The sequence below is a fragment of the Microtus pennsylvanicus genome, chromosome 10 (assembly GCF_037038515.1).
Source record: "Microtus pennsylvanicus isolate mMicPen1 chromosome 10, mMicPen1.hap1, whole genome shotgun sequence".
Lineage (NCBI taxonomy): Eukaryota > Metazoa > Chordata > Mammalia > Rodentia > Cricetidae > Microtus > Microtus pennsylvanicus.
Window position 1 is genome coordinate 30109448 of NC_134588.1, and position 123135 is coordinate 30232582.

The 123135-nt window shown below is 49.3% G+C and overlaps 1 protein-coding gene across 1 annotated transcript; it reads right to left on the minus strand.

The window, feature by feature from the left end:
* Window positions 1–5635: 5635 nt before the first annotated feature.
* Lgr6 (leucine rich repeat containing G protein-coupled receptor 6) lies at window positions 5636–120588 on the minus strand. Its single transcript, XM_075988038.1, has 18 exons — window positions 120203–120588; window positions 91311–91382; window positions 89058–89129; window positions 81053–81124; window positions 47024–47239; window positions 41621–41692; window positions 27000–27068; window positions 25470–25541; window positions 25205–25276; window positions 23656–23724; window positions 22351–22422; window positions 21177–21242; window positions 20022–20093; window positions 19486–19557; window positions 17774–17899; window positions 15881–16041; window positions 12328–12408; window positions 5636–10005 (listed from the first exon to the last, which is right to left on the minus strand). Exons 1-18 carry the CDS (start codon window positions 120412–120414, stop codon window positions 8750–8752), a joined length of 2904 nt encoding a protein of 967 aa, XP_075844153.1. The 5' UTR covers window positions 120415–120588; the 3' UTR covers window positions 5636–8749.
* Window positions 120589–123135: the final 2547 nt, after the last annotated feature.

A 123135-nucleotide genomic window follows, 5' to 3' on the forward strand; every position in this document is an offset into this window, starting at 1 on the left:
GCAGGCACCAATTCTTTACACACACAAAAAATCTGATCTGTGCAATGACCTGCAGCATTTCGACACCATCACTCTCATTTTGCTGATAATGGAACGAGAGAGGTTAGGTAAAACCTAGGGATGGTGGATGCTCCCTGTGCTCTCCTTCAGCGGCTGTGCAGTTCTGACAGTATCTGCAAAATCCACAGGGCAGTGCCCAGTAGTTCTCACTTACCTTCTCCCCTGCCCCCGTGCTTCAGCATCCTCTTGCCTTAATTAGTGATTGACGTGGGAGGGCTCAGCCCATCGTGGGTGGTGCCACCCCCTAAGTTGGTGGTCCTGGGTTCTATAAGAAAGCAGGCTGAGCCAGTCTATAAGCAACACCCCTCCTTGACATCTTTACATTAGCTCCTGCCTCCAGGTTCTTACCCTGAGTTCCCATCCTGACTTCCTTCAACAATGGACTACAATGTGGAAGTATAAGCCAAATAAAGCCTTTCCTCCCCATCTTGCTTTTTGGTCGTGGTGTTTCATCACAGCAATAGCAATTGTAAGACAGTAGCCTATCCTATTGGTCCTGACAGTCCTCATGGACACCAAATTCCATCCAATGATGCCTCTTTTACCCTAAGGTTGCTAGGAGGACAAATGAGTTCACTTCTGCTGGACTTAGGTAGGGGGTGATACCGGTGGGATTTGTCAAAGGAGACTGTTTGCCTCTTTCCATGCAAGCACCAAAAAATCCACTGGCACACAAACACAAATAATTGGCTCACTGCCTGCGAAGTCCAAAACGCTTTTTAGGCATGGCTAGTACAGATCCTCAAATGATGTCAGAATTCCTTGTTCTCCAAGAGCCAAGACGGACACCAGGGTCTGCACAGCCTGCCAGCCCGGCCGCCCCAGGGTCAGCACTTACCACGTCTACGTTCTTGGATCAGATCTTACTGGAAGACTTGGTTGTAAGTCCCTTTGGCTAATCAGAGAAGCCAAATGAATGCTGGGAAAGCCCAGATCACATTCCCACCTGGAGTGAATTGAACCACGTGCAGTAAGAGCAGTAAGACACTTCCTGAAGGAAATTGTTGCCAGAAGAAAGGAAGTGGTTACTGGGAAGGAAACATCTACTCTAAAGACACTGGTAACTCGAATGACTTTATTTCAATCGTGCTAGCAAGGAGAGGAGGGTCAGAGACTCAAATCCTTAATTTCGCCTTCTAAATAGTCTGTGCACAGTGTTTTCTTCTTTTTTAAGATTTATTTTGTTTCACGCATGTGACTGTGTGTCTGCTGACGGCATAGGGCAGAAGAAGGCACTGTATCCCAGGAAGTGGAACTGGGGGTGTTTGTGAGCTGCCTGGAAAATGGAGAGTCAGAGTGACTGTTCTAATTCAGATAATAATATAGGAACCGGTGGTGTGGCTCAGTGCTCAAAGGCATGTACCACCAAGCCTGACAACTGAGTTGGATACCCAAGACCCATATAATGGAAGGAGAGAACTGGCTCCCTCAACTTGTCCTCTGACCTTCACATAAGCTCTGTCGTAATGCATGTCTTCACATACACACATGAAAACAAATAAATAGAAATGGGGATATAAGAATATAAATGAATTAGTTCAGAAGTTCAGACTTAAGGTTCTCTGCTGTTCTGTATTCTTTGCATCGCCTGGCCAAAGTGAGGAACAGTTATCAAAGATGTACTTAGCTAACTTGACTTTTTGTTTTGTTTTGTTTTTTTTTTTGTTTTGTTTTTCAAGACAGGGTTTCTCTGTGGTTTTGGAGCTAACTTGACTTTTAAAAAATGCTTTTAAAATATTGGATTCCTGGTCCTCCTGCCTTGTATCCCAAGTTCTGGGATTACATCCATACATCACACACGTCTAACTCACTTTTAGTCTTTCTTTCACAACAGAAAGTAACCAATATTTTCTCTCTGTTAGATCCTATGAGAAGGACTGAAGAGACAGTAAGTGATACCAACTGGCTCTCTTCAGGGACTCTGACCCTGTCTCAAGGTGCAGGCCTCAGCTTTTCCTCATGACCCCTTCAAACCTGGGGTTTCTACTTCCCGAGATGACACCTTTACTAACAGCCTCTCACAGTGCCAAACCTCAGCTGCTCTCCATGACCCCTTCCTGCTTTCAAAACCAGTACCACCTGGGAGAATCGTGGCTGCCCAGATGCAATGCAGGCGTGGGCCCCTCTGGACCACAGCTTCTGTGTGCTGACTTTGAAGAGATGTTCCCAGTAAATTCCACCTCAGTGATGCTGCTCTATTCTAAATCACAGCAGACTTCTTGGCCTCAGCGAGCCTGTGCCAGTAAAGCACAGGTTTTGTTTGCATGCACGAACAGCCCTGCTAGAGTGTGTACTTTCCTCTGACATTTCTCAGTCCTGGTGTCCATCATCTGCATCGTTCCCATCATTCTTATCTCCGAAGCTCCCACAACAGCTCACTGAGCTCTGAGCACTCAGTGGCTTTTCCTGCCCAAAGTTGGAACCATTTCTACAATCGTCCCCAAAACAACACGATCAGGGCTGTCACAGCAATAGTTCATGATCCTGGTACCAATTTCTGTCTTAGTTTGCTTCCTTTTGCAGTGATAAAACACTGACTAAAAGCAGTAAGAGGGAAAAGGGTTTATTGGCTTACATGTCCTGATCACAGTCTATCACTGAAGGAGGACAAGGCAGGAACCCCAGCAGAGCAGGAACCTAGAGGCAGTAACTGAAGCAACCATGGAGAACTGTTTCTTATTGGTTTACTCTCCATGGCTTGCTCAGATTTCTTTTTTAAATTATTTTATGTATATGGATATTTTGATTGCTTGTAAGTCTATGTACCATGTGTATATCCGGTGCCCTCAGCGGCCAGAAGAAGGCATCAGATCTCCTGGGACTGGAGGTATAGGTGATTGTAAGCTACCATGTGGGTGCTGAGAATTGAACCTGTGTCCTCTGGAAGAGGAGTCAGTGTTCTTAACCAGTGAGCCATCTCTCGAGCTCAGCTTTTTCATACCTCCTAGCACCACCTGCCCAGGAGTGACAGCCCCATAGACTGGGCCCTCCATCAGTCATTAATTAAGAAAATGCCCCTACAGTGGCATTTTATTAGCCCCTAGAGACCAATATTATGGAAACTTCTTTTTCAATTGTGAATCTGAGGTTCCCTCTTCATAGATGACCCTAACTTATGTCAGGCTGACAGAAACAAAAACATTTAAAAACTAACCAGAACATAGTAGATATAAATTGCTGTGAAAAATGAAAAGGCTTTATTTATATGTGAAATATATTTTTTTTAATGCAAAAACATTCTTGTGGAATTCTACAAAAAAAGAAGTAAGTACATAAATACTCTTTTTTTTTTTTTGGTTTTTCGAGACAGGGTTTCTTTGTAGCTTTGGAACTGTCCTACAACTAGCTCTTGTAGCCTCCTGAGTGCTGGGATTAAAGGCATGCACCACCACTGCCCAGCCATACATGCTTTTTAAAAATATGGATTGAAAAAACTCTGAGTTAGGAATCTGAATAGTAGAGCATTTGCCTAGCACGAAGAAGGCCATGAGTCAATCACCAGTATTGCAAAAGGAGGGGGTAGCTGGTAGAATATTAGCCTAGCGGGCACAATGCTCAGGGCTTGACCTCCAGCACTGTATAAATTGAATATGGAGACATATGCCTGTAATCCTGGCACTGGGGAGGTAATGACAAGAGGATCAGAAGCTCAAGGTCATCCTCTGCAAGTTTGGGGTCATTCTGAGCTGCAATGAGACACTCTCTCTCTTTCTCAAAGTGTTCATGCATTCATGTGTTGTGCATGCCCATGCCGGAAGGATGAGACAGTAACAACAGTGGTAACCAGTGAAGGGTTGGGAAGTGGAACAAATAAGAACAGAAGGGGGAGACAGACGAATCATGTAAATGTAATACTTGCTCAAAAATTAGATTAAACCTTTTAAACAAAAGAGAGAGAGAGAGAAGGGAGCAGCTGGTTGCGGTTGCAAAGCAGATAGACATAAAAACAGGCCTCCAGAAAGTGGAGTATGTTCTTGGTGGGCATGAATGACAAATACCAGAATCCCACGGCTAAAACCCAGAGCTGTCTCAACCAGAACAGCCTCTGGTTTTAGATACAGAGACCCACCAAGCCAGGACTCTTTCTGGTTTTGGGTTTGCTTCAATGCTCAGGTTCTGCATTTCAAGGAACACATTTTTACTGGAGTTAACCCCAAGTTTTCCCTCTTATCCATGTCTAACAAGGCTAAGAAAATGGCCCTCCCTGTAGTTGAGCCAGAAGGCTGAGGGGTTTGGGATATTCTGTTCAAAAAGAGCAGAGGACAGGATGTTTATAAAGACACCATCTATCATCTCAGAATGAAATTGAGATTCTGCATCAACTAAAAAAGAGTTGGACCATGTGGTGGTGGCACATGCCTTTAGTCCCAGCACTTGGGACCCAAACGCAGGTGGATCTCTGTAAGGTCGAGGCCAGTCTAGTCTACAGAGCTGCTTCCAGGACAGCTAGGGCTGTTACACAGAGAAACCAAGTCTCGAAAATCAAAAACGAAAACAAAAAAGTTGGGGAAAAGTTGAAAAAATATTTACATGTAGGATGGAAGAAGAGGTGAATGGAGGAGGAGAAGGGCCTCCAGCACTAGGTCAGCATCTTAATTTGCTTTCTATTGCTGTGATAACACACTGACCAAAACTAACTTGGGGAGGGAAAGGTTTAATTCAGCTTAGGGTTTACAGTCCATCATGAAAAGAAGTCAGGGGAGGGCAGGAACCTGGAGGCAGAAACTGAAGCAGAGACCATGGAGGATCACTGTTTAGAGTCTGCTCTCCATGGCTCACTCAGCCTGCTTTCTTAAAAAAACAGTCTAGAGCAGCAAAGGCTACACTGAGAGAAACCTTGTCTCAAAAAAACAAGAAAAAAAAAGATCCAAAAAACAAACAAAAATTCAGAACTACCTGCCCAGGGGTGGCAACCATCCCCAGGTTACCTGGGTCCTCCCAAACCAATCATTAACAAGAAAATGCTCCACAGAGTTGCCTGCATTTTCTCTATTGAGGTTCCTCCTCTGGAATAACTCTGGTTTGTGTCAAGTCAGCAAAACACTAACCAAGACAGTCAGTAAGACCCTGCCTGATACCATGCTAGAACTAGCATCTTGTTCTCATGATGGTGTGGTTTTGCCAACTTTTATCTCTTTCCCTTTCCCAGGAAGGGCTCCTGCTTTTCTTGGTAATGTCATCATACTCTGAAGCAAGGCTCTGGGGAAGGAAGACAGTAGGGAAGGAAGTTCATCCGATTAAAAGAAAACTGATTCTTGGGTGGAGACCTCTGCAGTAGGCTTGTGGCTGATAAGACTTCAGAGTCTGAGACACAGGACACCCAAGCTGCTCCTGGCTGTCTTTAGACTCTGTTCTGTCTGACCCTGTGCACACCAAGGACACTTCAGCATGGATAGTTGAAACTGCTTTTGATTCCTGGACTGTGGTCTGAATGTCCCAGAACTCAGAAAGAGGGAGTGTGAGGAGCCTGACCCTCTCAAAGCCATGAGGTTTTATTTCTCTGTCACACCCATGATTCCCCCAGGGGTAGCAAAAAAGAGTGGAAGGACAGATGTGGTACTTCATCGGTGCTTTATTACACAGAAGAACCTGGATATTTACATCTCGACAATTTTTATATTTCACATGGCTGGGGAGGGCATGGGACTGGAACTCAGAAGGGATGGAGAGGTGGTGGTCATAGGTAGGAGAACTTGGTAACCCAAGAGCAGAGGTAGTCGAGGGATTGGTGCTAGGAAGGTCAGGGTTCTTATTACCTCTTTCCATCCTGTCCCCGCAGGCCTTCTGCCTTGTCCCCAGCTCTTCCCTCTTCTCCTCCATTACTCTTTAAGCCTTTACTCTTCCCGGATAAGGGAGCCCAAAAGAGCAGGAGAGGCGGTAAAGAGGAAGAGAGGCCTGGCAAGAAACTCTAATTCATGCTCTTGCATTTAGCTCTACACTTGTAATTTTTGGTTTTTTATTTTGGCGAGATGCTTAGCAAACCATGGTGCACCTTAAGTTCTCCTCGGTCTGAGAGAAGATTGTGGTTGGCACTAGCTAATGGCACAGCACACAGAGCCCGAGGAAATGCACACCAAGTCCTGACATCTCTACTAACAACGTCTTAGCCCCTGGAGTGGATTCTTTCCCATGGAACTACTGGGAAGATTGTGTTCACAACCACAACAGAGGATTCACGTGCTCTGAACAGTTTAATTTTCCATTCTGTGAGGAATTGAGGACACATGGTCTTTCCTGTCAAATCTAAACATTGTAAAATGGAGATCTGGGAATTTGCTTAGGAGAAGATACATGGGGAGAACCGAAGGAGTAACATATTGACAGGCTAGAAATTTAGCCCAAATAAAAGCCCAAAGAAACTTTACTACTCGATCATATTTGTGGTAATATGCATAAACTAGGATTTTGGGTTTGTTTGTTTGTTTTGAGACAGTTTCATGTAGCCTAGGATAGCCTCAAACTCACCATGTAGCTGAGGATGACCTCAACTCCACACCCCACATGCTGGGATTACAGGTAAGCACCACCACTCCACACTAGACATTTCGAATGTTTTCCGAGGACACCTTCAATTTCCATCTCCCTTGCCTCTTCTTTATTGGAAAGTCCAGCTTTGGCTGATGCTCACATCTTTAGAAGCAGACAGTACGGTGACAGCAGTGACACATGCAGCTTGCAGCCCGAAAAGACCGGCTCACTTTCATAGAAGACATCTTCAAGAAACAATTCCTATATTTCCGATCACCAACATATGGACACTCCACTCTACCTCAAGGCTAGTTCCTTAACTCCAAAGGGACCAGTGATCCCATAGTGGTGGTGACAGAGAGAACAAAATCCAGGGTGACTTTCTAGAAGTCAAGGTTTCCCAAAATAATACCAGTTTTGCCATCCTTGAGGAATTTCAGAGAACCACCAAGTCTCAGGAAAACAAAAGAAGACCTTTCCCACCAAGGGTTCTTGGTCACCCTGGGGAAATAAAGAGATCAGGCACCCTGAAACAATTGATAAATAAATGTGCCATCGTTAGTGAAACTGACCCCGTGAGAGCACTCCAAGAAATTATAAAGTAGCCTTTTCTGCTTCGGAGTCTTCAAGAACCAGGGGCTACTCAGTGAGTCACGTGGGATTTAGAAACGCTTCAGTCTCCATGCAAGGCCTCTGGCTGACTCTTCCCCTCACCCCACTTGTTGACCTATGCCAGAATCTGGGCACTGGAGGGGGGCAGAGGGAGAGAGCAAAGAAGCTAAGCTATGGAAAGGTAAGTAGTAAACTTAGAGAAGGGCCTTCTCAGCTTGTTTTACAGGTGGAGATCTTGGAAGACTCCGCTAAGGATCACAGCAGGATTCAGGCAGGTATGGGGCTCCATTGGGCCTCAGGATCCACACTCAGTCTTCTCAATATAAATGATATTGGGGGTTCCCAGGAGCAATAATTAATAATTAATCCTGAGGCTTGAATTCTCCCACTTCTTACCTTCTCCCCTGAGACTGAATGCTTGTGTTTGGATTGGAGCAGGAGGCACTCCGTAGTCACTCAACCGCACCCAGGAGTCCCAGCACCCAGGAGTCCCAGATAGCTACAATACTCCCTTGAAATACCCACAACACGAATATCTTGGGTTGCCCACCACTCCCAGGAACAGGACTGGGATGAGAAGAGAGGTCCAGGCTGTGGCAGTAGGCAAACAATGTAAAACCATCCAAAGGTAACATCGAGTTAGGGAGAGCCCATAGAACTGCAGACTTCCCAGTGTGTACTTTGCCAGAACCTGAGAACTCTGTCGTGCTGAGAGCAGAAATTTCATTGGTACTTGGGTCATGTGGTATGGGAGCACACACAAGGGTCTCTTTCTTCCTGCCCCACCTTGTGGGGCTAAGGCAAGTTCCTCCAGGTCTCTGGCCTGGTAGGAGGAGGAGGGTGGGCAGCAGAGTGTGAAGAGTCTCTCCTAAACAATGGAATCGTTAGTAACTTCTGGCGCTTTACCCCAGGTTGGCTTCTTAGAGGCATTCAAGGATGGCAGCATCTTATGATGTCACTGGGTAGCGCTCCCTGGTGTAAAGATGAGCCCCCTGGGATAAAACCGAGCTGAGTTCTGTGAGATATTTGTAAGTATTTCAGGAAACGCAAACAGAAACCTGTCAAAAAAGTTTAACTGCTGCAGTAATTAAGTTAAAAGGTTCTAAATCTCAGGACCTTGTAGACACTAACATGACCCCATGACGCTAAGACAGGGACATGATATGCAATGTCTTCCATAGCATATTTGAACAGGAAGCGCTTTTGCATGGCATAGGCCAAAAGCAATGGGACACAACACATTTTATATCCCATCCACAAGTCATAGAGAAGACACTCCCATGTCTTTGGTGGTTCTCTTCCATGCCTGTCTCTCTGCCTGATCATGGTCCTATCCCCACTGTACTATATTTTACTTTCCTCCTTTCTCCTAAGCAAATTTCCAGGTCTCTAGTCTACAGATGTGGATTTGACAGGGAAGACCCAGACAGAGAGTGAAGCTGAAGAGACCAAGTCAAAACAAGACCTGGAAGCATTCACTGGTTAAGGCCACGGATAGAGAACAATGGCGCCAGGGGCGGTTGGCCATCCTGCTGGGCCATTTTAGTTGTTTTTATATATATATAAGCAGCCATCATTGAGAGGGGAGAGGACAAACGGGGAGGGATATTTACAAGTGAGAGGCAAAGAGAGAGCCAGAGGGCCAGAAGACTCCACCCGCTGCAGAGCCACGGCCTGCCAACATGGTTCCCTCAGCCCTCAGCAGCAGTTCTCCATTCACGGGAGATTGTGGGTTCCCAAACTGGGTTCCGTCAGGCTCTACAAAATGGTTTCCCTCCAGCCTGGTGTCTCCTGGCTGCTGACGGGAGATGAGGGTCACTGAGGGGAAGCCATAGGTCTCTAGCCCAGGAGGCTGCCCAGCCTCAGAAGCTTCCAGAATAAGATCCACATCCGAGAAGGCCACCAGCGCTTGGGTGGAGTCGCAGGAGCTCTTCTCCAGCTCACGGGCTGCAGCATAGGCCAGGGGCCCCGCAGACCGAGGGCTTGGCCGGAGCCTCCGAAGGTCATCCCGGAAGTGAGGGTTGAAGAGCAGGTAGAGCAGTGGGTTAAGGCAGGCAGGCAAAGGCAGCACCACCAGGAGGACAGACTTGACAGCCTCGGGGGTGACCGGGAAGAGACCCAGCATGGAGGCAAAGCTGAGGAAGGCCACGGGGCAGTAGAGGAGGCCATCTGTAAAGATGAGCCAGGCCACGTGCCGCACCATGGCACAGTCCCACACGGCCTCAAAGTCGCCCCGCGGCAGGTCACAGTAGAGTTTGATGTAGGCGCCAGCCACGACGAGGAAGCAGAGCGAGTTCATCATCACTAGGGCCACCGCGAAGCCCAGGGCGGCCGGCCGGCCCTCGGGCGGGGCGTAGGGCAGGCAGAGCGGCGAGGCTCCATACTCCCCCACCGAGGCCAGCGGCAGTGTGGCCGCCAGTCCGGCCAGCGCCAAGCACCCCAGTGCGCCTGCGCGGACGCTGCCGGGCGACGGCGCCTTTCCGTAGGCCCGGACGCAGGTCACAGAGATGCTGCACTGAACCGCGGCCAGGGTGAGCAGCAGTACCGACGCCTCCGACCCCAGGACGGCCAGGAAGCCCGTAGCCTGGCAGCCTAGCCCGGTCTCCCAGCGGGCTCCGTACTCGGCGAACTGGCCGAAGGTCAAGGCGTCCACCGAGGCCAGGAGACCGCAGGAAATGCCCGTCAAGGCGTTGGCGCCTGCGATTGCACCTACCACAAGCTTGACTGGGGACAGCGGGCTGGGCCCGCCGGCAAAGACTGTCAGCAGCACTAGCCCGTTACAGAGTACTGAGAGCAGCACGATGGCCCACACCGCGAGGCGGATGCCCCAGCTCTCAAAGAGATGCTCGCAGGGCTTGAAGGGACCTGTGAGAGAGAACAGACATAAGGTCAGAGCAGGGGCTGCCAGAACCCAGCTCACTGGCAACACCAGGCACTATGCTCAGATGACTCCTAATGAATGCAAAGGAGACTAACAGCAGAGAATTGGTCTCAGAACGGCAGACTTGGTCTCCTCAGAAAATGCCTGGAACTGGGGTGGAGGAGATGCACATGAAGAAGCTGCAAAGAAAATACACAGAAGTGTATGCATGGTACAGTGTAAACCCAGACCTGAGGGAATGCTAAGAAACACAGTCTTCCCAAAGACACAAGACTTGGAGAGACAAGAGTAACAAACTGGTGTACAGGAGCGAAGAGAAGTCCTGGGGTGAGGAGCTGTCCAGAGTCAACCACTTACGGGGTGACCCTGTCCAAGCAATCGCTGAAGTTTCTACAGTTGAGAAGTCCTGAGTAGACAGAAGCTGGGTCTCCCTTGCTTTACCCACAGTGCATGTTCATCAGGCAATCAGTATTTGGGAGACAAAGTGCATAATGGAAATATAGAAAAATTTGCCAAGTATAGTAATTCACACCTGTAATCAGGGAGCCGAGGCAGGAGAACGATAAGTTTGAAGCCAGCCTGAGATTATAGCGAAGCCCTAACTAAAAACAAAGAGAAAAAAAAAAACCTTTGAACTTCTGGAGTTTCCCAACTTGACGCCATATTAGATGGGTAAGACCCTGGCGTTTCTCCATCTCTCTCCCCAGTGCCCATTCTTAAGTCACCGTGTATAACTTTGGGCATAGTATTTCTTCATCTCCTTTGGCTTCAGACTTGTTTTTCAAACTATTGCTAGGTAGCTTGGGAATTTCAGAGATTTCTGTGGGAGCTATTTTTGAAACATTTTTTCTGATTATGAAATAATAGATGGTAATTGTAGGAAATCTGAAAATATAACATGGAAAAATCTAAGCTGCTTTATGACCTCACCTCTCAAAAGAACTCATTATTTTAGCCTATTTACTTCCATGTTTTAACGTATTATTTAAAATAAGTTGAGATTTTATTTTCTTTAAATTAAGCTTAGCATACTTCCTCATAACCTCAAAAACACATTTCCAATAGCTGCATAATAAACACCGCACCATATGATGTGCAGTAATTTATTTGCCTGCTTGTGTGAACAATTTTTAAAGCAAGTTGAAGTTGGGCCTTGCTTTCCAGAACTTACTCTTTTACCTCATCCTTGTCGATTGCTGATTTTCAGACATGCAGCTCCTGACTGAGGCAGAGCTAGTGAAGCATGTGTTTTCTGGCAAACTGTGCCAGCTGTTCCCTTCCCCAGTCCGACACGAGGGGGCGTACTTTTGCCACTAAGCGCTAAGAGCTGGTGTCGAGCAAGGTCAGGACAGAAAGCTTTCCGGGCAAGGGGCTTACGCCAGCAAAGTATGGAAACCTGGAAAACGGAGGTGGGATGAATAGAAACAGCTAACTGTTCATCACTTTGTGTTTATTCTCAACAGTTCTTGGCCCAAGCAGTACTCTGCTGTCTTTTGGCATGGCCTGTTGGCATTTTCTTTTATTGTTTGGTTTTGATTTTTTGAAACAGGTTCTCACTATGTAGCTCTGGCTGTCCTGGAGCTTGCCATGTAGACCAGGGTGGCCTTAACTCACAGAGTTTATCCGCCTCTGCCTTCTGAGTGCTAGAATTAAAGGCATGCATCATCATGCCTTTAATTAATTGTTTTGCTAATTAAATGCTAACTAATTTAATTGTTAGCATTTTATACACAGGAAAGGAACTCTTCACACTTAAAAAAAAATCTTAGGTTGTGTGCCACCAAGGAAAAAGAGTCCCCCCCCCCTTCTTTCTGTTCTAATGGCTCAAGGTTAGAGGAGACTTCCTTGGTTCTAAAGGTAGGACAGTACTTTAGGAATTATCCAGAGACACTGGAGTTTTCCCAGTCTATTTTAATGAAGAGAGGTCCCACACTTCATGGGTCAGAGAAGGTGCTCTTTTGGAGCCCCACCTGGCTCTCTGAGTCTGTGGTGTGTGAGGGAATGCTCAAAGAGCAGCCCCGGCAGCCCCAGCCGTGACTCTTCCTCACGTCACTCTTCCGAGAGCAACTTCTTCTAGGTGCATAACCGTTGATTGGCTGAAGTGTGAAGGTTGTTTGACCCTTCCCAACCCCCCTGCTTCCCCCGGGTACACACCTAAGTCTCTGCCAGGCTTAGAAGAGGCTCCTACCCAGCAGATTTAGCACTGGGCAGAGAAAGTATCTACAGCACAACCGTAGACGGGCTGACTGACTTCTCAATCAGGTGATTGGCTGTCCCCTCCCCTGCTCCCCATCCACCCATCTTACCTGGAACAGGGCTGCACTGGACACTGGGGTGTGGCTTTGAGTCTTCCATGTCCAGCTGGAGCTCATCCAGGTCTAGGTCATCTGAGAAGGGAAAGCAGAAAGTGGCTAGTGTCCTGGGTCTGGTGTATGTTATTAGCGCACACTCATCTAAGCTGCTGTGCCCCTCCTCACTGTTCAATCCTGGTCACCCAACAGTCCTGCCTATCTGTTTCTGCTCATGGGTGTCAGTATTTGGGTAGCTCCACGTTCTCCGCTTGTGGATTTTGTGGATTTCTAGTTCTCTGAAATGAACATTTCACTCTCAATATTCTGCATTTTCTTGAGCCGAGCCATCTTTAGTCCACGAGTGCTGCTTAGAGTGTGGTTGGTGGCTGCTCTAATGGGAAAAGCTAGTGACCACATAGTTCTTCCTCCAGCCAGCCTGTCATTGCAATTCCATGTCCTACTTACAAACACTACATGCTAAGAAGATGTTGGTGCTGGGCATGGCGGAGCATGCCTATGTTCCCAGAATTTGGTAGGTGGAGGTGGAAGGATCAGGAGTTCAAGGTCATCCTCGTCTACAAAGCAAATTTGAGGTAAGTCTGGGCTACGTAAAACCTCTTTCTCAATAGCAAGCATGAAGGCTTGAGTTCAGATCCTCAGCAGCCACATAAAAGCCAGGCATCGTGGCATGTATCTGAAGCCCTAGGCATTGTGGCATGTATCCGCAGCCCGAGGCATCGTGGCATATATCCACAGCCCTGATGCTGGAAGGGGCCAGGAGGATCCCTGTATCTCCCTGGCCAATTATTCTGGCCAAGTGGTGAACTCTGGGCTCAGTAGGGGACCTTGACTTAGAAAATAAGGTGAAGTAATAGAGGAAGACTTGCAGCATCAACTTCTGGCTCTCAGAGCCAAATGCACCTGCATGCACGCACACACATGCATGTGCACGCGTGTGCACACACACACACCAGAATGGGGCTGGTGTCTGAGGTTTCAAGTGCCTCAGTGCCCCATCAACTTCCTCCATCACAGAGGAATAAGTAGATAACCCTGCTGTATTTGTCTCCATCTTTGGCTCACACTGTCTGGCTTCTGTGTAGATCCTTTCTCCCCACTTAACAGGTAAACATCTGCTAGGGCTTTCCCAGGAGGCCGAAAGATTGAGAAGCTGCTCTTAATCTGGACAGCTTCAGGGCAGGTGGAAGGCCAGGGTGTGCCCCCACAGTCCTGGTCATTTCCTTCCTTCTCTACTGTTCATTCCCCACCTGCCCATGCACTCCAGAAAGGCCTGCAGTGATTCTTTGCAATCAGAATGCATGAATGAAATACAAGGAGTGAAACCTACAGACTGTCTGAGGCTGGGAAAGTCACGGCCAAGGTGTTAAGTAACCACACTTCAAATGGAGAGGAAATCGAATCTGGCTGAAACAGCAGTTCCTGGCTTTCTTTCTGCTCCTTTGCTTTCACAGGAAGTGGGGGGCCCTGCCCTAGCTCCTGTTACAGGCAGCAGGCAGCCCACTAACTCAACAGGCCTGTAGTTCTCCAAGACCTAAGCCCAGTGGAAAGTTTCACCTTGTGGAAGGAAAATTTCCATTCCTCTTTCCAGCCCCCTTCCACTCCCCCAAGGAGTATGCAACAGACATCCGGGACTGTCCCTGGGGGACAGATGTCTTCTGGCCCCACTAGATGCTGTGCTCCTCCTCCTGGGAGCTTGGACCTTCTCTGGGAGATGCTTCTCCTGTTTCCATCCACTGGGAGGGAAGTTCTCAGAGATCCCCAGACAGTACAGTATTTGACTTCCGTAAGCTGTGGTCTAGATTATACAAGGACACTATCCCCAAGTATGTGTCCCTGACTCTCAAAGCAGTGTTGACAAACACACTTTGCCTTGTATGGAATCATGCAGTCCTCCCTCACAGCCATGGAGTCCTCCCTCACAGCCATTGAGACATGTACTATCTTTTTTTTTCCCCCCTGAAAGATAAGGAAATTAAACTCTGTTGTGGAATATTAGTATAAGATGGGCTTCATTCATTTTTATGCTGTAGAATATTTGCTTAATGATACAAAGATATGTTGCATTTGCTTAACTCTGTAAAGTTGTTATTTTACCTACCCAAAACACCTGGATAGTCTAATAAAGAGCTGAATGGCCAATAGCTAGGCAGGAGAGAGAAATAGGTGGGGTTAGCAGACAGAGAGAATAAATAAAAGGAGAAATCTAGGCTCGAGAAGAAGAGGGAGGAACGAGAAAAGGAGGAAAGGAGGATGACAGGGGCCAGCCACGCAGTCACCCAGGCAGCCATGGAGTAAGAAGGAAAGAAAGGTAAATGGAATGAAGAAAGGTTAAAAAGCTCAAAGGCAAACCGCATTTAAAGAGAAACAGGATAATTTAAGTTAGAAAAGTTGTCTAAAAACAAATCAAGGCTGGACATTCATAATTAAGAATAAGTCTCCATGTATTTATTTGGGAGCTGGGTGGTGGGGCCCTGAAGAGTAAAACAAACAACAACAACAACAACAAAACAACTACAAACTCAGGTTAAAACATGTTGAAGGCAACCCAAATGGTACATGGTGTAGTTGGGTTTGAACTGAGTTCTGTCTATACCACAACACCAGCATGAGGTGCTGTAAATGAGTCTCATACAACTCAGACTAGCCTTGAACTGACTATGTAGATGACAATGACCTTGAACATCTGATCCTCCTGCCTTCACCTCTGGCATCCCAGGTACCAGGTGAGTGGCAGTGCTACACTCAGCTTTAGATTTGATGCTTTTTCTGTTCTGCTTCTTTGAGACGTTGGGATGTTCAAGATGGAAAATAAAGTCCAACAGGCAATACCCCTTTGTCTATCCTAACTCTGTCTGAGGTTGGGAACACAGGGCCCGGGGAGAGGAAAGCATTGTTCTCTCCCATTCACCTAAGATATCTTTTAGAGACAATCCCTCAGAACCCCCTGGCTGCCTACCTCCAACTCTCTCTTCACCCCAACTCTTCCAGAAATAGACATACCTGGCCCAAGACAACCTACGCACTCTGCAGGGCTGTGTACTCAGTGCTCACTTAAATTTCACATTTGAACTCGTAGACAGGAGAGAGGCACAGGACATCCAGTCGTGGGAGCAATAATCCCTGAAATGTCCCATTTAGTTCTAGGACATAGTGGAAGGTGGTTTTCCCCCACTGAAAACAGGTTTAGTTGGATTAATTTAATCCTAATTGACTCGGTTGATGTACTAATCAATCAGCTTCTCCGAGAACACCCAAAGGTGAAGGACCCTGCACTGTAAGGAGGCTGCCACCAAGATGAAGTGAGTGGTGCATGGGAAAGGGGAGTGAGAGAGCTGGCGCATGCGAGGACCTGCCAAGGTCAGGAAGAAGTTGATACCCCAGCTCCCATCCTATGGTCTCTCCTTCTCAGCAAGCGCTCATGAGTGTGCAAACAGTGAGACAGTTCCCTCCAAGTCACACACATCTTCACTAATTCTTCTCTGAACCTCCTTTCATGATTCCTCTCCAGTGCCTGGACACCCTCAGCCTGAGGTCCCCAACTACTCACAGTGGTTCTCAGCTTGTCCAGCAAGGAGACCCAGGGGCCTCTTCGGTGTCTCTTCTTCCTCCAGGTGAAAGTTCTCAGCCTGCCACTGCCCAGAGGTCTTGAAGAAGCTGGCACAGATGCCATAGGCGCAGCACTGGTAGGCATAGGGCACCTCCAGGATCCTAGGGTGGGGAACAGGCTGCCTTAGTGTGTCTGGTATCAAAGACAGCGCAGATGCCCTCTGCACCTGTTCTTCAGCCCCAACGTGTCCTGCTCTGTCTAAGCCAGTGGTTCTAACCTTCCTAATGCTGCAGCCCTTTGATACACTTCCTCATACTGTGGTGACCCCAACCATAAAATTATTTTCATTGCTACTTCATAACTGTAATTTTGCTACCGTTATGAATCATGATATAGATATCTGTTTTTCTAATGGTTTTTGGTGACTCCAGTGAAAGGGTTGTTTGACCCCTTTGGGGTAAAGCCCCACAGGTTGAGAACCACTGCTCTGGATGAGTCTTAAAGCCTGATTGCTGACCCCAAAGGGCTCTGTAGTCTATAGTCTTCTCATAATTTGTCTTAACTGAAAGGGAGAGAGACTTTTCCCATTTATTTAGAAGTCCCTACAGCAGGCTCAGAGTGGGAGGCAATTTCCCCTGGTCACACAGCATTCAGGGTGCTCTGCTTCTCCTTGGTAGTAACTCTTGTCTATATTTAAGAAGACAATAGGAGGCAGGGACTGGGATTGACTCAGCGATGGAGCACTTGCCTGACATGCACAGGCTCTTGGGTTTGATCCCAAGTGCTGGATAAAGGGAGGGGCATGAATTCTTTTTTTTCTTTTTCTTCCCCCCTTCCCTATTTTCTGCCTTTCCTTCCTTTCCCCCTCTCTTTTTATTCTTCCCTACCTCCATTCTTTGCTTTCTTTTCTTTTTAAGACAGGGTCTCATGTGGCCCAGGCTGGTCTCAAACTCCACTGTAGCCAAGGATGACCTTGAACTGCCCATCTTCCTTCTTTTACTACCCAAGTGTGTAGGACCACTCACAACATCCACCTTCCTTTCTTTATGTCTGAGTGTATGTGTACATGCTCCTATGAACACACGCAGAGACTAGAAGAGGGCACCCAGTGTTCTCCCCTATCATTCTCTGCCTATTTCATTAAGATGGGGTTTCTCCCTGCCTCTGCCTTCCTCGGAGCTGGGATTACAAGCATGCATGGGATCCCAATTTATTATATAGGTCTGAGATCTGAACTCCTATCCTTATAACTGCACAGCAAGAGCTTGTAACCACTGAGCCATCTCTCCAGCCTCTCCCCCCCCAAAAAAAACAAAAACAAAAAACCCCAAATCCAAGATTTCCCCTGTGACTCTTTACTCTTGTCTTCTGTGAAACCAACACCCTGTCTCCTCCCCAGCTCCTGGCATAACAGAACTGGGTTTTGTGCCCTCCGAGGGTGAGGACAGACGCCTTGGGCATCTCGTTAGCTTGCAGCAGACAAAGCTTGGGCCACACAGGCTGCACGGCTGCCGCCACTACATGAAGGAAGCCTGGATGTCATTAGCACCAGGGACTGGCTGTGCAGCTTGTTTTCCATTCATCAGTGCCCTGGGCTCTGCCCTGATTCTGTACCTCAGATGATGCCTAAGTGAGGATGGGACAGCCTCGCTGTGTAGGGCCAGGAACAAGGAGGTCCCGGGGGCCTCTACACCAGCGCTCTTCTTTCCTACAGTCTCTGTGCCTTTAAATTGGTGGCTGGAGTAGGGAGAGGAGATGAGGAGGAGGGCAGTGAAGCCAAACCCTAGGCTACCAGGCTATTCTCAGGGTGAGACCCTGTGGCTTTTTTAATCTCCCTGTGAGACTGGTGTCTGGGACACACCTCCTCAGGCATAGGGCAAGCCAAGCTCTCACCTCAGTTTTGGGAAACTGTCCTTGGAGAAGGCCTGAGACAGGGCCAAGTTCCCTTTGAGCTTCAGGTGCATTAGGCCTCCCAGCCCGGCCAGGGGCAGCGTGGTCAGCTGGTTGTCGGTCAGGTCCCTAGGACAGTGGATGATCAGAGTTATTGGCAGTCAGTGGGACTACTGAGGGGACAGGACCTTGTGGAGGGTGTGACCAGGGTGCTGGGATGAAAGCAAAAGGAAATCAGCAAAGAATGGAAAATAAGTACCGGGGAGGCAGTGTGCGCCCTGTGGCAAGGCTGATTCAGAAGGCTTTAAAGACAACCCTCCATTAACTCGGCCATCCACTCATTCAACAAACCCTGGGGGATAGCTATATGTCAGTGGCTCTTCTAGCTTAATATCAAATTGTCCCAATCTATAGGTAACAGAGCCCCACACCTATAGCTGTTGTGTCTAGTTCCCATCCGGGAACCCTTGCTCACCCTCCTGGGAGACCTCTCTGCTCTTCGCCTGTATCCCATGCATTCCCTTTGCTTCTCTGATGATGGACTAGGCCAGAGTCAGACAGAGCAGAGCAGAGCTCGTCATCCAGACCTAAGCAGACTTTGGTTCATCCATCCTGCCTTTCAGAACCTGTCTGGTAGCCAGAGGTGAGGACACACACAACTTCCCCAGGAGACATTATTAGACCAAGCCAGGAATCCAATACAAACACTAGGACCACAGACTGTGCGTCGTGGAAACAGCCCTGGACTGGCAGGCAGGAAACCTGGCACCATCACCAGCTCACTGTGTAACCAAAGGGAGTCACGAAGCTGCCCAGGTTCCAATGGCCTCATCTTTCAAAGAATAAAAATATCTGTCCTACCTCTCTGGCAGGAGTATAGCAAACATCAGAGGGAAGACGGAGGTGAGAGTTTTACAAGACCAAGGCCTAGAGCCCAGAGAGCCACAGACTAGGGAGGGGGGATTGCATGCCACGTGGGAGTCGTGGAGAATCCTTAAGCAGGTGACTCCTCCTAGACGTTAGAGATGTCAACAGTGAAGTGGCAGTGGCAGGATAAGATCCAAGGCTAGAGCAGGAGCTAGCCTAGAGGAGTCTATGTGGCTCAGAAAGGGGCCCTGTGCGGGTGGGAATGCCTTTGGCAAGCAAGCAGGTAGGATGCCAGCTCCTCCTCGGACAGAACTCTTGTATAGTTAATAACCTGCTCCACAGTGTGTGGCAACCAGGCCCTTTCAGCCTAACACTGTGACCGTGCCCCAGACCAGCATACTCTCTGCTTGACTCCTATGTGACATAAAGACTCCACGGCTCCCTACTGCCTTGTAGCTCTCTGAGTCCCTGAGTTCTGTCAGCCACCGTCCTCTCGGAGTGAGAAGTTCTGGCACATATGTTCTCTCCATTGGTGCATGTGGAGGACATAGAGGCCAGGGTAGAGGTGAGGGAGTGGAACGCGATGAGGACCGAGGCTGCCAAAACATTGCAGAACGTCAGCAGATGATATTCCAGAGTTTGCAGGAAGCAGGCTCTCTGTTTAGCAGGCCTCGCCATGTGTCAAACACACTGTTAGAATGATTGATTAGGCTGCGCAGACCTCCCTGGGATGGGTGGTGAAACATTTATACAAGTCCCTGCTCAGTGGTGGCCCTCCTGTACCACCTGCCAGCCCATGGTCCCAACTGGTCCCCAGCATCCTGGAAGAGAGGTCAAGGCACACTTACAGCTTAACCAAGGAGTGCAGGGTTGAGAAGGCCTCAGGGTGGATGGCACGGATGGCGTTCCAGCTCAGGTCTCTGCGAACAGAAAGCTTGAGAGAGGCGAGAGCAGAAACCCACGGAGAATGCATTGTTCCTATCCTGGGCCTGTCTCGGGCTTGCTCTCACATACTTTCCACCTGGTCTTCTGAAGCGGCAGTGGCCTTATCCTTTTGAGGAAGGTTTCTACAGCTGCCTAGTTCCCAACCTGGCTGTAGCAACTGGAATGCAGCCATCATGTCTTGGCTCTAGAGCCTCAGGACTTCCTGGGTAATAGCTGGAGAAGTGGTCTGCGTGACTGGATGGGAAAGTGCCTCATATGTGTGCATGTGTGTGTGCGCGTGTGCATGTGTACGTGTGTATGTGTGTACGTGAAAGGGCTGTGGAGAAGAAATGCACGTACATGTCATGAGTGCTTAAACTGGACACATGTTCCATAGGAATGAGCTTGGAAGGGACATGGGGTCCTCCAGAAGGCACCCCTGAGTCCTGCAGGTACTCACAGAGCTTGTAAGGAACTCAGCTGGCTGAAGGTATCGGCACCAATTCTCCAGATCCGGTTGTGTTGGAGGCCACTAGGGCAGCAAGAGAGACTAGATGAGCCTGCAGGCCCAGACCCTGGCTCTGCTCCATGCCCCTCAAGCACTGGAAGGAAGAAAGGAGAGCCCCCCACTTCTTCTGGCACAGGAAAAAAGGCCCAGCCCGCGGAAGTCACCAGAATTAGAGGGAGCACAAGGAGATCCGGTTGCCTTGGGTAAGTGGGTCAGGAGACAAAGCCACAAAACCATCCCTGTGGCCCAAGAGGGAGTCAGCTTCCAGGGTTCCCACCGGGCCTGGCTCCCAGCCCAGCTGAAGTGACCCCCACTTTCCCGCACAGCCATGGGTCCTCCGGACCCTAGCCTGGCCTCAGAGCACGCCCAGCCCTTGGTGACTGCACACCCAAGTGACTGCACTGAGTTTGGCAGACTGATTGTCAGAACAGGTGATAGCTCCTGGACTCCAGCAATATCAAAGACATTGTCACCCAGACAAACAGGACAGACCCAGATATATCTTCCCTGCCATGGCCCCATTAAGCATTTGCCCTGCCTAGAATCAGGGGCAGCTATGAGGAACTCAAGAGACTATAGTAGTTTAAAGGAAACTATTTAAGAAAGTAGTTTAAGGAGGTGGCCAAATGGAGCTTAGGAAAATTTTAAAGTGAGCTTTTCTGTGTGAAGCTGGAGGACCATGTATGACCATGAATTATCTTTGTGTTCATGAGCACACATATATGTGTGAATGTTGATGGGTTGTGGAACATAAGAGCGCATGCTCCAAAACCGAGGGTGCTTTTAGTTCCTCTGCAGACTTCTTGTGTCTCATACAGAGTGCCTTGGTGGTCCTGGCCCTCTATTGGCTCTAATTGCAACTGCTTTTTGGTGTTGCTGTTGACTCAGGAGCTATCCTGAGACTCCTTTGGGCACCTATTCCTAGCAGTATCATCGACTCTGAGTCCTTCAGGATGTGCCCAGGTCTTACTGAGCTCCCAGCCCTACATCTGGATCTAACAAACTGAGAAGAAAGAGGGGTTGGAGCTTCAGCTCCTGGGCCCCTCCCCACAGACCCGCCAAGAGCCCCCCTTGCATTCTTTTGCCCCTAACCGTCCCCAGACTTACATTTCCTCTAACTTCTGACACCTGTGCAGGCTGGGCAGCTCTTCAATCTGATTGTGAGACAGCTCCCTGGAGAAGAGACAGAACCCAGCTCAGGGTGAAGCAGTGGTTATGTGAAGGTGGGGGTGGGGTCAGGAAAAAGCTTCTGTGGTCAGGGCTATGCTTTTCTGTCAAGTAGTTGATGGTCACAAGGACCCTTCAGGAACACTACGACCTTCTCATGGTCGAGTATCAATCTCTGCCTTTAGATTTCACATCCCTCCTCCCTGTTAAGCCCCACCCCCTTACTGAGCCTAGATAGAACCAACTCGGCCTCTTGTTTTAAAGCAGGGCTGTCTTATCAACAGGTAAATCTGCAGAACCCTGGGAGCATCCTGAGGAAATGGAGCACCAAGTGAGGGGCATGGAGGTGAGGAGAGGGGCCAAAACTGGGGCGTGGAATGCTGGAACAGTCAGTAGAAAATACAGGCATCACTGAACAAGCTGACCACTGTCACCCATGGAAGTAGAGCCCCCATTTATGGAGCTGACAGAGAAGAATGCTGAGAACCCTCAGGGAACATCTATCTGGCCCAGCCTTTCCCGTAGGCAGGGAATATGAGGCCTAGAACCTTAGCATTGAACCTGCCTAAAAACACACCGCCAATTAATAGACACATCCCCAGATATCAATGTACCCATCTTGAGCTGTTTGGAAGAGCCAGAGGGGTCAGTCTAAGACTGAAGCTAGAATATGGGGGAAAGAAAAACTGGGGCAACTTAAGAATCTTCAGAATACCAGAAGCGATAGCTAAATTCTCTTGCCTGAACGATGCCGTTTGGAAGCCCTATTATGAGACATGTACATTAAACAGAGCTGTTTTCAAGTCTCACAAATTGGCTCTCATTTTAAAGGAGACATTGGAATTTAGAGACGTTAAAGAATGAATCCAAATGAACATAGCTAGTGAGACACACACTTGGTCTCAAACCACTCAGCTCTGACTCCAGACACCCAAGTCCTTTATCTTGAGCAAGAGAGGACAGTCCCTTCCAAACAGATTCTCAGCAGGAGCCTATGTTGACCGCTCTCCAGAAAGAGATGTGACCAAGTACAACAGAAGCAGGAGAGGCTTTCCCTGGGACACGGGGCCAGCAGTACAATGCCAGGACTGGAGAATGATCAGGAGCCACTCACAGGATTCGGAGCCTGGGTAGCTGCTGGCACATTCCCGGGGGGAGCAGCCGGATGCCTGCACGGGTCAGGGTCCTGTAGGGAGAACAGAGACAGAGCTGGCACCAAGCCCAGAACCCTGCCATTCCCAGCCATCCGTCTCTAGCACTGGACCTGATACTGTCCGTGGGAGGACAGAGCTGACAAAAGAGAAGCCGCGGGATAAACAGGGCAGGGGGTGGGGCTATGGTAACAGAAAGTAGCCCCCTCCCTCGTTCCCCTGGCCTATGGAAGCTGGGGTGGGAAGCAGAGAGAAATAGGGTCCCGATCCATTGACTCTGCTTGTCCAATGATCCATACAGATCTAAATCTACTCATATATCTTCACCCCATCCATAGCCCACCCTCATAATGGTCCCAGAAACACTGGGCCTTAGAGATTAAGTCTTCCCTGCTCTTGGGGCCATGGAGGGGAGGGACAGCCATGGCAATGAGTAGCTAGGAAACAGCGCCACTGGAACCATGGGAACACAGTACGCACTCTTCTCCCTGTGTCTGGGGGAGGGGAACAAGATGGGAAAAAAAGAGAGAAGGTCCCGAGGCTGGGGTGCAGAGGGTTGTGAGGGCAGATTAGAGAATGGGCTTGGATTAGGCTCAGGGTAGCCCTAGAAAAACTCCAAGCCAAGGTCATCCTTGGGAAACTATTATTACTTTCATGGAAAAATTTCTACATGCCACTGAGCGAGGAAGAAGACAATGGAGGCACAGAGGAGAGTGGCGGCCCCAGCAGAAGCATGAATGAGTTGTGTGGTGTGGGCAAGGAGCTGACTTCCTAACATTCACGTGGGGTGCCTGCTTGGTTTGTTTTCATTCATTTAATATGTTTTGAGGGCCTGCTAAGTACTATGTATCCCAGGATGCTGAGTACTTTGAGGGTCTATGATATACTTATCCCAGGATCCAGAGTATAGCATAGAGACACTAAGAAAGGCTTCATTGGAACCAAGCCTCTCAAAATCAAAGGAAGTGGTGTTTCACAACCCTGCTCCCATCCTCTGTCCTCATGAACCATGGCTCAGGATTAAGAGCTCTCAAGCCAGACCTGACAAATCTAAGCACAATAGAGGAATGCCAGCCTCCTCCCCCACATCCTGCTGCCCCTGCCTTGCCTGGAGGCAGCGCCACATCTGGAGATGGCCAAGGCCCTGGGGCTGAGCCAGTAGCAGAGGCACACTCTAGGGGAGGGATAGCGAGAGGAGCAGCCTGGACAGCCTTCCAGATGAAGGGAGGCAGAAGAGTCCCCGGGGGAGGGAGAGGGAATCCACTCACAAGATCTCCAGGCTAGTGGTGCCTTTGAGGTCCGGGAACTCCTGGATGTCAGTGGCCCCATTCAAGGATCTGCGAACAGAGAAAACAGGCTCTGGAGGGTGGGTCAGGCACGCCAGCATCTGTGCTCTCAGCCTCAGCTTTCCTCATAGGCATTGCCTTTGGGGAAATGCCATCTTCCCCAGGTCTCCTTCAAATTAGCTACTCTGGCCCTGTTGGAAGTTGAGCCATGCTTAGCAGGGTCCAATAACTTCTTTGGTTTTTTTTTTTTGAGGCAAAGTCTCTCTTTTATATAGTTCTGGCTGGCTGTCCTGGAACACACTATGTAGACCAGGCTGGCCTCTTAACTCACAGAGATCCGCCTGTGTCTGCCTCCTGAGTGCTGGGATTAAAGGCGTGCGCCACCATGCCAGCTCCCAGTCACTTTTTAAAATTGATACAGCCCTGCCAGGTCCAGCAGTGCAAAGATTAAGCCCAGTGACTCCAGCATTGAGGCCTTTGGCTTGCAAAAAGACAAAACCAAACCCAGACAAAGGACATGGGAAATGTCCTATGTTGTTATTATTTGTTTTCGATAATGGAGTCTCCTGGAGCTCAGATTATATAGCAGAAATTAGCCTTGAACCTCTCTTGCCTTCACCTCTGGAGCACTAAGATTATAAGCCTCTACCACTACTCCTGGCACAAATGTTTACTTTAAAAGGCAAGTATTGAGAGGGATGTCACATGCCTTTAGTCTTAGCCCTGGGAGAGTGGAAGCTAGAGGATCAGGTGAAGGTTAGCCTTTCCCACAGGAAACCCTGTCACAAATGAACAGTGTGTGAGAGACCCTGAGGAAGCAGAGTGGCATCCAACAATGTGCCCGATAGCAGAAGTTGAGGACCTGGGCTCACGCCTGTTCAGTACCTGAGCATCTCAGGTTTCAACTGTGAAATGGACCAAAGTACCTACCTCCCAGGTTGGGATGAAGAGGAAATGCATTAAAAACGAGAATGAAACATGTGTCTGGAGGAGGTTAGCCGTACAGAGTGAGGTTACAACATGCTGTGAACCGTCCATGGAAGTTTTTTTTTTTAAGAAGTGGGTGGGACCCTGGGCTTGGAATAGAAGAGGGGGGAAGGAAACAAAGGACTGCCTTCAGGCTCAGCGTGAGAAAGATGGCATAGGAAGCTGTGCCACAGGGCACTGGAGAAGCAGCCTTAGGACACAGAGAATCCAGAACCTCCGCCCTGTCCACTGTTCTCCCTGGGGGTATATAGGGAGCAACTCCCACAGGCCGAACAAAACCAAAGAGGTCAACAAAGGGCCTCTAGGTATGAAGAAGGGCTCTCTTCATCCACGTGAGAGCCGAGGGAAACCAATAAGTTCCAGCGGATATGGGGACAGGTTTGAGAAAGTATTGTGTCTAGAGCCCTGAAGGCCTCTTCTTCCAGCTGAGTGGTGCCTGGCCACAGAGAGGTCCATAGGCAGAGGGCAGAAGAGAGCAAGCAGGAGAGTATAGGGGAGAAGCCCTGAGGGCAGCACCAAGGAGCAGCCTCTGGTACCCACTTACAGTGTGTGCAGTTTAGACAGGTACTGGAACGCCGACCTTCCCACAAACTGGATTGGGTTGTCATAAAAATGTCTGGAAGAGAAACACCCAAGTCCCAATTCAGATGCTCATTTCTTTCCAGATTCCCGCTCTTCTGGGTGGAGACTCAGAGAGAACAACAGCTCTCCCCTATTCCTGCCTTGCTGGCTCTTTTTGGAGGCATCCTGTCTATCCATCCCCACGACCTCCATCCTTTAAAACACAGGGCAGCAGGAGCAGTACTCACATTGTCTGCAGGAGGGGGTTGCCCATGAAGGCCTTCTCTGGGATAGCCTTGATGTTGTTGTTGTGGAAACCCCTGGAAGACAGCACCCAGGAGCAGTGAGGATTGGGAGAGAGGTGTGGAGAGGAAGAGCATGGAGCTCCACAGGGCTTTCTAACAGCTGACCAGACAGGTCCTGAGATCAAAAGCTACTCCCTTTGTTCCTTCTAGACATCCTTTTTGTTTGAATAGATCCTTTGTGTCTTGGGCTAAGGTCGAGTTCTGAGAGGTTGAGATGTTTAGATAATAGAGGCCGTGTTTGCAATAGCTTTCTCTCAATAGATGATGGATGGATGGATGGATGGATGGATGGATGAATTGGTGGATGGATGGAAAGATGGATGATGGATGGATGGATGGATGTATTGAAATCTATGTGTACATTTTTTCTCTAGAAAAAAAATCATGGATCTTCATGTTCCTTTCATTGGATTCTAGTCTAGCTATATGTTAGACTTCTAAGGCCACTGAGGATACCCCATCAAGTATCCCTTTTGTGGTCATCCTCTACCTTAGCCACTTCCTTCCAAGTCTTTGCTTGTACTGCTCCACTGACTAAAATACCTGTCCCCTCCCAATCTCATTCATCCTTTGAGATCAGTCTCAGGAGACCTCAGTCCATAACGAGCTGTCTGCTACTCTGAATTTCCACAGCTATTTTAGCCAATATACTATACCACAATTTAAGGCTGGAATTATACATTGCTTTATCCTGTTCCTGTTTCATGAATGCTCCTTTGTGTCATGGATGAGGCTGAAGGATCCTTTTAGAGGATCCCATGCCCATCTTACCCTTGGTTTGTATTAACACCAAACATAGAACCCAGTCTGGTGAGTGTGAAAAAGAATAATAAATGGCTGGGAAAACAAGATGGCTTGGCAGGTAAAAGTGCTGCTTGCCATGCAAGCCAGGAAACTGAGTTTAATACCTGGAACCTATATAATAGAGAAGGAGAGACTGACTCTAGAAAGTTGTCCTCTGCCCTCCACACATGGGCTATGGCGTGTGTACTCCCCCCCACACACATGTACACATCATGCATGCATGTTCACATGCAACTAAAATGATAACAATAATACTAAATAGCCATGGGGCTCCAGAGTCAATTTCTCAATCTTTCTAGGGATGGTAATAAAGAGTAACCCTATAAGCCAGTCCCCAGTTCTTCCTCTAATTCTTCTTCAGACATAGACAGGGCAGTGCCAGGTCGAAGCTGCAAGAAGTGGCTTCTTCCGTGTATGCTCCTAGGCTTGAAGGGCCCAGAGATGTTTATGACAATGATGCACACCCCACCCAAGAAATGTTCAAAGTCAAACTTCCAAAAGCTGAGGCTACTGAGAGCTGCTCTGGGGGCTGTGGAGGGTTTCCAGCCACAGCTTTCATAAGGACCAGTCACTAGGACTATGGGTTGGTGAGTTGGTGAGAGTTGGTGAGTTAGCTGGCCTCTGCCCCTGGGAGAAGCACCCCTGGAACACACCAACAGAAGGTCTTACAGTTCTTGCAGCCTGCCGAGGGTCCGGATGGCCACGGGGAATTCCTGCAGCTCATTATAGTTCAGGTCTCTGGAATGGAAAGCAGAGCAGTCATTAGCTCAGAGGCTTAACAGAGCATGTCAGGGTCCCTGAGACATGGAAACTTGGCTATAGGATTGGCCCGGGAGATGGGTTTTCCAATCTGTTGGGTCCAGCTGCCAAGGCCTGAAAACACATTTTCTGAATGTTTGTGCTCCGTTCCTACTCCACAAATCCTCAGGCTTGGAGCCTTCCTGGCAGCGGAACTGTTTTGAATGGGGACACGTTTCAGGGGTGTGCGTATCTGGAGCTGCCTACCTCAGAGTAATCTCTACAAAGCTCAGGAAAGTCTATTTGAGGTTTGTGGATTCATGGGGCAGGAGAAAAGAGAGAAGGAAGTGATCTTTAATATGTTATTAGCTCTTGTGAGTCCAGAAAGGTCCTCAGATTACAGCTACCTTAGCTACAGCCTCTGCCGTTTCGAGGTGGACTCGCCCTGTGTGTCTCAGATGGCCTTGAACTTTTGACCCTTCAGCTTTAAATCCCAAAGTGTTGGAGCTATTGGAGTGTCATCACAGCTGGCTGGGTTTTACCTTGGACTGGTGGCACGGGAGTTAATCTTTATTTTCTCTTCGTTTTGCTGCAGTTTCCATTTTTCCTTTACCCTTAAGGAACACTTATCACATGCATAATCATAAAACAATGAAAGAAAGTTGTTTTTTTTTTTTTTATAAAAGGGGCCTCAAGCCAAGTTGGCAAGGACGAGGGAAAGCATGCTCTCTAATAAACTAAATGTGTAGAACTTTTAACAATTTGATATCTTTCCGAATTGAAATTCACATACTCAGATTCTCTTACATCCATATGCTACAGAAAATTCCATGCCTGTGTGTGACGATATTTGTATAAAGATACTCATAATGGCATCCTTTTAGGCAATAGAAGTCAAGTAGTGACTAACCCATATGCAATCACAGTTTCCTCTCCTCCTTCAAGAGCTTTTTTTTTCCTTTAGTTTGTGCCCTTGGGCAGCAACGACAGGGTAAAGGGAGGAGAAATGGGGCAGGCTGAGAGTTTATTTGCATCAGAAATGCTCGTGGCAGGTAGATAACCCAAAGGCAGGCGACACCTGCAGAAAGAGAGGGTGCTTGAGCTTTGAGAGGAACAGTGAAGAAGAAGAATAGTTTCTATCTCCTAACCAACTTGTGAGTCTTTTTTACAATTCCTTTTATTGCTTTCTGCCTAAGGCCTCAGAGGACCTCCTGAAAGTGTTGCTTCATTGTGTGATAGGATTCCCTGTCTATCAGGGCTGCCCAGACTTCAGAAGAGACAGCAACTCTGGAGAAATCAACTTCAGTCTTGGGACTCAGCAGCCAATGAATTAGCCTTCTATGTCCCTGATTTGGGGTGGGGTGTCTTGATGTCTCTAAAATTCTGTTTCTGAAGTGCATAGTCTCAGGCTTCGGAAGTATGTGAGGGTGTCAGTTCCTGGGATGTCTCTTGACTCTTTCAGGGTGGACACTAGTCTATCTTCTCAGCTTTTTAAAGCCATCCCTGCCCTGACAACTTGAATGGTTGTCCAAGGCCACAGCAGGGGACTGTGTGCAGGTCTCCTAATTGCAAAGCAACTTGGCAGAGTTTTGGGGATAAATACCACGCTAACACAGAGATAATGACAGGTATTCTGCATGGGAGAGTCATTACACTTAATAGGCCACAGGTAGAGCCAGGAACCCAGCCTAGGAGGCCAGAGGAACGGTGACAAGCATCTGGCTGTCAGTGAGCTAGATAACTGGTCCCCTCTACACACAGACTAATTACGCATTACCCTCAGACTGCCCTATCAATCGTGGGTAATTATACCAGAAAACCCCTCTGCTCTGCTCCATCCTTTAGTAAACCGGACACGCTGGTCTCCCATGCCCCGCAGTTTGATTTGCTCTCAGAGATGCTTTCACAGGCTGCATGAGGGCAGGGCTGAGGACGAGCGCTGTGCAGAATGACTGAAAGCAGCGGTACTGAGACTCTGGGCTTCTTAGAGCTCTACCAAGGGCTGCACAAGTCACCGAGTGCATCAGGCAAGGAATGTGGAGGGTGGAGGCAGCGGGGGAAAGAGGTAGATGTTCTTTTGGTCCTCAAATCAATAAATGGTTTGTTGTTGTATCTCGGTGTTTCAAAATCAATGGCTCCCTCTTATTTTGGTTCAGTTCCTTTGGGAATCTTTCACTGCTGCCCACAAGGAATTATATTTTCCATAAATAAAAAAGTGTCTTCATTTAAAATACATAATATGAAATATTAATATTAATACTAGAGATAATAAAATTATCTCTAAGACAAAGGATTTCAGTGGTCTAACCTGAGAACCTTTGGTTGCTGTCTATTCCCACTACCTAGGGTTATCCTTCCCCCAGTAAGTATGGCCTACTTACTTTCTACACTCAGGTCCTTCCCCAGATTGCCCCCCTTCAGAGGCGCCTTCCCTGACCCGTGTATCTCAAGCACACCCTACCTCTCCACGCCTTTGCGTACCTCAAACACTTCTTGGTTTCTCCTCTCAAGCCTTGCCTCACGTAGCAGCTCATCTTCATGTCTCACTGTTTCAAAATGCCCCCTTTCAACTTCGCTCAATCCTTTAGAAATTCTCGATTCTTGCCCACAAAGAATTATATTGTTCATAAGAAGCAAAGATGTGTCACTCCGAAGACATGCCTGGCCCTCTCAATGTAGTGACCAATACAAGATAGAAGTAATACGGCATGACCCAGTCCTAAGCCATAGAGCCTTCCAGCCTCCTCCTTCACAACCCAGGAGTCTACACTCCGCATTGTAAGGAAACTCAAACTGGACTCATGAGTGGTGAGCTCTGTGGAGAAGATGAACTGACAGCCAGCAGTGAGTGAGGCTTAGCCTTTCTCCTAGCAGATCCCTCAGCCCTTGCTGAGCCTCCAGTGACTACAAACTCCTGAATGAGCCCAAGGAGCTCAGCCAAGCCATGGACTCACGAGAAATAATAAGGTGTTATTTTGGGACACCAAGTGATTGGAGTGATTTTTTATGTCACAGGAGACATCCTGCTTTTTTTGTTTTGTTTTGCCTTCATGGAACTTATTGGCACATGACATATTTATTTTCTTCCTACCCAACCAGAACAAAAGCTCCTCAAATGCAAGAATTTTGTCTGTTTCACATTCTAAATACCACAATAATATCTGACACAGAGCAGGACCTCAACAAGTATGTATTGAATGAATAATTGAAAAGCTCTAAACAAGCTTATTAATAAAAAAAAACTTTTAAAAATCAGTGAACTCATAGGGTTTCCAGGGTATTTTGATACATATTCTCGATTTCTGTTTTAGGTTGTTGTCAAAATGACACAAGATAGTTTGGAGTGACAGTCAGAGTTGCCCTGAGCCACAGAGACCATGGGAGGTGCCCTGTGTGGCTTTGTTCTCATGGGGCACTTATACAGTTCATTGGACCCATGTCCAGGCTGCCAAAGTGAGTGGTTCCAGTTCTTCTTGGCAGTGTCTGGTCAGGAACTTTGCCAGGGGTAGACAGACAGTGAGAAACAGCGTGTGGTTGAAGGCATGCGAACTAGACAGCTATTTTTACAGGGAAATGTGGGAGAAGAAAAATTGTACAAATGTCCCAGAGAACTCTGCAAACTTCTTACCAGTGAGGTGGCCACAGTGGGACATCCACATAGATTTAGTGACCCGAAAGGTTACCAAACTCTAGCTTTGTTTGGTGCCATGCGGATGGTGTCTGGCTCTAGCTCACCAGGCCTGTCTTTGCAACCCTCTCTGCACCCGATGAACTCAACTCAATGCAGTAGGTATGTGTGGCCAAACGTCCCCAAAATGCACAAAGAATTCTGCTGAGCAGAGATGGAAAAAAAAAGCACACCTGTCTAGACAAATGCACAAGACAAGACGAGCCCCCTCGGTACAACGCCACGGTCCTGGAGAGTACACAAAGCATCAGGGCTGTTCCACACCTGGAGAGACCACACCTAGGGGACTGTCTGGAAGTGGGGTATCTGAACCAGGTTCGAAGAACACACTTCAGAGGAGAGGAACATTTTGGAGGGAAGTGGTAAAGCTTAGCGGAAGCAGATAGAAATATGTAGAGGGAAGGGATTCACCCTCTTTGCTACGTTCTATCCCTGCCTTCAGGCCATAGTGACGGGGGCTGAGCACTCACCATGGTGCTTTGACGGAATGAGCTCCATCCTCCCACAGTCTGGAGAGTTGCATTCTCTCCCTACACCTTCCTTATCCATTGATGGAAGTGAGAATACAAGCCAGCTGCTCAATCATCAATAACCTATCATGAGTCCTTGGAGATTACTGCCCATTTGCCCACGTTCCTCCTCCCTTCTGCACTGTCCAACACCGGAGCCACTAGCCACATGTGATTGCTGAATTACAAGTCAATGTCATTTAATCTCAGTTTTAGTAGCCTCATTTCAAGTGTTCTATTAGCAATATATGGCTAGCAGCTATTGTATTAAACACACAGATATAAAACATTTCTACCAATGCGGAATTCTACTGGATGGCCTAACAGAAGAAATATCTAAAAATATAGCTAAGAGTGTATTTTCCAGCCTTCCTTGCAGTAGGTGTGGCATGATTCTGCCCCAGGAAGGTAGGCAAAATTTTAATCTGCTATTTCTCACTCTGATTTTTACATTATAGCTGAGTCGCAATATGGAAGAAATGTCACATGCTCTGCCCCTAAATTCTCCTGGGACTACCACATAATCCAGGAAACAAACAAATAAAAAACCCAGCTTTCTACTGTGTGTGAGCCTTTACATACATCTTGGTCTATTTGTTACAGTAATTTAGCCTATTGTAACGAATTCAGTATCACAGCTAGGATTTGAACCCTGATGGCTGCAGTCTGGAGTCTACACTCCTAATTACTTCCCGTCTGCCAGAAAGAGCTCCTTAAAACACAGAACTGACTCGGTCCCTCTCTTACACTGCAAAATCTAAAAGGACTTTCAGAAAAAAAGACAAAACAAAGCCCAAATTCCTCAATGTTGCTTCCTCTGCATTTCAACCCTGCATGTATTTTCATATGTTCGTGTTTTTGCTTGGACCATTTTTGCGTCAGCCTGGAATGCTCTTTCCCTACAACTTCAGCTGTTGAAGTATTAGTCATTCTTTGAAATTGGGTTCAAATATACCTTTCTCCATGAAAGCAACCTCATCCCTACAGTTAGAATGAATCACTCACTCTCTCGCGGTTTCCTGGTGCTTTCTTTGTCAGCATGCAGGACATTCATTGGTGATGATGGTGTCATGGTAATAATAGTCATTACTGTGTACAGGTCATGTTTCTTGGGGGTTTGTATTGATTAATCCATTCAATTCTGACCATTCCCTTGGAAGTGGATACTCTTACTGCCTCCATTTTGAAGATAGAAAACTGAGTATGAGACAGACGGGCAGCTCGTAGCATAATAGCTGGGATTAGAGTCCAGACAGGCCAAGAGCACAGTGAGTTCATGAGCATATATACCACCCCTCCATGAAGCTCGGTGAGGTCAGGGAGCATCTGAGTGCTGTTTTGGATTCCCTGCAATCCAGGTACAGGGCTACATATGTGAATATCTATTGCCAAAGATTATCATATGAGCCCAATACACAAGACCACATGATGGAGACCCTGGTTCAGGGCAGCATAACAGCCCCTTGCGAATCTACTCTACTCAGAAAACACAGTTTAGTCTGATCCTTATGATGCCCCAAGCTTCTGATAGAAAACTCATCCACAGGTCTAGGACTTTCTAGTCTATCTTTAATAGTTCCTAGAATCAGTCAGAAGCCCAAGAAGAGTTCATTATTCTGTTTGCTTCTTGCAGGAACTAAAAGCGAAGGAATAAGGTCTAAAGTAAAAGAGAAACCATCCCCATCTCCAACCGGAGCTTAGTCTGGAAGCTGTAGCTGCCCATGTCTAGTCCTCCCTAGGAGCGTGGGAGCTTTCAGACAAATCCAGGCACACTGATGGCAGCCTGTGTAGTTGATCAGAGCATCTCAGAAGGCCACCCAAGCCCTGAGGCTTCGGGACTTGCAACCCTAGTCCTCTCCTTTCTGGTTGGGTATGCAGAATGCCCAGCTCCTGAGATCTCTGGGGAGCCTTGCTGTGGGTCAGTGGGTACAGCTAGTAGGGTTTCACATAACTTCCTTTTACTGATGAGGAAATGGGGCTTGGAGAGAAAAGTCACATTGCTGGGATTCCTAGAGGCAGACCTCGAACTTTCGGCTACTGGCTCACAACACTCTCAACCAACCAGAGTTGGATCCTGGTACGACTATGAACAGCAGGTCTCGGAAAGAAGGGGAAGGGTGAAATGTTGACAGGAAGGGTTCTATGGATTTTTTAGGTGTTCATAGATGTGCGACCGCCAAATGATTAGTAAGTAGAGGCCACATGTTTGTTCACGGGTTATCTGCGTGACAATAGGAAGTTGCTGGGCTTCCTTTACCAACAAAATCACCTCGACTTCTTCAGCATGCTTCTTTACCGGAAGTTGAGGATACCCCTTGCAGATACCCTGTTCACCTGGCCCAGAGACTGGCACAGAGTAGCCGATCAAAGAACACCAACACCAAAGCCTTTTGCCTCCTCCTTTGCTAGGCACTGCACGCTGGGCAAACACCACCTTCATCACACACTACAATTGTAGGTGTTCAGGTTGCTCCGTCTACCTTTCACAGCAATTAAGAAAGATGAATTACATTAATTGGGATTCCACTTACATTTTATTATCAAGACTAATACTTGTGTTTATTACCAGATCTCAGATAAGGGCCCATGGGGAAATGTAGGTGAGCCTGGCTCCACAGTATGAGATTCAAGGCCCAGTTTGGATAAACTGTAAACTCGGATCCTCTTTATCTCCCAAGGCCTGGAATAAAGGGGAGCAAACACAGCGAATGCATGTCTTAACTGCTCTTCCTACGCTGCAGATGGAGCACCTGTCTTGAATCTTGCTGCACGTGCGCGGTGCAGATGACTGCAGAGCCAGGAACCAACAATTTATGACTAATAGCATTGTTTCACCTTCTGAACAGCCTACATAAAAGGCCACCCATTAATAACTGCAGCAATTAGTAAAATTGTCATCAGTTTCTATTGAGAGACACAGACACACCCTCCTTCCACCTACGCGCTCTTCCTTGCCAGCGTACGTTCAAAATATACCTGGAGCAATAGCAGGCTGATTTTAACAGAAGCTGGTCTTTCATACTGAGATTGTTTTTCTGATCTAATGAAACACCTGGGATGGTAGAAGCTGAGGCTTGGAAAGGAGATAAAAGGTAACAGTCTAATCAGCCCCCACACCAGGAATCAACTCCAAGATTCTGGTCAGATGGGAAGCCAGTTTTTGTTTGGATTGTCCCAAAGGGAGAGCACTGGCTGGGTTTGCTGACTGTCCTGGGCAGCCACTGTGGGGCCTTCGACCATACTGAGTAAAACGTCATCACCCTAGAGAAAACATTCCCTTCCCCACCTCCCTTGACTCTTACTGCTGCCTGGAAGTCCATGCAGCCCATGCCTGTCTAACAACGGGGAACATCGCCCACCCCCAAGGCTTCCCCCCAAGTCTTTGAATCACGTTTTGTAGGCACTCATCTCCCTCACCTAGAAAGCCCTTGACCCTCTGGAGATGTGATGTCCACAACAGGATCTAATCTTCTGGTTTAATCAGATTCCTGAGATAAGTTTGGGTGTCAGGGTCTTGTTAACGCAGAGCACCTGAAGACTCTACCGCCTGACCTCAATGGTGTGAAGGCTAAGGGACCAAGGCAGTGAGCAAGGCCCACATGCAGGGCATATCAACAGATTAGAGCATGGGACATCTATGCTGACTACTAGGCAGTGAGGACCCACTAGTCCGAGGTTCAGGGGAGAGGTCTGGGCTGGAGTTATCAGTTAACTCATGGCACTAAAAGCTATGAGAGCAGCTGAGAACGTAGACTCTGTGTAGTCGAGACGGAAAGAGCCCCTGGGTGTGATATTGTTAAGGACTCAGGATCTTGAGGAACGGGATGTGAGCAGTACATTAGTGATAAATTTCAAGGGGCTTGAGACTTCTGGGCTAGAATCTTTAGTGCCAGGAGTGCCTACCAGTTTTGACAGAGCCTGCAGTGGGTTCTGGCGTGTGAGAGACGTTCAGGATTTGTGGGATGATTGAGCAATAGGAGCAAAAGGAGCGCTGATAACTGATTCTTCCCAGCTCTTCCTTCTTACAGATATGCAAAGGCCAGTCTTAACTTCTCCGTTTCCTCTCTGTGGCATCTGGTAAGGATCCCTGGTTGGAGATCTCCACCCCCTAACCTCCCATCCTTCTCCATTCCAGACCAGCTGGCTGGGGCTCCTGGGGGAGTGCGGGGTGGAGTCTAAGTCCAGAGCTGAAGACTTTGCTCCATTGCTGGCGAGGAGGAAGGGGCGGCAGTGACAGGAGGCGACCTTGGCTACCCCCAATGCCAGGGCGGTGGGAAAAGGCACGCTGTGCTGGGAAGGACTATTAATAACTCTTCATGGTCACAGAACGCAAGGCAAACTCATTGGGCAGCTCAATTTTCTGCCTGTTAAAAGTCATTAGTGGTTCTGTGGGGGAAGCCAGGGGAAAAAAGTTTTATATGGAACAATAAATTCCTCTATAAGCCACAGAAGCCCACAAATTTGCAGCTAATAAACCCACAAATGTGAGATGATTAAGAATGGGAGAGGAAGGAGTTCCTTGATACCCTGCCTCAAGAGGCCTTGTGGTCTCAGGAGATGACATGGGGCCAAGGGCAAAGAAACCAAGTTCTGGTCCTGCCTCTTAATTAGCTGAGTGGCCTTAGGTAAGTCACCTGCTCTCTGCCTCCGCGTGTCCATTGTAACAAGAGGACGCACGGTTTTGCCTATCTTCCTCAACGAGTCGGGTGAGGTGAACTAGTTATTGAAGAAAGGAAACAAACTTTCCTAAACACAAGAAATTAGTGTTAGAACCGGGATAAGCTGGGCAGGGTGGCTGCAATCCCAGCTCTCCAAGAGACTGAGGCACCACGACTGTCTGAGACAAAGCAAAAATAACAGAAACTAGTGAAGCAACCTGATTTGCCTTGAGATACAAAACCAGAAAAGAGCAAGCCATGTGGCTTAGAGGGTAATTGCCACCAAGTCTAACGAATGGAGTTTGCTTCCCAGGAACCACATGGGAGAAGGAGAGGATCTACTCCTGAAAGTTGTCCTCTGACCTGAACATGAACGTTTGTGTACACACAAACACAAACACACATGCACACAAACACAAACACACATACACACACACGCACCTACCCACCCATGCTAAAAAAATACAATAAAATTGAGAAAGAAAGGAAACAGAACAGATGGATATGGTGGCACACACCTATAATCCTAGTGCTTGGGAGGCTGGGATAGGGTGACTGCAAGTTCAAGGCCAGCCTGGGCTACATAGCAAGATGCTGTCTAAAGAAAAGAAAGAAGAGAAAGAAGTAAGAAAGAGAAACAGCCAAGTTCGTTTAGACCTCTGCCCACACTCTGTCATGGAGCTTGCCAGAAGGGAGCCATACTATCTGAACTGTGTTCCCCAAAAGACGTTCCCAGTTCAATCCAAACTGTTGGTACCTAGAAGGTGACCTTGGGTACCGCACCTCTGCAGAAAAAATGTAGTGAAAGATTTCCAGATACCAGTCTAGTTGGCAGGGCAGACCCTAAGCCCAATGATGAGCATTTTTATAAGAGAAGGCAGGAATGAAGCTTTGTGAGGACGGAGGCAGTCTGGAGGATGGGTTTCCAAGCCAAGGAATGCCAAGGGTTGCCAGCCTCCATCGGAAACAAGGAGAGAGGAAAATATAGACTGCCTCAAACCCTACAGAAGTAACCAGTCGTGCCAACCCCTTGATTTTGAACTTCTGACCTCGAGAACTGTGGAAGAATAAAATGCTGTTTTGTTAAGCCACCAAGTTTGTGGTAGTTTGTCATGGCAGCCACAGGAAACTAATGCAGTCGTCCTGAGTGCCTGAGAATTCTGATTCATCACAGTGCTGAGCCACAGCACGGAGCACTGTGAACTGATACCCCCGGGTCGCACCCTCCCCTCCACCTTCAGACACGGTCCAGCCAATGCTAAGCCGTGAGCAGAGAAGGGAAAGCCAATGTAAACTCAGCACCTGTGCTGCTCCAAGTGCAGCCCAGAGTCCCCTAATTGAATGTGAACTTTGACCTCATTCTCTACCAGTGACAGCTGAAGTTTGGAGAGGTCAGGTGACTTCTCCTCTCGGTGGCAGTGTCGGGATTTGAATGCAAGTCTGCCGATTCGAGTCTAAGCCTTGATCTTCTCTGGAATGCCCCAAGCCCTGAAAGAGTCTCGGTGGAAATCTGCCTGCAGTTCTGCTCCAGATGAAAGGCGGATGGTCAGCCCAGTGCTGAGGAGTGGCCAGACGTTTTCAGGGCCAATTCCAAGGGAGCTGAGAGTGAAACCTGTTGATATTTGTGGTTTCAGTGACAGAGAGACAGGAACACATTTTCTCGCCACAGCTACTGTTGAAGTAAGAATGTCCTCTGGAAACATCACTGGGATGTCAGTAGAGGAGGCTTGACGGGGAATGCACAGTTTTGTACCTGAGGGTGGAATTATATAAAGCCTCACTTCCCAGCCCTGCGTTCAATGCTGGTCCTGATTAGAGAAGGAGCCGAGCCAGGAGGCTTCTGTTCTCACTCAGGCTCAGGATCTCTTCCAGAGGGAAATGTCCAGCCAGCTCGGGCTCCAGTTAGGCCAGATTTGTTTAACAAGGTCATAACAGGGCCCAAGATCAGGGCCTGGGCTCGGGGAAGAGAAGTGCTATAGCTCAAAGTATCCTGCACCCACCCCCACTCACGCTGGGTTCTGCTAGGATACAGGCATCAAGTTCCAGACATGGGGAGTAAAGGTGGGTCCTTTAGGATGGAATTGGGGGTTACCAGTCCTATCCCCATTTTTGTTAACTCAGAACTTTGAACACTGTCGGTAGTCAAGCTAGCATAGCTGCCTGTGTTCCCCAAACTTGAAATCCCAAGGACTGACCAATGTCCCTTGGCACCTGGTTCCACGGAGAATCTGCCTGAAAGTGTTTTTCATCTGCATTTTTTTTTATATCTCAACTACATACCTAGGGAGTCTTGGAACTGATCTCCCCTGAGGGTACCAGTGCCTTTTCTGATATAACGTGGAAAGAGGACACGCTACTTTAGAGGAAGGGTTAGACCATCTCTGTTTTGGAGTTTCCCCAAAGTGGTGGTCACCCTCACCATGGGAGATCCAAGGCCTGTAGATTCAGGACAGAGAAAGACTGATCTGCCTGTGGCTGAAGCTTCTTGGCAAGGTTTGGAATGGTGACAACCATGTTGGGAGAGGTATCTCTTCTGGCAATGCCAGGCTCCCCAGAGTGCAACATGATTTGTCGTTAAGAGCTGTGGGATTCTGCCCAGCAGCAGAGGGTATAACAGTCCCACCTGAGACTCTCCCCGAAGCTTCTTCAGAATAAAGAGAGTGTGGTGCACGACTTGTTTGCCCATTTTCTGTTTGGTTTTGTTTGAGACAAAATCTTGTGCAGCCCAGGCTAGCCTTGAACTCCTGAGCTTCCCGCCTCTACCTTCTGAGTGCCAGGGTGACAAGCACGTTCCCTACCACCACATCCAGCTGTGGTAGCCTCTTGTACAAGCAAAGAAAGCAGAGCTCCCAGTAGCGCTTTTGCTGACCCAGTCTACAGAAGCAGAACTGGCATCCTGGCCTTTGTTGCTGAGAGTCTGAGAGAGGCAGGTTACACAGGTGCTTTTTGTGGGGCACATCTCTGCTGTGCCGCTCTGAGGAGAGCGGTCTACGTGGAGAGAAGATGGCAGAGGACATGAGCTGTGTTGTGCACGCTGCATGTGCCTAGTTTGGGAGCCTATGTGGCCACGCATGTACGTGCCCGCACCTGGCCCCTCCTCCCAGGTGGTAGAGCTGGGGGCTGCTCTCCCTCTGAAGAGAAGGTTGCAGAGGAGCCAAACCACAGCCTGGGCTGTGGGGGTTTGATCTTCCCTCTGCTGCCAGAGATGAGAGAGGTCTAAGTGGCGGAGATTTACAGGGCCTGAGGGAGAAGTATCCTTCCCGCGAGAAGTACACATGAAAGCTCCCGAGTAATAGTTAAGGCTGCTGAGTGCGCCAATTATGCAACAATTAAAAGACTTGACTATCATTTCTTTCCCCTTTCATTCTCCCAGCCGCTCCCCCTCCTCCACATCTGCCTTCCCCTGCAGGCTCCCCAAGAAAATGCTCTGGGGAACAGAAGAGAAAGAACACCCCCCCTTTTTAATTGGAGATCAAAAGTTGGAAGAAGGGCTTGCTCTTTGAGGGTGGGAGGAAACAGGGTGTCGTAGACATGAAACCTCAGACGAAGGGCTGAGGAAGGAAACGGGAGAGGAAGGCATGGTTCTCTATATCTGCCAGTCTCTGCAACAACTTTATATAACCCAGTGACATTATGTTATAGATTAGAAAGCTTGAGACTTTTTCTCAGGCAAATGGCTGAACTCACACTGCTGGGAGAACTGGCAGTATGGGCTTCAGGCTGCTTGCTGCTAGGGGTAACCACTGGGCTTTTTTTGTCTCCATACTGTAAAGATTGGAGGATTTTTCTTCTCATCTCTTGGTCTTGGCTTTCCCATCTGCAAGGTGGGCATAGCCTGGGGGCCTTGCGTGTTGATGCCAAGACAGATGAAAGAGACAGTGGGTGCTTAGCGGCAGGCCTGCTCTATAATTCAGCCAGCAGCAGCTGCGCCAAATGCCCCGCACAGTGAGACAGTGGCTAATTGAGAAAGAGTTAGGCAGTGTGCCCCAAAAGTGAAGAAACAGCTGCTTGTTGACTTTTTTGAGGTGCCAATCCACACCCAGTATCTATGCCCCCATCCTCATCTGATTTCCCAGCAGAGCTAAACAGCCCCACATTCCAGGGTAGACGGTGGTGCACTCTTTCCTTGCCCTGCTGTTGAATTGAGACTCCCAGCACCACCCCAGAGCTGAGCTTCTAGAGGGAGTCTCTGAAAACCTAGCACACAGTAGGTTCACCCAGTTCACATTGGACCAAGTGCTAGGATAACAAGGCATTCTCCTGAGGACTTCTGTTTTCTCATTCACACCCTGGTGTGCTCTGTGCACAGTTGGGATGGTAACCCCGGGAGAAACCATCATCTGGGAGGAACTATGCAGCCTTCCTGGAAATGAACTTTCTCTTATGAAGACGTAGAGATCTAGGTTGGCCTGTTCTCACTGTCAGGCCAGCAGTGACAGCTATGGAGAAGGTGCACATAGTCTAAGCCTTGCACAGTAGGGACAGAGCCCTACTGAGCCCAGGCTGGGACATAGTGCCCTGCACCACACTCCTTGGTATACAGTTGCTCTGCCATTTCTCCTGCTGCACACAGAGCACAAGAAAGAAATAAGATGTGACCTAGGTATGAGTCTCTCATCTGTTTCCCCACAGAACCACAGATTGTGTAGCCAAGGCCTCTTGGGGTAGACTTTAAACTGTGGTTTCCCCTACCCCGGCATGTTGCTTCCCAGTCACAGCACATCTTCCAGAATTTTATCCTCTGCTGCCCTGGCCTCCTAAGACTCCCTCACCTCAGGAGCGATGTCAGGAAAGGGAGCTGAAAATGGGGGCTTGCTTATAACTGGAGAAGGAGCTTCAAGAGGAACTGTGATCAACTCCTGATGTCATAAGCCTTTCCTCACCCTCAGTGGCTCAGCTTGTGGTGACCTGGGGCCCTTCTCTCCCAGAGTCCTCAACCCCATGTCCTGCACCAGGTGGCTGTGGCAGCCAGTTCCCTCAGGGGAGCTGAAGACCCCAGCTGGCATGCCCAGTCACTCTTGCAGAGCCTGGCTGATTGTTTGCACAGTGGGGCCCACTCAGCCCGCTCTGTAGGGGCTGGCGGACCTCCAGAGGAAGTGATGGGAGGACGTGGGTGCATTCTGACCTTAACTGAATTCCTGGATGGTGATGTGTGAATAATATGGCTTTTTAAGAGTCAACAGCTTGGGTGCTTTTTATAGGCGGGCTGAGGTGCTGAACGGGCCATCCCCCCATTAATCACTTAGCTAGTTAGATCAGCTGGCGAGCAGTCCTGACATTATTCTGTGGTATTCCTCTCCCTTCTTTCAGCAGCCACCCGTAAGCAGACAATCAAAACTGCCATCAAGTCAGTCCCAGCCCTACCCCCAACCTCCCAGTCTCCGAGATTCATGTCCTAGTTCCTCTGAATCCTGTTAGCTTTTTCATTTCAGTGCACTATTTGATGTATCTGCTGGCAGGGGCCCTGCATTCCCACTTCCTGAGCCACTCGGAACCCCCACAGAGCCCCTTGTACCCACCTGACAGGAGAAGGAATTTATACCGAGCCACATCTCGGAGAAAAGTCTCAGGAGGGGCACATGGATGAGAAGCTGGGGGTCAGATCATACCCTGCTGGCCCTTCCTAAGCCCACCCAATCCCTGTCCCAGGTGTCAATCTCCAAGCGGGCTAGGACTTCCGCAGGGTCTCCCACTCACAGTGTCTCCAGATTGTGCAGCCCCTCGAAGCTGTGGGTCCCCACATGCTGGATGTGGTTGTTATGCAGATGCCTGTGTGGGAAGGAGAGACACGTCAGTATGTGCAGCACGACCTCGGGCCAGCCAGGGTAGAGGAGTGTCCACAGCAGCAAGAGTAGCAAAGCGGAGGCAGAAGCACAGAATGCCCTCGGTGGTTTCACCCCTTTCCTCCAGGGACAAGCTAATCAGCCAAGAACCATTCCTGAAGCCACAATCGCCAAGGCAGAATTGACCATGGGTTAGAGATACCTTTTTGCCTTGCTAGCAAAGGAACTGGGAAGAGGAAAGCCCAGGCCAAGGCTACAGCAAGCTCTGACTAAGCACTGGGAGAGAGGCCTGATGTCATAGGGGTTCACATCTGAGGCTTCTTCTCCGGCCCTGCTCCGTAGGACCCAGCCAGCCTGACTCAGTGGCCAGACGTTCATAGAGGAGCCAGCAGCAAACCGCTGCAGACAACATATAATTAAAGGCTAAGCTTTCTTACAACCGGAGAGAGCTGTGGTCATGCTGAGAGAATGGGGAGGTTGGTGAGGCTGAGGCAGCAAGGAAGGCCTGGCAGAGGCAGAGGTGGCGATCCTCCACAGGGCCTTGACAGGCGAGCTGCATGGGCAGAGGGAAGGGATTCCAGGCAGAGACGGGAGGCGGGAAGGGACATGGGCTATCTGTCTGTGCAGGCCTTGGCAGAAACAGCAGTGTGGAGAATAGAGGGAAGTTTGGGAGAGATTCCCAAGGGAAAGAGTTCACTGAAAGTAAGACGGATTGCCTTCTGCCCACGTGTGATTGATCAAAAACAATCAAACCAAACTCCACGACACCTGAAGTCTCACAAGGAGCAACAAAGTCAAGAAAGGCACACAGTCTTGGGTAGATCCATTGAAGACCTGTGGTCAATCAAACGGTTTGAAAGTCTTTGTCAGTCCTTAATCCAAAGAATAAGCAGATGAGAAAACAAAATCTGAGATTGCTCCCTAAAAAAAAATAAACCTTAACTTGTGAGGACTAATCATGCAAGTTCTTGTTTTTCTTCCCTACTCTGTCCTCCAAAGGGAGCAGGTGAGAGAGAAAGAAAAACCAAGGCTTGAGGCTACTCATGGAGTAGGAAGCTGGAGGTGCCAGCCCAGGGCACTCAGCAGAGGGAGTGACTGCCACACTTAATACACTGGAGCAGAGGAAGCAGCCTAGGGAGTCTGCCCACAGCTGGCTACCACCTCAGATCTGGTGCCTCTCTCGCCCACCCCACCAGAGTACAGAAAGCAGGACCGAACCCGCCTACTTCTATGGGTGTAACCCACACACTGCAGCTTGAAGGGGACAAGCAAGCCGGTCTAGAGATGAATGTTGGCCCAGAGCTTTGTGAGCGTGCCAGGGAAAAGAAGAGTGCCGGTGACAGAGGAAGGAAAAGCTTGTAAGGGACAGCAGAGTTCCAAGTCCTGAAGAAAATACAATCAATGCCGGGTGTGGTGGTGAAAACATGGAATCCTAGCACTTTGGAAGTAGAGGCAGGAGGATTAGCAGTTTAAAGTTACCCTTGGCTACATAGTGAGTTGGAGGCTAGCCTGAACTACATGATTCCCTGTCTCAAAAAAAAAATGTACAATTAATGAATAAAGAATAGAAGGAAACTGATCACAATCACTTTCTGCTGCAAAACAACCTAAGTGACATTTCAAAGACAAAAAAAAAAATAAATGAAAGGAAAAATTATATTGTAGATTAAATTAGTAAAGCTAAGGGCCCAAAATTCATTATTAGCATATATGATACATCATATATATTACATAATAAATATATGCTGATCAATTTGAAACAAGGAACAGAGTGTGCAGTGGTGAGAGTTGACTTGTATCAGAAAAAAAAACTGGACACAGTGCTGGAGAGATGACTCAGTGGTGAAGAGAACGTGCCCATTCTTACAAAGGACTGCAAGTCAATCCCCATCACCCACACTGGGCAGCTCAAAACCACCTGCAACTCCAGTCTCAGGGGATCTGATGCCCTCTTCTGGCTTCCGTGAGCACTGCATGCACGTGAGGCACATAACATATATTTGGGGACACAGACAGACAGACAGACAGATAAAGAAAGGTGGACACAATCAGGGTGGGCATGGCAGAGGGGAACAAAGGTTAAAACAGTTAAAAATCAAGCAACATGGGGGTATGTCAGTAACTGAGTTCTCTTAAGGAATCCCGAACATGAGACCGAAGATACAATAATACAAAAAATTCTCTTGAAGAAAGAACAGTCTGCCCCTCAAAGGCACCCATTGTTCCAGGAAAATTAGATGCAGAACTTTCTACTGTGGCATATTTGAGTTACGCTGTTAAAGTTCAAGAATTTACAAACATCTTTAGGCAGAAAAGGGAAATCACTTATGAGGGGTAAAAAGCAGGCTGGCTGGCAGAGATGGTGCTGAGCTGTGAGGGCATTCAACCAAAGCCATCCAGCTAGGCAGGGAGGGCCGCCAGTCTCCCATCCCCCACCTGCCCCACCAGATCCTAGTCAGGAAGACAGACCCTTCCCCCAATTCAGGAATCTTCTGGAAAACAACCCTGGCCTTCTGAGAATAAGTTCTCTTCTCTTACCAAGGCTTTTTAATTTTTCCTATTTCCTTCACCCCTCTATTTTGACTGTCACCAAATGCCATTCTATCGGCTTCCCAGCACCTCTCTTCCTCCCCACTCAGTTCTGGTATAGACCATCTTAGCTTTCTAGATCTCTAGCAGCAGGCCTCTCCTGGTCTCCTTTCAGCTGAACTAACCAGTCAGCTCTAGAATCCTGACACCTCTAGTGTCAGCCAGGGACCTACGCTGGGTCTTGCAAGATTATATACCAGACGTTACTAAAGACATTCTGCGCTGTGTTCTTGCTACCAATGTGGAAAGAGTTTGTAAATGTCTGAGTAGCACCAGAGTGTGCGCTTTGTTGGAGGGTGCCTTGTCTCTCCCATCACGCTCGCCTGCGTGTATCTTCTCACAGGCCCCCATCCACTCCTTGCATGTATGTTTAAGGGTGCCTCGTCTCTCCCATCACTCTTGTCTGCATCTTCTCACAGGCCCCCATCCACTCCTTGCATGTATGTTTAAGGGTGCCTCGTCTCTCCCATCACTCTTGTCTGCATCTTCTCACAGGCCCCCATCCACTCCTTGCATTTTTCTGTCTCATTGTTTTGAGTCACGACCTCATTATAAAACCCACACTGGTCTCTGACTTGCCATCCTCCTGCCGCAGCCTTCCAGGCTGGGGAATTACAGGCACAGGCACACACCACATAGCCTATCCCTTGGTTTTAACTAACTTTTTTCTTGCTTCCTCTTGTGGTTATCCTTCCATATCTGCCTCCTGGGCTTCCCCACAGCGTCTCTCAAAGTCCCAGGACAGCATCCTCCAGTCTTCTTTCCCCTTCAACATCACCTCCCACTCGAAAGTTTTCCCTTCTTACACTGATAAAAGAGAAGTGATACTCCCTGCGCCAAGGGACCTGGTTTGTTTCATGTCTGCTCCTCTGTACAAGTTTTTCTCCTTTAGTCCCTTGTCCCTCAATGGGACCCCCACACCCTGTAGACCCATATTAGGCTTGAATGTCACGCCAGCTTTCTAACTTCCAACCAAGTCACCCATGACTCCTTTTCAGCTTGGTCTTCCATCCCTTGAAGACCTCTGAGATAGATCAATTCTTCCTTCAACAAGCTCCTTACAGTTGCACCCACCCACTCGTCTTTTCTGCTGCCTCCCAAAATGAACTTTGAAACACCAGAGCCTGAGAACTAACTTTCCTGTCTCTGGTCTCCATGTGTTCCCATCTGTCCTTTACTTTAGCCAGCCTAAAACATCCGCTTTTAATGGGTGCTTGAAAACCTGCCAGACTCCCTCCACAACTGGTAATAAAGGTCATCGTCTGTCCCCAATGCTACCTGTTCAGCCTTCCCTCCTCTGCTCCACCCTCTGTACAAGGGCTCTGCTACAGCTGGACAGCCCCCGTTCACCCACAGCTCACAGTGCCTGGCTCCTCCTCCATGCCTTTAATACTCCAGTTCTCTTTGCTTGTCCAACCCATTATCTCTCCATGTCTAGCCCCAATCCTGCCTCCCCTGCGATGTGTTCTTCTTACCCACCCATAGTTGTGTGGCCTCCCGCACTGCTCCTGTGCTATGAATCTGTCTTTACTACCTACGCTATTGCAGCAAAAGTCACATAACTGCCTTGGTTGTCTTTCCTCATAGGGGAAACTAGACTGTAAGCCCCTCCAGACCAACAGCTCTGTCCCATCCTTCTATGACCCTCAGCATGTGCGTGCGCGCACACACACAGACATACACACACAAGCTCTGTTGCCCATGTAGCAGAGACCCATCATAAAGTTCTCATTGTTCCAGTCATCTTCTTTGTCCAAAGACTCGACCCCATTCCCATGTGAGGTCACAGGGACATCACCAAAGCTAAAACCAACCCCACTGACTCCCAGAAGGGGGGAAGGTACGGCCATTCTAGTGGAAGGAAGTACTCCATGGGACATTTGTGTTCACTTTCTAAGTTCCCGAGACAGAACAATAGACAAATAAATCACTACCCACAGCTTCGTCTCTCACATGGAATGAAGCATCATCCTTTCATGCTGACCTAGGAAACCGCACCAGATTTCCAAGAACAAAGGAGGCAATGCTGCCATTTAGCGGAGTCACTAACATATATGTTCCTGCAACAATTAGTATGTAACCCAGAGCAATTACACATGACCTCCAAGCCCTTAGTAATTAGACTATGAACTTACCAATCATTCATAGCAATTAGCTAGAAGCTAATTTGCACTGTAAAGTTCCCACTAGGAAGGCAGAGTTAACCCCAGCCCCTATCCCTGCCAGGGATGCTATCTCCCAGGTAATTACCCTGCTCGGGCTTTGACATCTAATTACATGTGATGGCCTTTCCTACTTCTGTAGGCCTGCAAAATGAGATGGATTTATTCCATCCCTATGCCAAAGCATATGGTTGCATCTTTAGGTTGTCAAATGTGGTGGGAATTACTTTTCAAAAAAACACCCTCGATTTATATTCCAATTAACTTGGGATGGTTATTATACTTGTACAATGAGAAAATAAAAGGACAAAATATTTCTGCTTTCTAATTATAATAATGCTTTGTTCCTGTAGTGACCTTCAGAATACTTCTCTGGGCTTAATGTCACCTGGCTTTGAGATCATCCTATGAAATCAGCAAGTGATGGTCATATTCGTAATCTACAGAGCAGAAACTGAAACAAGAAGGCTTGACAACACGCAGAGAAGAGCAAAGCTCCTGGCCCAGCTGGAGGGAACATGCAGCCTCCCACCCCCGCTGGCGGTGGGGACACCAACAGCACTCACAGCACCACCAGACTGGTGAGGTTCTGGAAGGCATAGTCAGGGATGCGGTGGATGTGGTTGAGAGCCAGCGTCATGGCCTGGAGGGCAGGCAGGTTGTTGAGGGCTCTGACAGGGATCTCGGTGAGTGCATTGTCATCCAACCAGAGGTGGCGGAGAGAGGACAGCCCCTCAAAGCTCCTCTCGGGGACCAGGGAGATGAGGTTGGCATCCAGGCGCCTGGTGGAAGGAAAAGAGGATGGAGGAGGATCAGTCCAATGTAGGTTGCAGATCAAGCTTTGGGATGAGCTGGGTTTGGAAAGCCAGGCATCCAATAGGCACTCTGAAGGACCACTCTTCATGTATTCCACCTTTTCAAGTTCCCGTATTCCAACCCACAATTCTTGATCCTCTATTCCTTTTTATGACCCCAACTGCTCCTCCCAGAGCCAACACAGAAGCATCGCCCATCTGTGATGACTAGTATTTCCCCTGCATCCTTAGCTCCCTGCCCTGAGGATACCATTTCCCCAACCCTGCCCACCCCAAGGATATATAATGGACTTGCCCCCTGCACTGGCAGAAGGAAGATCTCCATCTTCTAGACAGAGGCAAAGAAAAATGCCTCCCTGAGGATGTACATCATTCTCTGTGATCCATCTCTAGCACCACCCGCTCCTTAAACCCTCAAAGAGGCAAACACTATCTAAGAGTCAGGGAGCTGGGACCCCTCTAGTCTGCCAGGGCTGAACTTTGCCCTCTTCAACTGCCTGCCTAATGGGTAAATTTTCAGAGCCATGGATTCTGGCTTCCCCGTGCAGGTGAGGCCGCCTTCCCTGAAGTGAAAGTAACTCTGCAGTGATGACCAAGGCATCACCAGCTGTCACTGTTTTCCTTTATAAGTACTTGTCATATGCCAGGTACAGAGCCAAGTCCAAGTAGGTGACCTGCGTCCTCTCACATGTCCTCTGACATGACCACAAGATGTGTCAGACTAGTCCACTTTACAGCGATTGGGCTGCTAAGTCACTCAGCTTGTGAGTCAGAGATATGAGATTTGAACCCTAGTTTGTTGACACTTTAATCCATGTGTCTTCCCATTGTGTGAAGCTGGCAACCCAGGCACATCAAGGGAGGTGAGAACCTGCTCACCTACTTAAGGAGACAGGAAATGGGACAGGATATGTGTGTGTGTGTGTCTGTGTGTGTGTGTGTGTGTGTGTGTGTGTGTGTGTGTTAAGGGTTGCCTAGAGTAGACGGAAGTCACATAATAATAATAATAATAATAATAATAATAATAATAATAATTTAAAAAGAGCCAGGTGGTGGCGCACACCTTTAATCCCAGCACTCGGGAGGCAGAAGCAGGTGGATCTCTGTGAGTTGGAGGCCCGCCTTGTCTACAAGAACTAGTTCCAGGACAGGTTCCAAAACTACAAAGAAACCCTATCTTGAAAAACCACCAAAAAAAAAATGTCAAATTTTGGGGCTGGAGATATGGCTCAGTGGTTAAGAGCACTGGCTGTTTTTGCAGAAGACCCAGGTTCAATTCCCAGCACCCACATGGCAGCTCACAATTGTCTGTAACTTCAGTTCCAGGGGATCCGACACCCTCATAGAGACATATATGCAGTCAAAACACCAATGCACATAAAAATAAAACATCTAAAAATCTGAATAAAATAATAAAAAGACAACTTGTTTTGCATTTGTTTATGTATTCATTTGTATGTTTGGGAGCACATGTGTGGGGGTCAGAGGACAACTTTCAGGAGTCAGTTCACTTCTCCCACCATGTGGATCTCAGGGATCCACCTCCGGAGACTGAACTCGGGTCATCAGGCTTGGCAGCAAGTGTCCTTACTACTGAGGCGCCTTGCCAACCTCAGGAAGTCACTTCTCTGTGACTAGTTTGTGTGAGCACCCAAGTGTGCCTATACACATGCCTTGCACGCTTCCATGTGTGCACCACAGTCCTGACCAGTTCATCTCCCACGGTTTGTGCAACCCAAGGGCAGGAGAGCTTGGGTAGGCCCACAGCAACCAGGCTAGTCATTTAGCATTCGAAGACTTCCTGGGTCTAGCGTGTTTCAACCTCATTTAGACAGGGTTCCTTCTCATCACCTCCCTAGGAAGAACAGATGTCAGGAGCCTTCAGGCCTCCTTCTCCTCAGGCAGAAAGCCAGGATGCTTCCACAGGTCACCCATCTCCCAGAGTATTACGGCAAAGTTGTTCTAGGCCTTGGGAGAACAGGTGATTGTAACCCTGTTCCTTATACTTGGGGACAGGGAAATGCCAAAGTGGAAAATCAAGCCAATTGGCAAGCTGAGAAAAATAGGGCAAGAACATGGAAATGATCATTCTAGTCTGCATTCCTGTTTGGGTGGTGAGGGAAACCACACATTCCACCCATGCCAGCAGGGCTCTGTGATGGAGCAGACCCAGCGCCAATACTGTTGGGTATGGTGAATTCAGACACATGCTGGCAGCTGGGTATGGTGGTACACACCTGAAATACAGACACCTAGGGACAGAGGCAGGAGGAACAAGAATTCAAGGCCAGCCTGGGTTACATAATGAGTTCAAGGCAAGCTTGGGCTTCAAAGTGAGACCCTGTCTCACAAACAACAATAACAGCGTATATGCCATCCAAAAATATTTTTTAAACTTTTTTTTAAAGATTTCGTTATACAATGTTCTGCCTGCATGTATGCCTGAAGGCCGGAAGAGGGCGCCAGATCTCATTACAGATGGTTGTGAGCCACCATGTGGTTGCTGTGAATTGAACTCAGATCCTCTGGAAGAGCAGTCAGTGTTCTTAACTGCTGAGTCATCTCTCCAGTCCTGCTATCCAAAAATTTTAATTTCATGTAAATGAAAAATAGCAAAAAAAAATTGTCCCATGAAGTATTTAAAACCATGCCTAGTAAAATTTAAATATCAGATAAAGGAAGAATAGCTTTTTAGTGTAAGTGTGTCACCAACTGGCAAGATTATTTATGGGGGCATAGAGATGGCGCAGTAGTTAAAAGCACATCCTGCTCTTGAAGAGGGGCTGAGTTTGGGTCCCTTCACCCATGTCAGGCAGCTCACAACTGTCTGTAAGACCAGCTTTAAAGGGATCTGATGACTCTAGTCTCTGTAGGCACCAACACTCACACACACGCACCCACACAAGTCACACACACACACACGTCATCTAAAAATGAAATAAATCTTTTTAATTTTAGATTTATTTATGTGTGAGAGTGTTTTGCCTGCATGTGTGTAAGTGGATTACATGCATGCCTGGTGCCCATGGAGGTCAGAAGAGGGCGTCAGATCCCCTAGATTTGGAGTTAGGGATGGTTGTGAACCATGTGGATACTGGGAACTAAACCTGGGTCCTCTTCAAGAGTAACATGTGCTTTCAACTTCTGAGCCCCAATATAATAAATCTGGAAAGATATTGAGTTTTATCTGGCACCTCTGATCCTGTATGGATCCTCTCCTTTTAGCCTGTGTGTGGTACTGGCATCCTCCGTTGTCCCCCCTCCCCGTTTTCTTCTGCCATTTAACAGATAGCCTATCTAGGGGCGCTCTGGGGACCCCAGGGAGAAACAGGGCACTTGGCAACCGTAGGTCTTGGAGGCTTTGACTTCAAAGATAAGACATGGTGTTGTGTTAAGTGATTCAGGGCATCCAAAGGTGTGGGGAAGAAGTCCCAGAGAAGCACAGCAAACTGACCCTAATCTCTCCCCTCTTTTCTTTCCCCTCTTTTCCCCAATCCTCACCCTGCCCAGGATCATCTGGTTGGCACCCTGCTGCAGAGAAATCTCTCCCACTCTTTCCTCATCTGGTTCCCTCATAAGATGGGCACTTTCTGCAGAAACCCTCCCAGCCACTTTGGGGCAGGGTTCAGGCTCCTCTGGGGCGCCTAGTCCTCTGGGGTAGGGCATCTGGGAGTGAAAGTGGGTATTGGGGACTCCTGTACAGCCAGTAGAACCTGCCTCTGGGGACTAAGAACTTTCAGAGCTGCTCCCGCCCGCCCGCAGGTGGGCGAGCCAACCCCGACTCTGGTTTGGCAGGCGGAAGAGAGCAATTATACCAATTAAGCGCTGGAATAAAATCAACAGCGCGCCTCTCCCCCACGTGGGCCTGGCCCCTCCAGTGCTTTCCGATTAGAATTCTTCCCTGCGGTGATAGGGCAGGCCAGTTGGGTCTTGTCTGGGCTTTGGGGAAACGTTTAACATCTCCAAGGCCCACAGCTCTTCACATCTCCAGGGCCCACCACTCTTCCTACTCCTCAGCCTCCTGCTGAGGTAGAGGCAACCGACTGGGGAAGAGGGTCTAGCTCCAGGACGTCCCCGGCACAAGGGGCATGGCGGTCCCACGACCAAAGGGAGTAGAGGACCTAACAGGGGAAAGGTTGTAGCTGAAGAATTCCAGATTGGACACCCGAAAACAGTTCACAAAGGGTGGCTCGAACTGTGTAAGCTCCCAACCACATTATATGGGGACCGGAAGGATGCTGGCCTCTCTCATGTCACACCAGGATCTTATAAACCCTGTCAAGGGAAATGCCACATGGAGCATCAACAAGTCTGGAACTCGAATTCAGGGCTTCTTCCTGCTCTACGAGTCTGACTCCCCCAAAGTGATTGGGGAGTCAAAGGGATTGGGATGTGGCTGGTTGTAGAGCACTTGCCTAGCATATACAAAGCCCGGGGTTCAGTCCCCAGCACCACGTAAAACTCGTGGTAGGGCACATCCGTAATCCCAGTGTTCCGGAAGTGTAGGCAGGAAGTCAGTTCAAGTTCATTCTCAGCTACATAGTTTGAGGTCAGCTTGGGTTACAAGAGACCTTGTCTCAAGTAAACAAAAGGAGGTGGGTAGATAGGTAGATGGATGGATGGACGGACGGACGGACGGACAGGCAGACAGATAACAAAAAGTGTGACAAGAAGGCCAAGACGTGTCTCTCAGCTGTAGGAAACCAGAAGCTCTTACAGACACAAGGGAGTAGATAGATATAAGGGAACCTTTCTGGAACTTTCCTCTATGGGCCTCTGGCTGGCTGACACATGAAATCTCTAGAGATTCTTAATAGGTTTATTAATTTTTAAAAAAATGTCTATGAGGGTTTTGCTTGCATGCATGCATGTTCGTCATGTGTAGACAATGCCCACAGGGGTCAGAAGAGGGCATCCGATCCCCTGGAACTGGAGTTGTGGGTGACTGTGAACCACCACGTAGATGTTAGGAACTGGATCTGGGTCCTCTACAAGAGCAGCGGGACTCTTAACCACTAAGCCATCTTTCCAGCCCCTGCCAGGAATTCCTTTAAGAGGGGCCTTAGAAGCTCCAGGTTTGGTATCTGACATTTGTTATTGCTTTCTGAGTCCACACTAGTTGGAATCTAAAGGCCAGCTGGCCCAGGGGAGACCGGGAAGCCAGCTGAGAAGCCAGGACTAGCATCCATCTCTTTTGTCCTGCTCAGGTTGATCATGATTTAGGTCTCCTCTCCAGCTACGTCACATGATATGACAGAATGCAGCAAATACTGGACAGGGTCTCCAAGAGCAGAGAGGCTGAGAAGCAGAATTCAGGAGGGAAAGTGGTTTGAAGGAGGCTTCCCACGGCTTGGCACATCTGGAGAGGGGACTCCACTTCTCATCCAATTAGAGAGAGCTAGGCCTTTACGACATGGCCCCTTCATTGGAAGAAAGCCCTTCTGCCAATCCTAGGACTCTGAATGGTCCTTGCTCTCAGTGATCCAGCAGTTTTTTGTTTTTGTTTGTTGTTCATGTTTGCTTTGTTTTGTTTTTTGAGAAAGAAGGGGACAGAGGTTCTATTTCAGACATACAAGTTCAGAGAGAGGACCCTTAGCTAACAACCATCAATGACCAAACTCTGGCCACTCAGACTGGCAGACTTCTCTGCTCTAACACCTAGCCCGGTCTGGCTGCCTCTTCTCTCTTGAAAGTCATCCACCACTCTGACTCTCAAGGCCAACTGCATGATTTTCAAGACCCAATGCAAAATGAGTAAGCAAGTGACATTCGTGTTGAACAAATCACGAAGAATTTCAAGGTGATCCTGAGGATGCTGAGTCGTGCGTGCATTCTCAGCGCTTGAGAGACAGAAACAGGCCTGAAGATATTGGACCAGCCCAGATTACAGAGTGAGCTCCAGGCCAGCCTGGGACATGAGGGCACAGATCCCCAACCACCACCATCAAAAATAAATAAATAAATAAATAAATAAATAAATAAATAAATGTATGTATGTAAAAACAGCACTAAACTTGACTCAAAACTTCCCCAGGAGTTGTGGGTCTTTCTGTTCTCCTTTCCTAATTGGAACTGTGAAGAGTAGGAAGAAACAGGAGGGGAGAGCCCTTGACGACAAGGAAGGTTCAAGTGATTGTTGATTGTTCTGGGGCAGACCCACGCCTAGATTTTCATCTCTAACCCTATCTCCAGATCAAGAGGGGCACAGACTGAGCTTCAGTGGTGAGCAGGGGAAGAGCGGGAGGAGGGGAAATGGAGTGGAGGATCTTTAGGCTCTGGTGATGGGAGGATGGAGAAAAGTGAGTTGGGGCAGACACTATGGAAATGGTTATTCTGTGGGGAAAATATTCTCCATAGGAGCCGTTGATTGCCTGGAGGGACCAACAGCCCTGACCAAAGCCTGCCAGGGAAGGTAAGGGTTCCAGGAGAAGCAGGCCGGCACCTGCAGAGCAGCAAGGAGGAGCCCCAGGCCTCCACAGGCAGCAGGGCCCCTGGCTCCCGCCCCAGCACTAGCCTCTGTACCAGTTGCCAGCTTCTGTACAGAGGCCACAGAGCTCCCATGGTATGGGTGTGGGCTCTCTGTGCATGGCATGCCCTGGCCCGGCTTGGCATAAGGACTATCTATCCGGGGACTAAGACTGTACCTGACTCAGGCAGCTTAGGCACGGGTACTTGGGTGTCTTTGCCTCCGATACTGACGCTACTCCAAGGCTGTTCTGCAGGAAAACCTCTATATAGCCCCGCGGCCCTGTGTATCCCCTGCTGCCTTATCTGGTTGCCTTAAATGCCCCTCATTACAGACAGCATCCAACCAATGGATTAAACTCAACAATCCTTTTATGCCAGTGTTGCCTGTGCTGCGCTCAGTTCTGCGAATCAACTCCGAGGAACACATGATCTCCCCACCACAGAAATCCTGAGTCTATTTACTCTATGATTTACTGAGGCTATATAGGCCTGGCTAACGTGCAGTGAGAACGAGCTGACTGGCAGGTGTAGCAAGCAATGCACACATAGGATCCCACTTAATCTTTACCCCAGTCCTTTGCATCCAGTGAAAGAGGCTCAGGGAGGGGAAGCCATTGGTCCGATTCCAAAGCCTCTGGCTTTAAATCCATAGCTACACGTTCTTTGATCTAGCTTGTCGAAAACACTCCTGGAGTCAGAGCCAGGGTCCAATCCTTTCTTCCCCCGTGAGAAATCCAGGAAGGTCTCACAGCGGAGGTGGCATTTAAACCAGCTCCCGAGGTAGCGCTAGGGATTTTCTGAAGGTGCAGTTTTAGAGAAAGAACACGAGAAGCAGCAAGAACAGCAGGAGCAAATACCCCGAGCAGGAAGGCACTTCGGGGAGAGTCAAGGTTTGGGGTGTGTGAGCCAAAGCTGAAGCCGGAGAGGAGGTGGCAGAAGCAGGAAAGGGCGGGTGGCGGCTGCTCACATGCTGGAGTGGAGAAAGATTACCCAAGGTGTGATGTTAATTAACCCTGAGCTGGGGGCAGGTGGCGGAGAAGCCCACCCCTGGCCTCAGTAAGAGCCTCTTATTTCTGTCCAAAGGAGGAGCTGGGTAACCCTTGAAGCAGCGCCCTTCCATGCAATCCAGGCTACTGGCAAGTCTTCCCTTGTGCAGGTGTGAGCACCTGAGCGTGTCCTGCAAGGCCCTACCTGGTGTCTCAGCTCAGGAGGGCAGTCCCAGTGCAGGCCCTCGGGGAGTGACGCTTGGAGTCTTTTCCAAATAAAGACCAGGCAGAATATTGGTTCCAGAAATAGTAACCAAGCCTAGAACATGTGATAGGACTCCACACCCAGAAAGTTCCCATCCAGCATCTTCTCTGTGCCAGGTACCAATACACATGCAATCTAGGCAATGAGAGATTCCCTAGACCCTCCCTTCTCCGTGCTGGTGACTGAGTGTCACTGGTGTTTACGGGAGAACTGTCGAATAGAACATTCTGTGGCCGGGAGGTGGTGGCACAAGCCTTTAACCCCAGCACTCGGGAGGCAGAGGCAGCAGATCTCTGTGAGTTCAAGGCCAGCCTGGTCTACAAGAGCTAGTTCCGGGACAGGCACCAAAGCTACAGAGAAACCTTATCTCAAAAAACCAAAAATAAAATAAAATAAAAAAGAACATTCTGTGACCAAGGAAATGGTAGCCACGAGGCACTCTGGGCTGTTGATGACTTCAAATCTGAGTCACATTACCGACACATCAGTGTTTTCTTTATTTCATTTTCCTTGACAACTAAAGCTGGTGGTGGCTGTCCAACTGGACAGCTCTGAGAAATTAGGTTCTGTGTGAGACATCAGGGTTCCAGGGACAGATGAGATTTGGTTCTTGCTCTTTTGGAACTCACAGTACATAAGTGAACACACAGGCAACTGGTTGTGAGACAGTGTAAGTGTGCCCACATCCTAGAGAGGACGAGGTGCGTCTGAAGAGGGGACAAAGTGATCGGTGTGACATTAGGACAGGGAAGCCAGGCCAAGCTTCCCAAGAGAAGTGAGAGGGTGACGTTCACAGTGAATTTTAAGGACAACTGAAATCCCTTCAGGTAAAAGGGGGACAGTGTCCGGCAGTGGGAGGATGAAGAGCCTTCTGGCCGGAGGCCTCCAGGGGAGAGGAGAAAACCCGTTGTGTGAATAGGAGCAGAAGCTGCTGTGTGAGGCAGAGGGGAGGAGTCACAAGAAGAGGGAGAGACGGCCAGAAGGAGAATGTGCTGGTTTGGGGGTGTGGTGTACCTGCTTTTTAACCATAAGGACCCGGGAGGCTGACGCTGGGAATGCAGCCCAGGAGGTGACTGCTGGGGTCTTGTTTCTTGGAGACACAGAGCTCTGTGACTTCCAGTACAGTCCTTTCTTCTCCCTAGGTTCAGTTTCTTCACCTGGACAGGGTTAGCCCAAGAAGACGGGTTCTTGGGGCTATACCCCTCAAGGAGCCTAAGCCTTCTTAGGACAGAATCTGTCCCCGTGTCCCAGACAGACGCTTGTTGAGCAGACCAGCTTACAAGTGTATGACACGATGCTGAGGCTCAGGCCGTCAGCTACACACACACACACACACACACACACACACACACACACACACCATCCTATAAGCATCTCAAGATGCCTGAAGTCCTACCATTTGGACAGTATTCCCTTTTTAGAGAGTAGAATCTGCCTGCTATTGTTTTAAGAACCTGGCAAGTATTACTTAGTATTCTTTTCATGGAGACAGCTTTTTGAGCAAAGTTTCTGGAAATGAGGTGCAGACATGGAATGAAGGAAGGCCAGAGACCCAGGGAGCTGGGAAGGATATCAATCAAGGTGGGAGAAGATGAAGACTAACTCTGGATATCCAAGTGTCTTTACCTCAGCGCTTACTTTGATTTTTTTTTCTCCACTATACTAGAAAAGCCCTAGGATGAGGAACTATATTACCTCAATCCCTAAACCTTTCCAAAATGGATTGGGATGGGGGGCTACTGGAGATTGAAGGCAGCGCCTTGAACAGGCTAGCCAAGTGCTCTACCACGGACGCCCTTTACTACCAAGCATGTGCTCTTTATTGGTCAAGTTCAGCACTGGGGCTGAGTACTAAAGACTACCCAGGTAGAGAGCAACCTTCCGTGTTTGATTTCCCGGTTCCATCCCTAGCAATGCAAGAAAGGGAAATTAGGAGCACTTCTAACACCATCCAGAGGACTGCTTAAGAAGGGACCAGAGTCGCTGGGTGATGGTGGTGCACGCCTTTAATTCCAGCACTCGGGAGGCAGAGGCAGGCGGATCTCTGTGAGTTTGAGGTTAGCTTGGGTTACAAGAGCTAGTGCCAGGACAGGCTCCAAAAAGCTACAAAGAAACCCTGTCTCAAAAAACCAAAAGAAGGGGGCTAGAGAGATTACTCAGAGGTTAAGAGCATTGCCTGCTCTACCAAAGGTCCTGAGTTCAATTCCCAGCAACCACATGGTGGCTCACAACCATCTGTAATGGGGTCTGGTGCCCTCTTCTGGCCTGCAGGCATACACACAGACAGAACATTGTATACATAATAAATAAATAAATATTAAAAAAAAAACAAAAGAAGAAGGAGGAGGAGAAGGAGGAGGAGAAGGAGAGGAAGAGGAAGGGACCATAGTCATAGAAACAAGAGCTGAAAGTGGCCCTGTTTAGCCAGGTATCTCTGAGGGACCAAGTGACTTGGCCAAAGTCACAGACTAAAGATATGGCAGAAACAAGAAGATGGCAGGCTGTGGATGAGTCTACTGTCCTAATGCTCCCTTTTCCCAGCTCCTGTTGCCATTCCTTGAAGACACCCAAAATTTGAGTCCCCTCCCATGGCTCCCAGCCATGACCTCCACATCTGGAACCTAACTTGGGACCTCACAGAGAGCGCGCTCATGTAGAAGCATCCTCAGACTAAACTCTGGAGATCTGGAGCCTGATTATTTCTAGAGGGTGGGTGCCAGGGAGACAGGGACTGAAGAACAGAGAGGGGGCCACCTGAGCCACCAGGAACCTGGGATGAAAGCCTGCAGAGAATGGGGTGAGTGGAAGTAAAAGGAGCCCCGTGTGTCTGAGTTTCTGTGTGTTCCCAGCAGTGACTGCAGGAGCAGGGAGGTCTTGGGGTGGAGATCCCTTTCCTCTCCCTTGCCCCACACAAGGAAGGGCTGACTCTGCCGAGTAGAGGGATTTCATCAGTTCTGATTTATGTCACCTAGCGAGATGCTTTCCCTCTCACTGTCAGCCTTCCAATAGATCAAAAGTAGGATATTAACATGAAGGCAATTCCAACTCATTCTCCAAGCCATGCTAATGCTCAAGCCACCCTTCCCCTCCATCTGTCAGGAGAATTGATGGGTGTGCAAGAGCCCCGGGAAACAGAGCAGACGCTTCCTTTGTGCACATCAAAGGCGGCTACCTGAGTGTTCCTGCAAGCCATTCCTTGTGTTCTATTCGGCAGCAATATATAAAAATAATTACATGCCCTACAGGAGGAAGGCAGCAGGAGACTCTGTAGCCTTCATGAGCTTCCCCCGAAGACATGGACCTACAGATCTGGGCAGAAGGCCAGCTTTGTGGGTGACAATCCCGGAATCCGGGGGTGGGGACGGCGAAAAGCTATCCTATCTCTCCTCCCATCCTCCAACTATTGGATCCCAAACTACAGGCTGATTTCTGGGGACCTGCCTTGCAGTCTGAGATGGTGTTTGGGAGCTGAGTTCTGTGGTTGCTTGGGCCTGGTGCCTGCCCTTGGCAAAGGCAGCTGTGGTCGGTGGAGGAGGAAAGCAAATGGGGGTTTTCCCCAACATGCCTCTCCAGACACGGGGACAGTGATGTCAGAGTTTAGGGACTATGAGCGACGGCCCAGGGTTTTGAAGATACTATTAGCAGGCTCTGCAGTAGTAAGAGGTGCAAGGGGGAATAAAACCAAACCACATTTTTAAAAATCTGGTTTTTTAGTCAGTTTTTCGGTGTAGCCCTGGCCATCCTGGAACTCACTATAGCCCAGGGTGTACTTGAACTCAGATTTGTCAGCCTCCACCTCCCGAGTGCTGGGATTAAAGAGTATGCCACCACCACCCAGTTCCAAACCACATCTTAACACTTCTAGAGGAAGAAACAAGAGAAGAAGAAAGGGTAAATTCATATTAATTCTGGCTTTCCAGGCTTTCCAATAACCTGTTTTCTCCTCCCTGTTAAACTGTGGGAGACTGGAGAGGTTACACCTGCTTGATTCCAATTTCATCCTTCCTGGCTTCCCTATCTCCTGTTTAACCTTCCATCCATATAACACCCATCTATCCATCTCCCAATCACATAGACTAGGGAATTATTGCCACATTGATCTTGTTCTTCTCTTACTCAGCAGCATCCATGGCTGCCAGTCACCTAGAGCCCCTTTAGCTTGGCCCTAAATGGACTCATTTCTCGTTCTCCCGTTCTCCGCTTCAGATGCGAATATGCCTCTCTGTCAATACTCCCACCCAGCCTTCATAGCTCTTTATCCTAGCGCTCTCACGGAGCGGTGGCCCTTTTAAAACTGCTTCACCCTCATCTCTTCAAATCTTTGCTTAAGATGTCTTTTTCGAGCCTTCCAGGTGCCATCCCTTTTTCTACTCAGCCTGTCCAGTCCTGATGGACTGTTCCCAAGGACCTTCAGCAACAGCCACAAACAGGGAGACAGTTCCTCGCCTACCGCCCGGAGGAAATAAAGCAAACAAAGAAAGCACACTCACACTCAAGCTGTGTTCATTAAAACAAGGCAATGTAACCTCTGAACATCTGTCCCCAAAATGCCTATCAAGACATAGGAAAAAGAAGCACACACATATGCACACACACACAGAGGAATTTGCCTATAACTAAACCCTGGATCAACAGTAGCTCTAATCCAGAACCTTGTCTCTATTAGCCATGGGTCAGCAGAGCCAGGCAGAGAGCTGATGATGAGGGACTCCCTCTGGTTTGCCTTGGGAAACAGAACAGCCCAACTGGTGTAGCTAGAAGGTGGAACTACATCTTCTGCCCTAGATGTCTATGAGCCAAAACCCAGGGAAGTGGAAAGCCATATCCCTGCACGAGCTTCCTGAAGTAGCCAACGTGCACAGCTGTCCTTTCCTCTTCTGTGTCTGAAGGGAAGGCTGAGCTTTTCCAGAAAGGAGAGTAAATGAAAAATTCCCAACACTTCCATAGACAAATACTACATCTAGGGAAGGGGAGGTTCCTATACAAAGAAAAGAAACAAAGCAGGGACCCAAAGAGATGTGTACACTGTATTCACAGTCTCAGCTATGCATGGAGCCAACATCCCCAAACCCACCAGGAGGTAAATAAATAGACAAGTTATCCTAAATGCACACTGGATGATTATTAAGCCTTAAGTGGAAGGAAATTACTTTTTAATTTCAAAATCACATTTGTATGTGGGTATGCCAGGATACACGTGCAGAGGCAGAGTACAGCCTGTGAGAGTCAGTTCTCTCCTTGTACAACGGATCCTGAGGATGGAGCACGGTTGCCAGGCTTGGGGGCAAGTACCTTTACCTCTTGAGCAGTCTCACTACGCACTAAACCTGTACATGTAAAGACTAGCTAAGCAGGTCAGAGAGATGACTCGTGGTTAAGAGCGAGTACTGCTCTTGCAGAGAGCCCCAGTTTGATTCCCAACACCCACGTCACGCCTCTCACAGCCCCTGCAGCTCCAGCTCCAGGGGATCCAACCCCTCTGACCTCCCTCAGCACCTACACTTACATGCAGGTGTGTGTGTACACAGAATTTAAAATAATTTAAAAAATAGTTACAATGATTCATTTTATGTTATATGTGTTTTTCAAAAAAATTAAAACATTTAAAATATAAGGTGGGAGAAAACTAAAGAGCAATGTTTTCTCTCAATTCTGAAAAAAAGATTAAACACAAGGACAAGGTGGTCTTAAAACCCAGATGACATCTCAGAAGGCGATTGTTCCCAGGATAAGTAGCAGGGCAGCAGAAGTTGTGTGATATCCTCAGTAAGGCATGAGTAATCGTAAACCCTATGAAGTAGGAACAAAAATCAATAAAAAGAAAAAAGGCTGAGATAGAGGAAGAAAGTTAAATGGGGGAAACAAATAAAGGGACCTTTCAAAGACAAATGCAAACAAATGGAGCTAGGTGGGATACGGGAATGTGGCCAGGAAGGAAGTTGAAAGCAACTTTCAAATTTGTATTGTAAGCGACAAAGAATAAACCTGGCTCCTCAAAAAACCTGAATGAACACAGGGAGGGCAAGCATGAAACGTTTCCTTGAACTCGGAATAAAGGGACAATGAGATGAAAGTGACGGGGATGGAGATGAGAAAAACAGGAGGGAGAGCTGGATCTGTGGTACTGGACCCTGTAATAGCGCAAAGAATTCACGCGAAGAAAATGGAGCTGACGTATATGATCACCATAAATGAACAAAAATAATGAGACTGAAAAACATTATAGGTTTAAAATGTTCTTTGTGTTACAAGCAATCTTGGATACATGAAAAAATGGTTCAAACCTGGATAAAAATGTGGCAAATCTCACTTGTGAGGCTAAGGAACAAACAAGGGCTGACAAGACAGCTCAGCAGGTAAAGGGAATTGCTGCCAAGCCTTGCTGACCTGAGTTCAATCCCTGGGACCCACATGGTGCAAGGAGAGAATTGAGTCGGGAACGGTATCCTCCACCACCACGGGTACTCCATTCATGTACAAGTATGCACAAATGGATAAATGTAAAAAACAACTTTAAAGGAAAAATATTAAATAAAATGATCATAATTGATCATGAGGAAGTATGCTGTCCTCAAAGTAAATGTTAAGGGCAATCTCTTAGATACTGCATGCCAGAAAGAAGCAGAGCTATATCATAGAGCATTTTGGTGCAAGGATATAGCTAGTTAGTTGGGCAATTGTTCACGCAGTTCATACAAATGTGTTCTCTCTGTACATCTTCTGCATATTTTGTGAGTATGCATGTGTTTGTGAGTGCACAGTCATCTATGTGTGCATGTGTGTAAAGTACAGAAGGCAATCTTGGATATCATTCTTCAGGTACCATCCACATGTCTGAGGCATGGTCTTGGACTGTCTTGGAGCTTGCCAAATTGCTTGACTGGCCAACTAGCCAGATCCACATATCTTCCTGTCCCTGTCTCCCCAGTACTGGAATTACAAGCTTGCCACCACACCTGGCTTTTTAAACATGGGTTCTGAGAACCAAACTCAGGTCACCTTGCTTGCACAGCAAACATCAATTGAACCATTGCCCCAACAAATATAAAAGCCTTGCATTATGAGGGATCAGAAAATATAATAGCCAGCTGTTGGCTTAAGAAAAAAATTACAGGAGAAGGAGGAGGAGGAGAAGGAGAAAGATGAGGAAAAGGAGGAGGAAGAAGAAGAAGAAGAAACAATCAAGGAAGACATTATGATGAAAAGCCAGGACTGAAGACTTTCCCCAGACCCTCTCAGTGCAGTGAGAATGAGGACTTCATGGCTTCTATTTCCAGGCAGAATAAAGTAAAAAGAAAGAGGCCCACCCTTCTGCCTCAGCTGGAAAACCACAGGCCACAGGCAGCATGGGACACTGATTTTTAATGTTACAAACCTCTGTCATCTCTGTACCTGGAGAGACCTTCTAGGCCTCTGCAAAAAAGCAGAGTCTCGAAGAAAATTTGTGTTTGTGCCATTTGAGGAGGCAGCATTCAGACTCTGGAACAGTCAAGATGGTTCAGATTTGAGGGACCAAGTACCAGGGAGAGAGGAGGAGGACAAATGGGAAGAGGGCGGGGAAACCATGGAAATTATCAGTGAAGCACTTTTTAAAAGTATGGACCATGATTGGAAGCAAAACAAAGTCCTTACATGGGGCATTTCCTCCAGGTCAGCTGATAGGTAAGCACAGAGTGGAAAAGCTCCATGAAATGAATAATTAGAAAAGTATAAAGCCAAAGCCAGGTGAGAACAGAAAACAAGGAGAGACAAAACACTGAAAGAAGAAACTATAAATGTTAGCAGAGAATGTGCTTCCCAAGCGAAGGATCTGGGACCAGGTCATTTACTGTTAAACCCTTCCAAACTCTTAAATAAATAAATAAAATTTCACTTTATGATATGGCACAGGGACAAAGAAGTTGGAATGATACTCAACTCCCTCAGTTTAGCTGATTATGGAAGTCACAAAGAAGAAAACAGGCTGCCAGGTCATAGCTATTTACTAATATAAGCTATTTATAATATAATGCTAGAGTGTTATAAAAATAATTTATAGCTCAGTTGGTAGAGGGCTTGCCTATCTGGCATTTATGAAGCCCAGAGTTAATTAATGCCCAGCACCACATAAACAAAGTGAGGTACCATATGCCTGTACCCCAACACTTGGGGAGCTGAAGCAGTCATATTGCCATAAGTTTGAGGCAAACCTGGGCTACATAGTGAGTTCCAGGCTAGCAATGTCTACAGAGTGAGATCCTATCTCAAGAACCACCCAAGAGTTGGTCATGGTGGCATACACCTTTAAGCCCAGCACATGGGAGGCAGAGGCAGGTAGAACTCTGTGAGTTCGAGGCCATCCAGGTTTACTTAGTGAGTTCCAGGACAGCCAGAGCTACATAAAGAAATCCTGCCCAAAAAAAGGCAACCTCCCCCGCAAAAAAAAAGAAGAAAAGGAAATAAAGGAGTAGTTTCCCTAAACCATAGGTACTATTCATATTCGAGGTTATCCATCATTATAACATTCTGAGAAAAATACTACAGACTTTCCTTTCAAAATCTAGAATAAGGTAAATATGTTCATGGTCATAAAAGTTATAACATGTAAGAACAAAACAAGAAAAGAAAGGTATGAGTGATTATTTATAACTGTTATTTATAAATTTATTTATAAATAATATTGATAAATAATACTATTATTATACTAGTAAATTATACTAACAACACTAATATTAAATAACGTAATTAGTTTTATAAATAAATATTATATTTATTTTATATAAGTATATACAGTTATATATAAGTATATTATAAATGATATTTATAAATAATACTAGGTACTTATATATCCTGTCTCTATGAATCCAAAAGAAACCAACAGCAATACCCTGAAGATTTAATGTGAACATTAAATGAGGTGCCCAGATAAAGGCATGTGTGTATACATGTTCTGATTTAGGTGCAGCTTAACTATATCCCCAAAAGGGTCAAGGGCTGGAAGCTTGATCCCCAGTCTGGCCATGTTGAAAAGTGAGAGAAACTTTAAACAGTAAGGCCGGAGCGAAGGCCATTGTTAGGTTGTTGCTAGCACCACACTTGGGAAGGACTGATGTGGTTGTTGTAGATGTTGGATAGTTCCCTTGAGAGTGGTTTGTTGTAAACACTGTGAGCCAACCCCAAATCTCTCTTGCTGCCTACCTTACCATGTGCTCTCCCTCTGTGTGCTCTCCAACCGCAATACCAGCCTCCGTGTTGTGATGAAGCAAGACCCTAATGGAGCTGAGAAGATGCTAGTACCATGTTCTTCCTCCAGAACTGTGAACTAACAGAACCAGTGTTTGGACTGTAGCTCAGTGACAGAGCATCCACCTTGCCTGCAGAGGCCCTGGGTTCAACTCCCAGTAGCTCTCTAAACCCCACACTTTTCCTTCCATATTGCCAGGGCACAGATATTTCATGACAGCCACAGAAAAGAAGCTAACGCAGCACTGAGCACTCCCCCGGCGCTACAACAAGGAGCAGAAGGGACAGTGTGAAACATTCCTTTTGCATTAGCAGTAGCCACCCAAACAGCCCGCACACAACAAAACCCAGCAAACACCGTGAAGCAATTCTAGCAAGAAATATATATGTCCTTAATGAGAACAGTGAAACTGCGGAAGAGCTTATTGTGATCTATAAAGATGTCTTGGATTAAGAAAAGTAATAAATCCTGTGGGCATGGACTAAATTTCCTAAGAATGTGAAACAATGACAAGTCAGTGTACAGACAAAGTAAAGTCAATGTCCCCACCAAGCATTTTTGGCAAGGAGCTGGGGCGCTGAAGAAATAAAACTGAAATTCCTGTCATAAAATGAAAGGTGAGCAAAACAACAGAAAAATAGTCCGAGTTTCCCCTTCCCTTAAAACATCTGCCGATAAGGAAAAAAACCTAATTAAAATCCACAGGAAAAAAAAAATGCATCAGAGCCAGAGACCAAGCGCTGCAGAGAGGAGGCGGCACGTGGTACAGACGTACTGAGAGTGTTTGCTGCAGGGATACACACCGGCGACTCTGTCTCTACGGACTTGTAGTCAGCGTCTCCCCAAAGGAGACGTGTGCAGCAGCATTAATGAGAATAAAATACCCAGGAATTAATTGAAGAGGGCAAAGCCTAGAAACTGGAGCTGTATCCTAGTGCGACAGTGCTTACCCTAAGGTATGCAGATCCCTGAGCTCAACCCCCGCGGCCTAAGGAAGTGAAAAATCCATCCTCTGAAAACTGTAAAGTCGAGACAAAAGGAAACTCAAGAAAATAAAAAAGGAGAAGGAAACGATCAACAGATACATAGGCGAGTCAAAATATAGCTTTCCATATAAGGAATATTACTCACCTATAAAAAAGAATGAGCAATTAGGATCTTGAGGCAGAAGGATCTTGAGTTTGAGGCCAGCCTGGGCTACAACATGAAACCCTGACTTGGATTAACCAAAAACAGATCAACGAAATAAGGAATGAAGTATTAAACCACAGTTACAAATTATGGGTGAACTTTGAAAAAATGATGATAGGTCAAATGCTAATCTACACACTGTATAGTTCCATAAACTGTTCAGAATGGGAAAATCCAGAGGCAGTTGTCAGGTGGGGGTGCGGGTCAGGAATGACTGAGGGGCAAAGCTTTCTCCAAAGAGTGGCAAAATGTTTGTGAGTTAGATAGGGCTGAATTTTATACTGTGTGAATTACATCACAATTTTTTTAAAAAAATTCTTGAGTTAAAATTCTTACATGAGTATTCTACTACGGTGATTTTTCATGTGACAGCAGACCCCACCCACGGAAAGTATTAAAACATCGCAGGAGGTGAGCACCCGTTTGTGTGTTCACAGAGGAGTACCCAGAAATGCCAGCGAGCATTGTGTCTGGGTGGCAGGATTGTGGGTGATTTTTTATTTTCTTCCTATTTTTTTGTATTTTCTAAATTTTCTACAATGAGTCAGACCAAAAATAAACATGTTTTTTAAAAACAAAGTGCGTCAGTGTATAATTAAGTTCCAGACTGCTGGAGTTCTGAGGCAAAGGGGCCGACAAGGGAGTGCTCCATGGAGCCTGCAGCCGGGAGCAGAGGGTTTAGAGAACCGGCTAGGGTGTGCAGGGAAGACCCCTTCACCCACTTCATCTCGGAATTCCTGTATCACATCTCCCCCTGCATCTCTCACCCATCCTGTCTCCAGGTCATGGCATTGGAATCTCAAGGCCACATCCCCTTGAGCTGACCACAGGGCCACTGCTGTCTGTGGTCTAAACCTATCCCACAGCGGTCTCTGGAGGAAGCTTATTCATGGCTCCCAGCAGAGCCTTTTTGATGTGCTGTAGACAGGCAGTCCACTGGGTCCTCTCAGATCCATGTGCCTTTGCGAAAACCCTGCAGTTGCCTCTAGGCGACATGGTTCTTGGTTGGTCCCTGAGAACTGTCTATGTAGAGACAGATCTCCTATACACAGCCTTTTTGCAGTAAAAGACCATCCAGACTGGCTCCAAATCAAGCTGTCATTCTCTGACTGCTCCCCAGTACTGCCCCCCACCTTAATGCCGGCTTCCCATTTTGCCAAGCGCTTCCTCCCCTCCCAGCAAAAGCTGTCCTTTCCCCTCCACCAGCTCAACTCTTACTCCTCCTTCAAAAGCCAGCACAGGCCCTGTCCCATGTCAACATGTCCCATGCCCACTGTATTCCAGTTCCTCTTAGTCGTCACTCTGTCCTAGCATGAGCTATCTGTGTATGTGTCCTGAGGCACTGGTTTAATGACGAACTCCCTGGAAGGGGGTGAATCACAGGGAAGAGGCTCGAGTCTGTCCAAAGAACGGTAAACATCCAAACATGTTCCCTGCAGGAGTAACCGGCCCTCAGAGGGACCTCCAGCTGTGAGTTCAGGGGTTGGAAAGGATCTGTCTTTCCAACAGATCCTTGGAATAATCTAGTTTTACAGTCAAGTCCTCTTAAAAGACCACTCTAGGACTAGAGAGATGGCGCAGTAGTTAAGAGCACTGGTTGCTCCTCCAGAGGCCCCAGGTTCAAGTACCAGCACCCACATGGCAGCTCGAACTGTCTGTAACTTCAGTTCCGGGGGATCCGACACCTTCGCACAAGCATACATTCAGGTATATAAATATAAAATAAAGATATATATTTTATCTGCATATAAAATAAAGATAAATAAATTATTAAAAAGTGAAGAGGGGATGGAGAGATGGCTCAGCACTTAAGAGCTGCTCTTCTAGAGGACCTGGGTTTGATTCCCAGCACCCACATGGCAGCTCACAACTGTCTGTAACTCCAGCTCCAGTTCCAAAGGGTCCAACACAGACATGCATGCAGACAACACTGATGTGCATTTTATATATGTATATATATATATATATATATAAAAAACTTCTTAAAAAAAAATAAAGACCAGTCTATCTGACTCTAGCTTCCGATAACCAGAGAGTCTCTGAGTTGCCCAAACTCTTGAGCTGTAGACCTTGTTAACCATAGGAGATGGATGGGACCAAGTAAGACAGGGCTGAAGACGGAGCAGCAGTAACTCTAACACAGTCCACCCCTTCCTGTGTACTCAGGTGTCCCCGTGTTCGGCTCAGTCTCTCTACTCATCCTCTCGTGACTCTTCCTGATGACCTCTTTATTAGTCCCAGTTTACAGATTTCAAAGCTGAGGGTCAGAATGCTGAGATAATCTGCGTTTCTTTTCCAGAAAAAGATAGAGCTGGCTTCCAAATAAAAGCTTTCTCACAGAAAGACCCTATACAATCTCACAGCATTCTGTCATCCCAAAGGGGATATTCACTGGGCCTCAGAGCTTGAAGAGCCTGGTCAGGGCTGGTGAAGAACTGCATGAAGGGGTGAGGGGGGGAAACGGGTGGGCAGAAGGCTGATGTAGCACTCACACCGGCCAACACTCTGCCTCGTTCTCCTTCCAAGGCACAGAGCACCTTCAGAATACTTGTCAGTTCTTACTAGGAAGAAGGAGGAGCCAGGATGGATGCCATTTGCCCTAGGCTGGACATAGAGGCCTTCCTCAGCGTTTTCAAGGGTCCATTTAGGATCCAAAGTCCGAAAGACTGTATCCAGATCTCTAGCTAATACCCACATGCTCATCCCAGTCCTCACTCTGAACTCTGATAGAGGCAGCTGTGACAGACTCCAGGTCCAGCAGGACATTTGGCACAGCTGGTGTTGGCTGGGACAGAACTCTCACTATCCCTTTCATCCCCAGGAGCGCTTGATTCCATCCCACAAAGCCCAGAACCACTACCCAGCTGTGGATGCAAAAACCAAGACTAAGAAGAGGGGAAAGCTAACAAAGACAGGTCCCCTCGCCCTGGTATTGCATGGTCTCCATGTGTTGGGTGGGCCCAGAGCCGGGTGGAGCCATCCTGGAAGACTTCCTGGAGGAGGAAGTGCTGTAGTAGTAGGAAGGAGAGAAGCAAGGCATGGCAGCCTGGAAAAAGAAAACATCTCAGCTTGAGAAACAATTCCGGCAAAGTTTTGGGGGCAGAGGAAGCCGGGTCTAGGAAAAGGAGGGATGGCTGCCTTTGCTGGAATATAACAGAGACTAGGAACCCACAATGAAACACAAGGAAGATTTGCCCCTGGCAGTCAGGGCTTTTTATGTGGTCTTTAGTGAAAGACACAGGTTACCTCGCTAATGCCACAGGAACCTTGGGTGCACACTTCAACATGTACCCCCCCCACCTCCGCCTTTTCCCATCTGACAAAGGACGGACCCCAGGAGTAGTATGCTTCCATTTCCCCATTAGCACCCCCATGCACAGGGCTCACTGATCTCCCTCTCCGCTTCGCATCCCCTCTCCTCCTCCATCTTCCTTCCTCTCTCCCCCTTCTCACCTCCTCTCTCTTCCAGGTGGGGCCCGCTTACCCCAACACTCCAGATGTTCTAAAGGAGTTTTAATCCTAAAGCCCTTCAGACCCCAGGTTAGCAGATGCGCAGCTCAGAGGCAGGTTAATGGGGGCCAGGGGAGCAGGCTGGAGCTGGGGCTGGGGGCGGAGACAGCTGCCTTGGCCCAGAAGGCCTGGTTGGTCCCTGAGGAGGCTGAACAGCTTCATTCTTGTCAACTGCAGCTGACAGAGCAGGAAGGAAAGGGGACTAGGCTGGACGGGAGAGGGGGAGCATCTTTGGGGAATAGTGCCTCCTGGCTCCCTGGCCTCGTGGATCTGGAGGCTTCTCTTCCTTCCTCCCGCCCCCACCCCAACTCAGAACTCTGGAAATTATGAACACCCCAAATAGTCAGCTTTCACGGTTTCTCCATGAGACTCTGACTCCTCTGCATTGTAGGGAGATGTCACTGAGTGACCGCAGGGACATAGATTACCTGCAAGAAGCAGATAAATCTAATAATGATATTCTCAGCTCTAGCCATGACGTGACTTTCTCAAAATTAACAAGCTTATTGTTTTATTTAGAGCGATGCGTGCCCTAATATGCAGCCTTTCACAAGACACTACCAGATGGTGGAGGCCTACCATTCCCATGCTCATCCCCCCCACGCCCCGTCTCTGGCACAGAACTTAGCCCAGACTCCTCCACAGCCAGCTGCTTTGCCTGCATTGGCTCTGACCCGCATCCTGCTCATGTCGAACACATGCTCACCTGCACCACTCATGTCTCGGCCCTGTCTGCTATCCCACCTCCCCAGAAAGAAAAAGGAGGTCCGGAAAAAAATCTATGAACCCTCGTTCCTTCCTCCTTCAGAACTACCCGCTTACCATGTGGTCCAAAAAGAACCTAGGAAGTGGGAAGGGGCAAGTAAATTGTGGTAGAAAGTTCATGACCTCAGGACCCAGACGCGCCTGAGTTGGAACTTAAGCCCCAGGTCTTCCAAGCTGCTGCCACTTCCCAAGTGCCACTGATCCTGCACCGTATTCATGCACGCACATCCATACTGCCTCTTCCCCGAGAGAAAGGGAGTCTGGGCCCATAAGCTCTCTCCACCTGGCATTAGCGCCCCCAAGAAATGAACTGCTGTCCCAGAGGTGTTTCCAAGGTGTCCTGCCTGCCTTTGTTGTCTGAGGCTCGGGAGCAAGGCCGCTGGCAGTCTCCCAGAGAGAGCAACAACAAACAGCAGAAGCAGCTGCAAGCCCTCTCCTGCGATGCAGAAGTCCTGAACCATGTGCAGGGTGGGGAGTGGGAGTCGTGGGAATTCGGGCTGACACGGAAGAATCTTAAGCAGAAGTGATTTGCTTAGATTTGTGTCTTAAGCCCCATCTGGCTGCAGTTAAGGGCGGAAGGCAAGTTCAGAAAAGAAGCAAGTGGCCAGCTAGAAAGCTGTTACAGGCAAGGGGAGTAAAGAGAGGTAGACGTGTCACGGAATGCTTGGGATGGACAGTCATTGGATGCGTTGGTGGTGCTAGTGTCAAAGCCGATACCCAGTTTCCAGACTCTGGAAGTAAATGAATGGCGTGACTCCCTGGGATAGAAAATTCAGAAAGGCGATGTGTGGAAGGGAAGGTGGTGTGCTTACTTTGGGAAAGGTGGGAGGCCCTTCTGGGCCCACCTAGCAGAGTCCACTGGTCAGTTCAATGGACAACCTAAGCTGAAGAAGTAGATCCCCAAGAAACATCAGCTTGCAAGTGGGCACAGAGCCCACAGGCAGACATGGAACTGTCCTAGGAGGGCAGACTCCAAACAATGGTGTCCCTTAGAGAATGGACTGGGGAAGGGGGTCTACAGAGAAGATGGAGGAGTGGCCAGGGGCAGGGAGAATGGGAGAAGGAGGGTCAGGCAAGAGCTAGAGTCAGGGGTGGAGAGATGGGCAGAGACTCATCCCCTTCTGGTGGTCCAGAAGGGCCTTAGAGATCCCACTACAGACAGCCTGGAGGGTAGAAAGGGGAGATGGGCTGATGTGAGTGGCCCTGTGCAACAGGCCCTGGAAGTGGACCAGTAGACCTGTTGCCAGGTGAAGAGCCAATGAGGTACACACCACACTGGGGGTGCTCAGAGTCCCTTCCACTCCTCCCTGTCTCCCACTCCACCGATCTTACCCTGACAGTGTGGCTTGGCAGTGATAAGGATGGGACTGAGGTCACTGCACTCTGAAGGTTTTTGGGCCTCTGGCCCCAGATAGGTTCTGTGCACTGGCCTCAGCCAGCTATTGGACTGAAATCATATCTGGAAACAGTTCTGTTAGGAGACAAGGTGAGGGCACCAAAAACTTGGGGCCACAGTGCCCATCCCCTCAACCAAGAGACTACTGAGTTAGAGGAGAGCAGACACTCCTTACCATGGGTTGCCAGGCCCCGCTTAGCCCTGCATCCTTTGGCGCGGCCACCCGCAGTAGCTCATCTGCCCCAGCCCAGACCCTGTCCAAAGGTCCAGAGTCCTTTGGTGCAGCCTCCCCACCCAACGCTTCCCGCCCCACCCACTGGAGCTGTTGACGGGAGAGTTAGGGGAAGGAGTTGGCTCTAAGTTCCAAAACAGGTGTCAGGATTGTTGAGGGGAAGGAAGCCACCTTGGCAAGAGTCCCCGGATGGGGTCACATTCCAGAGCAACTGATCTTACAGCCAGCTAGCCAAGTGGTCATGCAGGCTCATAAATAGCTCATCCTCTTTCTGAAGGAAAAAAAAGAGGGTGTCTAGCCTCAGGCTCCTTCGCTGTTTTCTGGGTGAAGCAGGAATGCTCCGCTCTCTGTGTGGCTCAATTTTCTCACTTTCTACTCTGCCATTCCAGGGCCCTGTGGCCCCAGGCAGGCAGACTCTATCCATGCACCTCTGACTGGGTCACAGCAAGAACCAGGGTCCTTCTCTGCCTTCTCCGGTTGACATCTGGATTCCTACACTACATCAAGCAACCGTCGGCACTGTTGAGGCTCGTAAATGGATGGGAGATTACTCAGAGGCTCTCCATAAAGACCCCTCTTCCCTCACCCCCCACCCATCTTCTCCCACCAAGTGACTGGGGTGGAGCCTAAAGGTGGCTGCTAGCCACAGAGGTGACCAGGTCACACTGCCTTCACCCTTTCTATTGCCACTTGAGCCTTCTCTTGCCTCCCCTTCGTGCTGCTCCGAGGCCTCAGTGGCAAAGAATCCCGGGAAAATGTGAGCTCTCTGAGATGTCAGGATGAAGGAGATCTCTGTCTCCCCGTCCCCAAGCCGAGTGAGGAGACTGGGATCCCGAGTGACTTTCACATTTTTCCAGCCCGAGCGTACAGGTGGCTGCAGGGGAATGGGTGAGGAGTGCTAAGCCTTGGGGACTTTGTATAGAAAGTCCTTAGATCTAAAAACAGTGGGAATTTGCTGGTTGGTGATGACTGCTGTCTGTCTTAACTGAGATTGAGAGGCAGGGTAAGGAGGCTCCATCAAGCTCAGGCTGTGCCCTCCCCAGGGTACTGAACAAAAGAGGAGCAATTCTGAAGTCACACTCTACTGATCACCTAGAGGGTGGGGAAGGGGGCTTCTTGTTAAAACACAGATTCTGAACCAAGAGTTCTGAGTGGTGCTTAAGGTTCCATGAGCCTTACCTGCTCCAGGAGGCTGCTGATGTTGCGGGCTCATGAGGCATGTCTCAAATTAAGGATGTGGACAGTGTTCCCAAAATGGGTGCGGAACCAGTCACCAGAGGCTACTTTCCTAAGAAAGTCCTAAGAATCTTTGTTCAAGAGGTCTGAGAAGAGGGGCTGGAGAGATGGCTCAGAGGGTAAGAGCATTGCCTGCTCTTCCAAAGGTCCTGAGTTCAATTCCCAGCAACCACATGGTGGCTCACAACCATCTGTAATGAGGTCTGGTGCCCTCTTCTGGCCTGCAGGCATACACACAGACAGACTATTGTATACAAAATAAATAAATATTAAAAAAGAGGTCTGAGAAGGGACCTCGGGTCTGCACTTGGTAAGCTTCCTTGGTGTTTGGAGGTAGATAGTTTTTTAGGATCCCGCTCAGCTGAGCTCCTGTGACTCTAGAGTCCTCCTAAGACTCCTCCTAAGAGTGCTCATGGGTCAGGCGTGGTTGTGCAGACCTATCATTCCAACAGTCAGTAGGCAGAGGCAAGAGAACACAAATCTCAGTCAGTCTGACTGTGCAATAGGACTCTATGTTAAAAAAACAAAAGTTCATGGACTTGGAATCCAGATGACCTATCTATCTGTGTGAGCTGCTCCCTAAAGCCCCATTTGTTCATTGTAAAATAGAGGTCATAGCATCTTCCTTGGGGATGTGCGGTAAGGCATAAATGAGCCTGTGTCTGCCATGCATTGCCTCACCACACACTAAGTACCTAGCAAATACTAGCTCCCAGTGTGACTCGTATTGGGCACACTCTATTGCCAGGGTTTCAGCCTTGCAGTCAGCTAGCTTCCTTTCCTGCACCTGCTTTGAGCCCTGTTCTCTTGCCGTGGCTTCTCTGTCTCGGAAGTGTGGCTCCAACAGTGTGGCTGAGGGGAAGATGAGTACCTAGGTATCTGACATCCGCATAGAAGTCGTGAGCTGCTAAACAGCAGAGCCTTCGTTTATTAAATCAGCATCTTCTGTGTCTTACATTACAAGCACTCTACAAATCAGGAAAGAGTAGCTAAATGGAGGGAGGCTGGAGGGAAGGAAGGGGAAGCAGGGAGACAGGGGTGGGGAGGAAGTGAAGCCCAGGGAAGGGGGTGGGAGGAAAGAAGCAGGAAAGCCAGGAGCCAGAGAAGTAGGTTGGTGGAGGGAGGGGAAAACATCCACGGTGGAGTCTCGACTTCTGCACAGGTGTTCCCAGAGTCAAGGCTCTGCCACGGCCTTGACTGCTTATGAAGGGCTATTTGCCCAGAGGAAGGAGAAACCCGTGTGGGAGGAGCAGCCCTGCCTTTGGGCTTTGCTTAAGGGCTCTCTTGAGCCTAAAACTAATCTGAGCTCCCAGGCCCACCCCTGGGTGCTCTGGTCTCTCAGTTCAGAATTTCTAAGGGACTTTAGGAGTCAGGAGCTTTAGTCAGAGACTGTCTGACCCAAGAAGTCCCCCAGTACCACTCATAGCCCCGAGACACCTGTAGGAGAGATGAGGCGCCCCCAGCTCTTCTTTGAAAAGTCTACCATCACACAGGAGCCCAATGCTGCTTCTGGGTGGCCCAGTTGGAGCCAAGTCTGTTTCAGACTAGCATTTATGGCTGAAAGAATCGCCAACAGGTCCCAGAGCCCATCCCAGCAGAGACACTCTCTCCATGTCTCTCAGGAGCCAAATGACTCATGTTGGGACCCTCATGGGCTGCAAGTGCTGTTAGTCTGCCCACCCGCCCACCTCAGAGCAGCCTCTGGCCAGACACATGTAGTAATCAACTCCCGGAACCCTGGAAGAACCAAACAAGGTAGCATATAATCATGCTGCCTGAAATAGCCTCACCAGGGAGGCCATCACCACCCCACATGTCCCTGGGGACCCCTTGCTAGGCCCCCTGACACAGCTGGGCCCCAGGGCCCTCCCTAAAGAGCAGCCAAGTTGGGGTACAGACAGAACACACCAAATCACCAGCAGGGCTCAAGGCCAGCTTTTGAGATGGGGATTTCACTCCCTTGTAGCAGACTGAGCAGCTTCAGGTTGGGATCTTGGATCAGAGCTCTCAGGCCTCAGGGCCTGCTGCTCCTTCTCCTGTGAGCTCTGGGTCTCCCTCTGTCACCTTCTTGCAGGTGCAGGCCGGGGTTTAGGAGCCCTCTCCCCTCTCTGTTTACTTCCTCTTGTAGCTCAGGCTGGCCCCCAATTCATTATGCAGCCCTGTCTGGCCCTCAATTCCTCATCTCTGCTTACATGTCCCAAGTGCTGGGATTATAGAAGGGTACCATCTCATCTTCCCCACCATCAACTCCTGACCATCAAGTATGTCCCAGGCCCATCTTTTCTCCTCTGCATTCTCAACGTCTCTTGCAAGAGGCTGAAAAGTGAACCCCAAGTGGTAAGTTCATGTCCTCATGCCCAGAACCAGTACTTGAGATCTTGTTTGGAAGAAGGGGGATTTTTACAGATATTATTTAAAGAAAGCTGTTGAGATGAGGTCATTAAAACCCAGTGATGAGTATCCCTTTGAGAGGTGACAGAGAGGCAGAAGAGAAAGAGAAGCCATGAGAAGATGGGAGGCAGACAGCGGAGCCATGTGACCAGTGGGATGCTGAAACCACACTGCTGTGCTGTGTTCAAGTGGCTCAGGAAACAAAGCTCCCCGTATCTCTATTTTAACTTCAGAGTCAGAATCACGGGGTGGGGGGGCTTACTCCACAGACTTGGTTCAGTGGAAAGGGTCTGGGGCCTAGAAATATGCATCCGCTTCCCCCACACTTTGAGATCTGGCTCGTTCTGTAGCCTAAGCTGCTCTCGGAAGCCGGAACCTTCTACCTCTACCTCTGGAATGCTGGTACCACAGTGCCTCACCAGGCTGAGAATGAAGTAGCTCACAGGTTCCCAGATGATACAATCAGCTCTTCTGGACAAGAGCAGGAAAGCTATTGTTCTGTGAGCTCTGCCAGTGGCTAAGTTTGCCCAGCTCTACCCACAGTCCCTTCCCCTTGGCTAGCCATGGTATTCTCCTCACTCTTCTCATAGCGCCCGGGAGACCCAGGGGAATGCTTCCTGGAGGGAACGACCCATCGCTATGCCAGGTCTAACTAATTCTTCTGAGACCACTCTAGCCTCCCCTGGGTCCTCCTGACAATTTACAATTTACATATGAATGGGGAGGAAAGTCCTCCTGTCACCCCAGAAGACTGAGCTCAGTCCTACCCAGTCCTGCTACAAGCCAGGTTGTAAGCGGTGCTGTAGATCAGCCCGTGCAAGCTCTAAAAGCTCAGTCACTAGGTACAACAGGCTAGTACCTGTTCAGGTGTTCAGGTTCCCACCAAGGCTGAGAGTTCTCAGGGGCGAAGCTAATATCATATTGGCAGACCCTAGCTCTTCCGGCTGCAGCATCGTCCTGCCCCATCTTTCTAGGCTCTACTTTAGAATTCCAAGATAAAGGCAAAAATAATTAGAGCTAGGATCCCCAGACGCCTATGGCAGAGCTCAACAACTCCTGGAACAGGTGCCCTGGAAAGACCCTGGTCCCCAAGTCTTGCCAATCCCCTGAAATGGCCATCTTCTCCCTTAGGCACTCAGACTCAGTCTTGGAGGCAGCTCAGCACAGTAGGTGTGTGAGTGGCTTCCTCTTGGGGCCACCTGAGTTCTGATGCAGTAGCATCACCTCTCTCTGTCTCAGGATGCTCATCTGCGGAGTGAGGAAGGCAAACCAACAGCAATACTCTTCCCCCAGGAGCGACGTGTAGACTGGTGACCAGTGCCGGCAGCACGCTGTGCTTATCAACCTTACCTGGGGCATTAGTCTGGGTGCAGTTGTCCCTTCAAAGTAGGTCACTGTATGGAGGGAGGGGCACCTGCCTTATCTTTCCCTGGAGCCCCTCTTACTCATCTCCCCAGGGGACATCTGGCATGGAAACGAATGCTTGGTCATTTTCTTCTGAACACATTCATGTTTTTCTTCTCCCTGTCCAACTCTGCTGCATTCCCAGGGCGCTAGGAAGGTTCACAGGGAACATGGTCATAGCACAGAGAGTAAAGCCAAGTGAACTAGACTTGAGAGCCATCAGCCATCCCAGAACAGGGCCAGCGATAACTTCCTATCAGGTTAATCTCCCGAAAGCCTGGCCGTCCAATGTCTTATTTCTCCTTCCTACTTCAGAGATGGAGAACCCTAGGCTCAAAGAGGAAAGATGATTGACACCTAGTGGTAAAATCAAGGCTTGAACCCTAGTCTCTGGACCCTAAGGTATTAGAGCTTTGAAAAGGTATTAAGGGCAGAGTGAAGACCTCGGTACTATGGAGTCTGAACTAACCCAAAATTCCACCTCTATTCTGTCCTAGCTGTTTGACCTCTAGCAAGCTCCTCTGGGCTTTAGTTGCCTCATCTATAAAATTATCATAACTAGAAGCTACCTGGAAGGGCTTTCAAGATTAGCACAACGGCCATTGCCAAGTGGCTGTCCTTGGTAACAAACACTCCCCAGGGCTTCCAAGACTGGGTTCTTTTCTGTCCTCTTCCGGTTCTTTTGTTTGTTTGTTTGTTTTCTTGCCACTGTGCTTCCCAAGATGCCCAGACCCAGGGCCCAGCCTAGAGCTGACTCTGAGAGCTTTGCTTCTGCTTTTCCACTGGGTTCTCCCCAGGGCCCTACCTCGCCCCCACCCAGTTCTATCTAGCCCCAGGCTCCACAAGCTTGCAGCATTTCTCTCGGCCTGGATTCACGCCCAGTGTGACATGTCTAGTGTGGCCACACTCCTCCCACGTTGGTCCAGGAGGAAGTAAGTGTGTGCAAAGGGGGGTACTGGGGAGTAGGGTGCCACCAGTCCAGGTGCCAAACCAAATAGCTCATGTGTCACAGCCAACTCAATACATGGCCCCTGGAATGCAGGCTGGCTGCCTCGCCCCTGCCCGAGTCCCACACTGGACTCCCCCTACCTAGTTCCTGTTCCCTGTGTCTGGTTCTAGCTGGTAGAAGGTAGCGCCACTCACAGGGTTCAGCCATGCACGGCTCCAGGAGAACAGAGACACGCCACATGGAGGGGTCAGAGGTCACGCACTCTGCTGCGCATCTTGCCTGCTCTTAGGAGGGCAGCCCACACTATGGGGAGCATGGAAGAGAGAAGTGTGCCTCCCTGGTGCGCCAGCTTCAGACAGAAAGCAGGACACTGTCATTTACTCCTTCTCTAGGGAAGGAGAGCCTTGAATGATGGCCATCAAAGGAAGGGGCCCTTCACAGCCTTTGGAATCCCACAGCCGAAGCACCCTTGCATGGGCCTCAACAACTCTACCTTGGATAGCCCCGAAATTCTCCTGCAGGTCTCTTCATCTGCTAGGGCAGTCGGTAAGGAGGGTGAGGAAGATGAAGCCACATGGAAGATGTAACACGTGGAGCTGATGTACAGGTCTATGACACTGATCTCGGCTACGTTTGTGCTCTCAGCCTCTAATAAAACCTGGCCTCACTGTTGCTATCTGATATAGTGGGGAGTGAATGTAATGGGGACCACCTCCCCTGCAATGTCTCAGGGGGTCTTTCCTTAACTCTTCCACTTTCCAAAAGCTCAGGATATAACACCCGCCACTCTGAGTCCTTGTCCTCCTTCCTCCTCACCCTTCCCTACACACGCATGCACATGCATGTTAATGTACATATGCATATACAGGCATGATTGCACACGCACACACAAGCCCCTACACCCTGGAGACAGAATGAACAACCTCTGGTTTATCTGGGCTGCTGATCACCTCGGTTAAGCCAGGGCTCACGTTATATTTAGCATTTCTCCAGCACGTTCTGCATGAGTTCCACCATGTGCCAAGCTCTTGGTGACAAGATCCTCCTACCATGATGTCAAAGCCAGAGGACTGGTGTCGGTGTGACTTCTCCCCTCCCCCTACTCCCACGGTCATCTGGGGCTAATGCCGATGGCAGCGACAACAGAAGGCACTGTTCCAAGTCCCTCCTGTACCTTGAACTCATCTCTTGCCGTGCCCTTGAGATGAGTGGATGCCAACGCTGCCATGGTTGTGTGGATAAGGAAAAACAGGATGGAGGTTGAGTAATCTACCCAGGCCTTCCAGGAAGCCCACAGAGGAGCTGAGAGTGCTGAAGTTTTCAGAGCCCATCAATTTCTCCTTTCCCTGCTGTCCCTGCCTATCCTTTGGCCACCGTCACTCTTGGCTGCCTGGCTTCCACCCCACCCCGTCAGTCCCCATCACTGCTGCAAAGGGGGACTTTACAAAAACTTAAACTTTCTCACTGCAGTCCTGCTCAAAGTCCTTCTGCGGCTCCCTTCTTTCAGCGTCATGGCGTCCTTAACGAAGGGACAGTCACTTGTCATTTGCTAATTTCAGTTCTGCCTACCAATCACACACACATACACACACATGCATGCATGCACACATATACACACATGCATGCAAGCACACACACACGCATGCACGCACACACACACGTGCATGCACGCACACACACACATGCATGCATGCACACATATACACACATGCATGCACGCACACATACACACATGCATGCAAGCACACACACACACATGCATGCAAGCACACATACACACACATGCATGCACACACATACATACACACACAGTTCAGCCAAACTCCCTAGTGCTCACTCAGTTTCTTCTGCTTTACCTCTCCACCCTGGGCCCTGTGGTCCCTCTGTCCATCCTGTCCTTCTCTGCTCTTTACACGATTGACCTTTCCCGATCTTCAAGACCTAATACAACTTTTGTTGACTTAGTCGAGCCTCAGAAATATGTTGAAATGAACGAATCGATAACTGGATGGGTGAGCACTGTCACAGCTGTGTGTAGCCTTCTGGTTCTCTTACCCCTTTCAAAAAGAGTCTATGTGTTCTTTTCAGGAAAGTCCTTGGAGGTGAGCTGGGTATGACCACTTTTAAGATGGAGACACTGAGGCATGTGGACAAGATCAGAGGCAGGGGCTGAAGCCAAGCTTTCTCTGGCAGCCTGGTGTTCTCAGGATCGCAAGAGGTAGGACTTACTGCCATGATTTCTGCCCTTACCTGCCTAAGCAGAAGGTTGCAATGGGGCTGGAGTGGACGCTCTGGTCCCCCAAGTAGGGAGGCAGCTCTCCTCTCAGAATGTATGAGCGAAACTGTGCGTCTAACTAAAAATGCCAGGCCTGCTCTGAAAACAAGACCTTCAGAGACCTTCAGTAAAAGGTGTGACTCACTTTTTTTTTAATTAATGATTTAAATTCAAAATAAGTCCAAGTTTTTCCTATGAGTCTGCTTGATGCTTTGATTGAAATGTCAACCCTCCCTCACCCCATCCACCACCTCTTATTTTTGGCTCTCCACGCTCTTTGCTGGTGCCCTAAGCAAATGTTTAGTCTGCCGGCAAGACAGCACGCAAGGTTCTCCTGGCTCTCATCTGCCGACCTTGGCCTCCCGGAGCATGCTACCTACCCATCCCACTGGATGGAGGGAGAGGGCGCTGGGGCCAGAGGCCTAGACGCTTTGGGATGGAGGCCAGACAGATGACAGCGAGAGGAGGGAAGTTAGTTACTGCCACACAGGCCACTCAGTCAACAAAAGCGGTTATACACAGGTAGCCAAAGTGGGAAAAACCCAAACTGTGGTGGCTGTGGCTAGCTGGTCAGAGACCTTCTCTTTAAATGTGGAGTCCAGAGAAAAGCCACTTTCCCTGTCTCCCTCCTTCTGCTCAAGGACAATGAAAACCGGTTAAGACTGACCTCCGCAACCAGGCTCTGGGCAGGGCCACGGCATCCAAGGATACGACAATCTTGTCCTATACATTCATTGCATAGGCCTAGGTTCCTACAGGTTAAATGTCATGCCTACCTGAGTCCCATCCCCCAACCATGATTTTCCCAAAATACATATTCACCCCACTGGATGGATATAGGTGCAACCAAAACTTCAGCTGGCTTCCGTAAGCAGGTGTGAGGCACCGACCATGTTCCCGGCCCTGTGCTGGGCACAGCATCCATACAACACAACAGGTGGACAAGACCAGCTCCCCTCAACCCTAGCACCTGTTACCACTCTCATGGGCAGGCTTGGCTCTGTTGCCATGATTCCCCTGGTGGGGTAAAAGAGGAACTACAGGGCTCCTTGGAGGGCAGGCTCTAAACTGGGTGGCCCAGAGTCTATGATCACAGTCCCCTCTCCCCACTAAGGAAGGAAGAAAGTAGGCATTTGAATCTGACCCCCTCCTCCTACTGAGCTCCAGGGCAAAAGTCAGCTAAGAGGAGGAGACAGCCCCTTCCTGGTGAATCTTTGGGACAGTAGTCTCCACCCCACATCCCAGCTCCCTTGGCAGAATGCCAGTGGCCTCAGGACTGCTGTCCTGGTGGCCCTACCTGAGGAGGTTCCATTCCCACAGGCCTGCAAACACGCAAGGGTCATAGACACACACTTAAGACGACAAAACCCTCAGGAATTCAGAGCCAGAAGCTTCATCTGGACTCATGTGTGGGCATCAAGGGAAGGGAAACCAAGGCAGGGCCTGGGTTGTGCCCCAGATCCAGGAAGGAGGGCCCTCAGTGACTCACAGCGACTGCAGGCTGGGCAGCTCCCACAATGCCTCTGCCGGGATCCCTCGGAGCTGGTTGCTCTGCAGCATCCTGAAGAGAAGAAAGAGGTCAGTTCAGAGTCACTGGGGACTGAGTGGAGTGGGGTGAGGATTCCTCCTTTGAAACACCCCCTCTTCTCCTGCTTCAGAGCCCAGGGTTTTGAGGTGTAGCCTCCTGCCCTGTTATAGGGAATGGGGTATTGTTGAGGTACAAAGAGGATTGGAAGGCCCAGCATAAGAGAGGGAGAGGAGCCTCAGTAGGGCTTGTGAGACATGGCAGGAGGCAAAAGGGTGAGGAAGAGAACGGAGAGCAAGCAGAGGCACAGACATTTAATCCAGTACAAGGGAGGCAGGGTTGCCTAGGCTACAGTGGGAAAGGATCTCAAAAAAAGAGGAGAGAAGAGAAAGGTGGGATTCTGCTGAATTCTGTCCAGCAAGTGTTGCTTCCCAGGCCTCAGCTTCCCTCTCTATTCAACTGAGCTGCTAAGGGTTTCTTTGTGAGGGAGGAAGACATGGATAAAGGTAAGACTGAAGACTGTGCCTCAAATATCAGGGCATCAGGAAAACATGCCTTCTGGAGTCCTTGTCTACAGAAGAAATGTGACATGTCCCCATCATCAGCCTGCTGTGGGGGCTTCATCTCACATAACCACACACAAAGCAGCTGTTCCCGAGGCTGCTGGCCTAAAACAGCGTTGGCCACAAAACCCAGGAAGGCACCACAGGCAGAAACCACAAAGCTCCTGGGGACCTAGCAACCTATGCTCAGGGAAGAGAGTGGGAGAGCAGTGTAGGGAACAGAAAACGGGCAACTCTACAAGGGGGTGCTGCTGACTCCAGGAGAATCCGGGCAAAACAGGGGCTTTAACTAAGCTGGGCAGGGCATCTGAAGGTTCAGGGAGCCCTCTGCACAACACTTATGCTTTCTTAGTTCGGATGAAAAAACTGAGTACAGAAAAGGGAAGGAGGAAAACTAAGTCAATGTGTAAGAAACAGACAGTCTGGAGAGATGGTTCCGTAGTTACAAGCAGTGGCTGCTCTTCCAGATTCCATTCCCAGCACCCACATGGTAGTTAACAGCTATCTGGAACTCCAATTCCAGGCACCTGACACCTCTTCTGGACTTCATGAGTACTACACACGCATGGTATGAAAACATCCATGTAGACAAAACACCCATACACACAAAATTAAATGAGTACGTTAAGAAAAAGAAATACAAAGGAGACCTTGGACAGCAGTTGTCACCAGAGCATTGTGTGTGTGTGTGTGTGCGTGTGTGTGCGCATGGGTGTGCATTGTATGTATGTGAGTGTACGTGTGTGTGTGCATGGGTGTGTGCGCATGGGTGTGCATGGGTGTGTGTGCATGGGTGTGTGTGCATGGGTGTGTGTGCATGGGTGTGTGCGCATGGGTGTGTGCGCATGGGTGTGCATTGTGTGCGCACGCGTGTGTGTGTACGCATGGCTGTGCATTGTGTGTATGTGAGTGTATGTGTGTGTGTGCATGGGTGTGTGCGCATGGGTGTGCATGGGTGTGTGCGCATGGGTGTGTGTGCATGGGTGTGTGCATGGGTGTGTATGCATGGTGTGCATTGTGTGTGTGTGCGCACATGTGTGTGTCCCCATGTGTGTTCATGTACACAGGTGCTTATGTATTTGGAGGTTGGGGGACAGCCTCAGGTGTCATCCCTCAGGAGCTGCCCCCCTTGTTTGTGACCCATTCTCCCACCAGCCTAGAACTCACCAGTAGGCTAAGCTAGCTAGTTAGAAAGCCCTAGGGATTCACTTCTTTCTGACCCCCCCCCCCCAGCTGGGGTAACAAGCTCAAGGGTGTAGGTCAGCACGTGGATTCTAGGGATTTAACCAAGTCCTTGCACTTTACCAGTCTGCAGCACCTCTGTGACTACACTGAACTCTCCTTCCTTCCAGTGTCGGGGGCTCAGTGTCTTCCCCAACAACTCAAGCTGGGCCAGACCGCCTGGCTTTCTTTCGTGACTCAATACCCAGCAAGCTAGAGTGTAGTGTGGTCACAGGTGTTGGGTCTGACCCACTTCCCTTGCTGTCCCCAGCCTCCTTTCCCAACACTACTGCATGGAAGCACAGTTGGGTCAGAAGGGGCAGAAAGACTGTCAGGAGGGAGAAACCCTTTATTCTCCAGGGCGAGGCAATGGAGGCTGAGAGAAGGGAGGTGATTTCCCCAGAGTTACAAATCACAATGACAGCATGAGGACCAGGCTCCAAGTCCCACTCCAGACCAGTGCGTTGGTGCCCTCTGTCCAGCCATTGTTGTGTCTGGTGAGGCAAAGTGGATTTAACCCTTTGCTCTCCACCCTACATGCACATTAGAATCACCTGGGAAATGCTCATGCCACAGGCCAATCCACTTGAGCCTCTGGGGCTCTTGCTGTAAAAGACATGGCTTCATTTATTTTCAAGCTCCAGGTTGAGTCTGATGCGCGAACAGGTGTCCTGTGGAAGTCTGGTCCTCAGCAACTCTCCCCCAACTTATGTACAAAAAACATGCTCAAAATCTTTCTCTTGCCAGAAAAGCATCTGGGAACAGAAACCATGAATTTCAGAGACCCAGGGGGCCAAGTAGCAGAGAGTCCCACCCCCCCCCCCGCCAGAACTCTCCAAAAGGCTCTTCCTGTGAACCTGGTGCCACTGGGTGCCACCGTGCAGATGAGTGAGGCACGGGCTGGAGCTCACCCACCCTCTGCACCCTGTAGAGAAGGTCCTCCCTCTTCAGTTTTACGTATTCATGTTTCTGGATAAGGTGAGGTTTTGTTTTGTTCTTCCCCACGCAGAAATCGAATCCAGGGCCTTGTGCACTGCTACTGATTATTTTAAATGTCTATGAGTGTTTTCTGCATTTCATTTGTATTTTAATAAATAAAGCTTGCTTGAGGATCAGAGAAGCAAGTAAAGCAGACGCATTGGCCAGCCTTACAGACCAGGCAGCAATAACAGACACTTTTAATCCCAGTAGCCACACTAGTTTGCCATAGAAACCAGGCAGTAGTGGTGCACACCACTAATCCCAACCCTAAAGAAGAATATGAAATGGGAGGAGGAGGCAGCTCACAGTCACACAGTTTCATTCTGAGATTCCTGGAGGCAAGATCGCCATTTCAGACTGAGATAGAGGTGAGAGCCAGTGGCTGGCTGCTTTGCTTTTCTGGCCTTCAGGTTTCTGTCTCCAAGCTTTTATTAATTGTGTATGTATGTACATACAAGCCTGGTACCTGAGGAGGCCAGGAGAGGATGCTGGAACTGCTGAAACTGGAGTTATTAAGGCGGTTGTGAGCTGCCATGTGCGTGCTCGAAACTGAGCCCCGGTCCTCTGCAAGAGCAGCATGTGCGCTTAACCTCAGATCCATGGCTCCAGCCCCAGGGCCTGGTTCTTTAAAGCTAGTCTTTATATATAGCCCAACCTGGCTTTGAACTCCATGACCCTGTATCTCAGCCTCCTCGAGGCTGGGGTACAAGTATGCACCATTACCACTGGCCAATGTTTGGGGTTTGGATGATTTCAATTCTGCAACTAAAAATACTGAGGAATTCATCCAACTTCCTCACTTTAAAACGAAGAAAACTTCCTAGAGAGAAGAAATCTAGACATTTTCCCTGCTGCCCACCTTATGGTGAAGCCTTGAGTCTGGCCTCAAGTCTCTCTGCTGTCGAGGAGCCCCACTTCCTGGCATCCAGTCCTTTGGGGGGGGTGACCTTTTTGCTGAAGAACAGCTTAGGGGATCTCCCTGGGTTCCTTGCAGCCTTCTCAAAAGTCAGGCTGGAGAGGCCAGCACCCCCCAAGTATCGCAAGTCCCTCTCAGGTCAGCTCCATTCAATTTACCAAGTGCAGCGGGAAAGGAAACAGTCAGTATCCACCCGAGACAGTCCGTACGGTGAGGAAGAGGACCGCAATTGATGCTGCACTGAGTTTCCTTGGGCTGGGCCTGAGATCTAACTCCTCCGTGCTCCTCTTTGCCTCCGGCAAGCTTTAGATGAATGAGCAAAGATCAGAAGCAGAGAACAGCTTCTAGAACCTGAGTCTTTACTAAAGAGGGCACTGGCTAAGAATCCTCAGTCACAAACTCTGGGCTCTCTGCAGGAGCAGAGCTTCCTGAGAAAACCTCCTGCCCAGGTTCCTAAAGGCAGAGAGCAAAGGCAAGCCCCTGAGCCTCCTCTCCTGTTACTGAAATCTGGGCCTGATGTGAGGTAGTTAAGGCTCAGTTGTGTTGTTCTAGATGGAACCACATCAACCTGAAACAGGGCAGCAGCTGGTCCTATGGTCTGCAGAGGATGGGCAGGGCCAAGGCTAGACCACGCTCGTTTTCTAAGACGACCACTTTTGAGGGAAGGTAGTGTAGGGAAACCCGACACATACACGTACCCCCTTGAGCTGGGACCAGGATCCAGGAGCTCTGCCTACAGCTGTTCTATGCCTGGCAAAGGCACAGCGGGCATAACATCCAGAGGTCCCTGTCTGGGGCAGCAGGAGTATAGTTGCCCTTAGGGCAGCTCTGTGAATTTAGCGTCTGGGCCCCACAGACTGATGCAAGCTTAGACTTTCCTGCACAGCCTAGCACTCTTGATCAGGCCTGCACTAAGCTCTGAGCTTGAGGACTTGGGGAACCCTCAGAGGAGAGGGGGTCGCCTGGGAGGACTCTAGGAAGGGGGAGGGATCCCTTCCAGGATGACAAGGAGGCAGAGTATCCATCGTGTCATCCTGTCCATTTCTGCTCAGCCTGGCCAGGCCTCAGAGAACAGAAGCCACAGCCTTGGGAAGGGTCCGAAGGTAGAAAGCTACAGTCCCTTTATACAGAGGGAAGCTCTTACGCTGAGCGCAGGGCCGGCTCTGCTGCCCTAGTTTTCTGACAGGTGTGAGAGACAAGGACCTGCAACCAGTGACGGAGACACTAGATGTCGGGAAGGACTTTGTACCCAGGACACACACGGACTCTCCTGCTCTGAAACTCTGGGGCAGAAGGGTGGGGTCCCCCACTATCCCTGAACAAGAAATTTTGCAAGCACACAAAGCTTTAGGGATAGGTGGTCTTCAAAGATGGAGCAAAATGGGGGTCACTGGCAGAGTGGGGGTGAGCAGCATGGCTGTCCTGGCTCCCACCCTCAGCTTTTGGCCAACCTGCTCACTGGGCCCAGGCGCCACTGGTTGGAAGGGGGCGGGCAGGCTGCGGTTTCTTCCAGGCTTTGATTTATTGCCTAATGCAGGCAGAGAAGAAAGAGGAGGCTCATCTCTAAGCCAGAGCCTTAGGAACGGGACGTGAGCCTCACATCTTCTAAAGACCCAGCAAACAGAACCCTGCTCTCTAATCCGACTGCAGGTCTGAACCTGCCACTGGGCACAGATATGCCACCAAGTAGGCCGCCTGCACTGCGCGGTGCTGTGGGTTCGAGATGCCTCCTCCCCCACTCCCACCCACCCCCGCCCCGTGCACCCTGAGCAACTATAGGGAGTGAGACAGAGGAGCAGGAAGAACTGAGAAGCTGTTGACAGAGAGGCAGATAGAGCAGACGGGGATGGGGGGACCAAAGATATTGGGGAGCCAAAGTAAGGCAGAGCGAAGAAAAAATGTGCAGGCGCCTTGGAGTCCTGGAGTCTGAGATTTAGCGACCGATAGAGAGCGGAGCTGGAGGTACCGGACGCAGAAAGTGCTCAGATACAGACTGATGACCATCCGGAAGCAGGGAGCTCCAGAGGAAGGACCACTGTCAGCCCACGAGCCTCAAAACAAAAAAGAGATCTGCCTTTGGGCGGGTACCATACTGAACCCAGACCCAGAACTGATGTTCAGGGCCTCTCTCCTCCGCAGGATGCTTTTGTGAAGCCAGTGAGCTGTGCGACTGCGCAAAGAGCTGCAAGTAGAGTTGGAGCCAAACGGCAGAACTGGAAAGCAGCACTCCGCCCTGGAGAAGCCCCAGGCGCTAACACATTGCTTTAGGATCAGCCCTTCCAATGCACATCTTCTTCCCACACTGGTCCCTGGGATGCTGTGCCCTCTCCGGGATCTCCATCTGCCTTCAGCTCTTTTTCCACTTCTTCCCATCTCCTCCCACCTTTACCCCGCCCCGTGGAAAGATGGACTTAGCTAGGCCAAGGTGCACCGTGGGTTGGAGTGGGAGGAGAGAATTTTCTTCTCTACTGCAGGTTGACAGCTCATTAGCATTAAGAACTAAGTGAGAAAACGCCAGGTCCTCTCCCAACTTTGTGCTCCTTTTGCTCCCGAGAAGGTATGAAGGAGCTAGAGGAGGCAGCCTGACTTGAAGGAGATTCCTTCACAGTGACTGTGAGAGCTTAGAGCTGGACGCACAGGGGCTAAGGAAAAACATGGAAGAAGAAAAAGCATGTAATCCCAGCAGTTCAGAGCATCAGACAGGAAGGGCTATCCTGAGCTGAGCAAAACCTCTCAAGAAAGAAAGAAAGAAAGAAAGAAAGAAAGAAAGAAAGAAAGAAAGAAAGAAAGAAAGAAAGAGGGCTGGAGAGATGGCTCAGAGGTTAAGAGCTCTGACTGTGGTAGACGTGGTAGCTCACACTTGTAAGCTTAACACTCAGGAGGCAGAGGCAGAGGGAATCATTGCAAATTTGAGACTTCCTGGTCTACATATCAAGTTGCTGAGTTGCAGGTCAGCAGGTCTACATAGAAAGATCCTGTCCCAAAAAACACAGAACAAAAACCGGAACAAAATAAAGTCAATCAAAAACTGAAGGATGGGAAGGGTAGTGAGGAAGGAGACATGAGTCAAGTATGACGTGTATAGATGAAAACCTCATAGTGTACGCTGCTTTCCCACCTGAGCATGTCACAAGGCAGCCCCTTAGTGGGGAAGTTTACGTGATTTTAACACAAAGAAAAGCAAAGATAAGGCCCATTATCATGTATACTAACTTAAACAAAATAAAACTGAACGGAACTTAAAAGTACTGGGTTTAAAAATAAAGTTTTTAAACTATATAGCTGAGAGTGGCCTAGAACTTGCATACACCTGTTCAAGCCGTTCATGGCTGAGCAGATGCACGTGTGTGGCTTCGTGTGCACACAGAGATCGAAGACGGCAGATGTCATTCTTCAGGAACCACCACCTTGCTTTTTTCTTTCTTTCTTCTGATTTTTTTTTTGAGTTTTTTTGTTTTGGTTTGGTTTGGTTTGGTTTTGTATTGTTTGGTTTTTTTGAACAAGGTCTCTCACTGGGACCTGGGGTTCGCCAATGAAGTTAAGTGGGCTAGCATCTAAGTCCCGGAGGGGTGGGGGTTGTCCTCCTGTCTCAGCCTAGGATTATAAGCCCAAGCCATCACACTTGGCTTTTTAAGTGGGTTCTAGGGCTTCAACTCAAGTCCGCATGCTTACATGGCAAGCACTTCAACGACAAAGCAGCCTGGCCCCCTGGACTTCCTGCTCATCCTGAGTTCTGGGATTACAGGCATGCACTATCATGCCTGATTTCTACAGTGCTGGAGACCTAACCCAGAACCTCACTGACGTTAAGCAAACACTCGACCAGCTGAACTATATCCCCAGTCCTCAAAATTGAAGCAAAGGACCCGTGAGGTGGCTCAGTGAGTACGCTGCCAGGCCTGATGGCTGAGTTCTGTCCTTGGGACCCACATGGTAGAAGAAGAGAATCAATCCAAAGTTGTCCTCGGGCCTCCACATTCATGTGACACACACATGCACACACACACATAAATAAATGATAAAAGATAAAACAAACCTCAACTGAAACTACCGTGATCACCATTCATAAACAAAGACGCCTCCTCCCCGAAGGCCTGCCAGGCACTTGGGGCTCCTCTTAATCTTGTTTACAAATCAGATGAAGGAAGCAGAGAAATGAAAATAACGAGTGGAATGAAAAGTGGAGACAAGGAAACGAGGAGCAAAGCCAGACTCGAGAGTGACGAAACCCCCGGACCGCCATCCGCGGTGCCACGCAATTGAGTGAAAAGGGTTAGCCTCTACTTACAGAATCTTCAGGCTGTGGAGGCCGGAGAACGCCTGTCCCGGGATGTGTGAGAGATGGTTCCCAGAGAGGCGCCTGGAACCAAAGACAGAGGTCAGGGGTGTTGCCAGGTAACCCGCGAAGGGGGTGAGCCAAGCGTATAGGAGAATGGTGGCAGTGCATGCCATTTACTGAGCCCTGCGGTTCACTGTACACCTCACAGGCATGAGCTCCAGTTTCACAGCTAATCCTGGGAAGCGCAGGGTACAGTGAGTATCCCCTGTTTGAAATGCTCGGAGTCAGGCGTGTTTGGCGCTGAGAGTCTTTCAGATTTCCAAATATTTGCATCTAGATAATGAGCTGTCTGGGGTATGAGTCCAAGTTTAAACAGAAATCCACTTGATTTTACATTTATTTATTTGGTGTGTGTGTGTCTGTGGGTGGGTATGTGCCGTGACCCACATGCGCTAGTCAAATGAGGACCTAAGGTTCTTTCCGTCCGCCATGTGGTCTCTGGGGACCGAACTTAGGTTGTCTGGCTTGGTGGTAAGTGCCATTACTCCCTGAGCATCTCACCAACTAAACCAAAAATGTGATTGTTTTATAAACATGGAGTCTGAAGGTAGTTTTATGCAATATTGTCTTGTTTGGAGGGGGCAGGATGCTAAAGATGAAGGCTGGTACCTCAAACGTGATGAGTTATTACCCCAACACTAAACAGCAATCCTTGACTTCTACAATAATTTCAGTGCTGTGCATTTGATTCAAACATGCCACATGAGGTCAGATGCAGAGCTGCCCACTGTGGTGACCTATCAGTGCAGAAAGTTTCCGATTTTAAACTTAGGTACGGTAGTACACACCTGCAATCCAAGTACTGAGGCAGGAAGATTATGAATTCAAAGACAGCCTTGGCTACATTTAGGATTCTAGTCTAGCCTGGGCAACATAATGAGACCCTGTCTCAAAAAGAAATTCCAGATTTCAGATTTTTGGACTGAGAATATTAACCCTCAAATTCCAAATAAGGAAAGCGTGGTTTGATTTGTGTGTGTGTGTGTGTGTGTGTGTGTGTGTGCTTTGTTGTTGTCTGGGTTTTTGTTGTTGTTTTTAGACAGAGCCTCACTAGGTAGTCCAGGATAACCTAGTATTCACAATCCTCTGTCTCAGCCTCCCCTGTGCTAGAACTGGAGGCATGTATCACCACCCCCACTTTAGAAGCCAGTGTTAAAAGTGTTAACCCACAGTGAGGATATAGCTCCGTAACAGCTAGTGTCCCCGAGGCCCAGAGTCTCCACCGTTGAGGGGGACTCTGCCTCTAGTCTCTTTAATGATATTTGTTGCTTTAAAAGGAGACACTTGTGTCTGCACACTTGGTTCTGCACACTTGGGCCTAGGTGGCAGATTGCTCCTATAGGTAGGGCCTTTAACACAGGTCCAGCCCTTCTCAGAGTGGGAGACAGAAAGTCTCCCTTACCAAATGGCCTTAGCTCTCCTTTGCATCTCTTCCAAGCTGTGCCACAGCCACCTCAGCATGGCCTCTGCTGCCCTGAAAAACTGGCTTGCCTGCCCACCACTTGCCCCATCCACCCAGAGCATTGCCTCCCATGGAGACAGCTTGGTATTAGGGATGATTTCCTGGGAAAGGTAGGGTCAATGAGTGAAAGCTAGGGCCCAGAGAGATGGTTCAGTGGTTAAGAACACTGCCTGGTTTCCCCAGCACCCACATGGCAGCTCACATAACCATCTGTAACTTCAGTTTTAAGGGATCTGATGTCCTCTTCTGTCTTCTGGGCAACAGGCATGCATGTGGTACACAAGACATGCATGGACCCATACACATAAAATTGAAAAAAAATTATTAAAAGAGGGAAAAGCTCTGCTGGGTATGGTGACTCATGCCCACAGGAGCCTAAGGCAGGAAATTCAGCCCTCAGGAGCCTAAGGCAGGATAATGGCAAGTTCAAGACCAGTCTGAGCTACAGTAGTGAAATTCAGGCCACCCTGAGCTATACAGTGAGACCCTGTCTTTGGGGGATGGGAATAGTGCAGGAGAAAGAACTCCAGAGAGCTTTGAATCAGACTCTGGTGCCACATGGCTTGACACAGGTCCTCTTGGGAGTCCCCCACGTAGCTGTCTTAACCCAATACCTGTTCCCCAAGCTCCACTTTCTCCCTTGAGCTCCTCCTTTCTCTGGGGAGCCCTGGTCCCTACAACTGCTGACCAGAGAGTTCCTTTACCCACGCACCCTCCACCCCACCCAACCATCAACTCACAGCTCCTCCAGGAAACGCAGGTGGCGGAAGAGACCGGGCTGAAGCTCCGTGAGGTTGTTCATACTGAGGTCTCTGAGTGGAGAGAAAATGGAAAGGAGACTGAGTATCACCTGTACCAGCTGTGATGTTCAGCCCCAGGCCTGTTTGGGGGGCCCCAGGACCTCTGTTCCTCCACCTTCCCTCCATGCCATCCTGACCCCACAGGCTGTCTGGCAACAGCAGCCACATGCAACTTCAGGAGCCAAAAAGTAGTCAGTTTCTGGTCTCTTCTCACTGCCCCCTCTGATTTTCATGCTTCCTTCGGCAGGTTCTCCAGGGACTAGCTATGGTTAGCCAGTAAACCCAGCTCCCCGTTAAGGGAGGAGCCGGGGGGTAAAAAAAAGGAGCATAGAATTTCAGATCAGGAAGGCAAGGTCCCTAGTGTAAACAAAGTCTTCACTCTTAGACTCGGGGTCCCTACCCATGCTGCAGACTTTAAGATTCCTGGACCCGGATTCTTCCCCAGCCATGTGTGTTGTACTGTTCAGTAGTGGTGGGCTTCACTGCCTGCTGATGTCTCTGCCGGCCTCCTCCTGGCTCTGCTTTCCCGGACCTCTTGGCACTTCCCAGAAGATGCCCAGGTAGCTGAGTAGCTGGATGTGCAGAGCTGGTCTCTATGTGCATACACCCTCTAACTCATCCTATATTGCCTTTATCATCCAGAAGAACTTGTGTTACCGTTCCCTAAGATGCCCCCCCACAAAACCACTGTGATTACATCAACATTACTGAAGACCCAGTTTACTACCAGGCACTGACTAGCCTTTATCCAAATAATCCCATTAATCCTGACCATAATCCCGGAAGAGCTGCTATGTTACATTCAGGAAAACAAAAGAGGCCAGTGACCTGTCTCTGTGGGTAAAGGGACCTGCTGCCAAGGCTGCCAACCCAGGCTCATCCCCTGGAGTCCACATCGAGGAAGGAGGGAACCAACTCCCAAGCTTAATTCTACGACCCCCCAGACACTCCCCACCTCCCAATGCCCACAAAATTTAAAGAGTTAAACTTTTTAAAATTAAAAAATAAATTAAAAGAGAATTAAGTGGAGTCAGAGAGCCCCCAAATCAAATGTCTCCTCTAGGTACCAGTCTTGACTACTACAATCCTCCATTTCCTCATCCCTTAAAAAAAAAAATTAAGTAGGTAAGGTCTTTGTGAGGATTAAGTGTGTTAATGTTTACAGACTGCCGGGTAAATAGTACAAACTTAATAGCTATTTTCCCTCCTCTCTCCACCTTCCCCTTGGTATCGTATGTGCAGGAACCTCAGCTCTACAGACCTGTAAGTGGAGAGCCGATGGCTGGGTTGTGCCGCCCAACGTGTGTGTGCCCGAGTGAGCAGCAGTGTCTGAGGTTGCAGGCACACTCCTGACACATTTGGGCTCCATCCTGTCCCAAACCCCTAGCAGATGATTCTTGCTTCTGTGTGGCTCCCCGGGGCTGCACCGGTGGGGCCACATCACAGAGCAGCACAGGTCTTCCTGCAGCTTTCCCCTGTGCCCAGGAGTACAAGTCACTCTCAAACCCTCCTGCTTCTGTGTGACCAGAAACATGTTTGATTTCCTGCTCAGAGAGGCAGGCTGGGAATGGTGGGGAACATGTGTCCAGAAAGCCCAGCTCTGGGCTATAAAAAGACTGTTTAGTCTCAAATGTTTTATCTTTGATAAAGTTCGGGCGCTGGCTCCATGTCTTCCAAGGAAGGAGGACATTCCACGCAGGGTAAAGCCAAGAAAACTGGCATGCACTGCATGGGCTGCTCTTGTCTGTCCTCCCTCCCCACTCTCCTGTGGAAATGGAGGGGCCATCCGCTGCCCTTTGGGGCTAGAACCGGCTCAGCTGAGACTGCAGCTGGCATGCGGGTCACAGTGAAGACGGGCCAGAGAAACAAAGAGGGATGCTTGGTGGATGCCAGCCTGGGTTCAACCCGCATGACGCCACAGAGGCAACGCTCACAGAGGCCCAGGCTACAGTCTTGAGTCTACCTGGATTCCTCTCTCTCGAATCCCAGCCCTGGCTCATCCTCAGGAAAAAGGAGGTGCGAGATGCCACAAAAAAAAAAACACGATTACCTCTAAATATTTACCCTGTGCATTTCTAGATGTGTCCTGACAGGCAGGGGAGCGGGAGTTCAAGGAGCACACAGGGCATGTGACTCAGGCCTCATCACTCAGCTGTCCCCCCAGGGGCCGCACTCAGAGGCTCTGATGCAGCTCCATGCCCCCCTCCCACTCCCTCCACCTCACCACCAAGGCCAGCGGCTTCATTGTTCTCCCCTGGGGAGGAGGGGGCTGCACCCACCTCCACCCTCACCTCCCCACATCCTGCCCCAGACAAGCACCCAGCTTGTCTACCAGCCCAGCTGCTGTAGAGGGGCCGGGTGGGGCTGGAGGGTGGATTTCAAATGATGTCTGGTGGGGGAGTCTCTTTCAGCCCTGCTCTCACAAGAGGGAGAGGGGTGAGGCTGTGCCAGGAGAAGGGGAAGGCGAAGGAACGCAAGGATTATAGAAGGGAGGCCAAGCAGAGAATCCAAAGGCCACATCCTCCATACTGACACCATAGTGCAAAAGGATGGTGCGGGACCCTTCAGGGAACAAAGGGAATGACAGGCAGACACTCCCAGCACAGAGGCTGTCCTGTCAAGTCTGTAGCTCTGACCCATGGCTGTCCTAGGAGTCCAACTGTGCAACCCAGAGGACACAGCTTTGACATTTCCATCATGTCTGGACTTGTGGGAAATTGGAGAATGCCTGGACCCTTGGGTGATGGAGGTTTGTTTGTGGCTGTGTTGGCATGTCCACATGCTTCTGAGATATGTGAGTGTCTGAATGTGCCTTCCTATGTTGTCTTTCAGAGTCCTGGACATCCATGTGACCCACAGGCAGGTACTTCTTCCACTCAGGAGTTTGCATGTTGGAGCTATGGTTATTCAAAGGTTACAAAGTATCCCAGGATCTCTGCCTATCAGGAAGGCAAAGGCCCTTTTGGAGAAGAAAGCAGCTTCCCCAGATCTTTCCCTAAATGTTGTGAAGACTTTCTTTGGCCCAGTGACCTTAGACAAGCCTGACTTCTTCTCCTGCCTCTGCTCACCCTTCGGTCTGTCTCCTGACTGTGTAGACCTGGTATCTAGTGATGCTGTTTTGGGATCTAGCTAATCTGCAGCTGAACTGGATACCCAAACCTAAACACAAGCACTGCTGTACCACTGTGAACATGATCACCTATGAGCATCATCCTATGAACACACATCACACAGTAGAAACACCATATATCACATGTGCACTATGCCACACCCACAAACACTGCTACACACCCCGCACCACACACCCTACATTACACACACCATGCACACTACATTACACATACCATATACTACATATAACACACATACTACCCTGTACGCACCATATACCACATACACTATATTACACACAGCATGTACTACACCATACACACCACATACTATACATACCACACACTACACACTATACACATATGCCACATATTACACACGCCACATATGACACACACCAAATCACCACACCACATGCACACATATGATATACACACCATACCATACACAAAATGCATACATAGACCATACACACAAATACATATCATACTCACACAATGTTGCACACACAACACACATACATTATACCACATATATTACAACACACACACTCATAGGCACAGTTCTTTAGGGCTCTGTTCAGGGTCTAGGGCCTATTCAGTTGCATAGGACCCATACTCTGGAAAACTCAGGCTTAATTACCTGCTATTGTCATCCTGAAATTCTTAATTTTTGGACACCAAATTTTCACTTTGCGCTTAGCCCACAACTGCTGTCACTGACAGCCAAGAGGGTGTGGAGAGCAGCTAACACTGAAACTTTCTTCCCAGTAGGCCTTGGGATGCCCAGAGGGGCAATGTGTCCTTTCAGCTGGACACAGTGTGGTGTGGCCGGAGGGCTGGGGAGGGTATTTATGGGAGAGGCTGCTGAGGTGAAGGGTGTGTCCCTATGAGAGGGGTAGCCCTGGGCACCGGAAGTGGAAGCTTCTGGCTGCACATTAGGAAAATGTTCTCAGAGTTTTGCCCTGTGAGGCAACCAGACCACCCAAGGAAGCTGGGTGAAGCGGTGTCACCATGGAGACAGGGAACAGGTTTGATAAGAGGGAGGATGCTAGGAAACTGAGGGGCCCTGAGCAGCAGAACCACGCTGGAGGGAGTGGGCACCTGGAGACGCTCCTCTACGATCTGGCTGAGACCCAAGGACGCATGGAAACTGGTCTGTTTGAGTTTCCCCTATGGAAGGAAACTCCAGTGGCAGACGAGCTGTGGATTCTGCTGGGGTGTAGGTGAAAGGACACCCCACACTAGAGAAGAGGCTGGTGACACAGAGTCATTGTTCTACCTCCTGGGCTAAGGACTCTGGTTATCTCTACTGTTAGCTATGTTGGATTATTTTTATTGAATATATTTAAGGTATGCAACTTGCTGATTTGGTACACATTTGCACTGTGAAATAACTACCACAGTCAAACTAATTAACATAGCCTCTCCTCCTCAGCCATGGTGTGTGTGTGTGTGTGTGTGAGAGAGAGAGAGAGAGAGAGAGAGAGAGAGAGAGAGAGAGAGAGAGAGAGAGAGAGGAGAGGGGAGAGAGAGACAGACATACAGAACAGAGAAAGAGAAACAGACTCTGTCCTTGGGAAAGGGGCTCTTAGCGTGGTGAGAACCCATCCCCTGCCATGACTTTGTCCCATAGCTGGTTACCTCTTTAGTGGCTGAGCTTGGCGATAGTGCCCCTGTGGTTCTTCGTGCCCAGTCACTCAGTGAGCATGCGCTAAACTTCACAGCTGCCTTCAGCCTTGCCTCAGCACACTGAGTGTGTGACCCTGCCACTTTCTATCTCTAAGCTTCCATTCTCTCGCCTGTAAAATGGGATAGCAATAGTGTTAATACTCACCTGACAAGAGTCGTGATAGGAAGCTATCAGTGTTAACAATGTGAAACAGTGCTTAGTGAATACACCCTTAGTAATATCATAGTTATTTGACTGAATTATAGTTATTAATACAATGACACATCTTCTTACATACTTTTTCTGGAGAACAGGGTTTTGGTAAGTGGCATACTGGTCTTGAACTTGCCATCTTCCTGCTTTGGTCTCTAGTGTGCTTAGATTAGAGGTGGGCACCAGCATATAAGGCTGGGTAGCACACCCGCCTAAGATGCTAAAGGACTTGGAAGCCATCTGCAGCACCAGAATAAATGAATAATGAACACAATAAATTAAGACTAAAAACAGCACTTCACGTGTCTGCAGAGCCCTTTCTGTGGCAGATACCTTGCCGACACTGCCTCCATTTGGTAGGCAAAAACAGATCTGGAGAGGAACCTGCAGGTTACTGCAGCACCCCAAAGAGGTCTAAACCCAGAAAGACTTCCGGCTTTCACTGTGGCCTCCTACGTGTAGTCTACTTCCTGAAATGACACCTTCTACTGGAGAAGACGTGGACACTATCATCTTTGAAATCCCAAACACATAAGACGACACCAAATTCTCTTGGAAATTTGCAGTTTTCAGAAATTTGCAACACAGATGTTGCTTCCCTTGGGAAAGTGCGTCTCTATCCACATAACAGCACAGACTGTTCTCTTGGGCTTTGCACAAGATCCTACGTGAGAACAATGCTATGTTTTAAAATAAAAAAAACACCTATTTGCTTGGCTTTGTCATTTCTTGGCTCCCCCTTTGGTGACAGAATGTCTCCCAGTCTGCCTAAAAGTGGCAGGAAGGTTTTTGAGGAGGGAATCCAGAGGGGACATGGAGCAGAAGGGAGAGGCTGAAGGGTTAGCAGGGGCTTGGCGTATTTGTGAAGAGGCTGCCAAGAAAAGGAGACATTTGTGTAAGTCAGATTGTACCAGGGAGAGGCTGGAAACCCAAAGCATCAGCGGGTGGCCCAATTAATTAAGGCGAGGCCAGGATAAAGGCAAGGGGAGGGGACATAACTAAACTTCAGGTAGGACAGAAACACATGCGCGCACGCACGCACACACAACTTCGTGACTGCGGTTAAAACACCAGGGAACTTGGCGAATGTCACATCACCAGCACCTTTGTTGGTCCCCTCAAAGTCTGGAGGCGCAGGCAGGAAGCTGAAGAGAGAAAAGACCTGGAGAGGATCCTCCTCACGAAATCGCACCACAATAGCCAGCATCCCCTTTTTTCTTATGGAAAGGTGTTTTGTTTTGTTTTTCTGCCAGACATGGTAGGGCACTCCTATAATTCCAGCACCTGGGAGTCTGAAGTAAAAGGGAAGTCTGAGGTTAGCCTGAACTACAGAGTGAGTTCTAGAACAGCCTGGGCTACGTGGCAGTATAAGGAAAGAAATACCACGTTGCAGCAGCAGCAATCTGGGGGCCTGGGCACCTGAGAAGAGTAAAGAGCACATTGTGGCTGCTCCTAACCCTCAGTGCCATGGGGTAACCTCTTTGGGAGGAGCCAGGCCCTTCCCAGCTGAGCCATCCCAACACTACTGCGTGAGGCTGCTAAGCTAGGGCCATTTACAGAGCCTCAGGTTCCAGACAGAAGTAACACAGAAATCAATTGCACTGTGTGACTCCTGCCTCTTGGCCCTTTGCTATTACTCTTAGAGAGGCAGACGGAGCTGCTCCTATTGGTTCTCTAACAAATGACCATCCTTAGGAGCATAGCGTGGTCCAAGGTTTGCACAGTGCGCTGCCCCTCTTGGCTCCTGCTTCCTCGCCAGACCTAGACCAGCTCGTCATCATCCGTCATTCCGTGGGTCAGCAATGACAATGCCCCTGCAGTAGGCCAACCTCTTCCTGACCCTTTGTGTAAGTTATGTCACCCGTCTCTGTCTCAACAGGAAGAGCTTAGGCAAGGCCTGGCGCATGGTAAACCAACACACATCACCTGTACGCATCGCTGCCTACTCCCACCGCCCCAAAGCGCTAGTCCAGTGGCTTAACCATGCAGTTCTGTGTCTTCTCAGTAAGCATTTTAAGTGGCTGCAGCATGCAGGCACCCGGCTCAGTGATGAAACCACAAAGTCTAACAATGTGTGTTCCCTGACCTTAAAGAACCAAGTCTCTGGAAGACAATGACAACAGAGTGGACAATTAAAGCCTAAGTGACAAGCCCTTGGACTGGGACTTTAGAGTCATAGGGCCCTCTCCGACTAATCCCTGTAGCTTTTTGAGTCTGGTCCCTGAGGCTTAAGTCACATGGTCAGGCCACAGGATCCTGTCCTTGATTAGGAGCTGTCATCTCCTAGCCTCTGGTGGCACATTCCTGTGGCTGCTCTCCCCAAACAGTCTGGGAGTTCCACCACAGGTCCCAATTCTCTGTCCTTGCCACACACACACACACACACACACACACACACACACACACACCAGCTTCAAGGTCCATTTCCTTTCTCCTTTTTTTACGTTTTATTTTTATTTATGTGTGCGCGTCTATGCGTGGGTGAGTGTTCCAGGAGCGGGTGCTTGCTCAGGTGCTCTCAGAGGTCAAGAGAAGGATGTTATGGCAGTTAGGAGACACACAGTGGTGGGGGTGGGGGGCTAGGTACTGAACTCAGGTCCTCTGCAAGAGCGGCAAGCACTCTTAACCACTGGGGCTCTTTCTAGGCCCACAACATTCATGACCGTGCATCTGAGGAATTACCCACTGGGTCCTGCAAACCTTGGTTTCCTGCAACTTGCCAGCTCCTCTTCTAGCCCCAGCCACAAGGTCATCGGGTCTCTGTTCTGAGGTGCTTTGCATGGGTATAAAATCTAACTGCCCTTCCATACTGGAACCCCTTAGAGAGTAATCCACATCAACGTGGCCCAGACAGCCCTCCTGGAAGAACTGCCAGGGCCATCCCTGCGCCTCCACCCTACCGCAGGATTCTGGGATTCCACTACTAGAGCTGAGCAGAGTGAAAAGGACTAGGATGATTGCAGCGGCAGCGAGGGGTGGAGTCCCGTCCCCCCCCCCCCCGTCTGTTTATTTAGCTGAGGCTGTCATGAGGTCTTTATTCCTGGGGGACACAAGCCCTGTGTGTCTGGGTGGAGGACTGGTGAAAGGGCCCCACCCCATGGTCCCGACCTAGCTGTGCTCACACAAATCGAGTCTCCCCCATCTGGAATCAAAGGGGTGCCAGCGTTTTCACTGGTGGGAGGGGAAGCCAAGGCAGGCTAGTGACAATCCGGGACTCAGTGGGGGTTGGGCGTGGGGGGAAACCTTGGCCTGGCTGCACCTGGAAAGCCGGCCCAGCCGCCCGCCTGTCACACGCATTAAAGGGCACCTCCTTCCTCCCGGGAGGGCAGCCTGAGGTGTTCAAACTGGGTCTGGATTCGGCGGGAGTGTCCGGTGACAGCTGCCCCTGCGGTCGACCTCCCCTCTTCCCACCCACAGCGCAGGCACCTTCTAGGTCTCATTTAATTTGATCCGGTTTTTTCACGGACAAAAGAATGAGCATTCTCTCCACAGTACGGGAGGAGATGGAGACTGGGCAATGCCACGCGGCCTCCAGGTCACACAGCCGCCGCAGCGCGAGCCCATGCGGTTTCGTTCTGCTGTGCCCAGGCGCACCTGGATACAAGGCCATCCAGGAGGGTGCCACCCATACCGTAGAACTCGGGGTTTCTTTCCCGGGACCTCGTGGAGCTTTCAGGAGTTCGGTGCCCTTCCCGCCCCCCGCCCCCCCCGCCCCCCCATCCAGACCCACCTGCGCAGACCGCGCCTATGGCCCCGCCCCTGTGGCCCCGCCTGCCGCCGGGCGGCTCGAGTGCTCTGAGCTCCATCCAGTCCCTGAGGCCTTCTGTGCGCTACTCTTGCCCATCCGGCCCACGCTGATCCACTCCTGTTCTGTTGCCTCTGCCTGCGTGGCCTTCCCTATACATGGCGCCCCTCTCGCCTACCCTTTTCCTCAGCCCTTTACCTATTTGGTTCATCACATATGTAGAAAGACTAGATGCAAGATCCAGGTTCAAAACTCCTACCCAGCAGGAAGCCTTTCTCAGCCTTGAGCCCCAGTAGCTCACGCGGCGGCTGGACTAGTTTCTCGGCCTTCTATTAGGGAGTACTCTGTTGTCAGAGAACTACTTTGTGGCCTGGCACCGACCCTGAACAGTGGTTTGATGGTCGCAAGGTTACTTACCCTCTGTGTGCTTCGGTTTCTGGGGCTAAGAAAAGTATTATCGTCCTTCCTAAGTTGTGGGATTTAAGTGGTAGAATCCAGGTGCATGAGGGTATTAACACGGCTCACCAGAGCATTCCTCCCTTCAGGAGCATTCACCCCCACCCCCAACACCTCCATCCAGAGAAGCAACGCAGCAAAGTGAGCAGAGATGGCGAGATGGCAGGGGAGGGCGTTCTGGGTCAGCCCTGCCCTTAGGAGGCACCAGCTGCTGCTTCTCTCTGTGGTGCCACCTGCCTCGCCCCTGATCTTCTCTTCCTTTGATCTTCTGATCTCTGGCCAGGGTCTCCCAGCCAAAGGCATTCCTGTCTTCCAGCCTCCTCCAAGGAAAGGCAAAGGGCTGGGCTCACTCCATGCCCCTGCCCCTCCCTCCCCCAACCCCTCCCGGCTGTGTGGAGCCTCAGGGGTCCTTGGATCAGGTAACCGCCAAGTCCACCTGAGGTGGTAGGGGGGTGAGGGTGGTTTGGGGAAAGAAGGGGAAATAAGAAAGGAAGCGCTGGCTCCGGGAGCTACTCCAGGCTCAGCACCTTAGCTGGACCAGATCCCTATGGAAAGGTACCCGGGGTCAAGGTCTTTGTTCTCAGGTCCTGGCATGTAAATCCCTTGTTGAGTACACAGGAAGTGTGAGCGCCTGGTAGGAAAAGGAGAAAGGACAACTCCAAGTCCTCAGGACTCTGGGTCTGAGGGCACTGCCCATCTACTGTGGACAGAGCTCAGAAAACTGGCAGTAGGGGACTCTCACAACTGCCGGCCAAGGTAACATCAGAGAGGTCTTCATGGAGGAAGCTGGGTCTGGGAGCCTAATTTCTCATCAGTAAATGCCCAGACCTAGGGCTTGCTAAGGGAGAGATTAAAGTAGGTGTGTAGGAGGGCCATGGGGATAGGGAGGTGGATAAACAGTTCACACACACACACACTCACTCACAAACTACAACTGTATGGCTGCCTGGGAACTGTGAATATGATATTAGGAAAATGGGTTTTGTAGGTATAGTAAAAATGACAGATTTGAGAAAAGAAATCTATCCTGTAACCTCCAGAAGGGCTCAAATCTGTTGATATTTTTCCATAATATACAAAGGTAACACATGCCAAATAAATAAATAATAAAAAATGCAAGGTGACATTGTAGTGGTATGGCCACAAGAAAAGCAAAACTCCAGCCCAGTGGTGGTGGCACGCGCCTTTAATCCCATCCAGCACTCGGGAGGCAGAAAGCAAATGGATGTCTGTGTGTTCGAGGCCAGCCTGGTCTACAAAGCGAGTTCCAGGACAGCCAGAGCTACTGTTACACAGAGATACCTGGTCTCGAAAAAAACAAAATAAAACAAAATAAAAAAGGAAGGAAAAAAGAAAGAGGGGGGAAAAAGAGAGAAAGAAAGGAAAGCAGAAATCCCCCAGCAGAGCTGTGACTGGATTCTGGCTCCAGAACGGATAGAGGTTAAGTTCTGCTTTAAGCCACCAGAGCAGAGGCAGTGTACACCCCCTCACCATGGGATCCTCCTGTCCTCCCCCTCTGCTAACCCCCATCACTTCCCTGTCTTGTAGCTCAGGCCAAGCCAGTGACCCATCTCATACTTTCCATCTTCAATAGTCACCCCGCCTCCTGAGACTCGTCCTGGGTCTACTCTGACCCAGCAACTCCCATCCTGGGCATCTCACCAACAGACATGCATCTGTGTGCTCATTAAACATCCGTACAGAACGACTCTTAGCAGCGATAGTCATAACAGCCCAAGCTGGGAAGTGCCCAACACCATCCACAGCAGAATGGACAAACTGTGCTCTATTTGCCCATGTGAATACCACGCAGCCATGAGGCTGAGCAAATGAAGATGAGCAGCCATAGGCGGGAATCACAAACACACAGAGGGAAAGAAGCCAGATTCAACAAAACTCCCCTTTCCATAAAGCTTAAAGCCAACACTGAAATCACCATTCTAGCTGCCCTTGTGGGTAGATGGTGTCCAGAAAAGGGCATGGGAGTCGAGGGCTTGCACAGAGATGGTGATGTTCTGTTTCTCTGAGTGCTGGTTACACAGTGTATTCACCGGCAAGAATGTGCCAAGCTCTCAACCTATGCTACGTACTCTTTCCTGCTGTGTGTATTGAACTTAAAAGCTAGAGGAGCGTCTTTTATTTTGTAGTACTAAGGGTGCAGCCCGTGGTCTTGAACGTGCTAGACAAACACATACCAGTGAACTATCTAAAAGTTAGCTTTTAATACTTTTTTGAGCCAAGCATGGTGGTACACACATGTAAAGCCAGCACTAGATGGCAGAAATCAGGGGTGTAAGGTAATCTTTGTCTAAAGAATGAATCTGAGGTAGCTTGGGCTACAGGAGATCCTCTCTAAAATCACAAAATTAGGCTGGGGAGATGACTCAGGTGATAAAATGCTTGCCACATGAACATGAGGACCTGGGTCCCCAACATTAAAAAGTCAGGTACATCTATGACCCCAGCTCTGGAAAAGCAAAGACCAGAGGTTCCTCGGGCCTGCTGGCCAGTCAGTCCAGCCAAATCAGCAAGCTCCAGGTCCAGAGAGAGACCCTATCTCACATACATATACACACACATATATATACATACATACATACACACATATATACATACATACGCACACATATATACATACACACATGCATACATACATACACGCATGCATGCATACATACGCACACATATATACACACATACATACATACACACATACATACATTCATACACATATATACATACATACACATATATACATACACACATGCATACATACACACATATATGTACATACATACACACATATATATACATACACACGTGCATACATACACACATACATACACACACATATATATACATACACACACGCATGCATGCATACATACATACATACACACACATATATATATACATACATACACACACATACATACATACACACATACACAAACAAGGTGGGGCTGGAGAGATGGCTCAGCAGTCAAAAGTACTTGGTATTGTTTCAAAGCACCTGGGCTCAGATACCAACACCCAAGTGGCAGCTTACCTACCATCCTCAGTTTTAGTTCCTTTTTTAAACTCTTTGGGTACCAGATACACATGTGCTACACAAACATACATGTGGTAAAACATTCATGCACACAAAATAAAATAAACAAATAATTTTAAACAAGGTGGTGAGGAATTGAAGGAGATGACCTACACTGACCTCTGGCCATTACATGCACAAGTAACCCAAGTGTGTGTGTGTGTGTGTGTGTGTGTGTATCAATGACACACACACAGGAGCATGCACGCACACAAAACTTAAAACTTGAAACTATAAAAGTCTTCCAGGAGGGTCTGGAAAGATGGCTCAGTGGTCAAGAGCATTTGCTATTCTTCAGAAGACAAAGAACCTGAGTTCAGTTCCCAACACTTACACAGGGGGCTCAAAACCCTCTGTAACTCCAGCTCCAGGGGATCAGATGCCCTCTTCTGGACCCTCCAGGTACCTACACATCTGTGGTATAAACACACATACACAGGAATAAAAATAAATCTCTTTTAAAAAATAAAAAGAAGTAAAAGTCTTCAACAAACTTCTGGCAGGGACAGGTATACATCCTCTATACCCATGGTAACTTGTGAGTACTTCTTAGGTGTTAGCTCGCTGAGCTGAAATGCAATGTTTATTTTTGGTGTCTCAGTTTCATCTTTCTTTTCTTGTAGCCCTTGTACCTTAAACTAACTCTGGCACATAATCCTTAATAAACCACTGGGAGTCACTGGCATGACCAAGGGCATCAGTAGCCCCTGATTTCCCTCCCAGGGCTCCCAGGTATCCGATCCGGCTCCCTGGACCCTTACAGCATTCCACATGAGACACAGTCCTCCCTTCCAATGCCGCACCCTGGACATCCCCTGGGTGCTCCCATGACCAGCCTGTGCACATCTCCTGCCTGGTGTTTAAATGCTTAGGATTGCATTTTCTGACCTACCAGCCTGGGGTCTCTCTAAACACAAAATGCAGTTCTTACTCATCCTTCAGAGACTGCGAAGGTCAGGCACACCCTTGGGATTCAAGCACCCATCTCCTCGAGTCCCGGGAACCCTCTGCTCAACCCAGCCTAGGGGTGGGGACATGTCTTTGTTCATCTTAGCCTGTTTAGAACAGGGTGGAAATTTTCAAAAGAAGTCTTCCTTTAAACATAAAAAATACAGGGAATGAATAGGAAAGGCCAAAGCCTCCGAGTGAAAGGCTTTATAGAACAGATGTCTCACTCCAATGAAACCCAAGCCTGGCCATGAGCTGGCTGGCTGGCAGCTTAAGAGGCTCCCCACTGCGGCTCTGTCCTCACCGCAGCCGTCTGGGTCGGATGCCACACCTCAGGCTCCTGCCCACAGTGGAGCCAGGTTAGTGCCACCACCTGTCTGGAGAGAGCTCCCTCGATCCCCACCCTGTCTCTCCAGAAAGTCCATCTGCTCCAGCCTGAGCCAGTTTCTGCTCTGTAGCTCCTGGCATCGGGCCCTCCGTGTATTCAATCTTCCATTCATTCACTTGTTTATCTCTTCATTCACCCCACCACTACCGCTGAACCACCGCACGCAGTGAGGCTGGTGCCTGCACTGGGGATGCCTTTGGTGCACTGGTGGCCAGGGCTGTTTTCTTGGGGCTCTCACCCTAGCTTGAGAAACGGACAAGTACACCTGGGAGAGTCCAGGTGAGGGTCCCAGGATCGTGGAGGATGCAGAGGGGCATCTTCTCCAGAGTTGGGGCCTGGGGAGGGTTTTCTGGAGGTAGCTACATCTCAGGCAACTCTGCATATCTGGGATAATCTGATGCTTTCCTGACGACCTCCAAAGTCTGCCAGATGTGCAAGCTTCTTGTCTGTCCGAACCTGTTTCTTAACCATGGTCTGCAGTAACTCAACAGTCGTGTCCACCGGCCTCTGCCTTACAATCCTGGTCATGAACCAATGGAACCAATGATGCCTCACCTAAGCTCAAGTAGTTAGGAGTGACAGGGTCTCTCATGGAGACCTGGGCTTGCCAATTAGGTTAGGGTCTCTATCCAAGAAATCCAGGAATCCCCTTGTCCCTTCCTCCCCAAAACTGAGATCATAAGCGTCATCATACTTGGCTATTTTAAAAGGGTAGATGCTGAGAACCAAACTCAGGTCCTCGTGCTTATACAGCCAGCATTTTACCGACTGCGCCATCTCTCCAGCTCCTGAGAGAGGCCTCTGGCTTCAGTACTCACATACACATGTGCACATGCATACACTCGTGCATGAGGGTGCAAGCACACACCTGGGGTACAAGGGTCATGGTGATACCCGCCTGCAGTCCCAGCACCTGGGAGGCTGAAGCAGAAGGATTACTGAGTCCAGCCTGGGACACTGTCTTAAAAAGAAACTACTGGAGGTAGCTTCTGGAATTTTCAAAGCCAATTTCACACTAGATGGGTAAGAGCCTGGCATTTTCCCTCTCTCTCCTCAGCACCTATTCTTACATCACCATAACGTCGGGTGTATCATGTCTCTGAGTCCTTTGACTTCAAACTTTCTTTTCAAGTTTTTAAATATTTTTATTTTTTTAATATTTTTCAACCATTTTTTTGCCCTAAGAATTGAACAGGTTGACACAGTAGTATGTTAACATCCCATAACCTAAATAAATTTCCTGGCCAAGGGTCCCAGAAGTGGCTAAAATCCTGCCTCGCTTCCACTCACCCACTCTGTCCCTTTACATGTGCTGAGGTCACTGGTGTAAGGGCATCGCCCAGTTGCAGCCCAATGGCAGGTGTGCTGCAGGGATGTGAGCAGAGTCTTGCATATCGAGAGGTTCTCCAACTCCTCTGCAGCAGGCAGACCCTGAGGGATGCCCGGGCCATTGTGTGGCATCTCTGAAAGTGCCTATATACCAGGTTACCTTCCTCATAGACAAAGAGCCCATCTCACCAATGCCTTTGGAACTAACAGCAGGGGCTAGCTGTTGCCTCTGTCCTAGGCTAATATAGGAAAGAAGCTTGGGAAAGAAGAATAAACTTGGGGGAAAGAGTCATCGCAGCTGGAAGGGAGGATACTAGGAAGAATTTCCCAGCATATTCCCAAAGTCAAATGTCTAAGCAAGTGTGTGGTGGTGGTGGAGTGGTATTGAGTGGCCTGTTCTGCCCACCTGAGATCCCAGCTAGGTCAGAGGCCTAGCAGAGGCCGGAGAAGAGCCACAGGAGGGTTCCTCAAGTCCCAGAAGTTCTAAATGCTCCTCTGTAGCTTTACTTTCTACGCCCTCCACACATCTGAGGCTCCAGGGCCGTGTGTTGATCAGCACCAGGCATCCGAGGGCTGACCCGCTATTTCCCAATGCCAGCTCCACTACTAGCACACCCTGGGCCACGAATGGCACCCTTGCACCCCCGTGTTGGTATGTCAGGTGAGAGTGGAGCAGGTGGGGGAGGAATCTGTATTCCAAACATGTAGGCATGGTGTCAGCATGAGTGAGCATGCATGAGGGCATGGGCGCGCGCGTACACACACGCACACGCACGCATGCACGCACACTCATGCTCTGTCCTAACCCTGGAATTTCAAGTCTCAGGCACTGAACATCACAAAGGGAATGGGGGCTGGCTCCTCTTGACAGCTCATCTTTCATTGGTTGTCTTAAACTGTCTCTCCACACCTTCCTTACGTCCTTATTCGTCTTTATTATATTCTGGGTCAGGAGCTGTTGCCTGCAGGAATTGGGCCTGAGGAGATCAGGTCTCTCCTCAGATTCCAGCTCTACAGAGGAAAGAACAGACCCAACGCTATAGACATATAGGGTCAGGCGAGCTACAGACATAAGAGGAAGGGGCCTCATCCCTCCACACTGCAGAGAACACAGCAGCAGGGGAAGGCCAGTGGAGAGCAGGGTAAGCTAGCAAGGGTGGACAGCCAGGTAGGAGGGCTTTCCACACTTGGGAGTTCAGGAGGTACCTTCCCCCCCCCCATGGACTAGGAATGTCTATTACACAATGGTACCCCTTATCCAAGGGGGATTTAACCTGGAAACAACCTAATTGCCCCTCAACCAAAGAATTGTTAAGGAAAATGTGGTGCATTTATACAATGGAGTACTACACAGCAGAAAAAAATAATGACATTTTGAAATTTGCAGGCAAATTGATGGATCTATAAAACATCATATTGAATAAGGTAACTCAGACCCAGAAAGAAAAATATATGTACTCACTCATAAGTGGCTTTTAGACATAAAGCAAAGAAAACCAGCCTATAATTCACAATCCTAGAGAACCTAGACAACAATGAAGACCCTAAGAGAGACATACATGGATCTAATCTACACGGGAAGTAGAAAAAGACAAGATCTCCTGAGTAAACTGGGAGCGTGGGAACCATGGGAGAGGGTTGAAGAGGAGGGAAGAGAAAGGGACGGGAACAGAGAAAAATGTATAATTCAATAAAATCAATTTAAAAAACTGAAAACAAAGATCTCATACAATATCAAAGCCTACATGCTATATAAATATTTTCACCTCTACATTATTAATAAACTAGGCATAGTAATATACTATCAACAACAACTAACAATAAACTATAATAGAATAGTTATAAAAATATACTATAATAAAAATAAGTGAATTGCATACATTCTATCTCTTAAAAATAGTTTATTATTGCAGGCTGTGGTGTTGCATACCTTTAATTCCAGCAAAGGCAAAGGCTAGGCAGACCTCTGTGAGTTCAAGGCCAGCCTGATCTACACAGTGAGTTCGAGGACAACCAGTGCTACACAAAGAAACCCTGTCTCAAAAAAATAAATAAATAAAATAAAATTTAAAAAAATAGTTTATTACACTTTCACCTTTTTTTACTTGAAGGAAGTGTTTTACAGCTTCTCTTTGGCGTATCCCGACTCACAGTTTAGCTGTTCTTGCACTTAGATCCATCTTTAAATAAATGAGGGGTTGCTTAAACCCAGGTCCAGCACTGCAGCCCTTCATGGTTGAATTGAGCACCAAAAGGCTACTGAGTGAAGAGCAAGAAAGTAGTGTAAACCGGACAGAAACTCTGAATACAGGAACGATTCAGAGCGCTGCTGAGATGGAGACGGCGTGAGATTTCATCTTGCTATTGAGGATATTGCATCATTTTAAACTATGAACTACTTATTTCTGGGATTTTCCACGTAACATTTTCAGACCTTGTTTGGTCATGGATAACAGAAACTACAGAAAGTAGAACCTTTAATAAGAAAGGACCACTATACTGAAAAAGGATGCCATTATGTAGCTGGCTGTGCCTGCTACTAAGTCTACACTCAAGAAATATTTATCAGTCGAAATAAAAGTAATAATTGCTAATATCCACTAACTATTATGTAACACCACTTTCCCTGTATTAGTTCAAGTGGTCCTCACAACCCCCATGAGGTGGAGTATCCTTATCAACTCCACTCTATAGGAGGAAGTTAAAGAGCAGGACAGGAGTCCTTTGGGGAGTACTAAGCCGGGATCTGAACCCAGGCAAAGTGACTCTACAGGGTTGGTACCCTTGATCACTCTGCTACACTGTCGGCACCAGGATGGAGTTTGTCATGCAGGACGCTAGCACACGTACCCCACCCTCCCATTAAGCCAATGTCTTTCCATCAGAGCTGGACCTGTCTCACTTGTCTTCCTGTGCCCATCTCAGTGCAACACACTCCATAGCCCTGGCCCCCTGCAGGTGCCATTCTTAAGCCAAAGATCACCTGGGATGCCCAGTCTTTCTTTAGCCCTAGACCCCTCAGGTGCATCTGACAGAGGCTCACTTTTCTGCCCTGTGACATCCCACAGAAGGATGTCCCCTCCTCCCATCCCCCAGTTACCAGACGCAAAGGGGTCACTATCTTGGCTGTGGGAAAGTAATGTGTCTATTTGTTACAAGTCAAGGGGAATCCATTATACTGTTACAATTGTTCTGTTTTATTTGATTGTCACTGTGGGTGATATCGTCCAATGCTTAATTAATAAATTAAGATTCATCACGTAGAGGTACAGAGTACATAGAATTTGGTACTATCTGAGCTCTTAGGCAGCTACTGGAGAATCTTGGAATGCATTCCTCTTGAGAAAGAGAAACCACTGTGTATACTAGACAGACCCTGGTCCATATGACGAAGGACACTGGGGGACAGACTACTTGGAATGGGAGTTAGGTCAAGGCAACAAACACCCTCGCTCTACAAACCAGAGTGTGAGGCTCTGATGTCCTACAAGCAGAGGGGGCGGTGGCATACTTGGCAGGATCCAGGGCAAAATGAAAATGCAAATCCCTTCATTTCAAAACCATCACTCTCACACAGCAGTAGCAGAACACTAACCCAAGTCAGGGACCTTCAAAGTACCGGGTCCTGCTCGGTGCTCTGTGGCAAGAGCATGGAGGGGTAAAGGCTAAGAGACTTGGGCCAAATTACCCAGCTGGCAGGTGCTACATTCAGGTAACCCTGCTGGAGGGCTGGGGCCAGGGTGGAGTCAGTTACCTCAATTCTCTGGGGTCCTGAGCTCCTATCTGTTCTCAGGCAAGCAGGGTGAGAGCCCAGGTCCTGTCCCAATTCTCTCTTGCTTTTGTCCTAGACAATAGTTTGCCTTCCTTTCCTGTCTCCTGCCAGCCTCCTAACCTGCTGTGTCTATCACGACGGCACGGGATCTGTTTACAGCCCCTCCCTGACTCAACTCTTGCAATCCCAGACACTTGATCCAGCCTTTCCATCCTCAAACACCCACACTGCCCCAGATTTGGGGAAGACCGGAAGAGAGCAAAGACTAAATACATATAGGTGAACTGCCTGCGGCCCTATAGAGAGCGCCCCCTGCAGGTAGAGACCGTATTGTGGGTCTGCAAGTATGAATGAAGGGTGGCTGAGAAAACAGGGCTTAGAACATAGGCCCTGCCTGCAGGAGGCTCCCAGGCTAAAGGGAAAGGGTGGCCAGGGCTTTAAAAATCCGCCGGCAGTAGTGGTACACGCCTTTAATCCCAGCACTGGGGAGGCAGAGGCAGGTGGATCTCTGTGAGTTCAAGGCCAGCTTGGTCTACAAGAGCTAGTTCCGGGACAAAGTAGCCACAAAGCTACAGAGAAACCCTGTCTTGAAACACTAGATAGATAGATAGATAGATAGATAGATAGATAGATAGATAGATAGATAGATAGATAGATAGATAGATAGATAGATAGATAGATAGATAGATGATAGATAGATTCCTTCTTTCTGTTGCAGAGAAGTTCCGAATCTGATGGCAAAAAGGCCCATCAGAGAGACAGACATATCCCACACAAAGGGTTTGTAATACCACATCATAATATTCTGGGAAACAGTATCACATTCCCCGTGTGAAAAGCTCTTCCCTCAGGCAGGATCTCACTTCCTGCAGATCATCAGGAGAGACTTACACTACCTGGCATAGACCGTCTACTCCGGGGCCTGTGGTTTTTCTCTCGCACCACAACCGCCTCTCCAGGGATTCCCACATAAGGCATCGTTAGTTCAGCAGAGCTGCCCACCCTCTGCCCTGCCGCCTGCACTTCTCACTTCCCACGAGGTGGAGGTGCCGCTGGTGTTATCTGTGCTCCTCTTATCACCCCCTTTGGAGCCTCAGGGGCAGAGGAGCCACAGGCGTGGACTGTGGAGTCCAAGCTCACCTCGCTGTGGCTCCTCCCCTCCCTTGTGGGTCTCCAGAGCCTCATCTGAAAGAGGAGATAGCAATGGCTGTGTCCTCACATGGGAAGTTCGTGTGAAGAACGCTGTGTGGTGCCTGGCAGGGAGCAAGCATCCCATCCATGTCTGTCCAGTAAATGAGTAAGTGAGTGCTCCCCACAACAGCCTTGAGTTCAAGCAGCCATTAACAAGGGGGGCGCAGGGAACTGTGGGAGTTAAGGTGAGAGGTGTCAGTAGAATTCACATGCTACTGGGCTGCAACCCACCCTCCTGACCCACACCATGCATGAGAACATGGAGCAAACCGCTGGTGGGGGCTGGAGACCTAGTGGAACGAAGCCCCTGAGTGGGCAACCTGCTAAGGCTTCTTTCTTTAGGACATGCTAAAAGCCTTTCAGTAGCAGCCATGTTGGGCCTGTTTCCCAGGAGCCAGCAGTAACAGGTGGAGAGCTATCCTCATCCCAAGTCACTCTGGAGCTGGAGTCAACCTTGATATACTGGGGCTTGTGTTTCTGGTTCCTCTGTATATTCCCAAATAGACAGAAACACTCTTTCCCCTTGCAGAGAACCCAGTAGTCTACTGGGTTAGGGTGAGAGGCCGCGATGACAACTCTGCCCTCACTATTCCTCTCTCTTTCCCTTGGATTAGCCATTGGCCTTGGCCTTGAGCCTGGGGACCACGTCCAAATCCGTGACACTGGTGCAATGGGAGACACTCAACACCTTCTTGCCACCTGCCTCAGTCTGGACACTCTCTCAGGGACACTCCCACCTTCTCCAACACCTCTAAGGGCAAAAGGGATGGGATGAGTGGCAGGAAGAAAGGATGGAGGAGCTGTGTTCTAGAGCTAGCCTGCAGGATGTCACCCTCAGCAAAGTCCTAGGCAGGCAGAGGGAGGTGGGTGAGCCAAAGCACCCTTCACACCAGACTCCGCTTCTTCCAAACGCCTCTCCCAAGGGAAGAGCAGAATCCCTGCTAACATAGCCACCTTGTGCCATCCGTGGCAATGTGCCAAGCACTGTGCCAAATTACAAATGTCTGCCTCAGAGTTCAGTGTAACTATTTCCATTTTGAAGCTATGGAAAGAGGCTGAAAGAGGTAAAGAAACCATAGGCATGGGACCATGCATGCACCCGTGAGGCTAAGCTGAGGGTGTGGTGAGATTTAGGTCAGTCTAGGCTACACAACAAGCACCTGTTTTGGAAAGCTGTAGGGACAGGAGAGATGAGTTAGTGGTGAGGGGCACCGACTGCTCTTCCGAAAGACCCAGGTTCCATTTCCAGTGTCCACCTGGAGGCTTACAACTCTCTGTGGCGCCAGTGTCAGGAAATGCAGTGCCTTCTTCTGGCCTTCGTGGGCACCAGTCACACACATAGTACACAGATGTACATGCAAGCAAAGCACACATACACCTAAAAGTAAAACAAATTTCAAAGCCAAAAGCCAGGAATGTAGTTCAGTGGTACTCACCTAAAATGTGCAAGGTCCTGAGCCCAATCCCTGGTGAGTAAACACACACACACATACACACACATGCTTGCACGCATAGGAGCTCTTTCCTCAACAGCAGGGGCTCCAGATGTGCCAGATGTTGCCTGGGGTTGGCGATGCCTGATTACAGAGAAGCACAATTGATAACCCTAACTGATAAACCTTGAGCTGCTTTGTTTGTGTTATATGTGTGCCCTGAAAAAGAAGACAAAGGGCCCTGCTCTGGGACATCCTACTTCAGAGAACGGTGCACAAAAGGCCATTGAGAAAGTATAACCAAGTACCAGTGCGTGCTTAGGTATATGAGGAATCCATGTAATCCCAGCTGTCAGGGGGCTGAGAGAGGAGGATTGTGAGTTCGAGGCCAGCCTGGACTACATGGCAAAACTGTCTCAAAACAAAACAAAAAGAAATTGCAACTTAATTGGATATTCGCCCAGGGCTGATGGCTCTCTTTTCTCTTACAGGGTTCTCTGCCTGTAGATAAAATGCTTCTGGTCCTCTGGTGCTCCCAGGATGACCAGGCTCCATGAACACTTGGCCGGTTTCCTTTAACGCGTCACCGTTTGCCGACTGCCTCACAGACGACTCCGCACACAGTAGGTCTCTGACAACACTGAGGATCATGTCTGCTCCAGCGAGGGTCTCACCCTCCCTAGCTATGACTCTGGAATGGTTTGAAAGAAAATGGCTCCCAAAGGGAGTGGCACCGTTAGGAGGTGTGGCCTCCTTGGAAGAAGTGTGTCCCTGGGGAGTGGGCTTTGAGGTCTCTTCTGCTCAAGCTTCCCTCAGCACGACTGTCAGTTAACTTCCTGCTGCCTTCTGGTCAAGATGTAGCCAGCTCCATGTCTGCCAGCATACTGTCATGCTCCCCATCACGATGATAATGAACTAAACCTCTGAAACGGTAAGCCACCACCTCAGTAAAAGTTTTCTTTGTAAGAGTTGCCATGGTCATGGTGTCTTTTCACAGCAATAAAAAACCCTAACTAAGACAAGCTCATTAATTGTACTGAACCCCAACACTTTCCCCTTCAAGCAACTACCACAGATGGGTCCCTAGAAGTCACTGCTGGTGCATGAGAGGGGATTGGCTCAAAGCACCAATACCTCTTCAGAAATAGGGGCCGGGACACAGGATTTCAGAGGCTGCTCGACCAGGGGTAGTAACATGCTCAGAATCCAGTCTGTCCTTGTGGAGCTCAGAGCCCTCCAGAGCTGACCTCCAGGGAGCACTATCCAAACTGGAGAGGGAGACTTGGTTCTGAGGAAACACCAGCACCAGACATGACCAGATAGAGATCTTAGATTCTGAACCCCTCATTTTCCTCAAGATGGGCCTCACACAAGCCCCTCCCTCACAGGGTTTATAGTTGGTGCTTTAGGTAAAGTACTTGAGGGCAGCTCTTGACACCTAGCAACTAACCAGGAAGTGGTGGAGGTTGCTGTGGTTGACTAGGGGTGATAGTTAAGTCCTAAGTAAATCTGACCAGGCCCCAAACATGGACCTTCCTGACAAACTAGGGTACTTCTGGGATAAGGTCACAATCAAGGGAATAAAAACTGTGACCTAGGAGCAGACAGGAGTGGCAGAAAGCCAGGCACACAGAGCTGCCGTGGCCACATTTCCAATTATCAGCGGGGCCTCTGATCCTGCTACGGGGCACTCATCCCTTGGAGGTCTCTGGAGGAGACAGATCCTGGCAGCTAAGAAAGGGCTGGGAAGGGACACAAAGGAAAGCTCTCCTCTGGAGGTACCTTGTCTTTGAGTGGCCGGCCCAGCCCCCACCTGCCCGCCACCAGCCCGCTGTGGCCTGCCCTGGCATAGCTCTGGGGGGCTCAGTGCCAAGCCCTGAGCTTTCCCCCCACCATGTCCTTTCACTGCTTCCAAAATAACTCTTTGCTCACTGCCCAAGTTTGGCTTCTCGGCTGTTTTTCTCCTCCTGGGACCTGTTCTCCCTTGTCTGAAGGGCAGCAGGGGAGCCCTGAATTATTGTTAGAAATTGTGGCTCTCCTTTTCCTTAGTGAGTGCAAAGAGGCTCCTACCATTCTGAGTCCCTAAGTCAATAAGCCCGTTCAGTTTGGCTAATGGGAGTTATTTCCAGGAGAGGGAGGGTGGCAAGTGTTCCCCCACCTCCTACTCTTGCACCTTCCCAAGGTGACCAAAGCCCCAGAAGGACTCTCTGTCCTTGGCCCTGCTCCCAGTAGAACCAGTTACTGGCCTAAGGTCACACAGTCCAACATGGATGAGCAAAGAGGAGGCTCCCCCACGCCCTTCTAAGCAGGTTCAGCGCAGGAACCGAGCCTAGGCTTCAGCACCCCACCACCTTCCTCAGGCCATACTCAAGAAAATGTATTCCACTTCTGAGGAGAACGCTGGCTCTCCGGGCAGCCTGACCTGAGAGCCCAGACTCTTCCCCTTTGGAGAGTCTCCCATCAGGTAGACTTGGCTGCTGCCCCTCCAGGCTGTGCACAGGGTGACTTCCTCCATCACCCAGCCCAGAGCCCAGGAGCAGCTCAGCTCCTTGGAAGCCCGGTTCCCTGAAGGTCAGCGAAGGGGGTATAGTGAAGGAAGACGGTGGTGGAAAGGAGGAACCCTCTGAAGGGCCCCAAAAGATGGAGCTCTTGGATCACAACCGTCCCCCTCTCTGGGCCTCGTGGGGCCCTTGTAGCTAAAAGTGCTGAGAGAAACAGAAACATCGCAGTCAATGTTCCTTAAGTGTCAGTGCTATGAAAAGTGCCACCCGCGCTCCCCGTCCCCTTTGCTCCTCCGGACCTCCCTTCTAGATAGACGCAAGTAGTGTTTCCATTTTAGGCTAAGAAATTGAAACTTTGGGCCTGGGGTGAGCTCCCCCCGCCCAACGTCAGGGTTGCCTTTGGCGGTCTCCAGAGCCTGGCATCCTACCAACAATACCCAGGGACACCCAAGTGGAGCCTGTCTCCTGTGCGCTGTCCATCGTTTGTCACCTGTGGGCCTGGGCCAGTGCAGGAAGCAAGCCGTGGCATAAGGGACCATCCAGAGCGAGAGCTCACGGGAGGGGGAAGGTGGTGGTGCCGGGCGGGCTGGGGGCCAATTCTCTGTGAGCCAGGCTTTCTTCTCCGCCAGTGCCCCACCCCGCCCCGCCCGTGCCCACTGCTGCCAGAGCCCAGAGGTTTCCTTTTTCTTTTTGCCTAAGGCTGTCTCCTGCCTTTCCTTTGAACTGGGGTGTCAGCTCCCCCCCACAGTCACTCTCCCCCAGCAACCCCCCAGGCTCCTTCAACAAGGGAGGGCCCTGGGGACACCACTTCCTGGAATTACTCCACCCCTCCTTTACTCTCCCCTCTCCGCATTGGTCTGGGTGCTGTCTGGCTCTCCCCCTCCCTCCCCGATTTCCCACCCATTGCCAAGCCCTCTCACCGAGCTCACCCTGTTCCACACCGGCGGTAGCGGAGGACCCTGGGTTTCTCTGCCTCTCCTTTTCTACTTTGCAGCCAAATGTGGAGCACAGAAATCCAGAGAACCCCGGAGACTTAGCTAGGGTCTCCCACCCACAGAGGGATTCGAGGTTGGAACTTGGCTCAGAGTCTGCTGGAGAGGCAGCAGAGGCTTGACCAGGAAGGGAGCCTGGGAGATGAGGAAGAGAGCTGACAGTAATACCCCAACACACGCTCCCCGGGTCCAATGCTCCCCGACTGAGGCCACATGGTCTTCTGCTTGCTCACTGGACAGTCTTCTGGGGACCCTGCCGGGCAAGCTGGAGGACAGGCTGGGCTCTTCCCTTGGTCCCTCTCTCCCACTGCATGAAGCCAAAACTGTACCAGCAGCAGCGAGGCAGCAGTGAAGCTGTCCTGGGTCCTTGCCAGCGACTCTCCTGCCACAGCCCTTAACACACAGAGAGACTTGCCCTACAGCTCTCGTAGAGGGCTGCTTCTTCCCTTTCCAGTGCTAGCCCAGGGCCTCCTCCTCCAGGAAGCCTTCCAAGAAAACTCTCTCCTGACTCTGGCTCCCTAATGTCAACACTAACTCTGTTCTTTCCACCCTACAGACCCTCTACCAAACCCATTGCAGACGCTACCTCAGTGAATCCACACACGTATTAGCTTTACTTATAGATGGGGAAACCAAGTCACAGAGATGCCAATAAACCCACTCAGGCTTACCTAGCACAGCCTTTTACATCAATGCCCATCCTGAACCCTTCTGTTCTGTTCTTCCAATACCCTGCCTCCATCTGTCTGGCTGCAGACATAGCCAGGCAGTGGTGAGGAATGCTAATTACCCTGAATCTACCTACGCACAAGTGTGTGCACACACACCCTCACACACACACAAGCGTGCTCATGCACACACATGCACACCTGACCTTTCACACAAATCCTGTAGTTATCACGGCCGGCTTGAAGGGAGCGAATTCCCAGAGAGCAGTGAGCAGCCGGGCACAGAGCGAAAGCCCTGGCAGCAGTGAGAAAAGAAGTGGGTACTTAGGGGCAACCACCATGTCGGAGTCTGAGTGTTTACAGCCAGAGCTACAACCATGTTTCCAGAACACTCTCCCCAACACTTCTCAGCACTGGGGGGACTCCATGTAAATCCCCAGATTCCCCTACTCAGGCTCTGTTTGCTTAGCAAGCATTTGCTGCATGTGTGTTTCTGTGTTCCTATGTGCTGGGTAGCGCAGGGACACTTCTCATTCACAACGCCACAAACTGCAGTGCCCTAGAGCCAGGGGCTCCATCCTCCCCTCCATCCCTTTCCATAAGGCGCCTCGTGCAGGAAGACACACAAAATCCAGCATATTTCACTAAGTCTCTCGCTCCATTGAGGGTGTGGGGAGCCCTTCTAAAGACATCTGAAGAACTGTGTATAAATGACTCCTAACTTTGATCAGACAGGGCTGGCACTGGGCCCCAGAGTGCTCATGAGTTTTGGACTTGTGTATCAAATAAATAGAAATAAAGGCTTTCTGATCTCCCCTGAAATTGGAATGGAAGGAGATGGAGGCAGCCACTTCATGACAAGTACAGGCTAGGAAGGAATCTAACTGTCTTGGGGTGGAAAGCAGATATCAAGTAATTTATACTAAGATTCTTTCAAGGAAGCCATTAGAGGAACCAGCGGTGTCTTCTATGGCCCACAGGCAAATCCTAAGACTGCCAAGAAGGGAAGGAGCCTCAAGATATCCCTGGTCTGGCTCCTCGAGGTTCATCTCTCCCTACCTTCAAATGCCTTTGCAGAGCCTGGGGGGAGGGGAGCTCAGAACAATAATATATTTGATGCATAGGCCTGAAGACCCTGATTCCTAACCCCAGAATGCATGCAAATGAGTGGCCATGGAGGTGGGCACTTGTGATTCCAGTGTGGAGCAGCGAAGACAGATCCCTGGGACTACCCGGCCAGCCAGCCCAGATCACTCAGTGAGTGCCAGGTTAGTAAGGCACCGTCTCTGAAAGGCATGCAGACAGCAGAAAGTGATGCCTAGGTTGACCCTTGACCTCCACACACATTGCACATGTACCTGCATACACATGTACACTGACACAGATCCAAACACACACACACACACACGATATACAAAATGTCCTTGCAGTTCTCCTAAGGAAGCAAAGAAGGAAAGCTTCATCTCTGAGCCCTGCAGACAGCAGATGCCCCTCCTCCATCACCCACCTGGGACCCCTGCACAGCCAAGGCCAGAGAGACAGTCCGCTCCACCTCCCTCCAACACCACAGATATTGCCAAACAATTCCCTACATCACCACCGGACCCAGCACATCCTTCTTCTGCCCTCAGACACACTCTTAAGCCTTAGAATAAAAGAATTTCCTTAACACCTAGGAGGGCTCAGGAAGAGCTCAGAAACCCTCACCTCCTCTAACCCAAAGATGCCTCACATCAGAGGGCACCAGATCAGAGTGCCAGGGGGCTGCTGTCAGTATGGACAGTCAGACACTTAGATTCCCAAAGTGAAACTCTTTACCTCTACCCCCAAGTCTTGCCAGGAAGAGGCCCACAGATTAATCGAGAATATCTTGCATGCTGGAAGGTGGCCTGACCTGCCAGCCTCTGGAAGGGCCTGTATCCTCTGCCCCTTTCACACAGGCAAGGGGTCTCTCTTCTGCTATCCCAAAAGAAGGCTCAATAGAAGTTATTTCTAAACTCCTTTCGGCCATCAGCCCTGTCTTCCAACAAGACAACGGCACAGTTATTTAATATGTAAAACTGATAGAAATGGGGGCCTCTGGAGGACACTGCAGGAGTGGGCCAGAGCCCCTGTACTCTGGTGCTGGGGTACCCTCCGCTCTGCTATGGATTCCTATGCTCACCTCTCCTTTCACCCCCTAGGCTGGACAGGACTTGGTTTGCCCTTTTGAATCAGGGGTACTTTTCATTCCTCACTCCCTTGAGCACACAACTGTGTCTTTTGGAGTGACGAGAGTATCCAAAGGGGGCTGTAGAGATAGGAAAAAAAGCCTCATAGGGGCTCACAGGATCCCCACACTCACCAGGACACTGCTGATCTCAGTGCATCCTGGCCACTTGCTGAGACTTTTGGTACAATCCCAACTCCCTCTTCCTTGGCACTCATCAGTTCTAGGACCCCAAAGATGAGAGAGCCTCTCCCAGGCCTGAGGGAGCTCTTGGAATCCTACCCAGGCTTTTCCACCTGTTTGCCTTCCTCTGAGGGAAAGCACCAGAGGTTTCCTCCTCTGGGAACAGGGGTGGAAGCCAGGTGGTCTGGGATGTGCCCCCACTCCCTCCTGCCCAGGTAGGGAGCAGCTACAGCCTCTGGTTCTTTGATTCTGAGACAGCTACCCCCAATAGGGTCCCCTTCATAGATCATCTCACCCCAACACAGACTCTAAAAATGTTTCTCTGGTTTTCAGTCTCAGAGCCTGCCCACAAATTAGTGTCTCTAACTCAGCCTCCAGGGACATGACTTCAGGGAGGCCTGGGGAGGGGGCAGGAGACCTCCACACAAGAAGATAGTTCCGACAGAATCCCTTTCTAAAGAGAGCTGGTGTCAGGAACCCGTCAAGAAGGCCACCTGCCTCAGTGGGACAGTTCTTGCCCTGGTAGACGAACCTATTTCCACTCTACTGGGGCACACTCCCCTCTCCTCACACTTATGCCTTCATCAACCCTCCTGGACGCTCTTCTGCTGGGGAAGACAGCTAAGGAAGAGACTCCCCGCCCCGTGTTCCCCCATTTTCTTGCTCAGAATTCACAGCCCACTTTGCCAGGCCTGGATTCCAACACTGAGCCTATGAGGGTGGGGAGCACCTGGGAAAGAGCAGAGAGGCTCGGGCTCACTCCTTGCCTTGCCCTTAGTTTCCTAAGGACTCTCCTCTGCTCCCCAGTCCTTCAGTCTTAGACTCGGAAGGGAAAGAACCCTCCTGGGATGCTCTTGTCCCAGGGCACCAAACCGTGTTTGTGGGGTAGGCAGCCATCAGGAATAGCAGGAACAAGCAGGTGAGTACTCACAGGTAAGCCGTCAGGGGGTCCAGGTCCCCTGGCACCACTGAAAGCCCAAGCTCGGAGCAGTCAGCTGACAGCATGATGCCGTCCTCCTGGCAATGGCAGGGAGCAGGACAGGCGGGACGCCCTGGGCCAGGCTGGGGGTCGCTGCCTGCAAGCACCGAGGCGCACAGCACAGCGCAAAGCCACAGCGTCAGGAGTCTCAGCGGGCTGTGCATCTCGGCGGCGGGGGGCACCTGGCGGGCGCTCGGGCGGGCGGGAGCGCAGAGCAGTGAGCGCGCGGCTCACCTCCTGGTCCCGGGCGGGCCCGAGGGCTGCGCCGTCGGTGGGACCGCCCTCGCTCTACTTGGCTTGGGTGAGGCGGCGGCAGCGGCGGCGGGACGGTGCAGTCAGAGAGGGGCAGGCATTGTTGAGTGATCTTCGTTATTCAGTTTCACAGGCTGGGCTTGGCAAGGGAGGGAGACACGGGAGGGGGGGTGGGAGGAGGAGTCAAGGAAACTTTCTACGCGGTGACTCGCTCCCCTTCCCTCCTTCCTTCTCGGCTGGCAGGATTTCATCCAGGGGGTTGGGGAAGACGAAGAAACCGTAGAAACCCAAAGCTAGGACCAGTCAGCACATAGGAGACTAACACTTGTTTGGAAAGGGTGACCCAGAGCCCCCCGGGCTCAACTGTGAGGTAAAATTCCTCTTGACTTTGGGAACAACCATGGCTCTCAAGGGACCAGAGAAGGCCTTCAGGAAAAGACCTCTGAGTTCCACAGACACCAGTACCACTACTAGATTTTATGTTGAAGGGAAGAGAGACCCGAGAGAAAGAGATGTTCGAGGTCACACGACTGATGGGGACAGCCTCGGAACTAGCGCTCAGGTCGTTCCTCTGCATCCTAACCTGACCAGGGGAGGAAGGAGGTCCTAAGCTGAATGGTTCCTTGTAGATTGGCAGTAGGAATGAGGAGGGAGCCCTCGTTGAGGAACTACGCCCTGACACAAAGAAACTGAAGTGGATTCTACCAGATGCGTAGGGCATGGAAATGAACTCGTGCAGGCTGTCAGATTTGAAGTCTGAAGATCACCGTGATCTCTGGACCCAGGATCTGTGGACTGCCTCTGGTTGCCACAGCTGGTTGCCAGAGCTTGCCAGCGAGTCGGTGGGTTGGCGCCACCTGGAGGCTCAGTGCTACAGTTGCAGCTAAGCCACCTAAGGGTCCAATTCCTTCCATAATCCGTCCCAGGACCTTGGAGAGCAAGGGAAATGATCGCTAAATCTCAAGACCCTGTTCTCAGGCTACACTGGATTTAGTGGTGCTTTCTTCATGTGTCCTTTCACTTTCTCTGGTTTCCAGATCTTTCTCTGAGTCAAGTCCCAGGGTAGAACTAGGTCAGGTTGGAACCCTTTTTGCCCCGACTCCCCATGGTCCACACCAGAAACATGAGGACCCCAAAGGAGCCAAGATGCCATCCACACTTCACTTCTATACTCAAAACATTCTCATCAATCCCTCTCCATCCTTTATGGATACTCTGGGACTGATGAGGAGAGAGTCGCACTCTCAGATCAAGAAGCCAGAAGAACTCTGCTTCTAGGACTCTTTGATTGATAAAAGCGAAAGATGAGCCCTTAGGAAGGTCACAGAAAGGTCCTCCTTGGCCATACAAACCTGTAGGCAGAAGCCCCCCCCCCCCGCCCCCGCCATATTTCCCATCTCACTTATCCCATGCCTTTACCTTGGCTCTACCTACCTACACACGCACACACACACACACACACACACACACACACATATTCCCACCCATAATGCTTCAGGCCTCCTGGCAAGGCTGAAAAACCACACTTGGGCCTCATTCCACCCCTGTAGCAGCCCTCTGAAGTGGGCTTGGGTAGCTCAGAGCTGAGTTTCCAGCCTGCCCATGGAAGGGTCAGCCAGGGGCCAAGTCCTTGGACTCCTGAGAGATGCAGAACTGAAGAAAACATTGCTATTCAGTCCTTTTGGGGGCACCAGAGCCCAGTCTCACTTTGGGAACACTCCTGGATAGCAGAAAGCCTCACTTTAAAAAGTCGTGCTTATCTTACGTACGGGTAGTGTGGGTACATACGCTGTGGCACATGGCGTAAGCATGGGGATCAGAAAACAACTTGTGAGAGCCAGTTCTCTCCTTCTACCATGTGGGTTCCAGGGATTGGCCCAGCCTGCCAGGTTTGGCACCAAGCACTCTTACCCGCTGAGCCATCTCAACAGCCCAGCCCCACTATTATGTTATTTAGCTTTTTGCTTTTGTTTCTTGTAGTCAGGGTCTCCCAAGCTGGCCTCAAACTCGTAGCCTTAAATTCTGATTCTCTTGTCTTCACATCCTGAGTGCTGGGATTATAGTCACAGGCTACCATGAATTTATCTGGCACTGGGGATCAAACCCTGTGTTTCATGCCTACCAGGCGAGGATTCTACAAGCTGACTACCTCCCAGGGCCTCTAAAGCTTTTATTCCCCTTCTTCACCCAGGCCTGGGAAGGACCCTCTCAGACCATCTGCTAACCCCTTGCACACTGCTAAGAACTAGGTTGGCCAATGAGAACCCTGGCCACTCCCCCATGGACAGGATAGGGAGCTAAATCCATTTAAAGGAGCACTGCTGTGGTTGGGTCAGACATGCTTTGTGTCCTTCCAAATAACCTCCTCCTGTGGTAATCAATGCCAATCCTCAGGCTCCCTGCCATTAGAGTCTGACTTGGAGGCAGGCAGGAACTTGTGAGACCACTGGCAATTGCATCCCGTGGTACACAGCCCAGTCCTAGAGCATCTGGGACGGAGAGCCTCACCCACACACCTTATTTTCTTTTTCTTTGCTTTTTTTTTTCTTGAGGTGTCTCTTAGTCTTTCCCTTCTCCATATCCCTCCCATTCTTTCCTATATAAAAGAGAGGAAGAAAGGGAAGGAATCGGGA

What these genes read in the sequence shown, in the direction of transcription:
- Lgr6 (XM_075988038.1), bottom strand. Translation starts at nt 120,414, where the DNA reads ATGCACAGCCCGCTGAGACTCCTGACGCTGTGGCTTTGCGCTGTGCTG. An exon ending in AACCCCCTCCTGCAGACAAT is followed by an intron (nt 25,277 to 25,469) that starts GTGAGTACTGCT and finishes TTTCTCTTCCAG; the next exon opens with ACATTTTTATGACAACCCAA. An exon ending in CCAGTGCAGCCCTGTTCCAG is followed by an intron (nt 10,006 to 12,327) that starts GTAAGATGGGTG and finishes TCTCTCTCACAG; the next exon opens with GTCCCTTCAAGCCCTGCGAG.